The sequence below is a fragment of the Ranitomeya variabilis genome, chromosome 4 (assembly GCF_051348905.1).
Source record: "Ranitomeya variabilis isolate aRanVar5 chromosome 4, aRanVar5.hap1, whole genome shotgun sequence".
Taxonomy (NCBI): domain Eukaryota; kingdom Metazoa; phylum Chordata; class Amphibia; order Anura; family Dendrobatidae; genus Ranitomeya; species Ranitomeya variabilis.
Window position 1 is genome coordinate 365,801,168 of NC_135235.1, and position 144,179 is coordinate 365,945,346.

Sequence of the window (144,179 nt, forward strand, 5' to 3'; positions counted from 1 at the left end):
AGAGCACTATATATATGGCACAGCTATGGGGCAACGGTGCAGAGCACTATATATATGGCACAGCTATGGGGCAACGGTGCAGAGCATTGTATATATGGCACAGCTTTATGTGGAGTATCTATGGGGCAACGGTGCAGAGCATTGTATATATGGCACAGCTTTATGTGGAGCATCTATGGGGCCATAATGAACGGTGCAGAGCATTATATGTGGCACAGCTTTATGTGGAGCATCTATGGGGCCATAATGAACGGTATGGAGTATCTATTTTTAATTTTGAAATCCACCGGTACCTGCTGCATTTTCCACCCTAGGCTTATACTCGAGTCAATAAGTTTTCCCAGTTTTTTGTGGCAAAATTAGGGGGGTCGGCTTATACTCGGGTCGACTTATACTCGAGTATATACGGTACATTTTTTCGGGTTCATGAGACATGAATGTAAAAGGGGAGGTTTGCAGTTTGTTTCCATTTTCTGTCATGGTTCCCAATGGCAAGGGAACGTAAGAAACATATAAATAACGAACGAGCTCTCGGGTGATGGAAACTCGAGTTGACCGTGAGCTAAATCTACCACACAACTAATAGTAGCCAGGGAGCATACCTACGGCTTCCTATATGCCACGCGCCAGCCGGAGGACTAACTACGCCTGATAGAGGAAGAAACAGACCTGGCTTACCTCTAGGGAAATACCCAAAAAGATGATAGCAGCCCCCCACATGTAATAACGGTGAATTAAGAGGAAAATACATACACAGTATGAAAGTAGATTTAGCAAAGAGAGGTCCACTTACTAGATAGCAGAAGGATACAAAAGAGGACTTCACGGTCAACTGAAAACCCTTTCAAAAACCATCCTGAAATTACTTTAAGACTCCTGTGTCAACTCATGACACAGGAGTGGCAATTTCAGCCCACAAGAGCTTCCAGCTACAGAGAATACAAAAACTGCAAACTGGACTAAAGATACAAAACAAAAGGACAAAGTCCACTTAGCTGATCAGCAGACTAGTAGCAGGAACATGCAACCGAAGGCTCTGGTTACAATGATGACCGGCAAGGAAATGACTGGAGAGCAAGGCTAAATAGGAAACTCCCAAACGCTGATGGAAGCAGGTGAACAGAAGCAGCAAAGTGCAAACAAGTCACCAATACCACCAGCAACCACCAGGGGAGCCCAAAAAGCGGATACACAACAGTACCCTCCCCTTAAGGAGGGGGCACCGAACCCTCACAAGAACCGCCAGGGCGATCTGGATGAGCCCTATGAAAGGCACGAACCAAATCCGAGGCATGAACATCAGAGGCAGTTACCCAAGAATTATCTTCCTGACCATAGCCCTTCCATTTAACCAGATATTGAAGTCTCCGTCTGGAAATACGGGAGTCCAAGATCTTTTCTACCACGTACTCCAATTCACCCTCCACCAGCACAGGAGCAGGAGGTTCAGTAGAAGGAACCACCGGTACCTCATATCTCCGCAACAGCGACCGATGGAACACATTATGGATAGTGAAAGATGCCGGGAGGTCCAAACGAAAGGAGACAGGGTTAAGAATCTCCAAAATCCTATAAGGACCGATGAACCGAGGCTTAAATTTAGGAGAAGAAACCCTCATAGGGACAAAACGGGAAGACAACCACACCAAGTCCCCAACACGAAGGTGGGGGCCAACACGACGACGACGGTTAGCAAACTGCTGAGTCCTCTCCTGGGACCATTCCAAATTATCCACCACTTGTCCCCAAATCTGATGCAACCGATCCACTACCGCATCCACTCCAGGACAATCCGAAGATTCAACCTGACCAGAAGAAAAACGCGGATGAAACCCTGAATTGCAAAAGAAAGGAGAAACCAAAGTGGCAGAACTAGCCCGATTATTAAGAGCAAACTCCGCCAACGGCAGAAAGGCAACCCAATCATCCTGATCCGCAGACACAAAACACCTCAAATTAGTCTCCAAAGTTTGATTAGTTCGTTCCGTCTGGCCATTGGTCTGAGGATGGAATGCAGACGAAAAAGACAAATCAATGCCCAACCTGGCACAGACTGCCCGCCAAAATCTAGACACAAACTGGGTACCCCTGTCAGAAACGATGTTTTCCGGAATACCATGCAAGCGAACCACATTTTGAAAAAACAGAGGGACCAACTCAGATGAGGAAGGCAACTTAGGCAATGGCACCAAATGAAACATTTTAGAAAAACGGTCACACACCACCCAGATGACCGACATCTTCTGAGAAACAGGGAGGTCCGAGATAAAGTCCATAGAGATGTGCGTCCAAGGCCTCTTCGGAATAGGCAAGGGCAACAACAACCCACTAGCCCTAGAACAACAAGGCTTGGCCCGAGCACACACATCGCAAGACTGCACAAAAACACGCACATCTCGAGACAGGGAAGGCCACCAGAAGGATCTAGCCACCAAATCTCTGGTGCCAAAAATTCCCGGATGACCTGCCAGAGTAGAAGAATGAACTTCCGAGATGACTCTAGTGGTCCACTCGTCAGGAACAAACAATCTACCAGACGGACAACGATCAGGTCTATCCGCCTGAAATTCTTGCAAAGCACGTCGCAAATCTGGAGAGACAGCAGACAAAACCACTCCATCCTTAAGGACACCAGCAGGTTCCGAATTCCCAGGAGAGTCAGGCTCAAAACTCCTAGAAAGAGCATCTGCCTTCACATTCCTAGAACCCGGTAAGTACGAGACCACAAAATTAAACCGGGAAAAGAACAACGACCAACGTGCCTGTCTAGGATTCAGGCGCCTGGCAGACTCCAAATAAATTAAATTCTTGTGATCAGTCAAAACTACCACCTGATGTTTGGCACCCTCAAGCCAATGACGCCACTCCTCAAATGCCCACTTCATGGCCAAAAGCTCCCAATTACCAACATCATAGTTTCGCTCGGCGGCCGAAAATTTTCGCGAAAAGAACGCACAAGGTCTCATCACTGAGCAGTCGGAACTTTTCTGCGACAAAACCGCCCCCGCTCCGATCTCGGAAGCATCGACCTCAACCTGAAAGGGAAGAGAAACATCAGGCTGGCGCAACACAGGGGCAGACAAAAAGCGGCGCTTAAGCTCCCGAAAGGCCTCCACAGCAGCAGGGGACCAATTGGCAACATCAGCACCCTTTTTAGTCAAATCCGTCAGAGGTTTAGCAACGCCAGAAAAACCAGCTATAAATCGTCGATAAAAATTAGCAAAGCCCAAGAATTTCTGGAGACTCTTCAGAGAAGTAGGCTGCGTCCAGTCGTAAATAGCCCGAACCTTGACAGGGTCCATCTCAATAGAAGAAGGGGAAAAAATGTACCCCAAAAAGGAAATCTTTTGAACCCCAAAAACACACTTTGAACCCTTTACACACAAAGAATTCTCCCGCAAAACCTGAAAAACCCTCCTGACCTGCTGAACATGAGACTCCCAGTCATCAGAAAAAATCAAAATATCATCCAAGTACACTATCATAAATTTATCCAAATATTCACGGAAAATATCATGCATTAAGGACTGAAAGACAGAAGGTGCATTAGAAAGACCGAAAGGCATTACCAAATACTCAAAATGGCCCTCAGGCGTATTAAATGCGGTTTTCCACTCATCCCCCTGCTTAATTCGCATCAAATTATACGCCCCACGAAGATCAATCTTAGAGAACCACTTAGCCCCCCTTATGCGAGCAAACAAATCAGTCAGCAAAGGCAACGGATACTGATATTTGACTGTAATTTTATTCAGGAGTCGATAATCAATACAAGGCCTCAGAGAGCCATCCTTTTTAGAGACAAAGAAAAAACCGGCTCCTAAAGGTGATGAAGAAGGACGAATATGTCCCTTTTCCAGGGACTCCTTAATATACTCGCGCATAGCAGCATGTTCAGGTACAGATAGGTTAAACAAACGACCCTTTGGAAATTTACTGCCAGGAATCAGATCTATGGCGCAATCACAATCCCTATGAGGAGGGAGTGAACCAATTTTAGGCTCTTCAAAAATATCACGATAATCAGACAAAAATGCCGGAATCTCAGATGGAATAGATGACGAAATGGACACCAAAGGAGTGTCCCCATGAGCCCCCCGACATCCCCAGCTTAACACAGACATAGCTTTCCAGTCAAGGACTGGGTTATGAGACTGTAACCATGGTAATCCAAGCACCAAAACATCATGTAAATTGTACAACACAAGGAAGCGAATCACCTCCTGATGGTCTGGAGTCATACGCATAGTCACTTGCGTCCAGAACTGTGGTTTATTACAAGCCAAAGGTGTAGAATCAATACCCTTCAGAGGTATAGGGACTTCCAGAGGCTCTAAATCAAACCCACAGCGCCTGGCAAAGGACCAGTCCATAAGACTCAGAGCGGCGCCAGAGTCCACATAGGCATCCACGGTAATAACTGATAATGAACAAATCAAGGTTACAGAAAAAATAAATTTGGACTGTAAAGTGCCAATTGAAATAGACTTGTCAGCCTTCCTAGTACGTTTAGAGCATGCCGATATAACATGAGCAGAATCACCACAATAGAAGCATAACCCATATTTATGCCTATAATTCTGCCGCTCGCTTCTGGACATAATTCTGTCACATTGCATTTTCTCTGGCGTCTCTTCAGAAGATACCGCCAAATGGTGCACGGGTTTGCGCTCCCGCAACCGCCGATCAATCTGAATTGCCATTGTCATGGACTCATTCAGACCTGTAGGCGCAGGGAACCCGACCATAACATCCTTAACGGCATCAGAAAGGCCCTCTCTGAAATTTGCCGCTAAAGCGCACTCATTCCACTGAGTAAGCACAGACCATTTACGAAATTTTTGGCAGTATATCTCAGCTTCATCTTGCCCTTGAGATAGGGCTATCAAAGCTTTTTCAGCTTGAATCTCCAAATTAGGTTCCTCATAAAGCAACCCTAAAGCCAGGAAAAACGCATCCACATTGAGCAACGCAGGATCCCCTGGTGCCAATGAAAATGCCCAATTTTGAGGGTCACCTCGCAGCAAAGAAATTACAATCTTCACCTGCTGGATAGGATCTCCTGAGGAGTGAGGTCTGAGAGAAAGGAACAATTTACAATTATATTTGAAATTCAGAAACCGAGATCTATCTCCGGAAAATACCTCTGGTGTAGGGATTTTAGGTTCAGAAATAGGAGTATGCATAACAAAATCTTGTAAATTTTGAACCTTCTTAGCAAGATTATTTAAACCTGCAGCCAAACTCTGAGGATCCATCTTTAAACAGGTGAGCTCAGAGCCATTCAAGGATTATAAGGAGAGAAAGGCAAAGGCAGTAATTAGAGCTGAAATACAACTGATCCAACTATGGAGCAAGCATAGGAAAAAAGAAAAAAAAAATTTACAGACTTCTTTTTTCTCTCCTTTCTTCTGCCAATAAGTTTAACACTGGCCGGTCATACTGTCATGGTTCCCAATTGCAAGGGAACGTAAGAAACATATAAATAACGAACGAGCTCTCGGGTGATGGAAACTCGAGTTGACCGTGAGCTAAATCTACCACACAACTAATAGTAGCCAGGGAGCATACCTACGGCTTCCTATATGCCACGCGCCAGCCGGAGGACTAACTACGCCTGGTAGAGGAAGAAACAGACCTGGCTTACCTCTAGGGAAATACCCAAAAAGATGATAGCAGCCCCCCACATGTAATAACGGTGAATTAAGAGGAAAAGACATACACAGTATGAAAGTAGATTTAGCAAAGAGAGGTCCACTTACTAGATAGCAGAAGGATACAAAAGAGGACTTCACGGTCAACTGAAAACCCTTTCAAAAACCATCCTGAAATTACTTTAAGACTCCTGTGTCAACTCATGACACAGGAGTGGCAATTTCAGCCCACAAGAGCTTCCAGCTACAGAGAATACAAAAACTGCAAACTGGACTAAAGATACAAAACAAAAGGACAAAGTCCACTTAGCTGATCAGCAGACTAGTAGCAGGAACATGCAACCGAAGGCTCTGGTTACAATGATGACCGGCAAGGAAATGACTGGAGAGCAAGGCTAAATAGGAAACTCCCAAACGCTGATGGAAGCAGGTGAACAGAAGCAGCAAAGTGCAAACAAGTCACCAATACCACCAGCAACCACCAGGGGAGCCCAAAAAGCGGATACACAACAATTTTCCATCCATGTTGTGCAGATTTGTTACTTAAAGCACCACTCCAGCATTTTTGTTATTGCTTTACTCCACTACAGTGGTGCTTTAAATGTAATTTTCCTTTTCCCTGTCTGATACTCATCTTCTGATGTTTTCATCTGTTTTCACTGCTGTTCCCGGCAAAAAGTGTCCTGCCTGCAGCCCCAGTATTTCATGGAGCTGCATGGAGGTAATTTTTCAGTACAAGATTATGAGAGCCTTGTTCTGGCCTTATTCTGGCTCTCATAGACTTGTTCTGAGAGCTTGTGATATAGCTTCTGGCTTTTGGCCAGTCAAAAGCTACAGTCACAAGATGGCACCTCGGGACTAGGAGCAGTGAAGAAAAGCAGTGAAGATGCCAGAGGGTGCATATATGACAAGGGGCAGGGGTTTACATTTAAAAAAAGATGGAGTGATGTTTCAAAGGTGTGGTCTGAAGGCAAAGTAATTTTTCTCCTAACTCTCTATGCTGTTTTCTAATATACTTGCTTTAAAATTCCCTACCATTCCCTAACTACACTAATTAACAGCTATTGTATTTTTTTCTATTTCAGGTCTAATGATGATTCCTTTGCATATCACTAGTGCAGGCTGGGATACTCAAATGAATTATCATCAGGGGTAGAGGCTGCTTCCACAGCTGCATCCCCGGACCCCTCCCTGAAACTAAGCACCATCAGTAATGCTTATTTCAAGGGCAGTGCCGTCCCTGCTCTGAAACAAAAAACCTAAAGCGATGAACTGGAACATAAGTTGGTGTGCATGCAGCATGTAAGCACATGTTCACACTGTCCACTAAACAGACAAAAACCCAAGATAAAAACACAATAGGTAAATACCCTGCAGTAAATGTTGGCATAGCTACCGCACTGCTGAGTACCGCTGAGCACCCCCTTCTACCAGCCTTGCATGAGACTCGCCTCATCACCCCACAGCGCCGCACCTCCGAACACCTTCTGTGATCCCACTCCATCACCGCCGCTGGTAAGCTGAATTTGGACAGTAAGATGGACCTCCATTTGACGCATGGAAAATTTTCCCTGTTTTCCTCCTGAAAATTTGAGGTGCATCATATGGTTCGGAGCGTCTTATAGTCTGAAAGATACAGTACAGGCAAGCAGCGTTCGCGGTCCATCACTCAAATGACGGCACATCGCTAGCACACACCCAATGTGGGCGGGCGCTAGCGATGCGTTCGCCATCACAGGCAATGGCTGCGTTAACGGACTATGTTACACCGCGTTATGCCGAGGTGTAACGTAGTCCGTTAAACGCGGTCACATAACGCAATGTGACCCTAGCCTACGTGTGGTTGTGAGTGTGAGAGACACTTTATCTATGTGCTGGGTATCCAATTTCAGAAAACATATACAGTGGTATATAACATATAACTATGTTTACATCACATATATTGTTTTTATTCTTTTAGCCATTTTTGTCAAAAATGATAATTATCTCCTGGCTGCAAAATGTTTGAAATGTGCAGAAACACGAGGCACCAAAATAGGTTAGAGTTTACTCATAGGAATAGATCAGGAAAAGTAAATAATGCTATTCATTTTTGTTTCTTTCTTTCCTTGTTTCAACAACAGTAAAGCAAACATTTACTTTGTCTTCCTGTGGAAAACTCTGAAGTGTTTTGTTTAAGCGTACCTGTAAAAGCAGGAACAGGTTAACAAAAAGGACAAAATGAAAACTGATCTCTTATACCTCCTCCTTTTCCTTCTGAAACCAGTCGGACAAGTTCTATTTTCTTTTTCAGAGTCTGATGTGGCTTGCTTCTTTGTGTCCACCCTCCCTGTGTTTACAGATTTTTCCAGATAGTAATTCAGGCAAAATGGCTTTAGAGCGCTGCCGACTTGCTCTTCTGTTTGCTATTTTGATGGATTTAATTGGACTAACTTCGCTGCTTGTTGGGATCTTTGCAGAACTGAAACTTAATAACCAAGATTACGGTGACTTGTTGATTTATACCGGAGCAATTCTTGTCTTTCTGAGTCTGATTGGCTGGATATTCTGGTATACAGGGAACATTGAAATATCATTGGAAGATTTGCAACAGGATTACGGTATCAAGGATGGTACCTTGGCCTCCTTAGCACGTAAAATTTCTCGTCATCTTTCTCACCGGGATGCCAACAATGGAAACAGAAAATGGCTTAATGTCAGACAAGAGGGAGCAGAAAAAGTGATCTCTCTACAGCTGTCAAAACCAAAAGTTTCTAAAATGGAACTCGAAGATAAATTTTAATTTGTGAGTATCTTGTTTTATAATGCCGTCTTTTCTTGTAAAATTTTAGATGTGAGTTTTTGACATTTAAGATGTTTGTGACATACTGTTTGTTTTATACACTGGAAGGAAAAATATAGAACATCTATGCTGTTGTAAGGTTGCACCAACTGTATTTAAAGCACCACTCCAGCATTTATTTTCTGTTTCAGTGCAGGAGTGGAGTCACTAATGTAATTTCCCTGATCCTGTCAGTCACTATTTTCAGCTCTTCTCTTCTTTTTCTTGTAACGGCAATTTCTGACTGAATGAAAATTAGAGGTAATGATCTCAAGCTTTCAATGCAAGTCTGTGAGACCCTCATACTGGCTCTCATAGATTTACATTGATCAGTGACTTCCGGATCACCAAGCAAACACTGGAGCTATCTGGCAAGTCACAAACTGCTGGAGACCAACAGGAGTGGGGCACGGAAAAAGCTGAAAATGGTGGCTGGTAAGTATGAGGGTATGTGCACACGTAGAATGGTCCACTGCGGATTGTTCCGCAGTGGACTTGATAAATCCGCAATGCAAAAGCACTGCTTTTTTCCTGAGGATTTATTGCGGATTTACCGCAGATTTACTGCGGTTTTTGTGCGGATTCCACTGCGGTTTTACACCTGCGGTTTTCTATTATGGAGCAGGTGTAAAACTGCTGCAGAATCTGCACAAAGGTTTGAAATTCTGCGGAATGTAAACCGCTGCGTTTCCGCTCGTTTTTTTCCGCAACATGCGCACTGCGGATTGCGTTTCCCATAGGTTTACATTGTACTGTAAACGCATGGGAAACTGCTGCGGATCCACAGCTGCGGAAACGCTGCGGATCCTAAGCAAAATCCGCAGCGTGTGAACATAGCCTGAGACTAGGGGCAAGAACTTTACATTAGCAGCACCACTCCTGTGCCTCAATAAAAAAGAGTGGTGCTTTAAGAATAGTTTTTGCAGTATCATTAAATGCGATTAAACAATGTATGCTGGAGGAATATCCATATTTTTTGCATACATGCGAAAATGACACATTTTCATCAGCATTTTGGAAAAGATTTTCATTAGTGTTTGGTCAGTTTGTCAGTTTTTATCTTCATTGTTCTACCAGTTTTTCTCATAGGCAAAAAAATACTGAATTAGGCTGTTTAGCTGTTCAAGTTTTCCATGTAGCTATAGATTTGGGGAGGTTTACGAGGACACAGATCAAATATAGACATGTCTGCTTTTTCTCTGTGTATGCTTAGGCCCAATTCAGTAAGAATGTAAGACATCGGTCTAGGATGCATACTTTGCTTCCCTCACCTGGTCTGCTAGGTTTTTTTGTGCTCCATGTCAGGTTTTGCAAGTAGCCCGGCATGCTCCCATACGTTTATTTCCTAGGCCTATGTAAGGCCCCCAAAGAAACACACCTGGCTCTCGGTAGTAAGACTTTCTAGTATGTCTTTTAGTATGTCTGTGCACAGTTCCCGTCCACAGTCTCCAAGATGCATGTGGTTTCCTGTCCCTAAGTTGTATGTCTGCAACTTTCAGTACCACTGCCAACTGGCTAGATTCTCCTGTTTCTCTTGTTACTTCGGAGTTATGTCTGCAACCTGTTCTCAGTCTTCAAGACGCCTTCTGCATTGCCTGTCAGTGCTTGAGTCACCAGTGTGTCTGCGGCCTTCAGTAAGTCTACAAGTTGCTAGCAGCCTTCAGTATCCCTATTAATGGTCTCCTGTCTGCTATTCATATTCTGCATGCCTTACCCACTTGCTGCTCTGACTTCCATGGTCCGCTTGCCCACCTGGACCTTGTGCTTAGATGAACCACCTCACCCGGGGAACCTGCATTATGTAACAGAATACTCTTGTATTGAAAATTCAACTAGAATAAAATGATCTAAATTCATTAATAGGCATGGGCCTCTTAAAAGGAACCTGTCAGCAGGACACAGACACAGGCACTATGTCATGATCCTATGGTAGCTTTTGGATTGACACGCCAGGGGTTAATTATTGTGGCCTCTTTCTGGATCTGGAAGGGCTGTTTATAGTCTTGGTTAGCTCGAATCCTTTCAGTTATACTCCAGGCCTCGACTGAGTTTGTGTTTGGTGTATTTGCGTGTTTGTGCCTTGTTCCTACTTTGTGAGATTATATTCTGTTTCTGGCCAGATCTGTCCCCCACATTGATCTTGCCTGTTGATTTGGTACTGTGTTGTTTGATTCTATGGTTTATTGACTCCGGCTTGATCCTTGACTACCCTTCTGTCTCTGTCCCTGGTTCCTGTATTGCCCGTTTGGTTTTCTGACTTCTGCCTGTACCGGTTTACCCATCCTTGTGTGTGCTTGTCGGCTTCCTCTCTTCTTACCTTTCCCATTAGTCTCTGTTGGATTCCGCTCAGCTATCCGGGAGCTCCCAGGCTGGCCCCGCCTTGGCCCCTTCCCCTGCGGTCACGTGCCACAGGTCCAGCGTGTCAGAGGTCAGGTTACCTCGTTCTCTGGGCACTGCCATCCACGTCCAGCATTGCAACATACCGGATGCATGTACTGTCTGCGACAGGTTGGTCACGTGGTACCTGACACACTGTCAGGTTGGCTTCATGAGCAATGTTTTGGGTTTCTTGACCATGGAGTGAATAACCTGTATGATGGACTCCTTGCTAGAGGTAGGTTGCATCTTACAAAACAGGAAAACACATATTTGGTAGACGCCTTCCTACACTCATCATGGGAGCTTTAAAGGGAACCTGTCACCAGGCTTGTGCTGAGTAACCTACAGGCAGTGTCAGGTTGGCACCGTTAGACTGATTAAAATGATACCTAGGTTGACGAAATATGTCTTGTGGTTGTTGTTTAATCTTTATTTTTAGTTTTCTGTTAATGTGATTCTCGTGCTTCGGGGCAGCCTGTGCGTGGGGCTTTATGTGGTGCTCTGGTTAGGTATTCATACTGATTGCTTATGACAGGTCACTGATCCCTCGGTGACCTGCCCCTATTTTACATGCTGAATAAAATATTATTGAAAAAAAAAGATCACATTCAGCAGACAGGCGCTGGCGGTAGTATGATCGCATATATAATATGCATTTAATTATTTTATCTAATGCTCAATAGATGACACCATCTTCCTAAAGAAAAAAAAATGTGAACACCAAAATGGCGCCGGCGGCTTCTGCGCAGTAGCATCTAACGGATCTCCAATAGATGCTACTAAGCAGGTGCCGCCAACACCAGCTTAGTGGAGACAATGTTTTTTTCCTTTAGCAAGATGGTGCCGGTAGTGCCTGAGCAGTAGCATCTATAGGTGATAGATTATACTGTGCAGGCATTGTTCGCAGGTTCTCTTTAACCCCTTCACAACATTGACCAATCCGCGACATTGGCGCGGAATTTACCCCCCACTCACAGCGCGACTTAGTTCAGTCATGTTTACTGAACAAGTTCTGTCAGTCACAGTGTGACGTAGTTCACTCACGTTTACTGAACAAGTAAGCTACATACATATTCTAGAATACCCGATGCGTTAGAATCGGGCCACCATCTAGTGATAAATGAAAATCCAAAAAGCAGTTATGCTATTGCACTTTTTTTTGCCATTTCACCGCAGTTTTTTCCTTTTTTTCCAGTACATGATATGGTAAAACCAATGGTGTTGTCCTGCAAAAAATAAGCCCTCACATGGCCTTATTGATGCAAAAGTAAAAAAAAATGGTTCTTGGAAGAAGGGGACCAAAAAACAGAAAGGCAAAAATGAGAAAGGGCTGCGTCGTGAAAGGGTTAATAAAATTTGCAACTTTTAGAACTGCAAAAAATTTACTCCTGTGGAGACTTCTGTATATATCTGTCATAATTTTACAGCACAAAGTTTACACTATAATAATAAGTTATTATTATTTATTTATATAGCACCATTAAATCCATTGGCTCTGTACATGAGAAGGAGTTACATCAAAATACAAATATCACCAGGGTCGGACTGGCCCACCGGGAGATCGGAGAATCCTCCGGTGGGCCCGCCCCCCAGAGGGTCCTCCCCCTCACCAGACTCCTGCTCTGTCCTGTATTTTAGCGCATTATGATTGCATGCACCCAGCAGTGAGTGTTATTCCATACCTGGTGCCGGCCGCCTGCACTGCACAGTAACATGTGATGTGAGGTGAGGGCTTTCTCATCACCTGCTGTGGCTTCTACTGATGTCTTGGCGCCGCTCTCTCAGCTGCGCAGTGCTCATGAGATCAATATAAGCAGCAGCAGCAGGTGATAGAAAGTAGGGTTGAGCGAAACGGATCGTTCATTTTCATAAGTCGCCGACTTTTGGCAAAGTCGGCGTATCATGAAACCCGACCCGATCCCTGTGTGGGGTCGGCCATGCGGTACGCGACTTTCGCGCCAAAGTCGCATTTCAATGACGCTAAAAGTGCCATTTCTCAGCCAATGAAGATGGACGCAGAGTGTGGGCAGCGTGATGACATAGATCTCAGTCCCCACCATCTTAGAGAAGGGCATTGCAGTGATTGGCTTGCTTTCTGCGGCGTCACAGGGGCTATAAAGGGGCGTTCCCTCCGACCGCCATCTTACTGCTGCTGATCTGAGCGTAGGGAGAGGTGCCGCTTCGTCAGAAGCAGGGATAGTGTTAGGCAGGGTACATTCACCCCCAAACCGCTTGTGCTGTAGCGATTTCCACTGTCCAACACCACCTTTTGTTTGCAGTACAGTGGAAGCTACATTTTTTTTTCCTCAGCGCTGTAGCTCATTGGGCTGCCCTAGAAGCCTCCCTGATTGCTTCGTTGCTGTGTGTGTACGCCGCTGTGCAAACCAACTGCTTTTTTCAAAGCACAAATCCTGTTGTTCCTTCCTTTCTGCACAGCTATCTTGTTTGTTTGTAAACACTTTTGTGTGCAGCAGTCCTTTTTATTGCTGCCTGCCATACTTTTCTGAGATTACTGCAGGGAGATAAAGATTGGCAAGTCTGCCTCAGTGCCAGTGCTGTGTGTGGCATCTGTCTCTCCTTGTGTGCCACCGAAAACCAATGTGTAATACTGGGCCATTTTTTTTTTGGTAAATTCTCCCTGTAAAAAAAATAATTAACAGTGGGAGATAAAGATTGGCAAGTCTGCCTCTGTGCCAGTGCTGTGTGTGGCATCTGTCTCTCCTTGTGTGCCACCAAAAACCAGTGTGTAATATTAGGCCCTTTTTTTTTTGGGTAAATTCTCCCTTTTTTCAAAGCACAAATCCTGTTGTTCCTTCCTTTCTGCACAGCTATCTTGTTTGTTTGTCCACACTTTTGTGTGCAGCAGTCCTTTTTATTGCTGCCTGCCATACTTTTCTGAGATTACTGCAGATGTGTGTGGCATCTGTCTCTCCTTGTGTGCCACCAAAAACCAGTGTGTAATATTGGGCCATTTTTTTGGGGGGGTAAATTCTCCCTGTAAAAAAAAAAAATAATAGTGGGAGATAAAGATTGGCAAGTCTGCCTCTGTGCCAGTCCTGTGTGTGGCATCTGTCTCTCCTTGTGTGCCACCGAAAACCAGTGTGTAATATTGGGCCCTTTTTTTGGGGGGTAAATTCTCCCTGTAAAAAAAAAAATGAATACTGGGAGATAAAGATTGGCAAGTCTGCCTCTGTGCCAGTCCTGTGTGTGGCATCTGTCTCTCCTTGTGTGCCACCGAAAACCAGTGTGTAATATTGGGCCATTTTTTTTTTTTGGTAAATTCTCCCTGTAAAAAAAAAATTTAATAGTGGGAGATAAAGATTGGCAAGTCTGCCTCTGTGCCAGTCCTGTGTGTGGCATCTGTCTCTCATTGTGTGCCACCGAAAACCAGTGTGTAATATTGGGCCCTTTTTTTTTGCAAATTCTCCCTGTAAAAAAAATAATTAATAGTGGGAGATAAAGATTGGCAAGTCTGCCTCTGTGCCAGTCCTGTGTGTGGCATCTGTCTCTCCTTGTGTGCCACCGAAAACCAGTGTGTAATATTGGGCCATTTTTTGGGGGGGTAAATTCTCCCTGTAAAAAAAATAATTAATAGTGGGAGATAAAGATTGGCAAGTCTGCCTCTGTGCCAGTGCTGTGTGTGGCATCTATCTCTCCTTGTGTGCCACTGAAAACCAGTGTGTAATCCTGGGCCATTTTTTTTTTTTGTTAATTCTCCCTGTAAAGAAAATAATTAATAGTGGGAGATAAAGATTGGCAAGTCTGCCTCTGTGCCAGCCCTGTGTGTGGCATTTGTCTCTCCATGTGTGCCACCGAAAACCACTGTGTAATATTGGGCCATTTTTTTTTTTGGTAAATTCTCCCTGTAAAAAAAATAATTAATAGTGGGAGATAAAGATTGGCAAGTCTGCCTCTGTGCCAGTGCTGTGTGTGGCATCTGTCTCTCATTGTGTGCCACCGAAAACCAGTGTGTCATATTGGGCCATTTTTTTTTTTTGGTAAATTCTCCCTGTAAAAAAAAAAATTAATAGTGGGAGATAAAGATTGGCAAGTCTGCCTCTGTGCCAATCCTGTGTGTGGCATCTGTCTCTCCTTGTGTGCCACCGAAAACCAGTGTGTAATATTGGGCCCTTGTTTTTTTGGTAAATTCTCCCTGTAAAAAAAATAATTAATAGTGGGAGATAAAGATTGGCAAGTCTGCCTCTGTGCCAGTCCTGTGTGTGGCATCTGTCGCTCCTTTTGTGCCACCGAAAACCAGTGTGTAATATTGGGCCATTTTTCGGGGGGGTAAATTCTCCCTGTAAAAAAAATAATTAATAGTGGGAGATAAAGATTGGCAAGTCTGCCTCTGTGCCAGTCCTGTGTGTGGCATCTGTCTCTCCTTGTGTGCCACCGAAAACCAGTGTGTAATATTGGGCCATTTTTTTTTTTGGTAAATTCTCCCTGTAAAATAATAATTAATAGTGGGAGATAAAGATTGGCAAGTCTGCCTCTGTGCCAGTGCTGTGTGTGGCATCTGTCTCTCATTGTGTGCCACCAAAAACCAGTGTGTAATATTGGGCCATTTTTTGGGGGGGTAAATTCTCCCTGTAAAAAAAATAATTAATAGTGGGAGATAAAGATTGGCAAGTCTGCCTCTGTGCCAGTGCTGTGTGTGGCATCTGTCTCTCATTGTGTGCCACCGAAAACCAGTGTGTAATATTGGGCCATTTTTTTGGGGGGGGGTAAATTCTCCCTGTAAAAAAAAAAAATAATAGTGGGAGATAAAGATTGGCAAGTCTGCCTCTGTGCCAGTGCTGTGTGTGGCATCTGTCTCTCCTTGTGTGCCACCGAAAACCAGTGTGTAATACTGGGCCATTTTCTTTTTTTTGGTAAATTCTCCCTGTAAAAAAAAAAAAATTAATAGTGGGAGCTAAAGATTGGCAAGTCTGCCTCTGTGCCAATCCTGTGTGTGGCATCTGTCTCTCCTTGTGTGCCACCGAAAACCAGTGTGTAATATTGGGCCCTTTTTTTTTTGGTAAATTCTCCCTGTAAAAAAAAATAATTAATAGTGGGAGATAAAGATTGGCAAGTCTGCCTCTGTGCCAGTCCTGTGTGTGGCATCTGTCGCTCCTTTTGTGCCACCGAAAACCAGTGTGTAATATTGGGCCATTTTTTGGGGGGGTAAATTCTCCCTGTAAAAAAAATAATTAATAGTGGGAGATAAAGATTGGCAAGTTTGCCTCTGTGCCAGTGCTGTGTGTGGTATCTGTCTCTCATTGTGTGCTACCAAAAACCAGTGTGTAATATTGGGCCATTTTTTTTTTTGGTAAATTCTCCCTGTAAAAAAAAAATTAATAGTGGGAGATAAAGATTGGCAAGTCTGCCTCTGTGCCAGTCCTGTGTGTGGCATGTGTCTCTCCTTGCGTGCCACCGAAAACCAGTGTGTAATATTGGGCCATTTTTTGGGGGGGTAAATTCTCCCTGTAAAAAAAATAATTAATAGTGGGAGATAAAGATTGGCAAGTCTGCCTCTGTGCCAGTCCTGTCTGTGGCATCTGTCTCTCCTTGTGTGCCACCGAAAACCAGTGTGTAATACTGGGCCATTTTCTTTTTTTTGGTAAATTCTCCCTGTAAAAAAAAAAAATTAATAGTGGGAGCTAAAGATTGGCAAGTCTGCCTCTGTGCCAATCCTGTGTGTGGCATCTGTCTCTCCTTGTGTGCCACCGAAAACCAGTGTGTAATATTGGGCCCTTTTTTTTTTGGTAAATTCTCCCTGTAAAAAAAAATAATTAATAGTGGGAGATAAAGATTGGCAAGTCTGCCTCTGTGCCAGTCCTGTGTGTGGCATCTGTCGCTCCTTTTGTGCCACCGAAAACCAGTGTGTAATATTGGGCCATTTTTTTGGGGGGTAAATTCTCCCTGTAAAAAAAATAATTAATAGTGGGAGATAAAGATTGGCAAGTTTGCCTCTGTGCCAGTGCTGTGTGTGGTATCTGTCTCTCATTGTGTGCTACCAAAAACCAGTGTGTAATATTGGGCCATTTTTTTTTTTGGTAAATTCTCCCTGTAAAAAAAAAATTAATAGTGGGAGATAAAGATTGGCAAGTCTGCCTCTGTGCCAGTCCTGTGTGTGGCATGTGTCTCTCCTTGCGTGCCACCGAAAACCAGTGTGTAATATTGGGCCATTTTTTTGGGGGGGTAAATTCTCCCTGTAAAAAAAATAATTAATAGTGGGAGATAAAGATTGGCAAGTCTGCCTCTGTGCCAGTGCTGTGTGTGGCATCTGTCTCTCATTGTGTGCCACCAAAAACCAGTGTGTAATATTGGGCCATTTTTTTGGGGGGTAAATTCTCCCTGTAAAAAAAATAATTAATAGTGGGAGATAAAGATTGGCAAGTCTGCCTCTGTGCCAGTGCTGTGTGTGGCATCTGTCTCTCATTGTGTGCCACCGAAAACCAGTGTGTAATATTGGGCCATTTTTTTGGGGGGGGGTAAATTCTCCCTGTAAAAAAAAAAATTAATAGTGGGAGATAAAGATTGGCATGTCTGCCTCTGTGCCAGTCCTGTGTGTGGCATCTGTCTCTCCTTGTGTGCCACCGAAAACCAGTGTGTAATAGTGGGCCTTTTTTTTTTTTTTTGGTAAATTCTCCCTGTAAAAAAAATAATTAATAGTGGGAGATAAAGATTGGCAAGTCTGCCTCTGTGCCAGTGCTGTGTGTGGCATCTGTCTCTCCTTGTGTGCCACCGAAAACCAGTGTGTAATACTGGGCCATTTTCTTTTTTTTGGTAAATTCTCCCTGTAAAAAAAATAACTAATAGTGGGAGATAAAGATTGGCAAGTGTGCCTCTGTGCCAGTCCTGTGTGTGGCATCTGTCTCTCCTTGTGTGCCACCGAAAACCAGTGTGTAATATTGGGCAATTTTTTGGGGGGGTAAATTCTCCCTGTAAAAAAAATAATTAATAGTGGGAGATAAAGATTGGCAAGTCTGCCTCTTTGCCAGTCCTGTGTGTGGCATCTGTCTCTCCTTGTGTGCCACCGAAAACCAGTGTGTAATATTGGGCCATTTTTTTGGGGTGTAAATTCTCCCTGTAAAAAAAATAATTAATAGTGGGAGATAAAGATTGGCAAGTCTGCCTCTGTGCCAGTGCTGTGTGTGGCATCTGTCTCTCCTTGTGTGCCACCGAAAACCAGTGTGTAATATTGGCCCATTTTTTTTTTTTGTAAATTCTCCCTGTAAAAAAAATAATTAATAGTGGGAGATAAAGATTGGCAAGTCTGCTTCTGTGCCAGTCCTGTGTGTGGCATCTGTCTCTCCTTGTGTGCCACCGAAAACCAGTGTGTAATATTGGCCCATTTTTTTTTTTGGGTAAATTCTCCCTGTAAAAAAAAAATTAATAGTGGGAAATAAAGATTGGCAAGTCTGCCTCTGTGTCAGTCCTGTGTTTGGCATCTGTCTCTCCTTGCGTGCCACCGAAAACCAGTGTGTAATATTGGGCCATTTTTTGGGGGGGTAAATTCTCCCTGTAAAAAAAATAATTAATAGTAGGAGATAAAGATTGGCAAGTCTGCCTCTGTGCCAGTCCTGTGTGTGGCATCTGTCTCTCCTTGTGTGCCACCGAAAACCAGTGTGTAATATTGGGCCATTTTTTGGGGGGGTAAATTCTCCCTGTAAAAAAAATAATTAATAGTGGGAGATAAAGATTGGCAAGTCTGCCTCTGTGCCAGCCCTGTGTGTGGCATTTGTCTCTCCTTGTGTGCCACCGAAAACCACTGTGTAATATTGGGCCATTTTTTTTTTTTGGTAAATTCTCCCTGTAAAAAAAATAATTAATAGTGGGAGATAAAGATTGGCAAGTTTGCCTCTGTGCCAGCCCTGTGTGTGGCATTTGTCTCTCCTTGTGTGCCACCGAAAACCACTGTGTAATATTGGGCCATTTTTTTTTTGGTAAATTCTCCCTGTAAAAAAAATAATTAATAGTGGGAGATAAAGATTGGCAAGTCTGCCTCTGTGCCAGTGCTGTGTGTGGCATCTGTCTCTCCTTGTGTGCCACCGAAAACCAGTGTGTAATATTGGGCCATTTTTTGGGGGGGTAAATTCTCCCTGTAAAAAAAATAATTAATAGTGGGAGATAAAGATTGGCAAGTCTGCCTCTGTGCCAGCCCTGTGTGTGGCATTTGTCTCTCCTTGTGTGCCACCGAAAACCACTGTGTAATATTGGGCCATTTTTTTTTTTTGGTAAATTCTCCCTGTAAAAAAAATAATTAATAGTGGGAGATAAAGATTGGCAAGTTTGCCTCTGTGCCAGCCCTGTGTGTGGCATTTGTCTCTCCTTGTGTGCCACCGAAAACCACTGTGTAATATTGCGCCATTTTTTTTTTGGTAAACTCTCCCTGTAAAAAAAATAATTAATAGTGGGAGATAAAGATTGGCAAGTCTGCCTCTGTGCCAGTGCTGTGAGTGGAATCTTGTCTCTCATTGTGTGCCACCGAAAACCAGTGTGTAATATTGGGCCATTTTTTTGGGGGGGTAAATTCTCCCTTTAAAAAAAAAATGAATAGTGGGAGATAAAGGTTGGCAAGTATGCCTCTGTGCCAGTCCTGTGTGTGGCATCTGTCTCTCCTTGTGTGCCACCGAAAACCAGTGTGTAATATTGGGCAATTTTTTTGGGGGGTAAATTCTCCCTGTAAAAAAAATAATTAATAGTGGGAGATAAAGATTGGCAAGTCTGCCTCTGTGCCAGTGCTGTGTGTGGCATCTGTCTCTCCTTGTGTGCCACCGAAAACCAGTGTGTAATATTGGCCCATTTTTTTTTTTTTGGTAAATTCTCCCTGTAAAAAAAATAATTAATAGTGGGAGATAAAGATTGGCAAGTCTGCCTCTGTGCCAGTCCTGTGTGTGGCATCTGTCTCTCCTTGTGTGCCACCGAAAACCAGTGTGTAATATTGGCCCATTTTTTTGGGGGGGGGTAAATTCTCCCTGTAAAAAAAAAATTAATTGTAGGAGATAAAGATTGGCAAGTCTGCCTCTGTGCCAGTCCTGCGTTTGGCATCTGTCTCTCCTTGCGTGCCACCGAAAACCAGTGTGTAATATTGGGCCATTTTTTTGGGGGGTAAATTCTCCCTGTAAAAAAAATAATTAATAGTGGGAGATAAAGATTGGCAAGTCTGCCTCTGTGCCAGTCCTGTCTGTGGCATCTGTCTCTCCTTGTGTGCCACCGAAAACCAGTGTGTAATATTGGGCCATTTTTTTTTTTGGTAAATTCTCCCTGTAAAAAAAATAATTAATAGTGGGAGATAAAGATTGGCAAGTCTGCCTCTGTGCCAGTGCTGTGTGTGGCATCTGTCTCTCATTGTGTGCCACCAAAAACCAGTGTGTAATATTGGGCCATTTTTGGGGGGGGTAAATTCTCCCTGTAAAAAAAATAATTAATAGTGGGAGATAAAGATTGGCAAGTCTGCCTCTGTGCCAGTGCTGTGGGCGGCATCTGTCTCTCATTGTGTGCCACCAAAAACCAGTGTGTAATATTGGGCCATTTTTTTTGGGGGGGGTAAATTCTCCCTGTAAAAAAAAAAATTAATAGTGGGAGATAAAGATTGGCAAGTCTGCCTCTGTGCCAGTCCTGTGTGTGGCATCTGTCTCTCCTTGTGTGCCACCGAAAACCAGTGTGTAATAGTGGGCCTTTTTTTATTTTTTTGGTAAATTCTCCCTGTAAAAAAAATAATTAATAGTGGGAGATAAAGATTGGCAAGTCTGCCTCTGTGCCAGTGCTGTGTGTGGCATCTGTCTCTCCTTGTGTGCCACCGAAAACCAGTGTGTAATACTGGGCCATTTTCTTTTTTTTGGTAAATTCTCCCTGTAAAAAAAATAACTAATAGTGGGAGATAAAGATTGGCAAGTGTGCCTCTGTGCCAGTCCTGTGTGTGGCATCTGTCTCTCCTTGTGTGCCACCGAAAACCAGTGTGTAATATTGGGCAATTTTTTGGGGGGGTAAATTCTCCCTGTAAAAAAAATAATTAATAGTGGGAGATAAAGATTGGCAAGTCTGCCTCTGTGCCAGTCCTGTGTGTGGCATCTGTCTCTCCTTGTGTGCCACCGAAAACCAGTGTGTAATATTGGGCAATTTTTTGGGGGTGTAAATTCTCCCTGTAAAAAAAATAATTAATAGTGGGAGATAAAGATTGGCACGTCTGCCTCTGTGCCAGTGCTGTGTGTGGCATCTGTCTCTCCTTGTGTGCCACCGAAAACCAGTGTGTAATATTGGCCCATTTTTTTTTTTTTGTAAATTCTCCCTGTAAAAAAAATAATTAATAGTGGGAGATAAAGATTGGCAAGTCTGCTTCTGTGCCAGTCCTGTGTGTGGCATCTGTCTCTCCTTGTGTGCCACCGAAAACCAGTGTGTAATATTGGCCCATTTTTTTTTTTTTGGTAAATTCTCCCTGTAAAAAAATAATTAATAGTGGGAGATAAAGATTGGCAAGTCTGCCTCTGTGTCAGTCCTGTGTTTGGCATCTGTCTCTCCTTGCGTGCCACCGAAAACCAGTGTGTAATATTGGGCCATTTTTTTGGGGGGTAAATTCTCCCTGTAAAAAAAATAATTAATAGTAGGAGATAAAGATTGGCAAGTCTGCCTCTGTGCCAGTCCTGTGTGTGGCATCTGTCTCTCCTTGTGTGCCACCGAAAACCAGTGTGTAATATTGGGCCATTTTTTTGGGGGGTAAATGCTCCCTGTAAAAAAAATAATTAATAGTGGGAGATAAAGATTGGCAAGTCTGCCTCTGTGCCAGCCCTGTGTGTGGCATTTGTCTCTCCTTGTGTGCCACCGAAAACCACTGTGTAATATTGGGCCATTTTTTTTTTTTGGTAAATTCTCCCTGTAAAAAAAATAATTAATAGTGGGAGATAAAGATTGGCAAGTTTGCCTCTGTGCCAGCCCTGTGTGTGGCATTTGTCTCTCCTTGTGTGCCACCGAAAACCACTGTGTAATATTGGGCCATTTTTTTTGGGTAAATTCTCCCTGTAAAAAAAATAATTAATAGTGGGAGATAAAGATTGGCAAGTCTGCCTCTGTGCCAGTGCTGTGAGTGGCATCTTGTCTCTCATTGTGTGCCACCGAAAACCAGTGTGTAATATTGGGCCATTTTTTTGGGGGGGTAAATTCTCCCTTTAAAAAAAAAATGAATAGTGGGAGATAAAGGTTGGCAAGTCTGCCTCTGTGCCAGTCCTGTGTGTGGCATCTGTCTCTCCTTGTGTGCCACCGAAAACCAGTGTGTAATATTGGGCAATTTTTTTGGGGGGTAAATTCTCCCTGTAAAAAAAATAATTAATAGTGGGAGATAAAGATTGGCAAGTCTGCCTCTGTGTCAGTGCTGTGTGTGGCATCTGTCTCTCCTTGTGTGCCACCGAAAACCAGTGTGTAATATTGGCCCATTTTTTTTTTTTTGGTAAATTCTCCCTGTAAAAAAAATAATTAATAGTGGGAGATAAAGATTGGCAAGTCTGCCTCTGTGCCAGTCCTGTGTGTGGCATCTGTCTCTCCTTGTGTGCCACCGAAAACCAGTGTGTAATATTGGCCCATTTTTTTTGGGGGGGGGTAAATTCTCCCTGTAAAAAAAAAATTAATAGTAGGAGATAAAGATTGGCAAGTCTGCCTCTGTGCCAGTCCTGCGTTTGGCATCTGTCTCTCCTTGCGTGCCACCGAAAACCAGTGTGTAATATTGGGCCATTTTTTGGGGGGGTAAATTCTCCCTGTAAAAAAAATAATTAATAGTGGGAGATAAAGATTGGCAAGTCTGCCTCTGTGCCAGTCCTGTCTGTGGCATCTGTCTCTCCTTGTGTGCCACCGAAAACCAGTGTGTAATATTGGGCCATTTTTTTTTTTGGTAAATTCTCCCTGTAAAAAAAATAATTAATAGTGGGAGATAAAGATTGGCAAGTCTGCCTCTGTGCCAGTGATGTGTGTGGCATCTGTCTCTCATTGTGTGCCACCAAAAACCAGTGTGTAATATTGGGCCATTTTTTTGGGGGTAAATTCTCCCTGTAAAAAAAATAATTAATAGTGGGAGATAAAGATTGACAAGTCTGCCTCTGTGCCAGTGCCAGTGCTGTGTGTGGCATCTGTCTCTCATTGTGTGCCACCAAAATTCAGTGTGTAATATTGGGCCATTTTTTTTGGGGGGGGGTAAATTCTCCCTGTAAAAAAAAAAATAATAGTGGGAGATAAAGATTGGCAAGTCTGCCTCTGTGCCAGTCCTGTGTGTGGCATCTGTCTCTCCTTGTGTGCCACCGAAAACCAGTGTGTAATATTGGGCCTTTTTTTTTTTTTTTTTTTTGTAAATTCTCCCTGTAAAAAAAATAATTAATAGTGGGAGATAAAGATTGGCAAGTCTGCCTCTGTGCCAGTGCTGTGTGTGGCATCTGTCTCTCCTTGTGTGCCACCGAAAACCAGTGTGTAATACTGGGCCATTTTCTTTTTTTTGGTAAATTCTCCCTGTAAAAAAAATAATTAATAGTGGGAGATATAGATTGGCAAGTGTGCCTCTGTGCCAGTCCTGTGTGTGGCATCTGTCTCTCCTTGTGTGCCACCAAAAAACAGTGTGTAATATTGGGCCATTTTTTGGGGGGGGTAAATTCTCCCTGTAAAAAAAATAATTAATAGTGGGAGATAAAGATTGGCAAATCTGCCTCTGTGCCAGTGCTGTGTGTGGCATCTGTCTCTCATTGTGTGCCAACGAAAACCAGTGTGTAATATTGGGCCTTTTTTTTTTTTTTTGGTAAATTCTCCCTGTAAAAAAAAAAAGTAGTGGGAGATTAAGATTGACATTTCTGCTTGAGTGCTGGTCCTGTGTGTGCCATCTGTCTCAAATTATTGGGGCACAGAAAACCTAGTGTGTAACATTGGGCCTGATTTTCCTTTCTGTGTCAGGCACCTATAAAGGTATATATAAATCCTATAGAAGTTTGAGTTCACCTTATAAGTTGTTTTACAGTAAGAAATACCGTTACTTTGGTTACGTTTTGCAAACAATGAGGAAGTCTAGTGGAAGAGGTCGTGGCCGTGGGCGGTCATTGTCAGCTGGTAATGATGGTAGTGGTGGTGGAGCATCATGTGGTCGTGGTAAAAGCAGTACAGCACCTAAGTCTCGAGTTGTTGAGCCAGGTTCGTCGTCTGGCTACACAAGGCCTCGAATGCTCTCTTTTCTGGGAGTAGGAAAACCACTTTTGAAGCCGGAGCAGGAGGAACAAGTATTGGCTTTCATTGCTGACTCTGCCTCTAGCTCTTTCGCCTCCTCCTCGGAAAGTGCCAAATGTCAGAGCAGTGCATCGTCAGTGGATGCTCCCAGTCAGGAACAAGTCGCTTCCTTGTGTCCTTCACCCATAACAACAGTGAAGGATGCGTCAGTCGACACAACAGGTTACTCCATGGAGCTCTTTACACATACCGTAGCTGGGTTAGACAGTGAAACAGTTAACAGGCCATGCCCATTAGAAGTTGAATCGGACATGGAGTGCACAGATGCACAGCCACAGCCAGATTACTATGCTGTTCCTTTGACTCAGACCAAAACATTGCCCTCGCAGTGTACTGAGGCAGAATCAAAACCAGCGGAGACTATGGTGCCCCGTCACGAACGCTATACCACCGGCTTACACGGTGACACAGACGAAGTTGCACACGACATAGAAGAGGAGGTCATAGATGACCCAGTTGTTGACCCCGATTGGCAGCCATTGGGGGAACAGGGTGCAGGCGGCAGTAGTTCTGAAGCGGAGGAGGAGGAGCCACAGCAGGCATCAACATCACAACAGGTTCCATCTGCCGGGCCCGTATCTGGCCAAAAACGCTTGGCAAAACCAAAACCAGTTGGAGGACAGCGTGGCCATCCAGCTAAAGAAGCTCAGTCTGCAATGCCTGAAAAGGTATCCTATAGTAGAAAGAGTGCAGTCTGGCATTTTTTTAAACAATATCCATATGATCAGCGCAAAGTCATCTGTCAAAAATGTTCAACTACCTTAAGCAGAGGTCAGAATCTTAAAAGTCTAAATACAAGTTGCATGCATAGACATTTATCCACCATGCATTTGCAAGCCTGGACTAACTACCAAACATCCCTAAAGGTTGCAGCACCCTCGGCCAATGAAGCTAGTCAGCAACGCTACATCCCTTCCCTCCCTGTAAGCCCACCATTTCCCGCACCACCTGCAGTATCTGTGCAGCTTTTGTCGCCAGGCCAAAGCAGTAAGGGAATCACCAGGTTAGTAGTAGGAAACACTGCATGAAGGGCACCGGCAAGAATACCATCTCCAACCCTCTCTCAGTCATCCATGTCCACCGGCACCCCCGCTAGTTCCACCGTATGCAGCTCTCCAGTCCAGCTCACCCTTCATGAGACTCTCGTTAGGAAAAGGAAGTACTCATCCTCGCATCCGCGTACACAGGGTTTGAACGCCCACATTGCTAGACTAATCTCATTAGAGATGATGCCCTACCGGTTAGTTGAAAGCGAAGCTTTCAAAGCGCTGATGGACTACGCTGTACCACGCTACGAGCTACTCAGTCGACACTTCTTTTCTAGAAAAGCCATTCCAGCCCTCCAACAGCATGTTAAAGACCGCATCGTCCATGCACTCAGGCAGTCTGTGACTACAAAGGTGCACCTGACAACAGATGCATGGACCAGTAGGCATGGCCAGGGACCTTATGTGTCCATCACGGCACACTGGGTGAATGTGGTGGATGCAGGGTCCACAGGGGACAGCAATATTGGGACAGTTCTGCCTAGCCCATGGTCAAGGAAAGAGTTGGCTGTAGGCGTTCGCCCCCCCTCCTCCTCTTCCTCGTCCTCCTGCAGAAGCGAGAGCTCGTCCACAGACCGCAGTTGCACATCCACTCCATCCGCAGCTGCCACTGTTGCACACCAGGTGTGCCATTATGGGACAGCTAGTGGCAAGCGTCAGCAGGCTGTATTGGCAACGAAGTGTTTGGGCGACAACAGACACACCGCGGAAGTTTTGTCCGTGTTCTTGCAGAAAGAAACTCAGTCATGGCTGGGCACTGTACATCTTGAGGCAGGCAAGGTAGTGAGTGATAACGGAAGGAATTTCATGGCTGCCATAGCCCTTTCCCAACTGAAACACATTCCTTGCCTGGCTCACACCTTAAACCTGGTGGTGCAGTGCTTCCTGAAAAGTTATCCGCGGTTACCCGACCTGCTCCTCAAAGTGCGCAGACTTTGCTCGCATATCCGCCGTTCGCCCGTACACTCCAGCCGTATGCAGAACTATCAGCGGTCTTTGAACCTTCCCCAGCATCGCCTAATCATCGACGTTGCCACAAGGTGGAACTCCACACTGCACATGCTTCAGAGACTGTGCGAACAGAGGCGTGCTGTTATGTTTTTGTGGGAGGATACACATACACGGGCAGGCAGTTGGATGGCAGACATGGAGTTGTCAGGTGTGCAGTGGTCAAAGCTACAAGACCTGTGTCAAGTCCTTCAGTGTTTTGAGGAATGCACACGGCTGGTTAGTGCAGACAACGCCATAATAAGCATGAACATCCCCCTAATGCGTCTGCTGATGCAAAGTTTGACGCACATAAAGGAGCAGGCGTCTGCAGCCGAGGAAGAGGAAAGCCTTGATGACAGTCAGCCATTGTCTGGTCAGGGCCGTGTAGAGGACGCGGTAGCGGGCGAAGAGGAGGAGGACGAGGAGGATGATGGGGATGAGTACTTATTTAATGAGGAAGCTTCTCCTGGGCCAACCGAAATTAGTGGCGTTGCAAAGCTGGGTTCTGTTTTTTTAAGGGAGACAAGTGACGTAGATTTGCCTGTAACTGCCCCTCAAACCAGCACAACCGCAGATTTGACAACTGGAACTTTGGCCCACATGGCGGATTATGCCTTACGTATCCTCAAAAGGGACCCACGCATTATTAAAATGATGAGCGATGACGATTACTGGTTGGCCTGCATCCTTGACCCTCGCTATAAAGGCAAATTGCAAAATATTATGCCACATGAGAACCTCGAACACATATTAGCAACCAAACAAGCTACTCTTGTAGACCATTTGATTCAGGCATTCCCAGCACACAGCGCCGGTGATGGTTCTCACACGAGCTGCAGGGGGCTACAGGGTAGAGGTGTTAGAGGTGCACAAATCAGAAGTGGCGTTGGACAGAGGGGTTTTCTGACCAGGTTGTGGAGCGATTTCGCAATGACCGCAGACAGGACAGGTACTGCAGCATCTATTCAAAGTGACAACATTTGTCCAGTATGGTTACTAACTATTTTTCATCCCTTATCGATGTTCTCCCTCAACCGTCATTCCCATTTGATTACTGGGCATCCAAATTAGACACCTGGCCTGAATTGGCAGAATATGCATTGCAGGAGCTTGCTTGCCCAGCAGCTAGTGTGCTATCAGAAAGAGTATTCAGTGCTGCTGGTTCAATATTAACCGAAAAAAGGACTCGTCTGGCTACCCAAAATGTGGATGATCTAACCTTCATTAAAATGAACCACTCCTGGATTTCAAATTATTTTGCCCCACCTTTCCCGGCTGACACCTAGCTTTCCTATAAAAAGGTCTTGCTTGTGGACTGGTCTTACTGAGTGTTCCAATCTCTTAATTTGCAGCAGCTGTTTGTCCAGCATATGACATGTTTACACCTCCCTCAATGGGAAAACTCCCCCCACGGGGCCGTTGTCTCGCCACTTGGCGCAAGCACCCGTTAGAGTGCCGTTTGTCTGAAGAGGTGGGTGTGCCCGCTTTTGGTCGACGGCACTGCCACTGGGTCCCTCATAGTACAATAAATTGTCTCTGGCGGTGGTGGCGCGCACCCAACGTCAGACACACTGTTGTAACATGAGGGGCCCTGGGATGGTACCGCCGGCCACAAGAGAGTTCACCCCCCCCCCAGCTCAAACTGTGCTCTACCACATGCAAAATTATCTCTCACAGCTCCACCAATGTTTAGTCTATGCGCTGACATCATTCAATGCCTGGCACTGACAATACCAATTTGTTGACATCTATGATGCTAGTTAAAGTAGTCTGGGTCAGTGTCCTATATTGACACCAGTAGGGTTGAGCGACTTTTATTTTCATAGGATCGGGTCGGGTTTCTCAAAAGTCGGGTCAAGTGAAATCGGCCGATCCTATAAAAAAGTCGGGGTCGGGGTCGGCCGAAACACGAAACCCAATGCAGTGCAATGGGATACTATGGTTCCCAGGGTCTGAAGGAGAGGAAACTCTCCTTCAGGCCCTGGGATCCATATTTAAGTGTAAAATAAAGAATTAAAATAAAAAATATTGATATATTCACCTCTCCGACGCAGCCTGGACATCGCCGCTGGTAACCGGCATCTTCCGTTCCTAAGAATGGCGCTTGAAAGACCTTTCGATGACGTCACGGCTTTGTGATTGGTCGCTGAGCGGTCACGTGGGCGGCCGCGGAAGATGCCGGTTACCAGCGGCGATGTCCAGGCTGCGTCGGAGAGGTGAGTATATCAATATTTTTTATTTTAATTCTTTATTTTACACTTAAATGTGGATTCCGATACCGATTTCCGATATCGCAAACATATAGGAACTCGGTATCGGAATTCTGATACCAGATTCAGAAGATCGCCGACCTCATGGCCGACCCTACACAGGGGTCGGGTCGGGTTTCATGAAACCCGACTTTGCCAAAAGTCGGCGACTTCTGAAAATGGCCGACCCGTTTCGCTCAATCCTAGACACCAGTAAATACTTACTGCCAAATTACTATGTCAGAAACTCAGCAGATGAGCCCACCCCTGTACCTAAGTATGCCACACTTTTTTTTTTGTTTTTTGGCGAGACATTAACTTCTATTTATTTTTTGTGAGTACTAACTGTGTCAGACCCTCCTTTCAATCGTCCTCCGCTGACCACACCAATGCTGCCTGTGTACCCCTGCGAGATAACTCTAAGTGCCTTGAGCCTATTTTTATTTATTTTAGGACTAGTACGCCTGTCTGTGGTCCCTCCTTGCAATCCTCCTCCTCCGCTGACCACAATGCTGCCTGTGTATCCATGTAACCGATTTAAAACTGCCTTGAGCCTATTTTTAGTTATTTTAGGCCTAGTACGCCTGTCTGCGGTCCCTCCTTGCAATCCTCCTCCTCCGCTGACCACAATGCTGCCTGTGTACCCATGTAACCGATTTAAAACTGCCTTGAGCCTATTTTTAGTTATTTTAGGCCTAGTAAGCCTGTCTGCGGTCCCACCTTGCAATCCTCCTCCTCCGCTGACCACAATGCTGCCTGTGTATCCATGTAACCGATTTAAAACTGCCTTGAGCCTATTTTTAGTTATTTTAGGCCTAGTACGCCTGTCTGCGGTCCCTCCTTGCAATCCTCCTCCTCTGCTGACCACAATGCTGTCTATGTATCCATGTAACCGATTTAAAACTGCCTTGAGCCTATTTTTAGTTATTTTAGGCCTAGTACGCCTGTCTGCGGTCCCTCCTTGCAATCCTCCTCTTCCGCTGACCACAATGCTGCCTGTGTATCCATGTAACCGATTTAAAACTGCCTTGAGCCTATTTTTAGTTATTTTAGGCCTAGTACGCCTGTCTGCAGTCCCTCCTTGCAATCCTCCTCCTCCGCTGACCACAATGCTGCCTGTGTATCCATGTAACCGATTTAAAACTGCCTTGAGCCCATTTTTAGTTATTTTAAGCCTGGTACGCCTGTCTGCGGTCCCTCCTTGCAATCCTCCTCCTCTGCTGACCACACCAATGCTGCCTGTGTACCCCTGGAACCTATTTTAAAGTGCATAGAGCCACTTTTGGAAATTGTAGGCGTACTACGCCAGTCTGCGGTCCCTCCTTGCAATCCTCCTCCTCCGCTGACCACACCAATGCTGCCCGTGTACCCCTGTAACCTATTTTAAAGTGCAAAGAGCCTATTTCTTTATTTTATGTAATATTAAAAAAAGCCATGATGGACTACGCTGTCCCACGCTACGAGCTACCCAGTCGACACTTCTTTTGCAAGAAAAGCCATCCCAGCCCTCCACCAGCACCACCTCCATTGTCCATGCACTCTGGCAATCTGTGAGTACAAAGGTGCACCTGACAACAGACGCATGGACCTGTAGGCATGGCCACGGAAGGTTACGTGTCCATTACGGCGCAATGGGTTAATGTGGTGGATGCATGGTCCATAGGGGACAGCCTACTAAGTCTGTCTGCAGTCCCTAATTCAAATTTTCCTCCACTGTTTAAATCTGAGCTTCAACCTTCTGGCTCTCATTAAGTGCTTTTTTTAAAAAATTTGGTGGTTGGGGCCTAATACCTCTGTTTTCCGCTCCCTGGTGTTGTCCTCAACTGAATAAATCTGAGCTTCAACCTTCTGGCTCTCATTAAGTGCTTTTTTTAAAAAAATTGGTGGTTGGGGCCTAATACCTCTTTTTGCCGCTCCCTGGTGTTGTACTCAACTGAATAAATCTGAACTTCAACCTTCTGGCTCTCATTAAGTGCTTTTTTTAAAAAAATTGGTGGTTGGGGCCTAATACCTCTGTTTGCCGCTCCCTGGTGTTGTCCTCAACTGAATAAATCTGAGCTTCAACCTTCTGGCTCTCATTAAGTGCTTTTTTTAAAAAAATTGGTGGTTGGGGCCTAATACCTCTGTTTGCCACTCCCTGGTGTTGTCCTCAACTGAATAAATCTGAGCTTCAACCTTCTGGCTCTCATTAAGTGCTTTTTTAAAAAAAATTGGTGGTTGGGGCCTAATACCTCTGTTTGCCGCTCCCTGGTGTCCTCAACTGAATAAATCTGAGCTTCAACCTTCTGGCTCTCCTTAAGTGCTTTTTTTAAAAAAATTGGTGGTTGGGGCCTAATACTTCTGTTTGCCACTCCCTGGTGTTGTCCTCAACTGAATAAATCTGAGCTTCAACCTTCTGGCTCTCCTTAAGTGCTTTTTTTTAAAAAAATTGGTGGTTGGGGCCTAATACCTCTGTTTTCCGCTCCCTGGTGTTGTCCTCAACTGAATAAATCTGAGCTTCAACCTTCTGGCTCTCATTAAGTGCTTTTTAAAAAAAAATTGGTGGTTGGGGCCTAATACCTCTGTTTGCTGCTCCCTGATGTTGTCCTCAACTGAATAAATCTGAGCTTCAACCTTCTGGCTCTCATTAAGTGCTTTTTTTTAAAAAAATGGTGTTTGGGGCCTAATACCTCTGTTTGCCGCTCCCTGGTGTTGTCCTCAACTGAATAAATCTGAGCTTCAACCTTCTGGCTCTCATTAAGTGCTTTTTTTAAAAAAAATTGGTGGTTGGGGCCTAATACCTCTGTTTGCCGCTCCCTGGTGTTGTCCTCAACTGAATAAATCTGAGCTTCAACCTTCTGGCTCTCCTTAAGTGCTTTTTTAAAAAAAATTGGTGGTTGGGGCCTAATACCTCTGTTTGCCGCTCCCTGGTGTTGTCCTCAACTGAATAAATCTGAGCTTCAACCTTCTGGCTCTCATTAAGTGCTTTTTAAAAAAAAATTGGTGGTTGGGGCCTAATACCTCTGTTTGCTGCTCCCTGGTGTTGTCCTCAACTGAATAAATCTGAGCTTCAACCTTCTGGCTCTCATTAAGTGCTTTTTTTTTAAAAAATGGTGTTTGGGGCCTAATACCTCTGTTTGCCGCTCCCTGGTGTTGTCCTCAACTGAATAAATCTGAGCTTCAACCTTCTGGCTCTCATTAAGTGCTTTTTTTAAAAAAAATTGGTGGTTGGGGCCTAATACCTCTGTTTGCCGCTCCCTGGTGTTGTCCTCAACTGAATAAATCTGAGCTTCAACCTTCTGGCTCTCATTAAGTGTTTTTTTTAAAAAAATTGGTGGTTGGGGCCTAATACCTCTGTTTGCCGCTCCCTGGTGTTGTCCTCAACTGAATAAATCTGAGCTTCAACCTTCTGGCTCTCATTAAGTGCTTTTTTTAAAAAAATTGGTGGTTGGGGCCTAATAACTATGTTTGCCGCTTTCTGGTGTTGTCCTCCTCCTGAGTGTTCTCCTCCTCCTTGGTGTTCTCCTCCAGGTTGCCTTGTCTGAGCTCCATCTTCTGGCTCTCATTAAGTGCTTTTTTAACAAAAAATTGGTGGTTATGGCCTACTAACGGTGTCTGCCGCTCCCTGCTGTTGTCCTCCACTGTATAAAGCTGAGCTTCAGTCTTTAGGCTTTCGGCCTATAGTATCAGATATTAAACTGCATTTGGCCTTCAACTTTGGTTACGGCCTACTAACGGTGTCTGCCGCTCCCTGGTGTTGTCCTCAACTGTATAAAGCTGAGCTTCAACCTTCAGGCTCTCATTAAGTGCTTTTTTAACAAAAAATTGGTGGTTATGGCCTACTAACGGTGTCTGCCGCTCCATGGTGTTGTCCTCCACTGTATAAAGCTGAGCTTCAGTCTTTAGGCTTTTGGCCTATAGTAGCAGATATTAAACTGCATTTGGCCTACTAGTGTGGTTGGGCCCTTGAAACAGTGTCTGCTGCTCCTGGGTTTGCTACTCCACTGAACAAAGCAATGCTGCCTGTTTAGTCCTGTTACCAATTTTGAACTGCATTTAGCCTACTTTATTCTTTGGCCCTATATCTGTTTTTAATACTCCTCATCCTGCCCATTGCCCAGCCACTGCTAGATGAGTCTGCTGGTACATTGACCTAGACCACTACATTCCCCTTGCACTCTACACATCCAGAATCTGACCCTGCTGAAAGTAAGGTTCCCCTTCCCGCATGTTATACCACCTTACACAGGGACAAAGAGGAAGGTGCAGATGAAAGTGCAGGTTCCTTCATCAGGTGGCGGGGCATACTCGTTGGCGACGTCACTGGCACAGGGCCCCTCAGAGTACGCAAAAGTGTCGCTGCTGGTGGGAGGCGCCCCCGCCGTGCAAACACACCGCTGTACTTTGAGGGGCCCTGTGCCAGAGCCAATGCCAACTAGTGGGCCCCCCCTGCTTGCTTAGGATCACAGCACTTGCAAACTTGACATACTTACCTCTCACTGCTCCACCGCCGTGACATAGTCCACGTTTCCTGGGCCCACTAAAACCTTGAACCAGCCCTACCCCCCCACAACTTTTGCCAAATGACCCCCAATTTCCAATGCCCAACTATTATTATAAAGTTAATTAAGATTGACAAGCTTCAGAAACAAGAATGGATGTTTTTGGCATTAAAATGGGCACTGTAGGTGTTTTCCTGGCCTCCACTCACTGCCGACTATGCTTCCCCATTAACTTGCATTGGGTTTCGTGTTTCGGTCGATCCCCGACTTTTAGCGATAATCGGCCGACTGCACTCGACTCGACTTTGGACAAAGTCGGGTTTCGCAAAACCCGACTCGATCTTAAAAAAATTAAAGTCGCTCAACCCTAATAGAAAGCTCTCACCTCACATCACTTGCTGCTGAGCAGTGCAGGCGGCCAGCATCGGGTATAGAATAACCCGCACAGCACCACGCACAGCACAGAGCCACAGGCTGTGAGACACTGCACACAGCGTCTAGAACGGAGTTGATTTTTTGAGGGCATGATGTCACTGGAAGGGGCGGGGCCTCCATCAGACCAGTGACCTGATAGCAGGAAGCAGCGCTGTGCTCACTGAGGCTGCTGGAGCCCTGTGACTACTAGAGGACCAAGGGGGCTGCAGTATGGAACTGTTTGAGGAGAGGAATGAGGGTCTGCACAATGGACCCTTGCACAGATAGGAATGAAGACCCAGCATTCAGTGTGAGTGGTCAGAGGATGTATTTCTTTGATGTAACTTGAAAGGGGCTGTGTGGAGAAGGAGGGATGATGAGGGGTCTGTGTGGAGAAGGAGGGACGATGAGGGGCTGTGTGGAGAAGGAGGGATGATGAGCTTTGTGGAAAAGGGGGGGTGATGAGGGGGCTGTGTGGAAAAGGGGGGATGATGAGCTTTGTGGAAAAAGAGGTGATCCGGGGCTGTGTGGAGAAGAGGGCGGAGTGAGAAAATGCTCATTGGTGAGTTCACCGCCTCTGCACTGTGGGACTTTCTCACTGCGCTAGTGGGGATCTCACCAAGGTCACCGCAGTTCAGGAGCCTGGCTGGGAACACAGCCTCAATGACTTGCCATAACCTCGATGAGGTTAGCCGACCTCAGTGACCAGAGGTAAACTTTATACCTCTGATCACAGCTGCGGGCTCACATCATTTGACAGCGTGTGAACATCAGCTGTCTGACTGGCGGTAATGATTTTACCGCCGATCAGAAGCAGTGTTTGTCGCTCTGTCTTGCATCTGACAGAGTGGTAAACACTGGATGTATGGGACCCCCATTCAAATGAATAGGGTCCAGGTACTGTTCTGGTACCCGAACCTGGACTCATTTTTAACTGTTCGGCCGGACCCAAACATCTAGGGGTCCGCTCATCTCTAATCCTGTGTCTAGTGTGTGACTGGTGTATGTATGGTGCGTGAGTGTGTCATGTGGCTAGCGTGTGACTGGTGTGTGTGTCACATGTATGTATCCTGTGTCTAGCGTGTGACTGGTGTGTATGTGTCGTGTCTATTGTGTGTATGTGGCACATGTCTAAATAATAAAATCTTTCTGTGCTTAAGAAATATCATTGTTCTAGGCAGCACTTGTCTTGTTTACACAAAATTATCTGCTGCCGATAAGGGTGCTTAACTAGATGGAAACTAAGGCTACTTTCACACTTCCATCTCCAAAATCTGCACAGGATCCGTCAAGACGTTGAAATGACGGATCCTGTGCAGATTGTGGAAAACGTGTGCACTGGGCCCGTCTTTCTGATGGACCCGTCGAGGCTATGTGCACCTGTTGTGCATGCGTCTTCGCAGCGGGTTTCCGCTGCGAAAACGCATGCACAACACAAACCAGGTTAAAAAAAAATAAAAAAATCGCAGTGTTCTTACCTCAGCGATGCTCACAGTGTTCTCACCTCAACTAGCATTCCTTGTAATACACTGCGAAATCTCGCGAGAAGTCGCAATGTATTACTAGGAATGCTAGCTGCCGGGAGCATTGGTGACGCTGCGCGGGAGCTCCGGTAGGTGAGAATACTGCGATTTTTAATTTTTTACATTATTTTTAACAGTATATCTTGTCACTATTGATACTGCATAGGCAGCACCAATAGTAAAAAGAGAGAGAGAGAGAGAGCGAGAGAGAATTTCCCTGACGGGAAATTCTTCCACACATGCTCTCTTTGAAAAGATGGGACCAGTTGCTGGATTCCTGCTTTTCACAGGCAGCGACGCATCCTGCGCCCATAGGCTTCCATTGTAGCCAGTGACGGGCAGCGCAGGATGCGTTGCTGATCGATTTTCCGACGTGCAGAAAAAACGTTCCTCTGAACGTTTTCTCTGCCCGACGGACCATTTTTATGCAGGATCCAGTGAAAGTGGGAAGACTCTGCAGCTAGTACCCCTTAAGCATGGTGGGCCCTTAGAATGATTTTCTCTGGTGGGCCCAAACTATTCCAGTCCGACGCTGAATATCACTTACAGTAAACAAACTAACAATGATAGACTGGTACAGAGGTAAGAGGACCCTGCACTTTGCTGGCTTACATTCTACAGGATTGTGGGGAGGAGACAGTAGGTTGGGTGTTGCAGTAGCTCCAATTGTGTTGGGGTGGCAGCGTGGTCATTGCAGGTTGTAAGCTTTTTTGAAGAGATGGGTCTTCAGGTTCCTTCTGAAGGATTCAAATGTGGGGATATTCGGGTGATGTCTTGGAGACAATTGGGCAAGGAGCAAATAAGTGTGGAGGAGTGAAGGAGGTCTTGGGAAGACTGGAGATTACGTGAGGGAAGATATTGGGAGATTAGTTCAGAAATATACGGAGGAGAAAGAATGGATGACTTTGTAGGTCAGTGTTAGTAGATTAAACTTAATACGCTGGGAAATTGGGATCCAGTGAAGGGATTTGCAAAGAGGGGAAGCAAGAGTGTCCTGAGTAGAGAGATTAATTAGTCGGGCAGCAGAGTTAAGGATGGACTGGAGAGGTGCGAGAGTGTTAGAAGGTAGGCCACAAAGGAAGATGTTGCAGTAGTCGAGGCGGGAGATGATTAGGGCAAGCACAAGCATTTTGGTAGAGTGAGGGTTGAGGAAAGGATATATTCTGGAAATATTTTTGAGCTGGAGTTGACAGGAGGTGGTGAGTCTTGGATGTGTGGTTTGAAGGATAGGGCAGAGTCAAGAGTTACTTAGAGGCAGCGGATTTCTGGGACAGGGGAAAGTGTGATGTCATTCATTGTGATAGATAGATCAGGTAGGGAATATATGCGAGATGGAGGAAAGATAATTAGTTTGGATTTGTCCACATTGAGCATGAGGAAGCAAGAGGAGAAGAAGGTGGATATGGCTGATAGACACTCTTGGATTCTGAACAGCAGAAAGGTGACATATGGGCCAGAGAGGTAGATCTGAGTCTCATCAGCATATAGATGGTTCTGGAAGCCATAGGACTTTATGAGTTGTATAGATGGAGAAGAGAAGGGGTCCTAGGACAGAACCTTGAGGGACACCAACAGAGAGAGGGCGAGATGAGGAGGTAGTGTGGGAGTAGGAAACGCTAAATGTGTGGTTGGTAAGATATGAGTAGATCCAGGATAGGGCAAGGTCCTTGACACCAAAGGAAGAGAGGATCTGTAGTAGGAGGCTATGGTCAACTGTGTCGAAGAAGAGGACAGGTCTAGAAGGACGAGTATAGAGAATTCTGTTAGCTTTGATAAGTCGTTAGCAAGTTTGATCAGGCAGTCTCAGTGGAATGGTGGGGACAGAAGCCAGATTGTAGGTTGTCGAAGAGCGAGTTAGATGTAAAGTGAGAGGAAAGTTCAGCTCAAGGAGTTTGGAAGCAAATGGGAGCAACAATATGAGGCGATAGATGGACATAGCGCTCGGGTAAAGGGATTGCTTTTTGAGGATAGATGTGATTGTGGCATGTTTGAATGCAGAGGGGAAGGTACCAGAAGTTAGTGATAGGTTGAAGAGATGGGTTAGGGATGGGATAAGTATGGTGGTGAAGTTGGGGAGGACGTGGGATGGGATAGGGTCAAGTGCACAAGTGGTGAGGTGTGATTTGAAGAGGAGATAAGTAAGCTCTCCTTCAGTGATTTTGGAGAGGCACGTTATGGGGTTAGGGCATTGGTTTGGTATACAAAGGGTTTGTTGTGTATGGACAATAAAGACTTGCTTTGTTTGCCACACACTTCAAAAACAAGATAGACCAAAGTCCTTGGCAGTAATTAGTGAAGTCGGAAGGGGCAGTGGTGGGCAGAGGAGGGAGTTAAAAGTGTTGAACAACTGTTTTGGGTTGTAAGAAAAGGAAAATATGAGGGATGTAAAGTAGGCGTACTTAGGCGAGAGCTTATTTGAATGTGAGTGTTGCTTGTTTGAATGTGGTGGAGTCATCTTGTGAATGCGTTTTCTTCCAATGCCCCTCTGCAATTATGGATATTTGCTAAAGCTTTTTAGTGATGTTATTGTGCCAAGGTTGTCTATTGATTTGTCGCACTCTGCTATGCATGAGAGGGGTGACCGAGTTGATAGCTGGTGCAAGAGTGGTATTATTGTTATGACCCCAATGGCGAGGGTCTCAGAGGAACGTGGAAGTCTGCAGAATACAAAAATCCAGCTCATAGGGCAGTGGTAACTGGATTGACCATATATCTACTCCTAACGCCAACACTAGAATTAGCCGGGGATCATTCCTACGTTGATTCTAGATGACACGCGCCAGCCGGAGAATCTAGCTACCCCTAGTAGAGGAAAACAAAGACCTTTCTTGCCTCCAGAGAAGGGAACCCCAAAGCTGGATAGAAGCCCCCCACAAATAATGACGGTGAGGTAAGAGGAAATGACAAACACAGAAATGAACCAGGTTTAGCACAGAGAGGCCCGCTTACTGATAGCAGAATAAAGAAAGGTAACTTATATGGTCAACAAAAACCCTATCAAAATCCACACTGGAAATTCAAGAACCCCCGAACCGTCTAACGGTCCGGGGGGAGAACACCAGCCCCCCTAGAGCTTCCAGCAAAGGTCAGGATATAGATTTGGAACAAGCTGGACAAAAATACAAAACCAAAACAAATAGCAAAAAGCAAAAGGCAGACTTAGCTGAAATAACTGGAACCAGGATCAGTAGACAAGAGCACAGCAGACTAGCTCTGATAACTACGTTGCCAGGCATTGAACTGAAGGTCCAGGGAGCTTATATAGCAACACCCCTAACTAACGACCCAGGTGCGGATAAAAGGAATGACAGAAAAACCAGAGTCAAAAAACTAGTAACCACTAGAGGGAGCAAAAAGCAAATTCACAACAGTACCCCCCCCCTTAGTGAGGGGTCACCGAACCCTCACCACGACCACCAGGGCGATCAGGATGAGCGGCATGAAAGGCACGAACTAAATCGGCCGCATGAACATCAGAGGCGACCACCCAGGAATTATCCTCCTGACCATAGCCCTTCCACTTGACCAGGTACTGAAGCCTCCGCCTGGAGAGGCGAGAATCCAAGATCTTCTCCACCACGTACTCCAACTCGCCCTCAACCAACACCGGAGCAGGAGGCTCAGCAGAAGGAACTACAGGCACAATGTACCGCCGCAACAAGGACCTATGAAATACATTGTGAATAGCAAACGACACAGGAAGATCCAGACGAAAAGATACAGGATTAAGGATTTCCAATATCTTGTAAGGCCCAATAAAACGAGGTTTAAATTTGGGAGAGGAGACCTTCATAGGAACAAAGCGGGAAGAAAGCCATACCAAATCCCCAACGCGTAGTCGGGGACCCACACCGCGGCGGCGGTTGGCAAAGCGCTGAGCCTTCTCCTGTGACAACTTCAAGTTGTCCACCACATGATTCCAGATCTGCTGCAACCTATCTACCACAGAATCCACCCCAGGACAGTCAGAAGGCTCCACATGACCCGAAGAAAAGCGAGGATGGAAACCAGAGTTGCAGAAAAAAGGCGAAACCAAGGTGGCGGAACTAGCCCGATTATTAAGGGCAAACTCAGCCAACGGCAAGAATGTCACCCAATCGTCCTGATCAGCAGAGACAAAACACCTCAAATAAGCCTCCAAAGTCTGATTGGTTCGCTCCGTCTGTCCATTAGTCTGAGGATGGAAAGCAGACGAAAACGACAAATCAATGCCCATCCTACTACAAAAGGATCGCCAGAACCTGGAAACGAACTGGGATCCTCTGTCTGACACAATATTCTCAGGGATGCCGTGCAAACGAACCACGTTCTGGAAAAACACAGGAACCAGATCGGAAGAGGAAGGCAGCTTAGGCAGAGGAACCAAATGGACCATCTTGGAGAAGCGATCACATATCACCCAGATAACGGACATGCCCTGAGATAGCGGAAGATCAGAAATGAAATCCATGGAGATATGTGTCCAAGGTCTCTTCGGGACAGGCAAGGGCAAGAGCAAACCGCTGGCACGAGAACAGCAAGGCTTAGCTCGAGCACAAGTCCCACAGGACTGCACAAATGACCGCACATCCCTTGACAAGGAAGGCCACCAAAAGGACCTGGCCACCAGATCTCTGGTGCCAAAAATTCCCGGGTGACCTGCCAACACCGAGGAATGAACCTCGGAAATGACTCTGCTGGTCCACTTATCCGGGACAAACAGTCTGTCAGGTGGACAAGACTCAGGCCTATCAGCCTGAAATCTCTGCAACACACGTCGCAGATCCGGAGAAATAGCTGACAAGATAACTCCATCTTTAAGAATACCAACAGGATCAGCGACTCCAGGAGCATCAGGCACAAAGCTCCTAGAAAGAGCATCGGCCTTCACATTCTTTGAACCTGGTAAATACGAGACAACAAAATCAAAGCGGGAGAAAAACAATGACCAGCGGGCCTGTCTCGGATTAAGGCGTTTAGCAGACTCGAGATACATCAGATTTTTGTGATCAGTCAAGACCACCACACGATGCTTAGCACCCTCGAGCCAATGACGCCACTCCTCAAATGCCCATTTCATGGCCAACAACTCCCGATTGCCCACATCATAATTTCGCTCGGCAGGCGAAAACTTCCTAGAGAAAAAGGCACAAGGTTTCATAACAGAGCAACCAGGGCCTCTCTGCGACAAAACGGCCCCTGCCCCAATCTCCGAAGCATCCACCTCAACCTGAAAGGGAAGTGAGACGTCAGGCTGGCACAAAACAGGCGCCGAAGTAAACCGGCGTTTTAACTCCTGGAAAGCCTCCACGGCAGCAGGAGCCCAGTTAGCTACATCGGAGCCCTTCTTGGTCATATCCGTCAAAGGTTTCACAATGCTAGAAAAATTAGCGATAAAACGGCGGTAGAAGTTAGCGAAGCCCAAGAACTTCTGAAGACTCTTAACTGACGAGGGCTGAGTCCAATCAAGAATAGCTCGGACCTTGACTGGGTCCATCTCCACAGCAGAAGGGGAAAAAATGAACCCCAAAAAGGGAACCTTCTGTACACCAAAGAGACACTTTGAGCCCTTGACAAACAAAGAATTTTCACGCAAAATTTTAAAGACCAACCTGACCTGCTCCACATGCGAATCCCAATTATCAGAAAAAACCAAAATATCATCCAGATAAACAATCAAAAATTTATCCAGATACTTCCGGAAAATGTCATGCATAAAGGACTGAAAAACTGAAGGCGCATTGGAGAGCCCAAAAGGCATCACCAAGTACTCAAAATGACCTTCGGGCGTATTGAATGCGGTTTTCCATTCATCACCTTGCTTAATGCGCACAAGGTTGTACGCACCACGAAGATCTATCTTGGTGAACCACTTGGCACCCTTAATCCGGGCAAACAAGTCAGACAACAGCGGTAAAGGATACTGAAATTTGACAGTGATCTTATTTAAAAGCCGATAATCAATACAAGGTCTCAAAGATCCGTCCTTTTTTGCCACAAAGAAGAATCCCGCACCAAGAGGGGAAGAAGACGGACGAATATGTCCTTTCTCCAGAGACTCCTTGATATATGAACGCATAGCGGTATGTTCAGGTACCGACAGATTAAACAGTCTTCCCTTAGGAAATTTACTGCCTGGGATCAAATCTATAGCACAGTCACAGTCCCTATGAGGAGGCAGTGCACTGGACTCAGACTCACTGAAGACATCCTGATAATCAGACAAATACTCCGGAACTTCCGAAGGCGTAGAAGAAGCAATAGACACAGGCAGGGAATCCCCATGAATACCACGACAGCCCCAACTTGAGACTGACATAGCCTTCCAGTCCAGGACTGGATTATGGGTCTGTAACCATGGCAGCCCTAAAACAACCAAATCATGCATTTTATGTAAAACCAGGAAACGTATCACCTCGCGGTGTTCAGGAGTCATGCACATGGTAACCTGTGTCCAATACTGCGGTTTATTTGCTGCCAATGGTGTAGCATCAATACCCCTAAGAGGAATAGGATTTTCTAATGGTTCAAGAGTAAAACCACAGCGCTTAGCAAATGAGAGATCCATGAGACTCAGGGCAGCACCTGAATCTACAAACGCCATGACAGGATAAGATGACAGTGAGCAAATCAAAGTTACAGACAGAATAAATTTAGGTTGCAAATTACCAATGGTGACAGGACTAACAACCTTAGCTATACGCTTAGAGCATGCTGAGATAACATGTGTAGAATCACCACAGTAGTAGCACAAGCCATTCCGGCGTCTATGAATTTTCCGCTCATTTCTAGTCAGGATTCTATCACATTGCATTAAATCAGGTGTCTGTTCAGACAACACCATGAGGGAATTTGCGGTTTTGCGCTCCCGCAACCGCCGGTCAATTTGAATAGCCAGTGCCATAGTATCATTCAGACCTGTGGGAATGGGAAAACCCACCATAACATTCTTAATGGCTTCAGAAAGGCCATTTCTAAAATTAGCGGCCAGTGCACACTCGTTCCAATGTGTCAGCACAGACCATTTCCGAAATTTTTGGCAATACACTTCAGCCTCGTCCTGCCCCTGAGACATAGCCAGCAAGGCCTTTTCTGCCTGAATCTCAAGATTGGGTTCCTCATAAAGTAAACCGAGCGCCAGAAAAAACGCATCAATATCAGCCAATGCCGGATCTCCTGGCGCCAGCGAAAAAGCCCAATCCTGAGGGTCGCCCCGTAAGAACGAAATAACAATTTTTACTTGCTGAGCAGAATCTCCAGATGAACAGGGTCTCAGGGACAAAAACAATTTACAATTATTCACGAAATTCCTAAACTTAAACCTGTCTCCGGAAAACAGTTCAGGAATCGGTATTTTAGGTTCTGACCTAGGATTCCTGATAACATAGTCTTGTATGCCCTGCACACGAGTAGCCAGCTGGTCCACACTTGTAATCAAGGTCTGGACATTCATGTCTGCAGCAAGCATAGCCACTCTGAGGTAAAGGGGAAAAAAAAAAAAAAAAAAAAAAAAAAACTCTGAATCTTCTTTCCTATAATCCCTCTTCTGCAATGCATTAAACATTTAATACGGGCCTGGCAAACTGTTATGACCCCAATGGCGAGGGTCTCAGAGGAACGTGGAAGTCTGCAGAATACAAAAATCCAGCTCATAGGGCAGTGGTAACTGGATTGACCATATATCTACTCCTAACGCCAACACTAGAATTAGCCGGGGATCATTCCTACGTTGATTCTAGATGACACGCGCCAGCCGGAGAATCTAGCTACCCCTAGTAGAGGAAAACAAAGACCTTTCTTGCCTCCAGAGAAGGGAACCCCAAAGCTGGATAGAAGCCCCCCACAAATAATGACGGTGAGGTAAGAGGAAATGACAAACACAGAAATGAACCAGGTTTAGCACAGAGAGGCCCGCTTACTGATAGCAGAATAAAGAAAGGTAACTTATATGGTCAACAAAAACCCTATCAAAATCCACACTGGAAATTCAAGAACCCCCGAACCGTCTAACGGTCCGGGGGGAGAACACCAGCCCCCCTAGAGCTTCCAGCAAAGGTCAGGATATAGATTTGGAACAAGCTGGACAAAAATACAAAACCAAAACAAATAGCAAAAAGCAAAAGGCAGACTTAGCTGAAATAACTGGAACCAGGATCAGTAGACAAGAGCACAGCAGACTAGCTCTGATAACTACGTTGCCAGGCATTGAACTGAAGGTCCAGGGAGCTTATATAGCAACACCCCTAACTAACGACCCAGGTGCGGATAAAAGGAATGACAGAAAAACCAGAGTCAAAAAACTAGTAACCACTAGAGGGAGCAAAAAGCAAATTCACAACATATTATAGAAACTAGTGGCACTGTTTGTGTTGTGGAGTGAAGATATGGAGAACAGTGGTTCGTATTGGGTTAAAGGTACAGTTGGAAGAAAGGAGAAGGCCCTCTCCTCCACCATGTCCGTTGCCAGGGCAAGGGGCGTGGGTGAAGTGGAGGCCGCTGTAACATAGTGCAGCAGAGGAGGGTATCAGCCATGTTTCCGTGAGGCCCAGGAAGAAAAAATTATGAGAGGTAAAAAGGTTGTGAATCACATGGAGTTTATTGCAGATGGAGCGGCCATTCCAGAGTGATCCAGAGAGAGGGAGCAGGTTGGGGGCCATCACTGGCATGGGTTTGATGTAGGCGAGATTTCAGGTGTTTATATTAGCTTGGGAGTCATAGAAGGAGGAAATAATTGCAGGTATTACCTGTGGGGGTCCAGGATTGGGAGATATATCACCAGCAGTGAGGAGAAGTAGAGAGCGAGCAGGTGAAAGAAGGAGAGTGGCAAGCTTGTTTTAGATTTTAGTAGGAGAGATGTGATGTTGAGAAGGAGGTCAGGTGGGGAGGTAAGAAGGAAGGAGAGATTATTATTTTGCTAGAGGGTGCTGGGTTTTGCAGATAGCGAAAGAGAGTGAGGAATAATGGAGCCAAAACTTGTTAAGACATATGTAAGCATGATGAGAGTAAGTATGGGGTAAAGAGAAAGAGAAATTTAGTACATTTAAATAACAATGGTTAGTTGTACCTTCTGTTCACTTCTGAGCTATCTCTGGCATATTTCTGCTGCATACTTAAAGAGCCATACTTATGGAGCCAGACCACCAAGTTATCATGATTTTATTGGCTGCACTCAGCTAAGCCACATCCCAGCTAAGTTTCCACCAATTTTCAGTTTGCAAATCTGGCACAAATGGCATAAAAACACTAAAAGGCACACATTTTTTTTTACAATATATCAGTTTAGCCCAAAATACTGCTAAACAGCAATGAACCGTTCTATCGGTCTGCAAATCAACAAGGACAAGTGAACAGCTTCATAGACTACAATGGGTAACATAGCCTCACAGACTATAAGCTTAAAAACATATGTGAAAAACTGATGTCTAAATAAAGTCTAATTGAAATGTAGCCAACAAGGCCTTTAATAAGATAGGCTGCGAAGAAATGTGTAAAGTGATTAAAACTTCAACAAATGGCAAGGCAAGCTGAGCAGAAGATAAAAGCAGCCAGAATGTTTAATGTCCTGTGTGGAATCTCGAAGCTCTCTTGACAAATAAATGATAAATTAGGAAAGACTTAAAAACCTTTCAATGGGAAATCCTAAGTTAGCTGGAGAGATAATAAATTAATTTCATTTTAACATACCACATAAATCATATAAATTTGAGCACTAACCTGTAGGTTAAATTAGAGTGGATTCTCTAGTTTTTAGAGCATGCGAATAAAATAAATATATTTTAATATATTTCAGTCCCAGCAGAGGGATCAGTGAAATAATTTCAGTTAATCAAGAGGAGCACAAGAATACCATTCAATTAGCCAGAGAATGCTTCAGTGAATTATTAAAATATGGAACTTATTGCTTTTAGCTCATTATCAAAAGGGTTTTCCCGTCACCTTAGGAGAGGTCATCAATATCATATTGGTGTTGGTCTAACTACTGCTCTCATGCAAATTAGCTGTTAATTGCACCCTCCCAATTTATACACTTTGAATTTGAATAGAGATGCAAAGCACAACTCTGTTTAATGTAGTGTTTAAAGCCTTTTCAATAGGAGTTGGTTTGCAGTACCTGATATGGCCAATGCACATTAAATTGAACTGCACTTTGTAGCTCCATTCATAGAGGGCGAATTATCAAAACTGTTTCTCCAGATTTCTTGTGGTTGCACTAAAAATTGCAACTTTCAGCATCTTAATGCCATTCTTGCCCCAGCAAGTGGGCCAAGCTGGGATGGGCCGGCGCATGATGACCCCCTCTTGTCAAATTAATGACGAGCAGCAGCATTTGTAACTAGAAATTAGCGAACCCGAACAGTAAAGTTCGGGGGCTGTACATAGCACCTAGTGTTCGGGCACGCACGCCAAATACGGACTTCACCAGGATATCTGTGTCTGTGTTTGGTTTTGGCACCCCAAACATTGGGTGTTTCCCACGCTGTCATCTGCATGACAGCGCAAAAAATACTGGTAGCTCTGATCGGTGGTAAGATCATTACCGCAGGTCAGAGAGCTGCTGTTTCCATGCTGTCATATGATAGAGTGAGCCAGCAGCTGAGGCCATTGGTAAAAAGTTTACCATTAGTCACAGGCATCGGCTGATGAAAGAGTACTTCTGCCAGCAGCCTACTCCTGCTGTTGATGATTACATCAAGAGCAGGCTCCGCTGATGGGAGTATTCATCAGCTGGCAGCTATGCTAAAAATAAATTAATAAAAAAAAACATGACTTGAGGTCTCTGCTATTTTTGGTAACCAGTGCAGGCAAAACTGAGAGCGGCAGGCTGCAACACTCAGCTGTCATCTTTATCATGGCTGGTTATCAAGAATAGTGGGGTCCCATGCGTTTTTTTGTTTTGTTTTTTTTAATTATTTAGTGCTTTAATTGAAAGCAAGACACAGACTCCTTTATTTGAAATTAAAAATTAAAAAGCACAGTTATACTCACCTAACGCCTGTTCCATTGAAGTCCTTGTCACCTGTAGAAAAACAGAAAATAATAAACAACCATATACTCACCTTATGCCTAATTCTCCGGTGCTCATGTCCCCTAGAAAAAATAAATAAATTAACAACCATATCCCTCACCTGTCCGACATGAATCTATACTGTCCCATGACAATCTGGATCGACTGGATAGTGGTCACACTCTATTCCCTAACAGCCGGGACATGCTGACAGAAGCATAATCACTCCTGCATCGTGTAAGCACTGAGCTGCCATGAAAAAAGTTCACTGGAGTTCAAAACTAATGAACCCTGATTTTCTCACTTATGGTACAGTTCGCTGTACCGGAACTTTCTCACGGCAGCTTAGCGCTTACATGGTGCTGGAGCGATTACTCTCCTGTCAGTGCGTTCTGGCTGGCAGGGATAGCAGTTGCAGCACTGATGTGACCGTTATCCAAATCATCCGGATCATCGTGGGACATTATGCATTAGCTTGACTTCAGACAGGTGAGGGATATGGTTCTTTATTATTTTTCTTTTTTCCAGGGGACATGTACATTGGTGGAATATGTGTAAGGAGAGTATAATGGTTTATTATTTTCTGTCGTTTACATGGGACAACGGCTTTAATGCAGTAGACATACGGTGAGTAAACTTTATTTTTTATTGTTAAATAAATGTGTAAAAAGGGTGTTGATTTTTATTTCAAATAAAGGATTTTATTCATGCTGTGTGTTTATTTTCAAACTTACTATGGGGTTGGGTTAATAATGGGGGCAACTTATAGACACCTCTATTTCTAACCCCTGGGCTTCATGTCAGCTGCCAATACAAAGGTGATATCAACCCCTCAACTATTACCCCATTTGCCAAGGCCACTTGCAAAGGCCATTTGCAAAGAGGTTTTGTAGCACCAACAAGATATTACTGGTCTACCATTAGAATAAAATACACAGAATTTAGATAAACATATATTTAGATAAATTTTAAAGAGGCACATCATCAATGCATAACCATTGAGTTAGAAAGCCAAAATGAGGGAATAAATAATTAGGCAACATTTTAGTTGTAGAAATGGATGAATAGAGCAAGTGCATGCGGCATCGTGCCCCCTCTAGCACCATAGCTTTGCCTATCAATGCCTTGAACCCTTAGGACAACAAGATTATAGCCATGACAGCTTTTGAAATGTTTAGGAATAATTTTAAACATTGAAATATCCTCCAGCTCACATACTGACAATGTCCCTAACATGTTCTCTGGTGTGTGTCCACAACTCCAGAGAAGCGAGAGCCACATGTATAATTTTGCAAGTACATGTAGCAAAGTTAATTGAAAACATGGTCCATAGGTGTAAATGGTGCTCAGCAAAAATGCAATAAACAGTAAAGTAATGCATATTGTCTTTGCATGTGGCTTTCAAAATGCACAGACAGAATAGGTAATAATAGAGATGACCAAAACTTTTGAATTTCTAGTTTACCATCACTACTAGTGTTGAGCGATACCGTCCGATACTTGAAAGTATCGGTATCGGAAAGTATCGGCCGATACCGGCAAAGTATCGGATCTAATCCGATACCGATACCCGATACCAATACAAGTCAATGGGACACCAAGTATCGGACGGTATCCTGTATGGTTCCCAGGGTCTGAAAGAGAGGAAACTCTCCTTCAGGCCCTGGGATCCATATCAATGTGTAAAAGAAAGAATTAAAATAAAAAATAGGGATATACTCACCCTCCGACGCAGCCTGGACTTTACCGCCGTAACCGGGAGCCGTTGTACCTAAGAATGCGCGCTTGAAGGGCCTTAGATGACGTCACGGCGCTCTGATTGGTCCGTAGCGGTCGCGTGACTGCTACGCGACCAATCACAAAGCAGTGACGTCACCTAAGGTCTTTCAAGCGCTTGAAATACCTTAGAAGACGTCCGCAGCTTCTGATTGGTCGCGTAGCGGTCGCGTGACCGCTACGCGACCAATCACAAAGCAGTGACGTCTTCTAAGGTATTTCAAGCGCTTGAAAGACCTTAGGTGACATCACTGCTTTGTGATTGGTCGCGTAGCGGTCACGCGACCGCTACGGACCAATCAGAGCGCCGTGACGTCATCTAAGGCCCTTCAAGCGCGCATTTTTAGGTACAACGGCTCCCGGTTACGGCGGTAAAGTCCAGGCTGCGTCGGAGAGGTGAGTATATCCCTATTTTTTATTTTAATTCTTTCTTTTACACATTGATATTAATCCCGATACCGATTCCCGATACCACAAAAGTATCGGATCTCGGTATCGGAATTCCGATACCCGCAAGTATCGGCCGATACCCGATACTTGCGGTATCGGAATGCTCAACACTAATCACTACCAATTTTTTCCCAAAAAAATCTAATTGCAAAAGTAAATTAATTGCAAATAGAAAGTATTACATTCTGGGAAGAGCGAAAAGTCGCCGGCCATGAGTCTGAGGATCTTTAGGCATAGCTGGATCGAGCTACTTGAAGGAAATTGTCAAACCGCACAACAACAGAATCTTTACGGCGATTCCACAGAAATTAATTTTGTTCAACATGGAGAAAGAGATTGCCAATATCGTATGCTATATGTTTAGAGACTTGTCAGGGGAAAATACAAACTTTACGTGTCAGAAATGCTAGCTTGTGACTGTTAAAGATGGAAAGTCTTCAGGAGAGAATTTCTACAATGAAGCTCATCAAAGAAGATGAGGTTTTCCTTGACAGAGCAGAAAAATCTCTTCGGAATGTGGCAAGAGAAGAACTTTTCAGCATTCCTGCAGAACCTAATGACAAAGTATAAATAATTATTTTGAATGTTCGAAGAGAAGCACCTTTCAATGGACCTTCCAAAGACGAGAAATCGGAGCATGTGACCCAAAGAAGCAGGATGATGAGGAGGCAGTAAGTGCCCATACCTCTAAACAACCACTACCAGGCTCTCAAGCTTGAAAACTAAGAAGATGTACATAATAAAAATGCTTTGCCCACAAAGAACACCCCAGTAAGAAATCAGAAGCCTCTTGATGGGAGAAAAAGAAGCAATGTGGTGAAGAAGAAAAGTAGAGTAGTTGTGAGGGATTCGCTACTGAGAGGAACAGAAACCGCTATCTGCCAACCAGACACTACCTCACCAGAAGTGTGCTGTTTCCCAGGTGCCTAAATCAAACATATGTCTAATAGGGTATCAAGACTTTTCAGTGCTATAGACGACCACGGATGTCTAATGATACACATAGAAACAAAAGACATAGCAAAAAAGGACATGGAGAACATGCAAAGACTTTGAAGATGTAGGTGGGAAAGGGAATGAAAGAGGAGCACAGGTCGTCTTCTCAGCCATCTCCCAGTGGTGGACCAGGAGATTGAACAAGATTCTACAGGTAAACAACTAGCTACGTCGATTGTGCCATTAGCAATGTTTTGGGGTTTCGTGACCATGGAGTGAATTACGTGTATGATGAATGCCTTGCTGGAGATGGGTTGCATCATATAAAAACAGGAAAACACATATGTGGTATATGCCTTGCTACACTCATCAGGAAAGCTTTAAACTAGAGTCATATGTGATGGGAAATGTATGGCCAGAAAAAAATATACAGCTAATGAATTCTTTTGAGAACCCTGTTATTAGAAGTGAAAATAAAGAACAAAAACAACAAACTCTGAATGAAGAAAGAGAAGCAAGAGAAACCGACTACAAACTAAAATGTGTCTATACAAATGCACAGAGTATGGGAAACAAATAGGTAGCAGAGGAAACTGCAGAACCACTAGCCAGAATCTTTGAAAAATCCTGGAGAACAGGAGAAGTCCCAGTAGATTGGGGAAGGGCAAATGTGACTATCTTCAAAAAAAGGAAAGACGATGGAGCCAGGAAATTACAGGCCAGTGAGACTTACTCCTAAACCAGGACAGATCTTTGAACAAATTACACTGTGTGCAGAATTATTAGGCAAGTTGTATTTTGATCACATGATACTTTTTATACATGTTGTCCTACTCCAAGCTGTTCAGGCTTGAGAGCCAACTACCAATTAAGTAAATCAGGTGATGTGCATCTCTGTAATGATGATGGGTGTTGTCTAATGACATCAAAACCCTATATAAGGTGTGCTTAATTATTAGGCAACTTCCTTTCCTTTGGAAAAATGGGTCAGACTTGGGGATCCTAGTTAATGATAAACTTACCTGGAGCAGCCAGTGCCAGGCAGCAGCTGCCAAGGCAAACAGGATCATGGGGTGCATTAAAAGAGGTCTGGATACACATGATGAGAGCATTATACTGCCTCTGTACAAATCCCTAGTTAGACCGCACATGGAGTACTGTGTCCAGTTTTGGGCACCGGTGCTCAGGAAGGATATAATGGAACTAGAGAGAGTACAAAGGAGGGCAACAAAGTTAATAAAGGGGATGGGAGAACTACAATACCCAGATAGATTAGCGAAATTAGGATTATTTAGTCTAGAAAAAAGACGACTGAGGGGCGATCTAATAACCATGTATAAGTATATAAGGGGACAATACAAATATCTCGCTGAGGATCTGTTTATACCAAGGAAGGTGACGGGCACAAGGGGGCATTCTTTGCGTCTGGAGGAGAGAAGGTTTTTCCACCAACATAGAAGAGGATTCTTTACTGTTAGGGCAGTGAGAATCTGGAATTGCTTGCCTGAGGAGGTGGTGATGGTGAACTCAGTCGAGGGGTTCAAGAGAGGCCTGGATGTCTTCCTGGAGCAGAACAATATTGTATCATACAATTATTAGGTTCTGTAGAAGGATGTAGATCTGGGGATTTATTATGATAAAATATAGGAATATAGGCTGAACTGGATGGACAAATGTCTTTTTTCGGCCTTACTAACTATGTTACTATGTTACTATGTTAGAAGACAGATTTGACGGGCTCTGAAAAGTCCAAAATTGTGAGATGTCTTGCAGAGGATGCAGCAGTCTTGAAATTGCCAAACTTTTGAAGCGTGATCATCGAACAATCAAGTGTTTCATGGCAGATAGCCAACAGGGTCGCAAGAAGCGTGTTGGGCAAAAAAGGCACAAAATAACTGCCCATGAATTGAGGAAAATCAAGCGTGAAGCTGCCAGGATGTCATTTGCCATCAGTTTTGCCATATTTCAGAGCTGCAATGTTACTGGAGTAACAAAAAACACAAGGTGTGCGATACTCAGGGACATGGCGAAGGTAAGGAAGGCTGAAAAACGACCACCTTTGAACCAGAAACATAAGATAAAACATCAAGACTGGGCCAAGAAATATCTTAACACTGACTTTTCAAAGGTTTTATGGACTGATGAAATGAGAGTGACTCTTGATGGGCCAGATGGATGGGCCAGAGGCTGGAACAGTAAAGGGCAGAGAGCTCCACGCCGACTCAGACTCCAGCAAGGTGGAGGTGGGGTACTGGTATGGGCTGTTATCATCAAAGATGAACTTGTGGGACCTTTTTGGGTTGAGGATGGAGTGAAGCTCAACTCCCAGACCTACTGCCAGTTTCTGGAAGACAACTTCTTCAAGCAGTGGTACAGCAAATAAAGAGTGAAATAAATTCTATATATCATTAAATATATATATATATATATATATATATATATATATATATATATATATATATATATATATACATATGTGTATGAAGCTTTTTAAGTGAACCTCAGTGATAACAAATAGGTTGAGTGGGAACCACTCACATGAATAGCAAATACAAACCACCAGAGTTATAGACCAAAAACCAAGAAATTAGTGGCACGGATATATGTTTAAAAATTACTTTATTTGAACTGGTAACAACATTTTATGTGCACATGTTGGATAACATAAAAACAATATAATAGGTGACATATATATAAAAAATAATCACCAATATATAAAAACCGAAATAGGCATAGGGTGTACAATATAAGGAAGGGTTAATCTCAGGACTCCTATAAAAATATAAATAATGTGTAACACAGGTGAGTAAAATAAGAGTGTATAAAATATATAGTCCACGGTACAAAACGTGGGCTTTATGCCTGTGCAAACATTGCTATGTCCAGTGTGCAAAAAAATAAAGTGCTGGGTGCTATAGAAAAAAAGTACAATGGTAAGGGAGTATATGGGAGTACCTGTACCTTTATGGCGTCACCGGATCCAAACAATGCGCACCCCAACGTACGTTTCAGATATAGAATCCTTCGTCAGGGGGTGGCACATGACAATATCAAGGGGTTTATATATTGTGGGATAATCCGACGTCAGACGCCAGAGTGGTGTGCGGCGCAGGCGCCGACGAGCAGACCCGGGAGTCCCCGCCCACCGCATCACGTGGTCGGACGCACAGGAACTGAGTACCTGGCGTTTCCTAGACCACGGAGATACAAAGAGCAGGGACGGCGAATCGCCGAGGGCGCATGCGCACAACTCCGGCATACCGATGTGGGTAAACAAAGGGGCCCGGTCAGCGAACATGTAAGGTGTGGTGTTAGTGGCTGTGTTGTGGAACAAGGGAGATGAGAAGGAATAGCTAAAGCAGCCTAACAGATAGCCTTAATATCCAGAAAAACATGTTACTGGATATATGCACGTTAAGTCAAGGGGAAAACAACCAATTAAAGTTGCAGCACATATGGAAGAGGAAATGTGCTAGAATAGCGTGAGGTAAATATACAAATAAATAAAAACCATGCAATATGCATCAGGATGTGCTGGATGAACAAAAATCAATATAAAGGGAAATAATTAAAAAAGGATAGTAATGTAATGTATATTAGACAAGTATTAAATGGGCATAAATTTATCTTATGTGTAATGACAAAGAGTCTCATATGGTGTATGGAAATGATTGGATACAATATACCTAACTTGTCAGTATAAATCAATTAGTGCATATATGCATCAGGGAGTTTCTGGATGAGCATAGATCAATATAAAAGAAAAATAGTTAAGTATACTGATGCATCAGTATACTTAACTATTTTTCTTTTATATTGATCTATGCTCATCCATCACTCCCTGATGCATATATGCATATATTTTTTCTATAGCACCCAGCACTTTATTTTTTGCACACTGCACATAGCAATGTTTGCACAGGCATAAAAAGCCCACGTTTTGTACCGTGGACTATATATTTTATACACTCTTATTTTACTCACCTGTGTTACACAGTATTTATATTTTTATAGGAGTCCTGAGATTAACCCTTCCTTATATGGTACACCCTATGCCTATTTCGGTTTTTATATATTGGTGATTATTTTTTATATATATGTCACCTATTATATTGTTTTTATGTTATCCAACATGTGCACATGAAATATGTTGTTACCAGTTAAAATAAAGTAATTTTTAAACATATATCCGTGCCACTAATTTCTTGTTTTTTGGTCTATAACTCTGGTGGTTGGTATTTGCTAAGCAGTGGTAAAGGAAGAAGTCGGTATCGTTCAAGAAAAACAAACTAATTTTGGGGGGTTTTGTTTTTGCATGTCAGAAATGTTTAATTCTAAATTTTGTGCAGTGATATTGGTTTACCTGGTGAAAATAAACAAGTGAGATGGAAATATATTTGGTTTTTATTAAGTTGCCTAATAATTCTGCACAGTAATAGTTACCTGCACAAACAGATATCCTCCTAAGATAGCCAAATCTAAAAAAAACAACAACCCCAACTTCCAAAAATATTAAGCTTTGATATTTATGAGTCTTTTGGGTTCATTGAGAACATAGTTGTTGATTAATAATAAAAATAATCCTCTAAAATACAACTTGCCTAATAATTCTGCACACAGTGTACTAAACAGCATTTATGTAAGTACTTGGATAAGAATACAGTAATTAACCAGAGCCAGCATGTGTTTGTAGCCAACAAGTCATACCAGACTAATCTTAATCCCTTCTATGATGGAATCACTGACTGGGTGGATCAAGAAAACGTGGTAGATATAGTATATTTTTACTTCAGCAAAGCATTTGATAAATTATCTCATACTATCCTTATTGAAAAAATGACCAAATATGGGGTGGACAAGGTTACAGTTATAGATGGATTCATAACTGGTTCAGTGATTGTGTTCAAAGAATGGTAATAAATAGAGTTGAGCGACTTTTACTTTTTTAGGATCGAGTCGGGTTTCGCGAAACCCGACTTTGTAAAAAGTCGGGCAGGGTGAAATCGGCCGATTATTTTGAAAAGTCAAGGATCCGACTGAAACACAAAACTCAATGCAAGTCAATGGGGAAGCAAAGTCGGCAGTGAGTGGAGGACAGGAAAACAACCTACAGTGCCCATTTTAATGCCAAAAACATCAATTCTTGTTACTTAAGCTTGTAAATCTTAATTTACCTTATAATTATAGTTAGGCATTGAAAATTGGGTGGTCATTTGGCTAAAGTTGTGGGGGGGTAGGGCTGGATCAAGTTTTTCGTGGGCCCAGGAAACGCGGACTACATCACGGCGGTGGAGCAGGGAGAGGTAAGTATTTCAACTTTGCAAGTGCTGTGATCCTGAGCAAGCAGGGGGGGCACGCTCATTCGTATTGGCACTGGCACAGTGCCCCTCAAAGTATGGTGGTGTGTTTGACGGCAGGGGTGCCTCCCATCGGCAGAGACACTTTTGCGTACTATGAGGGGCCCTGTGCCAGTATGCCCCCCACCTGATGAAGGAACCTGCACTTTCATCTGCACCTTCCTCTTTGTCCCCGTGTAAGGTGGTATAGTATGTGGGAAGGGGAACCAGACTTTCAGCAGGGTCAGATACTGGCTGTGTAGAGTGCAAGGGGAATGTAGTGGTCTGGGTCGATGTACCAGCAGACTCATCTAGCAGTGGCTGGGCAATGGGCAGGATGAGGAGGAAACACAGATATAGGCCCAAAGAATAAAGTAAGCTAAATGCAGTACAAAATTGGTAACAGGACTAAACAGGCGGCATTGCTTTGTTCAGTGGAGGACAAATGTAATAAGAGGCTGACACAGTGAGTAGGCCCAAATAAGTAACTACGTTAAATGCAGTTCAAAATTGGTAACAGGACTAACCAGGCGGCATTGCTTTGTTCAGTGGAGGACAACTGTAATGAGAGGCTGACACAGTGAGTAGGCCCAAATAAGTAACTAGGCTAAAGGCAGTTCAAAATTGGTAACAGGACTAACCAGGCGGCATTGCATTGTTCAGTGGAGGACAACTGTAATGAGTGGCAGACACAGTTAGTAGGCCCAAATAATAAAGTGGGCCAAATGAAGTTCAAAATTGGTAACAGGAGTAAACTGGCGGCACTGCTTTGTTCAGTGGAGGAGAAAAGCAAGGAGCGGCAGACACCGTTAGTAGGCCCAACCAAACAAGTAGGCCAAATGCAGTTTAATATCTGATATAGGCCGAAAGCCTGAAAATTGAAGCTCAGCTTTTTTCAGTGGAGGACAACAACAAGCAGCGGTAGACACCGTCAGTAGGGCCTAACCAAACTAGTAGGCCAAATGCAGTTTAAAATTTCCTATAGGCCGAAAGCCTGAAGATCGAAGCTCAGCTTTGTTCAGTGGAGGAGAAAAGCAAGGAGCGGCAGACACCGTTAGTAGGGCCCAACCAAACAAGTAGGCCAAATGCAGTTGAATGTCTGATCTAGGCCGAAAGCCTAAAAATTTAAGCTCAGCTTTTTTCAGTTGAGGACAACAACAAGCAGCAGCAGACACCGTTAGTAGGGTCCAACCAAACTAGTAGGCCAAATGCAGGTTAAAATTTCCTATAGGCCGAAAGCCTGAAGATTGAAGCTTAGCTTTGTTCAGTGGAGGAGAACACCAAGGAGCGGCAGACACCGTTAGTAGGCCCAACCAAACAAGTAGCCCAAATGCAGTTTCATATTATAAATATAGGCCGAAAGCCTGAAGATTGAAGCACGGGAGAAAAGCACAGGAGAACACCAAGGAGCGGCAGACACCATTAGAAGGCCCAACCAAACTAGTAGGCCAAATGCAGTTTCATATTCAAAATATAGGCTGAAAGCCTGAAGATTGAAGCTCAGCTTTGTTCAGTGAAGGAGAACACCAAGGAGCAGCAGACAACATTAGTAGGGCCCAACCAAACAAGTAGGCCAAATGCAGTTTAATATCTGATCTAGGCCGAAAGCCTGAAAATTGAAGCTCAGCTTTGTTCAGTGGAGGACAACAACAAGCAGCGGCAGACACCGTTAGTAGGGCCCAACCAAACTAGTAGGCCAAATGCAGTTTAAAATTTCCTATAGGCCGAAAGCCTGAATATTGAAGCTCAGCTTTGTTCAGTGGAGGAGAAAAGCAAGGAGCGGCAGACACCGTTAGTAAGGGCCCAACCAAACAAGTAGGCCAAAAGCAGATTAATATCTGATCTAGGCCGAAAGCCTGAAAATTGAAGCTCAGCTTTTTTCAGTGGAGGACAACAACAAGCAGCGGCAGACACCGTTAGTAGGGCCCAACCAAATTAGCAGGCCAAATGCAGTTTAAAATTTCCTATAGGTCAAAAGCCTGAATATTGAAGCTCAGCTTTGTTCAGTGGAGGAGAAAAGCAAGGAGCGGCAGACACCGTTAGTAGGGCCCAACCAAACAAGTAGGGCAAATGCAGTTTAATAACTGATCTAGGCCGAAAGCCTGAAAATTGAAGCTCAGCTTTTTTCAGTGGAGGACAACAACAAGCAGCGGCAGACACCGTTAGTAGGGCCCAACCAAACTAGTAGGCCAAATGCAGTTTAAAATTTCCTATAGGCCGAAAGCCTGGAGATTGAAGCTCAGCTTTGTTCAGTGGAGGAGAAAAGCAAGGAGCGGCAGACACCGTTAGTAGGGCCCAACCAAACAAGTAGGCCAAATGCAGTTTAATATCTGATCTAGGCCGAAAGCCTGAAAATTGAAGCACAGGAGAAAAGCACAGGAGAACACCAAGGAGCGGCAGACACCGTTAGTAGGCCCAACCAAACTAGTAGGCCAAATGCAGATTCGTATTCAAAATATAGGCCGAAAGCCTGAAGATTGCAGCTCAGCTTTGTTCAGTGGAGGAGAACACCAAGGAGTGGCAGACACCGTTAGTAGGGCCCAACGAAACTAGTAGGCCAAATGCAGTTTAAAATTTCCTATAGGCCGAAAGCCTGAAGATTAAAGCTCAGCTTTGTTCAGTGGAGGAGAACACCAAGGAGCGGCAGACAACGTTAGTAGGGCCCAACCAAACTAGTAGGCCAAATGCAGTTTAAAATTTCCTATAGGCCGAAAGCCTGAAGATTGAAGCTCAGCTTTGTTCAGCTGTATTGAGTGGCGCAGACAGACACATGTAGTAGGCCTAAAATAGAAAAGTAGGCTCAATGCAGTTTAAAATAGGTTACAGGGGTACACAGGCAGCATTGGTTTGGTCAGCGGAGGACGATTGTAAGGAGTGGCGCAGACTTGCTAGGCCTAAAATAGAAAAGTAGGCACAATGCAGTTTAAAATAGGTTACAGGGGTACACAGGCATCATTGGTTTGGTCATCGGAGGACGATTGCAAGGAGTGGCACAGACTTACTAGGCCTAAAATAGAAAAGTAGGCTCAATGCAGTTTAAAATAGGTTACAGGGGTACACAGGCAGCATTGGTTTGGTCAGCGGAGGACGATTGCAAGGAGTGGCGCAGACTTACTAGGCCTAAAATAAAAAAGTAGGATCAATGCAGTTTAAAATGGGGTTCAGGGGTACACAGGCAGCATTGGTTTGGTCAGCGGAGGACGATTGCAAGGAGTGGCGCAGACTTACTAGACCTAAAATAAAAAGGTAGGCTCAATGCAGTTTAAAATGGGTTACAGGGGTACACAGGCAGCATTGGTGTTAGGGCTAGAGGAACACACCGAGTAAATATAGATGTTATTATTGGTGCGTTCACAGCCCAGGGTCCACCGTGCAGGAGGAACCTGCTGATAGCAAATGACGGCACTATATGGTGGTTTAAGCGACCACTGTTACTTCACAGAGTCGCACAGAAACAAGAAGCTGTGCCCTGTTAACCCCACAGGAGTTCACAGCTAACTGCCGAGCTGAAGGCAGTCTGTGGTCACACACACATACAATCTCCTCACCGGAGAAGCCGGTATTCTTGGGGCTTATTTCAGCCAGGGCCCTAGATCCACACACACAATCTCCTCGCCGGAGGTGCCGGCATTCTAGGGGCTTATTTCAGCCGAGTCCCTGAACACACACATAAATGTGACCACACTGGCGCATGCACAAAACTGATTCAATACTAGCGCATGGCCGTGCGGTCATGAAAACCTTAAATAGCTGCAGCAAGAACAGGACCTTCCTAGAAGGACCAATGAGAGGCTGCAACAGAGCCTGAGCACCTTCAGGACCTTCCTGGAGGACCAATGGATTTAGCTGCAGTATCTGAACATGTGACCCTCGATCTCCACTGAGAGATCTTACTCTGGGCATGCTCAGAACGAGAAAAGTAGGACTTAGTCCCAGAAGCGTCTGCTCGCAGCTGCCCAGTACTGGCTTTAATGGCAGAAGCTGGAAAAGCAGCAGTAACCCTTTGGACAGAGTCAGACTGAGCAAGACGCTGGGACCAACGTCTCCGCTGAGCAGGCTCCACTGCAGCTGGAGAAGGATGGGAGACCGCAGCGGAGATGGCTCGAGATTCCCCCTGTGCAGAGGCGGGATCTCGACCCCTAACATGGCCCCCCCCTCCTTGGATCTCGCTACGTTCAAAGGCAGCAATGAGCTGCGGATCTCGAATATGCTCAGCAGGCTCCCAGGATCTGTCCTCTGGGCCATAACCCCTCCAATCCTCCAAATAAATTTTTTTGCCATTTACCACCTTGCACCCCAGGATAGCGTTCACCTCGTAATTAGTGTTGAGCGATACCGTCCGATACTTGAAAGTATCGGTATCGGATAGTATTGGCCGATACCCGAAAAGTATCGGATATCGCCGATACCGATACCCGATACCAATACAAGTCAATGGGACACCAAGTATCGGAAGGTATCCTGATGGTTCCCAGGGTCTGAAGGAGAGGAAACTCCCCTTCAGGCCCTGGGATCCATATTAATGTGTAAAATAAAGAATAAAAATAAAAAATATTGATATACTCACCCTCTGACGCGCCCTGGTTGTAACCGCCAGCCTCCGTTCATAAGAATGAGCGCTTGAAAGTCCTTAGATGACGTCGCGGCCTGTGATTGGTCGCGGAGTGGTCATGTGACCGCCACACGAGCAATCACAAGCCGCGACGTCATCTAAGGTCTTTCAAGCGCTCATTCTTATGAACGGAGGCTGGTGGTTACAACCAGGGCGCGTCAGAGGGTGAGTATATCAATATTTTTTGTTTTTATTCTTTATTTTACACATTAATATCGATCCCGATACCGATTCCCGATACCACAAAAGTATTGGATCTCGGTATCGGAATTCCGATACAGCAAATATCGGCCGATACCCGATACTTGCGGTATCGGAATGCTCAACACTACTCGTAATCATCCGAAGATGAACCCGATATCCCAGCAGATGACTCGGAAAACAGGGACATGAATACGGGCTTCAAGAGGGACACATGAAAGGTGTCGGTGATACCCAGGCGTTGCGGAAGGGCTAAACGGTAGACCACAGGGTTAACCTGTTCGAGGACCTTGAAAGGACCCAAGTAGCGAGGTGCAAACTTAGTGGACTCAACTCGCAGCCTAATGTTACGGGTGAAGAGCCACACTAAATCGCCAGGAGCAAAGGTTGGAGTGGGGCGCGGATGTGTATCGGCGGAGGACCTCATTCTCTCCTTGGAGGCCCGAATGGCATCCTGAGTGTGGTCCCAAATGTCCCGTGCCTCCACAGCCCAGTCTGCCACCCTGGAGTTGGCGGAAGACACGGGCATGGGCACAGGTACCCGCGGATGCTGACCATAGTTAAGGAGGAATGGAGTCTGTCCAGTGGAGTCAGCTACAGCGTTGTTCAGTGCAAACTCTGCCCATGATAGCAAAGATGCCCAGTCATCCTGCCTGGCTGAGACAAAATGTCGCAGATATGTGACCAAGGTCTGGTTGGCCCTCTCTACCAACCCATTCGTCTCGGGATGATACGCAGAAGAGAGATTCAACTCAATGCTGAGAAGATGACAAAGCTCTCTCCAGAACCGAGACACAAACTGGGGACCCCGGTCACTGACAATTTTGTCCGGCATACCGTGTAGATGGAAGATGTGTTTTATAAACAACGCTGCCAAGGCCCGTGCAGAAGGTAACCGGGGAAGCGGCACCAAGTGCACCATCTTAGAAAAATGATCGGTGATAACCCAAATGATGGTACAGCCACGAGACTTGGGCAAACCCACCACAAAGCCCATCCCGACCATCTCCCAGGGCCTGTCTGCCACCAGCAGGGGATATAGTAACCCAGCTGGCCGTTGTCGAGAAGACTTATTTTTGGCACAGGAGACACATGCCCGAATATAGTCTCCGACGTCACGGACCATATGTGGCCACCAGTGTGTTCTTGCCAGCAGCTCAGATGTCCTTTTAGTCCCAAAGTGCCCACCCACTCTGGACGAATGAGCCCAAGAGAGAACCTCCGGTTGCAAATTTGCTGGCACTAAATTCCTACCCGGGGGCATAGACTCAACCGAAACCGGAGCCACGGTCCTCAGACTTTCAGAAGGGACAATAAGCCGAGGTTCCTCCTCCTCCGCTGATGACACTACGGAGTGGGAGAGAGCATCGGCACGAATGTTCTTCTCCCCAGAGAGAAAATGGAGGTTGAAATGGAACTGGGAGAAGAACAGGGACCATCTGGCCTGGCGAGAATTTAGCCGCTGGGCAGTCTGAATATAGACCAAATTCTTGTGGTCGGTGAAAACTTGGAAGGGAAAACGAGCCACCTCCAAGAGATGTCTCCACTCCGAGAAGGCCAACTTCATAGCTAGCAACTCCCTGTCCCCGATGGAATAATTCCTCTTTGCCGGTGTGAAGGTCTTAGAGAAAAAGAAGCAGGGATGCTTCCGACCTTGAGTATCCTTTTGGAATAGGACTGCTCCAGCACCGACAGATGAGGCATCCACCTCCATTATGAGAGGTTTATCTACATTGGGGTGATGTAGAATGGCAGCGCTAGCAAAGTGGGACTTAATAGAGAGGAAGGCCTTGGAGACCTCTTCTGACCACAATTTGGGATTTGCTCCCTGTTTTGTGAGGGCAACCAAAGGAGCTACCAAAGTTGAGAAGTGGGGAATGAACTGGCGATAGTAGTTAATGAACCCCATAAAGCGCTGCACCGCTTTGAGAGAATGGGGTTCCTGCCAGTCCATCACAGCCTGTAGCTTGACAGGATCCATAGCCAATCCTTGGGCCGAGATGATATAGCCCAGGAAAGGCAATGACTCCTGCTCAAACACACACTTCTCCAACTTGGCATAGAGGGAATTTGCCCATAGGAGGATGAAGACTTTGCACACATCTCTCCGGTGGGAGTCTATATCTGGAGAGAAGATGAGAATATCATCCAGGTAGACTACCACCGAGGTGGAGAGCATATCTTGGAAGATATGGTTTACAAAGTCTTGGAAAACGGCTGGGGCATTACAGAGCCCAAAGGGCATCACCAGATACTCATAGTGCCCATCCCTGGTGTTAAAAGCCATCTTCCATTCGTCCCCCTCACGGATGCAAATCAGGTTGTAAGCACCCCGCAGATCTAGTTTAGTAAACACTCTTGCTCCCCGAAGCCTGTCAAAAAGCTCAGATAATAGGGGCAGAGGGTACTTGTTCTTAACGTGATGGCGTTAAGACCCCTGTAATCAATGCATGGACGTAATTCTCAGTTCTTATTCTGCACAAAGAAGAACCCAGCCCCTGCAGGTGACACAGACTTCCTAATGAATCCCCTTGCCAAATTCTCCTGGATGTACTGAGACATAACCTCCGTCTCTGGGAGAGACAATGGGTAGACTCGACCCCGGGGAGGCTTAGCACCAGGCAAGAGGTCAATAGGACAGTCATAGGGGCGGTGAGGCGAAAGAGTCTCCGCAGCCCTTTTGGAGAACACGTCCGCATAGGGCCAATATTGCTTGGGGGAGAGAGGAGAGATCTGTGGGTACCTCAGTTGTAGCAACCTGAACGCATTCCCTCTGACATCTACCCCCACAAGATTTACTCCATCCCAAAATCCTGCCTGTGGACCACTCAATATGAGGAGAGTGGTACCGTAGCCAAGTTATCCCTAACAGGACCTCATCAATTCCCTCAGGAATGACGAGCAGAGATATTATCTCCTGATGAGATGGCGACATGGATAGAGTAAATGGGATGGTCTGGTGTGTAATCTGTGAGGGCAGTGTCGACCGATTCACCACTCGTACGGTCACTGGTTGGGCGAGCATCACCAGAGGTATTGCGTGTCGCTGGACAAAGGCAGAAGACATAAAATTGCCCTCCGCCCCGGAGTCCAAGCAAAGCTCTACCGAATGAGTGGATGGGCCAATGGTAATTGTCCCCTTAAAGGACAATTTGGAGGCAAATGTCGCCGTGTCTAGTGAACCTCCACTCACTACCACTAGACGCTGACATTTCCCCGACTGCTGAGGACATCTGGTGGCAAAATGTCCTGACTGCCGGCAAACATGACAGACCCTAAGTGCACGAGCGGTCCGGGACTTAGGTCCCGCTCGTGGCAACTCTATGGCCTCATGTGACTTGGTTGCCTGAACCACAGATTCCAAAGGTTTGGAGAAGGTGGGAGCCAGCCGAAACCTCTGCCTACACTGGGTTCGCTTTAACCTCCGCTTGTGAAAACGGAGGTCAATACGAGTAGATACAGCTATTAACTCCTCCAGTGTGGCGGGAATCTCCCTAGTGGCCAGAGCGTCCTTAACATGGTCAGCCAGCCCCCTCCAAAATATAGGGAGGAGGGCTTTATCCGACCACTCCAGGTCAGATGCTAAGGTGCGGAAGTGGACGGCAAAATGGCTGACTAAGGACGAGCCCTGAGTCAATGCCAACAGTTGGAGCGCCGTATCATGGGTGACTTGAGGTCCTAAAAAGACCTGTTTCAGAGTGCTCAGAAACAGCGGAGCACTCTGCACCACATGATCGCCACGCTCCCACAGCGGCGTAGCCCACTCCAACGCCCTGTCCGACAGGAGGGACATAATGAATCCCACCTTTGCCCGCTCTGTAGGGAAACGTGCAGCCAGAAGCTCGAGGTGTATTGAGCACTGACTCATGAAACCCCTACAAGATCCGGCATCACCAGAGAATTTTTCTGGCAGCGGGAGGCGAGATAGGGTTGGAACAGGAGTGGCAGTGGACAAAGTTGCTGCAGCCATGCTAGCAGCCTGAACAGCTACTGCGGTAACATCCACAGCTGAGGTTGTGCGCTCGAGAGCCGCCAACCTACCCTCCAGCTGCTGGATGTACCGCAAAGATTGCTGTTTGTCCACCATTGCTAGCCAGACCCTGGCGCTAGTATTATGTTAGGGCTAGCGGAACGCACCGAGTAAATATAGATGTTATTATTGGTGCGTTCGCAGCCCGGGGTCCACCGTGCAGGAGGAACCTGCTGCTAGCAAATGACGGCATTATATGGCTGTTTAAGTGACCTCTGTTACTTCACAGAGTCGCACGGAAACAAGACGCTGTGCCCTGTTAACCCCACAGGAGTTCACAGCTAACTGCCGAGCTGAAGGCAGTGTGTGGTCACACTCACATACAATCTCCTCACCGGAGAAGCCGGTATTCTTGGGACATATTTCAGCCAGGGCCCTAGATCCACACAAACAATCTCCTCGCCGGAGGTGCCGGCATTCTAGGGGCTTATTTCAGCCGAGTCCCTGAACACACATAAATGTGACCACACTGGCGCATGCACAAAACTGATTCAATACTAGCGCATGGCCGTGCGGTCAAGAGAACCTTAAATAGCTGCAGCAAGAACAGGACCTTCCTAGAAGGACCAATGAGAGGCTGCAACAGAGCCTGAGCACCTTCAGGACCTTCCTGGAGGACCAATGGATTTAGCTGCAGTATCTGAACATGTGACCCTCGATCTCCACTGAGAGATCTTACTCTGGGCATGCTCAGAACGAGAAAAGTAGGACTTAGTCCCAGAAGCGTCTGCTCGCCACTGCCCAGTACTGGCTTTAATGGCAGAAGCTGGAAAAACAGCAGTAACCCTTTGAACAGAGTCAGACTGAGCAAGACGCTGGGAACGATGTCTCCGCTGAGCAGGCTCCACTGCTGCTGGAGAAGGATGGGAGACCGCATCGGAGATGGCTCAAGATTCCCCCTGTGCAGAAGCGGGATCTCGACCCCTAACAATTGGTTTGGTCAGCGGAGGACGATTGCAAGGAGTGGCGCAGACTTACTAGGCCTAAAATAGAAAAGTAGGCTCAATGCAGTTTAAAATAGGTTACAGGGGTACACAGGCAGCATTGGTTTGGTCAGCAGAGGATAATTGCAAGGAGTGGCGCAGACTTACTAGGCCTAAAAAAAAAAAGTAGGCTCTATGCAGTTCTAAACTGGTAACAGGAGTAAACTGGTGGCACTGCTTTGTTCGGTGGAGGACAACTGGAAGAAGTGGCTGACACAGTAAGTTGGCCAAAATAGTAAAGTGGGCTAATTGTCTGCAAAAAAAATGTTCCTAAATAAACAGGTGGCAAAGCTAGGTACAGGGGTGGGTTCCTCTGCTGAGTAGCAGACATTGGAAGTTCGCGCACAGTATTCACAGTTCTACATGGAGGGCAGGGCCCCTGTATATTTTTACTATCATCTGTCATTTCAACAAATTTGTATTGGCAGTGCCATTGAATGATTTAACAGCACAGACTAAACAGTGGTGGAGCAGTGAGAGGTAAGTTTTGCAAGTGGTAGAGCACTGTTTGAGCTGGGGGGGAACACTCTCTCGTGGGCGGCGGTACTGGCCCAGGGCCCCTCATATTACGATGGTGTATCTGATGTTGGGTGTGCACCACCACCACCAGAGACACTTCATTGTACTATGAGGGACCCTGTGCCAGTGCCGTCGGCCAAAAGTGGGCACACCCACCTGTCCAGGCAAACGGCACTCACACGGGTGCTTGCGCCAAGTGGTGACCACAGCCCCATGTTGGAGTCAGCCCATTTAGGGAGGTGTAAAAATGGCATATGGTGGACATTCAGCAGCTGCAAATGGAGGAATTGGAGCAGTCAGTAAGAGGAGTCCAAAAGCAAGACCTTTTTATAGGAAAGCTACATGTCAGCAGGGGAAGGTGGGGCAAATTAGAAATCCATGATTGGTTCATTTTAATGAAGGTTAGATCATCAACATTTTGGGTAGCCAGACGAGTCCTTTTTTCGGTCAGTATTGAACCAGCAGCACTGAAGACTCTTTCTGATAGCACACTAGCAGCTGGGCAAGCGAGCTCCTGTAATGCATATTCTGCGAATTCAGGCCAGGTGTCTATTTTAGATGCCCAGTAATCAAAGGGGAATGACGTGTGAGGGAGAACATCGATAAGGGAGGAAAAATAGTTCGTAACCATACTGGACAAATGTTGTCTCCTGTCACTTTGAATAGATGCAGCAGTACCTGTCGTGTCTGCGGTCATTGCGAAATCACTCCACAAACTGGTCATAAAACCCCTTTGTCCAACGCCACTTCTGATTTGTGCACCTCTAACACCTCTGCCATGTTGCCCCCTGCAGCTCGTGTGAGAACCATCACCGCCGCTGTGTGCTGGGAATGCCTGAACCAAACGGTGTACAAGAGTTGCTTGTTTGGTAGCCAATATTTGTTCAAGGTTCTCATGTGGCATGATATTTTGCAATTTCCCTTTATAGCGTGGATCCAGGAGGCAGGCCAACCAGTAATCGTCATCGGTCATCATTTTGATAATGCGGGGGTCCCTTTTTAGGATACGCAAGGCATAATCAGCCATGCGGGCCAATGTTCCAGGTGTCAAATCACTGCTTGTGCTGGGTTGAGGAGCACTATCTGGCAAATCAACATCACTTGTCTCCCGCAAAAACCCTGTACCTGACCTTGCAATGCCACCAGTTTCTATTGCCCCCTGAGAAGCTTTCTCCTCCCATAAATATTCATCCCCATCATCCTCCTCCTCCTCTTCATCCGCCACCTCGTCCAGGAGAGTTCCCTGAGCAGATAATGGCTGACTGTCATCAAGGCTTCCCTCATCCTCGGCTGAAGACGCCTGCTCCTTAATGTGCGTCAAACTTTGCATCAGCAGACGCATTAGTGGGATGCTCATGCTTATGATGGTGTCGTCTGCACTTAGCAGCCGTGTGCATTCCTCAAAACACTGAAGGACTTGACAGAGGTCTTGTAGCTTCGACCACTGCACACCTGACAACTCCATGTCTGCCATCCAACTTCCTGCCCATGTATGTGTATCCTCCCACAAATACATTACAGCACGCCTCTGTTCGCACAGCCTCTGAAGCATGTGCAGTGTGGAGTTCCACCTTGTTGCAACGTCGATTATTAGGCGGTGCTGGGGAAGCCTCAATGATCGCTGATGGTTCTGCATATGGCTGGAGTGTACCAGCGACCGGCGGATGTGCAAGCAAAGTCTTCACACCTTCAGGAGCAGGGCTGGTATCCCCGGTTAACTTTTCAGGAAGCACTGCACCACCAGGCTCAAGGTGTGAGCCAGGCAAGGTATGTGTTTGAGTTGTGAAAGGGCTATGGCAGCCATAAAATTCCTTCTGTTATCACTGACTACCTTGCCTGCCTCAAGATGTAAATGGAGAAGAAATTGGTGTGCACTAAGGTTAAAATAAGACGAGGTGCAGGTGTAGAGGACTGGGATGTCCTAACACACTAAGATTAAATTTAATACACCGCACACTCTAAGTGTATCATTTGTGAAAAATTTGAAATTTATTGAAGTGCTATAGACATATCATTCAACAATGCAGAATGCGACCAGAAGTCAAACTGACAACGTTTCGACTCCTCCCGAGTCTTTATCAAATGGTCGCTTAGCAAGGTGAATAGTAGTATAGCATAGATAGTATCCTCGTAGCATAAAGAGTATCTTACAAAATGATATTAATAATAGGTAGGTGGCTTTTCCTTATGGTACCGCAAGTATAGTCTTTCAAAGTAGGTGGGAGTACTAAAAGTATGTTTGTAGCTCAAAGACCGCAATATTCCTGTTGCGCTGTAAAATGAATCCTGGCAGGCTCTGTGGGTAAGAGGATGAGCCTCGTGCGGTATACGGACCGCAGATGGGTCTGACGTGACGTAGGTACTGCCTAGGACTACTGGTAGTATGGGGCTATTTGTGGAGTTCCTCTGGCAATATTAGTAGATGGGTAGCTGCAGCTGCAATGAAGCTGAAAGCAGGGAACTTCTTTATAAGCAAGGCTCCACACAGGCTGTATGCGGCGGTAGCAGAAAGAAGGTTGCATGAATGGCAAAAGGGGCCATGGGTTGGAGACCTCTTAAGGTGCCGGGGTGTAAGCGGCAACCTGCTTTCTGCTACCGCCGCATACAGCCTGTGTGGAGCCTTGCTTATAAAGAAGTTCCCTGCTTTCAGCTTCATTGCAGCTGCAGCTACCCATCTACTAATATTGCCAGAGGAACTCCACAAATAGCCCCATACTACCAGTAGTCCTAGGCAGTACCTACGTCACGTCAGACCCATCTGCGGTCCGTATACCACACGAGGCTCATCCTCTTACCCACAGAGCCTGCCAGGATTCATTTTACGGCGCAACAGGAATATTGCGGTCTTTGAGCTACAAACATACTTTCAGTACTCCCACCTACTTTGAAAGACTATACTTGCGGTACCATAAGGAAAGGCCACCTGCCTATTATTAATATCATTTTGTAAGATACTCTTTATGCTATGAGGATACTATCTATGCTATACTACTATTCACCTTGCTAAGCGACCATTTGATAAAGACTCGGGAGGAGTCGAAACGTTGTCAGTTTGACTTCTGGTCGCATTCTGCATTGTTGAATGATATGTCTATAGCACTTCAATAAATTTCAAATTTTTCACAAATGATACACTTAGAGTGTGCGGTGTATTAAATTTAATCTTAGTGCCTCAAGATGTACACTGCCCAGCCATGAATGAGTTTCTTGCTGCAAGAACTCGGCCAGAACTTCCGTGGTGTGTCTGTTGTCGCCCAAACACTTCATTTCCAACACAGCCTGCTGACGCTTACCACTAGCTGTTCCATAATGGGACACCTCGTATGCAACACTGGCAGCTGCGGATGGAGTGGTCGTGCAACTGCTCTCTGTGGACGAGCTTTCGCTTCTGCTGGAGGAGGAGTAGGAGGAGGTGTGGCGAACGCCTACAGCCAACTGTTTCTTAGACCATGGGCTAGGCAGAACTTTCCCACTATGGCTGTCCCTTGTGGACCCTGCATCCACCACATTAACCCAGTGTGCCGTGATGGACACGTAATGTCCCTGGCCATGCCTACTGGTCCATGCATCTGTTGTGAGGTGGATCTTTCTACTGACTGATTGCCTGAGTGCATGGACAATGCGGTCTTTGACATGCTGATGGAGGGCTGGGATGGCTTTTCTTGCAAAGAAGTGTCGACTGGGTAGGTCATAGCGTGGTACTGCGTAGGCCATCAGGGCTTTGAAAGCTTCACTTTCAACCAACCGGTAGGGCATCATCTCTAACGAGATTAGTCTAGCAATGTGGGCATTCAAACCCTGTGTACGCGGGTGAGAGGATGAGTACTTCCTTTTCCCAACGAGAGTCTCTTGTAGGGTGAGCTGGACTGGAGAGCTGCATATGGTGGAACTAGCGGGGGTGGTGATGGACATGGCAGATTGAGAGAGGGTTGGTGAGGGTATTCTTGCTGTTGGCCTACATACAGTGTTTCCTACCAACAACCTGGTGATTCCCTGACTGCTTTGGCCTTGCGACGATACCTCCACATTTGCTGCAGGTGGTGTCCTAAACGGTGGGCTTACAGTGAGGGAAGCAATGTAGCATTGCTTACTAGCTTCATTCTGAGCGGGTGCACATACAGTGGGGCAAAAAAGTATTTAGTCAGTCAGCAATAGTGCAAGTTCCACCACTTAAAAAGATGAGAGGCGTCTGTAATTTACATCATAGGTAGACCTCAACTATGGGAGACAAACTGAGAAAAAAAAATCCAGAAAATCACATTGTCTGTTTTTTTATCATTTTATTTGCATATTATGGTGGAAAATAAGTATTTGGTCAGAAACAAACAATCAAGATTTCTGGCTCTCACAGACCTGTAACTTCTTCTTTAAGAGTCTCCTCTTTCCTCCACTCATTACCTGTAGTAATGGCACCTGTTTAAACTTGTTATCAGTATAAAAAGACACCTGTGCACACCCTCAAACAGTCTGACTCCAAACTCCACTATGGTGAAGACCAAAGAGCTGTCAAAGGACACCAGAAACAAAATTGTAGCCCTGCACCAGGCTGGGAAGACTGAATCTGCAATAGCCAACCAGCTTGGAGTGAAGAAATCAACAGTGGGAGCAATAATTAGAAAATGGAAGACATTCAAGACCACTGATAATCTCTCTCAATCTGGGGCTCCACGCAAAATCCCACCCCGTGGGGTCAGAATGATCACAAGAACGGTGAGCAAAAATCCCAGAACCACGCGGGGGGACCTAGTGAATGAACTGCAGAGAGCTGGGACCAATGTAACAAGGCCTACCATAAGTAACACACTACGCCACCATGGACTCAGATCCTGCAGTGCCAGACGTGTCCCACTGCTTAAGCCAGTACATGTCCGGGCCCGTCTGAAGTTTGCTAGAGAGCATTTGGATGATCCAGAGGAGTTTTGGGAGAATGTCCTATGGTCTGATGAAACCAAACTGGAACTGTTTGGTAGAAACACAACTTGTCGTGTTTGGAGGAAAAATAATACTGAGTTGCATCCATCAAACACCATACCTACTGTAAAGCATGGTGGTGGAAACATCATGCTTTGGGGCTGTTTCTCTGCAAAGGGGCCATGACGACTGATCCGGGTACATGAAAGAATGAATGGGGCCATGTATCGTGAGATTTTGAGTGCAAACCTCCTTCCATCAGCAAGGGCATTGAAGATGAAACGTGGCTGGGTCTTTCAACATGACAATGATCCAAAGCACACCGCCAGGGCAACGAAGGAGTGGCTTCGTAAGAGGCATTTCAAGGTCCTGGAGTGGCCTAGCCAGTCTCCAGATCTCAACCCTATAGAAAACCTTTGGAGGGAGTTGAAAGTCCGTGTTGCCAAGCGAAAAGCCAAAAACATCACTGCTCTAGAGGAGATCTGCATGGAGGAATGGGCCAACATACCAAAAATAGTGTGTGGCAACCTTGTGAAGACTTAGAGAAAACGTTTGACCTCTGTCATTGCCAACAAAGGATATATTACAAAGTATTGAGATGAAATTTTGTTTCTGACCAAATACTTATTTTCCACAATAATATGCAAATAAAATGATAAAATAACAGACAATGTGATTTTCTGGATTTTTTTTTCTCAGTTTGTCTCCCATAGTTGAGGTCTACCTATGATGTAAATTACAGACGCCTCTCATCTTTTTAAGTGGTGGAACTTGCACTATTGCTGACTGACTAAATACTTTTTTGCCCCACTGTACATTACGGGACGTTTGGTAGTTAGTCCAGGCTTGCAAGTGCATGCTGGTTAAATGTCTACGCATGCACGTTGTATTTAAATTTTTGACATTCTGCCCTCTGCTAAAGGTCCTTGAGCATTTCTTACAGATAACTTTGCACTGATCATTCGGATCTTGGTTAAAAAATTGCCAGACTGCACTCTTCCTACTATCGAATACCTTTTCAGGAATTGCACGCTGTGCTACTTTCACCGGATGGCCACGCTGTCCTAAAACTGTTTTTGGTTTTGACACACGGTTTTGGCCAGACACGGGCCTGCCAGATGAAAGCTGTTGCGATGTTGATGCCTGCTGCAGCTCATACTCCTCTGCTTCAGAGCTACTGCCAGCGGCACCCTGTTCCCCCAATGGCTGCCAATCGGGGTCAATAACTGGGTCATCTATCACCTTCTCTTCAATGTCCTGTGCACCTTCCTCTGTGTCATCGTGTAAGGTGCTATAGCATTCGGGACGGGGCACCATAGTCTCATCAGGGTCAGATTCTGGCTCAGTACACTGCAAGGGCAATGTTGTGATCTGAGTCAATGGAACAGCATAATAATCTAGCTGTGGCTGTGCATCTGTGCACTCCATGTCCGATTCATCTTGTAATGGCCTGTTAACAATTTCCCTTTCTAACCCAGGCACGGTATGTGTAAAGAGCTCCATGGAGTAACCTGTTGTGTCGCCTGACGCATCCTTCACTGTTGTTCTGGGTGAAGGACACAAGGAAGTGACTTGTCCCTGATTGGGAGCATCCACTGACGACTCGCTTCTTTTAAATTTTGAACTTTCCGAAGAGGAGGCGAAAGAGCTAGAGGCTGAGTCAGAAAGGAAAGCCAAAACTTTTTCCTGCTGCTCCGGATTTAAAAGCGGTTTTCCTACTCCCAGAAAAGGGAGCGTTCGAGGCCTTGAGTAGCCAGACGATGACGCTGGCTCAACAACTCGAGCCTTAGGTGCTATTTTGCTTTTCCTACTACCACCAGATGCTCCACCACCACCACCATCATTACAAGCTGGCAATGACCGCCCACGGCCACGACCTCTTCCACCAGACTTCCTCATTCTTGGGAAAATGTAACCAAACTAACAATCGTTATATGGTACTGTAAAACAAGTTAGAAGGTGTATGTAAACTTGTTGTGAATTTAAATCTCCCTTTCTATATGTGTGGGAGACTGCTGCAAAATTCATGCCCACTGTATTACACTACACAGTGTACATGGCAGAAAGTGGCTGGCAGATATACGCCAAACAGAACTGACGCAGATGCACTTAATCGCAATATAAATCTGCCTTTTTATGTGTGGGACACTGCTGCAAAATTCAGGCCCACTGTATTACACTACACGGTACAAGTGGCAGAAAGAGGCTGGCAGATATACGCCAAACAGAACTGACGCAGATGCACTTAGTGGCAATATTAATCTCCCTTTTTATGTGTGGGACACAGCTCCAAAATTCAGGCCCACTGTATTACACTACACGGTATAAGTGGCAGAAAGTTATACGCCAAACAGAACTGACGCAGATGCACTTAGTGGCAATATTAATCTCCCTTTTTATGTGTGGGCACAGCTCCAAAATTCAGGCCCACTGTATTATACTACACGGTATAAGTGGCAGAAAGTTATACGCCAAACAGAACTGACGCAGATGCACTTAGTGGCAATATTAATCTCCCTTTTTATGTGTGGGACACAGCTCCAAAATTCAGGCCCACTGTATTACACTACACGGTATAAGTGGCAGAAAGTGTCTGGCAGATATATGCCAAACAGAACGGACGCAGATGCACTTACTGGCAATATTAATCTCCCTTTTTATGCGTGGGAGACTGCTGCAAAAAAAAAAAAAACAGGCCCACTGTATTACACTGCACAGTATAAGTGGCAGAAAGTGGCTGGCAGATATATGCCAAACAGAACGGACGCAGATGCACTTAGTGGCAATGTAAGTCTCCCTTTTTATGTGTGGGACACTGCTGCAAAAAAAAAACAGGCCCACTGTATTACACTACACAGTATGAGTGGCAGAAAGTGGCTGGCAGATATACGCTAAACAGAACTGACGCAGATGCACTTAGTGGCAATATAAATCTCCCTTTTTATGTGTGGGAGACTGCGGCAAAATTCAGGTCCACTGTATTACACTACACGGTATAAGTGGCAGTAAGTGGCTGGCAGATATACGCCAAACAGAACTGACCCAGATGCACTTAGTGGCAATATAAATCTCCCTTTTTATGTGTGGGACACTGCTGCAAAAAAAAAAAAACAGGCCCACTGTATTACACTACACATTATAAGGGGCATAAAGTGGTTGGCAGATATGTGCCAAACAGAACTGACACAGATGCACTTAGTGGCAATATAAATCTCCCTTTTTATGTGTGGCACACTGCTGAAATATTCAGGCCCACTGTATTACTCTACACAGTATAAGTGGCAGAAAGTGGCCGGAAATATATATAAAAAAAGGGACTGTACTACAATAACAATCTCCCTACAATGATCTCAGGACAAGTATGGCAGCCAGCAATAAAAAGGACTGCTGCACACAAAAGTGTGGACAAATAAACAATAGAACTGTGCAGAAAGGAGCAACAGGACTTTTGCTTTTAAAAAAGCAGTTGGTTTGCACAGCGGCGTACAAACAGCAATGCAGCTTTCAGGGAGCCTTATAAGCTACAGAGCTGATGCACAGAAATCTAGCCTCCACTGTCCCTGCAAAGAAAAGGTGGTGTTGGACAGTGGAAATCGCTACAGCACAAGCGGTTTGGGGGTTAATCTTTCCTCCCTAACAATATCCCTGCTTCTGACGAAGCTGCAGCAACCTCTCCCTATGCTCAGATCGGCAGAAGTAAGATGGTGGTCGGTGTGCACGCCCCTTTATAGCCCCTGTGACGCCGCAGAAAGCAAGCCAATCACTGTCATGCCCTTCTCTAAGATGGTGGGGACCGAGACCTATGTCATCACGCTGCCCACACTCTGCGTCCACCTTCATTGGCTGAGAAATGGCGCTGAAAGAGTCATACGAAATGCGACTTTGGAGCGAAGATCGTCGACAGCATGGCCGATCCCACGCTGGGATCGGGTCGGGTTTCACGAAACCCAACTTTGCCGAAAGTCGGCGATTTTTGAAAGTGTCCGATCCGTTTCGCTCAACCCTAGTAATAAATGGTTGCACATTTAGTTGGAAGAGTTTTTCAAGTGAAATACCGCAAGGCTCTGTCCTGGCCCCAGTGTTGTTCAACATTTTTATAAATGATCTACATAAGGGAACTGAAGGTAAACTAATCAAGTTTGAAGATGATGCAAAGCTAGGAGGGATAGCTAACACTAGAGAAGACAGAGAAAGGATTCAGAAGGATCTAGATAAGCTTGAACAATGGGTAGTGACTAATAGAATGATATTTGTAACATGGAGATATGCAAGATTTTACATCTAGGCAAAGAAGAATAAAAATTACATTTATTGAATAGGAGGAATGGAACAAAGCAGCAGCACATGTGAAAATGAATTTGGCTTACTAATAGATCACAGATTGAACAGGAGTCAAAAGTGTGATGCAGCAGCAAAAAAGGGCAAACTCAGTTCCAATAATTATTAAAGGGAACCTGTGACCCCCCTCAGGCGTTTGTAACTAAAAGAGCCACCTTGTGCAGCACTAATGCTGCATCCTGACAAGGTGGCTTTTTAGTTACAAATGCCAGTGCACGCTGAAATAAAAGCTTGTAAAATGTGCCCCCTCATACCCTGAAATCGTCCGGGGGCGGGACTTTCCTTCCTATTTAGATGCAGCACAGCCGTCATTCCGGAGCTGTGCGCGGCGGGCGCCGCCTCCTCTTGCTGCGTTATTGTCCCCGGAGCCTGTGCTGTTGTTTTTTTTTCCAGGCATGCGTAGATGCGCTGCCTTTCATACTTACAGCGCAGGCGCCGGGACAATAATGCAGCAAGAGGAGGCGGCGCACACTGCTCCGGAGTGGCGACTGTGCTGCGCCTAACTAGGAAGGAAAGTCCCGTCCCCAGGACAATTTCAGGGTATGTGGGGGCACATTTTAAAAGCGTTTATTTCAGCGTGTACAGGCGTTTGTAACTAAAAAGCCACCTTGTCAGAATGCAGCATTAGTGCTGCACAAGTGGCTCTTTTAGTTACAAACGCCTGAGGGGGTGACAGGTTCCCTTTAAGAGAAGCATGGAGTCTAGATATGGTAAAGTAGTTATCTCCCTCTTCTGCTCCTTGGTAAGGCCTCAGTTGGAATACTGTGTCCAGTTCTGGGCACCACATTTTAAAAAAGATATTGAAAAACTGGATCAATTTCAGAGAAGAGCTAACAGGATGGTGAGCGGACTGCAATGTATGTCCTACCAGGAATGGTTAAAGGATCTGGAAATGCTTAGCTTGCAAAAACCAAGGCTAAGAGGAGACTTAATAACTCTTTCAAATACTGTATCTGATGGGATTTCACAGTGTAGATGGATCATCCTTATTCTCATTTGCACATGGAAACACAAGAAGCAATGAAATGAAACTGAAAGGGAGAAGCTACGGATTAGATATTAGAAAAACTTTTTCACAGTGAAGGTGATCAATGAGTGAAACAGGCTGCCATGAGAGGTAGTGAGTTATCCTTCAATGGAAGTCTTTAAACAGAGGCAAGACAGACATCTGCTTGAGATGGTTTAGTGAATCCTGCATTGAGCAGGGGGTTGGACTCGATGACCCTGGTGGTGCGATCCAACAATAACATTCTTTGATTCTATGATTGTCAAGCCTAAAATTGCCTAGAAAAGATGTGTAACATTCTGAGGTCTCCTAAGGTGGTTTCAATATAATGCAATCATAGCCTTAGAAATGACAATGTAACTTCATATAAACAGATGGTAGCCAACAGTCTGTTAGAACCTTTTATTGTTACACAGAGATTCTGCCGGTGCTTTCTTCTACTATGGGATAATAGTGAATTGACCACTAAGTTCACCCACAAAGCACGTCCTGATGCTAGCACTGGCCAGCGTGAGAAGATAATCTTTCATTGCATGTGCCTTAGCATTCATTAGTGAATGCTGAGATGTGAGCTTGCAGACTAAAAATAAATTAAAGGGCCTGCGACCGTCAAAACACAGCTGCTGGCCAAGCACTGCTTTTCTCAGGTATTTGTCCAGGGTCAGGGGAAAAAAATCATGGTTGGACGATTATGGCCCATGGGCCTGAGATTCCCATTCCTGATATAAATGATCTCTTAATATTTGATATTGTGTTATATGATATTGATATGTGTTATCTAAAGGCCAGTTCCTGTTCCCTCTATTTTCACTTCAGTCACTGAGAGGCGCTGTGCCTTTGTTGAGGTTGACGCAGGTGCAGCAATCATGTTTAATTCCTGAGTCCATTCCATACTCACTTGGAATTATGGGGTTGCTTCCTTTCTGTGATCCCTCTATTTAAACCCCTGACCTCTGATCCTTATCCAGTGCAAGTCCTTCTCTGGATTTGTCTTGTGCTATCTGCCCCTGCTTTGCTTGTTGTCTGCTTATTTCCTCATCATGTTTTTAGTAGAAAAAGGAGATTGACGTTTTAGAGTAGACCACACTCCAGTACGAAGCAGGAAGCTGTTCCAGAGTGGAACAGCAACTTTGCAGTCTTTATCTGGGCGCATTTCATGCTCACACCGAGCTCTTTTTCAAAAACAAACAACATAGCAAAATCAGTATAACAAGGAATAGGGGGTTAAATCTTGAAGAAAATACACCACCATTTAAAAAGGAACCTTTCACCTGGGAATGAACAATTAGCTAACACTGCAAAGAAAACTAAAGGTACCTTCACACTAAGTGACTTTGCAGCGAGAACGACGACGATCCGTGATGTTGCAGCGTCCTGGATAGCGATCTCCTTGTGTTTGACACGCAGCAGCGATCTGGATCCCGCTGTGATATCGCTGGTCAGAGCTAGAAGTCCAGAACTTTATTTCGTCGCTTGATCACCCGCTGTCATCGCTGGATCGGCGTGTGTGACACCGATCCACCGATGTGTTCACTTGTAACCAGGGTAAACATCGGGTTACTAAGTGCAGGGCCGCACTTAGTAACCCGATATTTACCCTGGTTACCATTGTAAAAGTAAAAAAAAAAAAAGTACATACTCACCTTCTGATGTCTGTCATGTCCCCCGGCGTCCACAGGGTTACGCCCTGCTGCCGATAACTTCCTGCACTGAATGTGTCAGCGCCGGCAGTAAAGCAGAGCAAAGTGGTGTCGTCACCGCTGTGCTCTGCTTTATGGCAAGCGCTGACACAGTCAGTGCAGGAAGCTCTGAGCAGCAGCGCGTAACCCTGTGGACGCCGGGGGACGTGACAGACATCAGAAGGTGAGTATGTAGTGGTTTTTTTTACTTTTACAATGGTAACCAGGGTAAATATCGGGTTACTAAGCGCGGCCCTGCACTTAGTAACCCGATGTTTACCCTGGTTACCCGGGTGCTGCAGGGGGACTTCGGCATCGTTGAAGACAGTTTCAACGATGCCGAAGTCGTTCCCCTGATCGTTGGTCGCTGGAGAGAGCTGTCTGTGTGACAGCTCCCCAGCAACCTAAACAGCGACGCTGCAGCGATCGGCTCGTTGTCTATATCGCTGCAGCGGTACCTTAAGATTTTATAAGACTGCTGTAGTATAGTTATTAAGACATAAAACATGACTGGAAGGAAAACAATCACGTTTAAAGTCAATATTTACAAACTGCAGTAAAAGATATGTGAAATATATATCTATCTATATAATCATCTAATGTCCACTTCCGTCTGTTTGTCTGTCTGTTTGTCTGTCTTTCTGTCTGTCACGGAAATCCCACGTCGCTGATTGGTCGCCTATGCAGCAACAATAATAAAAACATATAATGTTAAAAATAATTTAAAAAAAATAAAAAATCATTATATACTCACCCTCTGACGGACCCCGGATCCAGCCCAGGCCTATCCCGCTCCTCGCGCGCCGCTCCGTTCCCCAGAATGCATTGCGGCAATGACCAGAGCTGACGTAGTGGTCTTGCGAGACCGCTACATCATCACGTGTTATTGCCGCTTGGGACCGGAGCAGCACGCGAGGAGTGGGAAAGGCCTGGGCTGGATCCGGGGGCCGTCAGAGGGTGAGTATATAACTATTTTTTATTTTAATTCTTTTTTAACAGGGATATAGTGCCCACATTGCTATATACTGCGTGGGCTGTGTTATGTACTACATGGGCAGTGTTATATACTGCATGGGCTATTGTTATATACTACGTTGGCTGTGCAATATAATACATGGCTGTGATATATACTACATGGGCTGTGTAATATACTACATGGCTGTGTAATATACTGCGTGGGCTGTGCTATATACTGTGTGGGTTGTTATATACTGCGTCGGCTCTGCAATATACTGCATCAGCTGGGCAATATACTATGTGGCTGTGCTATATACTACGTGGGCTGTGCAATATACTATGTGGCTGTGCAATATACTACGTGGCTGTGCAATATACTTTGTGGCTGTGAAATATACTACTTGGCTGTGCTATATACTACGTGGGACTACATGGGCTGTGTTATATACTGTATGGGCTGTGTTATATACTACGTGGGTTGTGTTATATACTACGCCGCAGTGCTATATACTACGTCGGCTGTGCAATATACTATGTGGGCTGTGTAATATATTATGTGGCTGTAATATACTGTGTGGGCTGTGCTATATACTGCATGGGCTGTGTTATATACTGCGTCGGCTGTGCAATATACTATGTAGCTGTGCTATATACTATGTGGGCTGTGTAATATACTACGTGGCTTTGTTACATACTACGTGGACTGTGCTATATACTACGTGGGCTGTGCAATATACTATGTGGACTGTGCAATAACCCAAAAGAAAAATGGACACTAGAGGTAATAAAATACTAGAAAGTTTATTGAGAATACTCTAAAAGTTATATTTAAACAACCATTACAAATTTATAATTAAATTAGGACGCAAGATAGAAGAAATAGACAATGACCTAGTACCATGTACAGGAAAGGAACAATGCAGGGTGTCAGGACTCTGAACATTTTTTATTACCTTTTGTGCATTACTGCCCTTTTCCAAGATGGCGTCTTTGGTCTCATGTGCACTGTGTCTTCCTGCTATAAAACTCCCCCCCAGCCTTCAGTCTGTGCTAGAGTATTCTGCCTTGCATCCAGCTCCTGACCTCTGGTTACTCCCTGACTATATATCTGTTCCTGTGAAGCTGTGGGTCTATCCTGCTACTCTGCATACACCACATACTCTACTGCTGCATACACCAGTTTCAGTAATCCTCCTTCGTCTGCTGCTTGTGTTTACTTCCATCTGCATTTGCTGGACATGTAAGCTGTTGCTGCTCTGCAAGAACCTGAGACTATTACCCAGGCCTACCTGGTTGAGCTAAGATATTATTTGAACTGCCTTATAAGCATATCTATCTGTGTTTTGGACTAAGCAAGGACTTATTCGTGTCAAGTATCCTCAAGAATAATTGTGCTTCATAGACTTTCTGCGTGATTTTCCTCTGAAGTTTCCTATAGACTGCTAAGCTGCATTTAATATTTACTCCAAGTGTTGTGGACTTGAGTTTCTCTCTGCACTAGTGTTGAGCATTCCGATACCGCAAGTATCGGGTATCGGCCGATATTTGCTGTATCGGAATTCCGATACCGAGATCCGATACTTTTGTGGTATCGGGTATCGGTATCGAAACAACATTAATGTGTAAAAGAAAGAATTAAAATAAAAAATATTGCTATACTCACCTCTCCGACGCAGCCTGCACCTTACCGAGGGAACCGGCAGCGTTGTTTGCTTAAAATTCGCGCTTTAACTTCCTTACGCGAAGTCCCGGCTTGTGATTGGTCGCGCGCCGCCCATGTGACCGGGACGCAACCAATCACAGCAAGCCGTGACGTAATTTCAGGTCCTTCAGGATTTTAAAATTACATTCCGGCGTTGTGATTGGTTGCGTCGCGGTCACATGGGCGACGCAACCAATCACAAGCCGTGACGTTACGGGAGGCAGGAGACGCGCGAATTTTAAGCAAACAACACTGCCGGTTCCCTCAGTAAGGTGCAGGCTGCGTCGGAGAGGTGAGTATAGCAATATTTTTTATTTTAATTCTTTATTTTACACATTAATATGGTTCCCAGGGCCTGAAGGAGAGTTTCCTCTCCTTCAGACCCTGGGAACCATCAGGGATACCGTCCGATACATGAGTCCCATTGACTTGTATTGGTATCGGGTATCGGTATCGGATTAGATCCGATACTTTGCCGGTATCGGCCGATACTTTCCGATACCGATACTTTCAAGTATCGGACGGTATCACTCAACACTACTCTGCACCGCTTTGAATCACCCTGTGATAATATAGACTTTACCACTTATAAAACTGTGTCCTGTAGTTGTCTTGTTCCACGCAAAGAGTCTCCTGAGTTATCCCCTATAATTATTACACAGGTCTAATGTGTAATCCACTACATATTTCATAAAGACTATTAATAAACATAAATCATCTCAAAATTATACCAAAAACATTTTTTTGAAAATTAGATACCAGAATACTATATGTGGACTAATGGTTCAAACTATCATAACAGATCCATATATAACATCAGATAATGGAAACACATATAAAGTTCAAATAGTGCAATATATGTAATACCAATGAGCTCCACAGTGGCGGCTACACTATACCAAGAACCTCACTGGGGGCACATAATATAAAACACAGTTTCCATATACTGCAATATACTATGTGGACAGTGCAATATACTACGTGGCTGTGCAATGTACTACGTGTTTGTGCAATATACTATGTGGCTGTGCTATATATTACTTGGCTGTGCTATATAACATGTGGGACTACGTGACTGTGTTATATACTGCATGGGCTGTGTTATATACTACGTCGCTGTGCTATATACTACGTGGGCTGTGTAATATACTACGTGGCTGTGTAATATACTGCGTGGGCTGTGCTATATACTACGTGGCTGTGCTATATACTATGTGGCTGTGCAATATACTACGTGACTCTGCTATATACTATATGGCTGTGCAATATACTACGTGGATGTGCAATATACTGCGTGGGCTGTGCAGTATACTAGGTGGCTGTGCAATATACTACATGGCTGTGCAATATACTATGTGGGCTGTGCAATATAATACGTGGGCTGTGCTACATACTACGTGGCTGTGCAATATACTACGTGGGCTGTGTTATATACTACGTGGCTGTGTTACACTACGTGGGCTGTGTTATATACTGCATGGGCTGTTACATACTACGTCGCTGTGCTATATACTACATGGGCTGTGTAACACTAAGTGGCTGTGCAATATACTGCGTGGGCTGTGCAATATACTACGTGGCTGTGCTATATACTACGTGGGCTGTGCAATATACTACGTGGCTGTGCAATATACTATGTGGCTGTGCAATATCCTACGTGGGCTGTGCAATATACTACGTGGGCTGTGCTGCATACTACGTGGCTGTGCAATATACTATGTGGGCTGTGTTATATACTACGTGGCTGTGTTAAACACTACATGGGCTGTGTTATATACTGTGTGAGCTGTTATATACTACGTGAGCTGTGCTATATACTGCATGGGCTGTGTTATATACTGCATGGGCTGTTATATACTACGTGAGCTGTGTTATATTATTATTATTCATTTTTATAGCGCCATTTATTCCATGGTGCTTTACATGTGAACGGGGCAAATGTAGACAAGTACAATAAACATGAGTAAAACAAGGCACACACAAGTACAGGAGGAGAGAGGACCCTGCCCGCAAGGGCTCACAGTCTACAGGGGATGGGTGAGGATACACTAGATGAGGGTGGTCATGTGGCGGTTCAGTAGACTGGGGATCACTGCAGGTTGTAGGCTTGTCGGAAGAGGTGGGTCTTCAGGTTCCTTTTGAAGGTTTCCGTGGTAGGTGAGAGCCTGATGTGTTGGGGTAGAGAGTTCCAGAGTATAGGGGAAGCACGGGAGAAGTCTTGGATGCGGTTGTGGGAGGAAGAGATGAGAGAGGAGTAGAGAAGGAGATCATGAGATGATCGAAGGTTGCTTGTAGGTAGGTAACGGGAGACCATGTCACAGATGTATGGAGGAGTCAGATTGTGAATGGCTTTGTATGTCATTGTTAGTGTTTTGAACTGTAGCCTCTGGGCAATAGAAAGCCAGTGAAGGGCCTGGCAGAGAGGAGAGGCTGGGCAGTAACGGGGAGACAGGTGGATTAGTCGGGCAGCAGAGTTTAGGATGGATTGGAGTGGTGCCAGAGTGCTAGAGGGGAGGGCAGAGAGTAGGAGGTTGCTGTAGTCAAGGCGGGAGATGATAAGGGCATGTACTAGTGTTTTTGTGATTTCATGGTCAAGGAATGCACGGATCCGGGAAATGTTTTTGAGTTGGAATCGGCAAGAGGAGGAAGGGCCTGGATATGTGTCTTGAAAGAGAGGGTAGAGTCAAGGATCACGTGGCTGTGCTATATACTACGTAGCTGTGCTATATACTACGTGGCCAGTCGCAAACAATCAGCAACATGTGCACTCCAGGATTTGAACCACGCTTCGCTAATTGGTCACGCCGGCCAGCCGAATTCTGTGTATTCATTGTATTATTCTAAAATCTTCATAAATAAACTACATACTGTACATATTCTAGAATACCCGATGCGTTAGAATTGGCCACCATCTAGTCTAGCTATATAATCGTCTAAGGGGTATTTCCGTCTGTCTGTAACGGAAATCTCGCACCACTGATTGGTCGCGGTCAGAAGGCCGCAACCAATTAGAGACGGGCACAGTCCGGCCGCGAATTTGCCCCTCCCTACTTCCGTCCGGTCAGTGCCTGCTCCATACTCCCCTCCAGTCAGCACTCACACAGGTTAATGGCAGCATTAACAGACCGCGTTATGCCGCGGTGTAACGCACTCCATTAACGCTGCTATTAACCCTGTGTGACCAACTTTTTACTATTGATGCTGCCTATGCAGCATCAATACTAAAAAGATCTAATGTTAAAAATAATAAAAAAATAAAAAATCGTGCTATTCTCACCTTCCGTAGTCCACCGATGCGCGCAAGGCTACTGCCAGCTTCCGTTCCCAGCAATGCATTGCAAAATTACCCAGATGACTTAGCGCTCTCACAAGACCACTAAGTCATCTGGGTAATTTCGCAATGCATAGCTGGGAGCGGAAGCTGGCGGCCACATCGCGCGCATCGGGACAGCTTTGCTGGACGCCGGAGGGTGAGTATATAACTATTTTTTATTTTCATTCTTTTTTTAACAGGGATATGGTACCCACACTGCTATATAGTACTTGGCCTGTGTTACATACTACATGGCTGCTATCTATTATGTGGGCAGTGTTATATACTACGTGGCCAGTGTTATATACTGCGTGGGCTGTGTTATATACTACTTGGCCAGTATTATATACTATGTGGGCTGTGTTATATACTACATGGGCTGTGTTATATACTACATGGGCAGTCCTATATACTACGTGGGCAGGGTTATATACTGCGTGGCCTGTGTTATATACTGCATGGGCAGTGTTTTATACTACATGGGCAATGTTATATACTATGTGGGCAATGTTATATACTACGTGAGCTGTTATATACTATGTGGCTGCTATGTATTATGTGGGCAGTGTTATATACCATGTGGCCAGTGTTATATACTGTGTGGGCTGTTATATACTACGTGGCCAGTGTTATATACTACGTGGGCTGTGTTATATACTACATGGGCTGTGTTATATACTATGTGGGATGTGTTATGTACTATGTGGGCTGTGTTATATACTACTTGGCTGCTATCTATTACGTGGGCTGTGTTATATACTACTTGGCCAGTGATATATACTATATGAACTGTGTTATATACTATGTGGTCTGTGTTATATACTACATGGGCAGTGCTATACACTACGTGGGCAGTGTTATATGATGCATGGCCTGTGTTATATACTGCGTGGGCAGTGTTATATACTATGTGGGCAATGTTATATACTACGTGGGCTGTTATAAAATACGTGGCTGCTATCTATTACGTAGGCAGTGTTATATACTACGTGGCCAGTGTGATATACTGTGTGGCCATTGTTATATACTACATGGGCTGTGCTATATACTACATGGGCAGGGCTATATACTATGTGGGTATTGTTATATACTGCGTGGCCTGTGTTATATATTGCGTGGACAGTGTTATATACTATGTGGGCAATGTTATATACTACATGGCTAATGTTATATACTATGTGGGCTGTGTTACATACTACATGGGCTGTGTTATATACTACATGGGCAGTCCTATATACTATGTGGGCAGAGTTATATACTGCATGGCCTGTGTTATAAACTGCATGGGCAGTGTTCTATACTATGTGTGCAATGTTATATACTACGTGGGCAATGTTATATACTACGTGGGCTGTTATAAACTACGTGGCTGCTATGTATTACGTGGGCAGTGTTATATACTATGGGGCCAGTGTTTTATACTACATGGGCTGTGTTATATTCTACATCAGCTGTGTTATATATTATATGGGCTGTGTTATATACTACTTGGCTGTTATCTATTATGTGGGCTGTGTTATATACTACTTGGCCAGTGATATATACTACATGGACTGTGTTATATACTACGTGGTCTGTGTTATATTCTACATGGGCAATGCTATATACTACATGGGCAGTGTTATATGCTGCGTGGCCAGTGTTATATACTGCGTGGCCACTGTTATATACTGCGTGGGCAGTGTTATATACTATGTGGGCAATGTTATATACTACGTGGGCTGTTATAAAATACATGGCTGCTATCTATTACATGGACTGTGTTATATACTACGTGGGCTGTGTTATATACTACATGGGCAGTCCTATATACTATGTGGGCAGAGTTATATACTGCGTGGGCAGTGTTCTATACTACGTGTGCAATGTTATATAATATGTGGGCAATGTTATATACTACGTGGCTGCTATGTATTACTTGGGCAGTGTTATATAATATGTGGCCAGTGTTGTATACTGCGTGGGCTGTGTTATATACTACGTGGGCTGTGTTATGTACTACATGGGCAGTGTTACATAGTATGTGGGCGGTGTTATCGTGAGCAGTGTTATATATTATGTTGCCAGTGTTATATACTACATGAGCTGTGTTATATACTACGTGGGCTGTGTTATATACTACTTGGCTGCTATTTATTTCGTGGGCTGTGCTATATACTACTTGGCCAGTGTTATATACTACATGGACTGTGTTATATACTATGTGGTCTGTTGTTGTGAAATTGGATTCTGGGCTCCCCCGGTGGCCACTTGTGGAATTGAACTTGTGTGCATCATCCCCTCTGTTCACCTGCTCCTATCAGGATGTGGGAGTCGCTATATAACCTTGCTCCTCTGTCAGTTTCATGCCGGTCAACAATGTAATCAGAAGCCTTTCTGTGCATGTTCCTGCTACTAGACAACTCCCAGCTAAGTTGGACTTTTGTCCTTGTGTATTTTTGCATTTTGTTCCTGTTCACAGCTGCTGTTTCGTTACTGTGTCTGGAAAGCTCTTGTGATCGGAAATTGCCACTCTGGTGTTATGAGTTAATGCTAGAGTCTTAAAGTAATTTCTGGATGGTGTTTTGATAGGGTTTTCTGCTGACCATGAAAGTGCCCTTTCTGTCTTCCTGCTATCTAGTAAGCGGACCTCGATTTTGCTAAACCTATTTTCATACTACGTTTGTCATTTCATCTAAAATCACCGCCAATATATGTGGGGGCCTCTGTCTGCCTTTTGGGAAAATTTCTCTAGAGGTGAGCCAGGACTGTCTTTTCCTCTGCTAGGATTAGGTAGTTCTCCGGCTGGCGCTGGGCATCTAGGAATAAAAAAACGTAGGCATGCTACCCGGCCACTTCTAGTTGTGCGGCAGGTTTAGTTCATGGTCAGTATAGTTTCCATCTTCCAAGAGCTAGTTCTCATATATGCTGGGCTATGTTCTCTCGCCATTGAGAATCATGACAGTTTGACCGGCCCAAAAAAGGGTTAAATTACTGGCTGAGAAAGGAGAGAAAAAAGAAGTCTGCTACATTTTTTTTTTTTTTTTTTTTTTTTCCCCTCTAGTTCTGAGTGTGCTCTTAATTGAATCACTTGCTAGTCTGCCTATACTGCAGCCTTCCTCTCTTTCTCTCCTTCTAATCCTTGAATGGCTCTGTGTTCACCTGTTTCAAATGGATCTTCAGAGTGTAGCTACAGGTTTGAATAATCTCGCCACAAAGGTACAAAATTTGCAAGATTTTGTTGTTCATGCACCTATGTCTGAGCCTAGAATTCCTTTGCCTGAATTCTTCTCGGGGAATAGATCTCACTTTCAAAATTTTAAAAATAATTGCAAATTGTTTTTGTCCCTGAAGTCTCGCTCTGCCGGAGACCCTGCACAGCAGGTCAGGATTGTAATTTCCTTGCTCCGGGGCGACCCTCAAGACTGGGCTTTTGCATTGGCACCAGGGGATCCTGCGTTGCTCAATGTGGATGCGTTTTTTCTGGCCTTGGGGTTGCTTTATGAGGAACCTCATTTAGAGCTTCAGGCGGAAAAGGCCTTGATGTCCTTGTCTCAGGGGCAAGATGAAGCTGAAATATACTGCCAAAAATTCCGCAAATGGTCTGTGCTTACTCAGTGGAATGAGTGCGCCCTGGCGGCGATTTTCAGAGAAGGTCTCTCTGATGCCATTAAGGATGTTATGGTGGGGTTCCCTGTGCCTGCGAGTCTGAATGAGTCCATGACGATGGCTATTCAGATCGATAGGCGTCTGCGGGAGCGCAAACCTGTGCACCATTTGGCGGTGTCTACTGAGAAAACGCCAGAAAATATGCAATGTGATAGAATTCTGTCCAGAAGCGAGCGGCAGAATTTTAGACGAAAAAATGGGTTGTGCTTCTATTGTGGTGATTCAACTCATGTTATATCAGCATGCTTTAAGCGTACTAAGAAGCCTGACAAGTCTGTTTCAATTAGCACTTTACAGTCTAAGTTTATTCTATCTGTGACCCTGATTTGTTCTTTGTCATCTATTACCGCGGACGCCTATGTCGACTCTGGCGCTGCTTTGAGTCTTATGGATTGGTCCTTTGCCAAACGCTGTGGGTATGATTTGGAGCCATTGGAGGCTCCGATACCTCTGAAAGGGATTGACTCCACCCCATTGGCTAGTAATAAACCACAATACTGGACACAAGTGACTATGCGTGTTAATCCGGATCACCAGGAGGTTATTCGCTTTCTGGTGCTGTATAATCTACATGATGTTTTGGTGCTGGGATTGCCATGGCTGCAATCTCATAACCCAGTCCTCGACTGGAGAGCTATGTCTGTGTTAAGCTGGGGATGTAAAGGAACTCAAGGGGACGTACCTTTTTCCATTTCATCATCTATTCCCTCTGAGATTCCTGAATTCTTGTCTGACTTTCGTGACGTTTTTGAAGAACCCAAGGTTGGTTCACTACCTCCGCACCGGGAGTGCGATTGTGCCATAGACTTGATCCCGGGTAGTAAATACCCTAAGGGTCGTTTATTTAATCTGTCTGTGCCTGAACACGCTGCTATGCGAGAATATATAAAGGAGTCCTTGGAAAAGGGACATATTCGTCCTTCGTCATCTCCCTTAGGAGCCGGTTTTTTCTTTGTGTCTAAGAAAGACGGCTCTTTGAGGCCGTGTATTGATTATCGACTTTTGAATAAAATCACGGTTAAATATCAATATCCGTTACCACTGCTTACTGATTTGTTTGCTCGTATAAAGGGGGCCAAGTGGTTCTCTAAGATTGATCTCCGTGGGGCGTATAATTTGGTGCGAATCAAGCAGGGGGATGAGTGGAAAACCGCATTTAATACGCCCGAGGGCCATTTTGAGTATTTGGTGATGCCTTTTGGTCTTTCAAATGCCCCTTCAGTCTTCCAGTCCTTTATGCATGACATTTTCCGCGATTATTTGGATAAATTTATGATTGTGTATCTGGATGATATTCTGATTTTTTCGGATGACTGGGACTCTCATGTCCAGCAGGTCAGGAGGGTTTTTCAGGTTTTGCGGTCTAATTCCTTGTGTGTGAAGGGTTCTAAGTGTGTTTTTGGGGTTCAAAAGATTTCCTTCTTGGGATACATTTTTTCCCCCTCTTCCATCGAGATGGATCCTGTCAAGGTTCAGGCTATTGGTGATTGGACGCAACCCTCTTCTCTTAAGAGTCTTCAGAAGTTTTTGGGCTTTGCTAACTTTTATCGTCGATTTATTGCTGGTTTTTCTGATGTTGTGAAACCATTGACTGATTTGACTAAGAAGGGTGCTGATGTTGCTGATTGGTCCCCTGACGCTGTGGAGGCCTTTCGGGAGCTCAAGCGCCGCTTTTCTTCCGCCCCAGTGTTGCGTCAGCCTGATGTTGCTCTTCCTTTTCAGGTTGAGGTCGACGCTTCTGAAATCGGAGCTGGGGCGGTGTTGTCGCAGAGAAGTTCCGACTGCTCCGTGATGAGACCTTGTGCTTTTTTTTCCCGTAAATTTTCGCCCGCCGAGCGGAATTATGATATTGGGAATCGGGAGCTTTTGGCCATGAAGTGGGCTTTTGAGGAGTGGCGTCACTGGCTTGAGGGGGCCAGACATCAGGTGGTGGTATTGACTGACCACAAAAATTTAATTTACCTTGAGTCTGCCAGGCGCCTGAATCCTAGACAGGCGCGCTGGTCGTTGTTTTTCTCTCGGTTTAATTTTGTGGTGTCTTACCTACCGGGTTCTAAGAATGTTAAGGCGGATGCCCTTTCTAGGAGTTTTGAGCCTGACTCCCCTGGTAATTCTGAGCCCACAGGTATCCTTAAAGATGGAGTGATATTGTCTGCCGTTTCTCCAGACCTGCGGCGGGCCTTGCAGGAGTTTCAGGCGGATAGACCTGATCGTTGCCCACCTGGTAGACTGTTTGTTCCTGATGATTGGACCAGTAGAGTCATCTCTGAGGTTCATTCTTCTGCGTTGGCAGGTCATCCTGGAATCTTTGGTACCAGGGATTTGGTGGCAAGGTCCTTCTGGTGGCCTTCCCTGTCACGAGATGTGCGAGGCTTTGTGCAGTCTTGTGACGTTTGTGCTCGGGCCAAGGCTTGTTGTTCTCGGGCTAGTGGATTGTTGTTACCCTTGCCTATCCCGAAGAGGCCTTGGACGCACATCTCGATGGATTTTATTTCGGATCTGCCTGTTTCTCAGAAGATGTCTGTCATCTGGGTGGTGTGTGACCGTTTCTCTAAGATGGTCCATCTGGTTCCCTTGCCTAAGTTGCCTTCTTCTTCCGAGTTGGTTCCTCTGTTTTTTCAAAATGTTGTTCGTTTGCATGGTATTCCGGAGAATATCGTTTCTGACAGAGGGACCCAATTCGTGTCTAGATTTTGGCGGGCATTCTGTGCTAGGATGGGCATAGATTTGTCTTTTTCGTCTGCTTTCCATCCTCAGACTAATGGCCAGACCGAGCGGACTAATCAGACCTTGGAGACATATTTGAGGTGTTTTGTGTCTGCGGATCAGGATGATTGGGTTGCTTTTTTGCCTTTGGCGGAGTTCGCCCTCAATAATCGGGCCAGCTCTGCCACCTTGGTGTCCCCGTTTTTCTGTAATTCGGGGTTTCATCCTCGATTTTCCTCCGGTCAAGTGGAATCTTCGGATTGTCCTGGAGTGGATGCTGTGGTGGAGAGGTTGCATCAGATTTGGGGGCAGGTGGTGGACAATTTGAAGTTGTCCCAGGAGAAGACTCAGCTTTTTGCCAACCGCCGTCGTCGTGTTGGTCCTCGGCTTTGTGTTGGGGACTTGGTGTGGTTGTCTTCTCGTTTTGTCCCTATGAGGGTTTCTTCTCCTAAGTTTAAGCCTCGGTTCATCGGCCCGTACAAGATATTGGAGATTCTTAACCCTGTGTCCTTCCGTTTGGACCTCCCTGCATCCTTTTCGATTCATAATGTTTTTCATCGGTCATTGTTGCGCAGGTATGAGGTACCGGCTGTGCCTTCCGTTGAGCCTCCTACTCCGGTGTTGGTTGAGGGTGAGTTGGAGTACGTTGTGGAAAAGATCTTAGACTCTCGTGTTTCCAGACGGAAACTCCAGTATCTGGTCAAATGGAAGGGATACGGTCGGGAGGATAATTCTTGGGTCACTGCCTCTGATGTTCATGCCTCCGATCTTGTCCGTGCCTTTCATAGGGCTCATCCTGATCGCCCTGGTGAGGGTTCGGTGCTCCCTCCTTGAGGGGGGGGTACTGTTGTGAAATTGGATTCTGGGCTCCCCCGGTGGCCACTTGTGGAATTGAACTTGTGTGCATCATCCCCTCTGTTCACCTGCTCCTATCAGGATGTGGGAGTCGCTATATAACCTTGCTCCTCTGTCAGTTTCATGCCGGTCAACAATGTAATCAGAAGCCTTTCTGTGCATGTTCCTGCTACTAGACAACTCCCAGCTAAGTTGGACTTTTGTCCTTGTGTATTTTTGCATTTTGTTCCTGTTCACAGCTGCTGTTTCGTTACTGTGTCTGGAAAGCTCTTGTGATCGGAAATTGCCACTCTGGTGTTATGAGTTAATGCTAGAGTCTTAAAGTAATTTCTGGATGGTGTTTTGATAGGGTTTTCTGCTGACCATGAAAGTGCCCTTTCTGTCTTCCTGCTATCTAGTAAGCGGACCTCGATTTTGCTAAACCTATTTTCATACTACGTTTGTCATTTCATCTAAAATCACCGCCAATATATGTGGGGGCCTCTGTCTGCCTTTTGGGAAAATTTCTCTAGAGGTGAGCCAGGACTGTCTTTTCCTCTGCTAGGATTAGGTAGTTCTCCGGCTGGCGCTGGGCATCTAGGAATAAAAAAACGTAGGCATGCTACCCGGCCACTTCTAGTTGTGCGGCAGGTTTAGTTCATGGTCAGTATAGTTTCCATCTTCCAAGAGCTAGTTCTCATATATGCTGGGCTATGTTCTCTCGCCATTGAGAATCATGACAGTCTGTGTTATATACTACATGGGCAGTGCTATATACTATGTGGGCAGTGTTATATGCTGCATGGGCAGTGTTATATAGTATGTGGGCAATGTTATATACTACGTGAGCTGTTATAAAATATGTGGCTGCTATCTATTACGTGGGCAGTGTTATATACTATGTGGCCAGTGTGATATACTGTGTGGCCATTCTTATATACTATGTGGGCTGTGTTATATACTACATGGGCAGTGTTATATACTATGTGGGCAGTGTTAACCTGGGCAGTGTTATATACTACGTGGCCAGTGTTATATACTGCGTGGGCTGTGTTATATACTACTTGGCCAGTGTTATATACTATGTGGGCTGTGTTATATACTACAAGGGCTGTGTTATATACTACATGGGCAGTCCTATATACTACGTGGGCAGAGTTATATACTGCGTGGCCTGTGTTACATACTGCATGGGCAGTGTTCTATACTACATGGGCAATGTTATATACTATGTGGGCAATGTTATATACTATGTGGGCTGTTATATACTACATGGCTGCTATGTATTACGTGGGCAGTGTTATGTACTACGTGGCCAGTGTTATATACTGTGTGGGCGGTTATATACTACATGGCCAGTGTTATATACTACGTGGGCAGTGTTAACATGGGCAGTGTTATATACTATGCTGCCAGTGTTAGGCTACGTTCACATTAGCGGCGGGCGCCGCAGCGTCGGGCGCCGCAGCGGCGCCGCATGCGTCATGCGCCCCTATATTTAACATGGGGGCACATGGACATGCGTCGCACTTGCGTTTTGCGCCGCATGCGTCGCTGCGGCGCCCGCGTCTGGGCGCAGAGGACGCAGCAAGTTGCATTTTTGCTGCGTCCAAATTCAATTAAAAAAAGGACGCATGCGGCGCAAAACGCAGCGTTGTGCATGCGTTTTGCTGCGTTTTTGTTTGCGTTGTGCGCTGCGGCGCCGACGCTGCGGCGCACAACGCAAATGTGAACGTAGCCTTATATACTACATGGGCTGTGTTATATACTACGTGGGATGTTTTATATACTATGTGGGCTGTGTTATATACTACTTGGCTGCTATCTATTACGTGGGCTGTGTTATATACTACTTGGCCAGTGATATATACTACATGGACTGTGTTATATACTATGTGGTCTGTGTTATATACTACATGGGCAGTGCTTTATACTACATGGGCAGTGTTATATGCCGCGTGGCCTGTGTTATATACTGCGTGGGCAGTGTTATATACTATGTGGGTAATGTTATATACTGCATGGGCTGCTATAAAATACGTGGCTGCTATCTATTACGTGGGCTGTGCTATATACTACATGGGCAGTGCTATATACTATGTGGGTAGTGTTATATACTGCGTGGCCTGTGTTATATACTGCGTGGACAGTGTTATATACTATGTGGGCAATGTTATATACTACATGGGCAATGTTATATACTACATGGGCTGTGTTACATACTACATGGCTGCTATCTATTATGTGGGCAGTGTTATACACTATGTGGCCAGTGTTATGTACTGCATGGGCTGTGTTATATACTACTTGGCCAGTGTTATATACTACATGGGCTGTTATATATTACATGGGCAGTCCTATATACTACGTGGGCAGGGTTATATACTGCATGGCCTGTGTTATATACTGCATGGGCAGTGTTCTATAATACATGGGCAATGTTACATACTATGTGGGCAATGTAATATACTACGTGGGCTGTTATATACTATGTGGCTGCTATGTATTACGTGGGCATTGTTATATACTATGTGGCCAGTGTTATATACTGTGTGGGCTGTTATATACTATGTGGCCAGTGTTATATACTATGTGGGCTGTGTTATATACTATGTGGACTGTGTTATATACTATGTGGGCTGTGTTATATACTACTTGGCTGCTATCTATTACGTGGGCTGTGTTATATACTACTTGGCCAGTGATCTATACTACATGGACTGTGTTATATACTACGTGGTCTGTGTTATATTCTACATGGGCAATGCTATATACTACGTGGGCAGTGTTATATGCTGCGTGGCCAGTGTTATATACTGCGTGGCCAGTGTTATATACTGCGTGGGCAGTGTTATATACTATGTGGGCGTTATATACTACGTGGGCTGTTATAAAATACATGGCTGCTATCTATTACGTGGACTGTGTTATATACTACGTGGGCTGTGTTATATACTACATGGGCAGTCCTATATACTATGTGGGCAGAGTTATATACTGTGTGGGCAGTGTTCTATACTACGTGTGCAATGTTATATACTATGTGGGCAATGTTATATACTACGTGGGCTGTTATATACTACGTGGCTGCTATGTATTACTTGGGCAGTGTTATATAATATGTGGCCAGTGTTGTATACTGTGTGGGCTGTGTTATATACTACGTGGCCAGTGTTGTATACTTCGTGGGCTGTGTTATATACTATGTGGGCTGTATTATATACTACATGGGCAGTGTTACATAGTATGTGGGCAGTGTTATCGTGAGCAGTGTTATATATTATGTTGCCAGTGTTATATACTACATGAGCTGTGTTATATACTACGTGGGCTGTGTTATATACTACTTAGCTGCTATTTATTTCGTGGGCTGTGTTATATACTACTTGGCCAGTGTTATATACTACATGGACTGTGTTATATACTATGTGGTCTGTGTTATATACTACATGGGCAGTGCTATATACTATGTGGGCAGTGTTATATGCTGCATGGGCAGTGTTATATACTATGTGGGCAATGTTATATACTACGTGAGCTGTTATAAAATATGTGGTTGCTATCTATTACGTGGGCAGTGTTATATACTATGTGGCCAGTGTGATATACTGTGTGGCCATTGTTATATACTATGTGGGCTGTGTTATATACTACATGGGCAGTGTTATATACTATGTGGGCAGTGTTAACCTGGGCAGTGTTATATGCTATGTGGCCAGTGTTATATTCTACGTGGGCTGTGTTATATACTACGTGGGCTGTGTTATATACTACGTGGGCTGTGTTATACACTACTTGGCTGCTATCTATTACGTGGGCTGTGTTATATACTGCTTGGCCAGTGTTATATACTACATGGACTGTGTTATATACTACATGGTCTGTGTTATATGCTACATGGGCAGTGCTATATACTACACGGGCAGTGTTTTATGCTGCGTGGGCAGTGTTATATACTATGTGGGCAATGTTATATACTACGTGGGCTGTTATAAAATACGTGGCTGCTATCTATTACGTGGGCAGTGTTATACACTACGCGGCCAGTGTGATATACTGTGTGGCCATTGTTATATACTACATGGGCAGTGTTATATACTATGTGGGCAGTTTTAACCTGGGCAGTGTTATATACTATGTGGCCAGCGTTATATTCTACATGGGCTGTGTTATATACTGCGTTACCAGTGTTATATACTACATTGGCTGTGTTATATACTATGTGGGCTGTGATATATACTACGTGGGCAGTGTTAAATACTATGTGGCCAGTGTTATATAATATGTGGGCTGTGTTATATACTACGTGGCCAATGTTATATACTGCATGGGCTGTGTTATATACTGCATGGGCTGTGTTATATACTACATGGGCAATGTTATACACTACGTGGGCAATGTTATATGCTACATGGGCTGTGTTATATACTACGTGGCTGCTATCGTTTACATGGGAAGTATTATATACTACTTGGTCAGTGTTATATACTGCGTGGGCTGTGTTATATACTACATGGCCAGTGTTATATGCTACATGAGCCGTGTTATATACTACGTGGGCTGTGTTATATACTACATGGGCAGTGCTATATACTACGTGAACAGTGTTATATACTGCATGGCCTGTGTTATATACTGTGTGGGCAGTGTTATATACTATGTGGGCAATGTTATATGCTATGTGGGCTGTGTTATATACTACGTGGCTGCTATCTGTTATGTGGGCAGTGTTATATACTACGTGGCCAGTGTTATATACTATGTGGGCAGTGTTGTATACTGCGTGGGCTGTTATATACTACGTGGGCTGTGTTATATACTACGTGGGCTGTGCTATATATTACGTGGGCTGTGTTATATACTATGTGACTGTGCTATATACTACGTGGCTGTGTTATATACTACGTGGCTCCTATATACTACATGGCTGTGCTATATACTACATGACTGTCTGTGTTACATGGCCTCTGCTATATAATATGTGGCTGCTATATATATACATTCATACATACATATTCTAGAAAACCCGATGCGTTAGAATCGGGCCACCATCTAGTATATATATATTTGTCTAATAAACTGCAAAATTACTCTTCCACTGTGGAGCTCCTTCCTTTATACAGGAGTGCAGTGTTTATATTAATCAATATGCAAAAGAGGGCTTACCTTAATTTCTGACATGACTGCAGCAGCTGAAATATCCATGGGCAATTATTGAAGTTGTGACAATCACAACCCTTTCAGGTGAGCAACGCCACAACTTACTTCTCATCTTCTCATCTGTACCTTTCAATATCACCTTAGATGCACTTGTCTCCCTCTCATTTTTTTCTCATCATTCTTTGTCTTCTGATTCAGTGCCTTGACTGTCCTCCTTTTTCTGACATGGTTACCTTGACTTATCTTGCTTCTGGTTTGCTCATCAAGCCAGCACCCCTTCTATGGAAACAATTCAGTGGACCCAATGTTAGACCAGATCTTGGGGTTAAATAGCAATGGCTGGGGTTCCTCTTCAATCCAGGAAGCCTTTTGAGTCTTCAGCCTCTGACAGTCATTACATTATGATGATTATCTATTTTGTTTATGTGTTTGCACTATTGAAAATCCAAATTAAAATTGCTTGATGAAACAAAATACAAAAAATGTTTATGTCTAGAGAAGTACATATGCAGTCATGGCCAAAAGTGTTAGCATCCTTAAAATTGTTCCAGAAAATGGAGTATTTCTCCTAGAAAATTATTGCAATAACAGATGTTTTGTCATTCACGTTTATTTCCTTTGTGTGTATTTGAACAACACAAGAAAAAACTGATAAAAGGAAATTGGACATAATTTCACTCAAAACCCTAAAAATGGGTAGAACAAAATTGTTGGCACCCTCACCTTAATATCTGGTTGCACAGCCTTTGGAATACATGCCTGCTATCAATCACTTACAATCAACATCAACAAGCTTCTTTACACCTCAACTGGAATTTTAAACCACTCTTCTTTTGCAAACTCATCCAAGTCTCTCATATTTGAAGGGTGCCGTCTCCCAACAGCAATTTTAAGATCTCTCCACAGGTGTTCAATAGGATTTATATCCGTCTCATTGCTGGCCACTTCAGAGCACTCCAGCTCTTTGTTTCCATCAATTGCTGGGTGATTCTTGAAGGATGTTTGGGGTGATTGTCTTGCTGGAAACCCCATGAGCTATGATGCAAACTCAGCTTTCTGACCCTGGGCAGTACATTGCAACCCAAATTTTTTTGGTAATTTTCAGATTTCATGATGCCTTGCACACAGACAAGGCAGAGCCAGTGCTAGAGGCAGCAAAGCAACCCCAAAACATCTTTGAACCTCCACCATGTTTGACTATAAGTACAGTGGTCTTTTCTTTGTAGGCCTCATTTTGTTTTCAGGAATAAGTAGAATGAAGTGCTTTACCATAAAGCTTTATATTGGTCTCATCTGTCCACCACAATACAATACCACAGAAGAACTTTGGCTTCTTAATGTACATTTTGGCAAATATGCAGTCTAGCATCTTTATGTCTCTTTGTCAGAGGTAACAATAATAATAATCTATTTATAAAGCACCAACATATTCCGCAGCACTTTACAGTTTGCACACATTAGCATCGCTGTCCCCGATGGGGCTCACAATTTAAATTCCCTATCAGTATGTCTTTTGGAATGGGTGAGGAAACCGGAGTGCCCGGAGGAAACCCATGCAAACACGGGGAGAACATACAAACTCCTTGCAGATGTTGTCCTTGGTGAGATGTGAACCCAGGACTCCAGCACTGCAAAGCTGCAGTGTTAACCACTGAGCCACCGTGATGGAGGGAGGTGGGGTCCTCCTGGGTCTCCTGCCATAGCAATTCATTTAAATCAAATGTCGACGGATAGTTTGCACTGACACTGATGCATCCTGAGCTTGCAGGACAGCTTAAATTTCTTTGTAACTTGATTGGGGCTGCTCATCCACCTTCTGTACTATTCTGTGTTGCACCCTTTGATCAATTTTAATCTGTCATCCACATCCATGGAGATTAGGTACAGTAACATGGGTTGTAAACTTCTTCATTATGTTGCGCACCATGGACAAAGGAACATCATAATCTCTGGAGATGGACCTTGAGATTTTTTATATTTTTCAACAATTTTGGTTCTCAAGACCTCAGGCAGTTCTTTTCTTTCTGTTCTCAATGCTTAGCATGGCACACATAGACACATGATTCAAAGTCGTCTTCTTTCCTTTTTATATAGTTTCAAGTATGATTTTATTACTCAGCTAGACTAGCGGTGGACTCCGCGTCTGGCGGCATGCACGCCTACACCTCGCTCTCTTAAAGCACTTCTCTCTGAATACCTCGGCTGTGGTCCCCCAGCATAGAATTTGTGTGGCCCACTGACTTCCGGCCCCATTCATCACATGTATTCCGTATACGTAACTGAAGAAGGTTCATGTTGAACCGAAACGTTTTGAGTATACTGCAAAATAAATTCTTCTGTTCCAAGCATCCTAAGTTGAGTGCTAAGTTTTATGTTGATTATATATCCCTTCAGAGGCATGATTTTTTTTATATTTTCACTTTGGTTTAATTTCCACAGCTTCTAAGAGCAATAACTATTTTATTTTTCTGTCGGCATAGCCATAGCCATATTTTTCATCCAACAAGCTGTAGTTTTTAATGAAACTATTCATGTTACTATATACTATATAATGTACTGAAAAACAGCAAATAATTCCAAATGGGGTAGAAGTGAAAAAAAAAAAAAAACCATTCTACCATTGGTTTATGAGTCTTGTTTTTACAATATTCATTTCACTGCAAAAATGACAGGTTAACTTTGCTTTGTTTCACTATTGTAAAGTTTCTGATCTCTTATATAAATGTACAAGCACAGCAGGCATACATTGACACCTTGAGTATACCTAGATCTTGTTGCATGGTGATGGAGGCAATCTATTGAGTTAAGCTTTGCCGAGTGATAACATTTAAAGAGTCAAACCATTTTGACAAGAGTCAGGTTTGATTGCCGCAGGTGCTCTTGAGTTCACTCCATACATGCAGAGCACACATGTAAGGCAAGGGGAAAATTAACCACTTCAAGATCACCCAAATATATGTATATGTGTATGCAGTGCTCAACATAAATGAGTACACCCCTTTTGAAGAGAGAGATGCACAGATATGGCAGAGAAGTATAGGTATGTGAAAGATTTCACTTGCTTCTTACCTTACATGAGTGGTATCTATTGTAAATTCTACAATAGCTCAGAAAGCGGTGACTCCTCAGAGCATACAGTGAATGCGCAGGGGGGATTCAAAAGTCTGCAGTCACACAGAATAACTGCAGACTTCTCATCTGAAAACGGACAGTATACTTTTCCATACATTATTATGGGCATGGCATGGTCCACCATATAGTAATATGGGCACCACATAGTCCTTCATATGGTATTATGGGCACCACGTAACCTTCCATACAGTATTATGGGCACCACATAGTCTTCCATACAGTATTGTGGGCTCCATATCATGTTCCATATAGTATAGGCCCCACATAGTGCTCCATGTAATATAATGGGCTCCATATATTACTCCATACAGTTTAATGGCCCCATATATTACTTTATACAGTATAATGGCCCCACATAATCCTACATGCAGTATAATGGGCGCCATACAGTATAATGAGCCACATATAATGCTTCATACAGTTTAATATGCCCCATATATTGCTCCATACAGTATAATGGGCCCCAAATATTGCTCCATACAGCATAATGGCTTCAAATAGTGTTCCATACGGTATAATAGCCCCATATATTGCTACATGCAGTATAATGAGTCCCATATATTGCTCTATACAGTATAATGGCTCCAATATATGGCTCCATACAATACAATGACTCCACATAGTGCTACATACAATATAACGGGCCCCCTATATTGCTACATACAGAATAATGGGCCGCATATATTACTCCATACAGTAGAATAGCCCCACAGCACTCCATACAGTACAATGACCCTACATAATGCTACATACAGTAAAATGGTGCAATTATTTGTATTATTTATTATTATAGCGCCATTTATTACATGGCGCTTTACATGTGAAAACGGGTTGACATTAAAAAAACAAATGCAATCATTTTGAACAAAATGAGTCACCGACTGGTACAAGAGAAGAGAAGGCCCTGCCCATGAGGGCTCACAGTCTACAAGAGATGGGTGAGGATAAAGTAGGTGAATGTAGAGCTGGTCATGCAGCGGTATGGTGGAATGAGGTTACTGCAGGTTGTACGCATGTCAGAAGAGGTAGGTCTTCAGGTTCCTTTTGAAGGTTTCCATGGTAGGCAAGAAAAAGTCTGATATGTTGGGGTAGAAAGTTCCAGAATAGTGGGGATGCACAGTAGAAATCTTCCATGTGATTGTGGGAAGAGGATATAAGAGGGGAGTAGAGAATGAGATCTTGTGAGGATCGGAGGTTGTGTGCAGGTAAGTACCAGAAGACAAAGTCATAGATGTTTGGAAGAGACAGGTTGTGAATGGCTTTGTATGCCATGGTTAGGTTTTTCATATAGGTTGTGGCTTTATTTATTACCATATCTGTGGTATTTTCCTGATGAAGGAGTCTGTGAACTCTGAAACTCGCTGAATAAAGTCACAACCTATATGACACACGTCTGGACTTTCACTTATTCAGCAGCTCAGAGTAAATCCACATCTTTCCATGTTTTTTTTACGTCGGTTGGTCATCATTGGACCTGCGGATCTGCTGCAGCGAATATTATCATAAGCCATAAACTGGCTTTATCTGGTGAGTACAATCCTATTGTGGCTATCCATTTGAATCACGGATAAGACCCTATTTTGTGCTATTTTTCCAACAGTGTCTAAAGGTACCGTCACATTTAGCGACGCTGCAGCGATCTAGAGAATGATGCCGATCGCTGCAGCGTCGCTGTGTGGTCGCTGGAGAGCTGTCACACAGACAGCTCTCCAGTGACCAACGATGCCAAAGTCCCCGGGTAACCAGGGTAAACATCGGGTTACTAAGCGCAGGGCCGCGCTTAGTAACCCGATGTTTACCCTGGTTACCAGTGTAAATGTAAAAAAAAACAAACACTACATACTTACATTCCAATGTCTGTCGCGTCCCCCAGCGTTCTGCATCCCTGCACTGTAAGTGCCGGCCGTAAAGCAGAGCGGTGACGTCACCGCTGTGCCCTGCTTTACGGCCAGCCGGCGCTGACACAGTGCAGGGAAGCAGAACGCCGGGGGACGCGACAGACATCGGAATGTAAGTATGTAGTGTTTGGTTTTTTTTACATTTACACTGGTAACCAGGGTAAATATCGGGTTACTAAGTGCGGCCCTGCGCTTAGTAACACGATGTTTACCCTGGTTACCAGTGAAGACATCGCTGAATCGGCGTCACACAAGCCGATTCAGCGATGTCAGCGGGAGATCCAGGGACGAAATAAGGTGCTGGCCTTCTAGCTCCAACCAACGATGTCACAGCAGGATCCTGATCGCTGCTGCGTGTCAAACACAACGATATCGCTATCCAGGACGCTGCAACATCACGGATCGCTAGCGATATCGTTGTTAAGTTGTTCAGTGTGAAGGTACCTTAATGGTTAGGGTCTTGAACTGGAGTCTCTAGGTAATGGGAAGGCAGTGAAGGGATTAACAGAGAGGAGAGGCTGGGGAATAGGAAATAGATAGGTGGATTAGTTGGGCAGCAGAGTTTAGGATAGATTGGAAGAGTGCGAGAGTACTAAAGGGGAGGAAACAAAACTGGAGGCTGCTGTAGTCAAAGTGAGAGATGAGGGCATGCGCTAGTGTTTTTGCAAACTCTTCTTTAAGACATGCAGATCCAGGAAATATTTTTGAGTTTGAATTGGCAGGAAGTGAAAAAGGCTTGAATATGACATTTTAAGGAGAGATCAGAGTCAAAGGTTAGCTCAAGGCATTGAGCTAGCAGGACTGGGGAGAGTGAGCAGCTATTGACTTTGATGGTTAGATCTTTTAGGGTGTTCAGTAAGATGGGGGAAAGATAATTAATTCTGTTTTGTCCATGTTAAGTTTTTGAAATCTACAAGAGAAGAAAGATGAAATAGCAGACAGACATTGTGGGATTCTGATTAGTAAGGAGGTGATATTAGGTTCAGAGAGGTAGTTCTATGTGTCATCAGCATAGAGGTGATACTGAAAGCCGTGGGACTCTATTAGCTGTCCCAGGCCAAATATGTAAGCGGAGAAGAGCAGGGGTTCTAGAACAGAATCCTAAGTGACAATGACAGATAAGGGACGAGATGAGGAGCTGGTGTGTGAGTGTGAGATGCTGAATGTCCGGTCTGGTATGAGGAGATTCAAGATAAGGCCAAGTCTTGGATGCCAAGAGATGAGAGAATCTGTAGGAAAAGGAAATGGTCCACTGTGTTGATGGCAGAGGACAGGTCTTCCAGGAGAAGGATAAAGCAGTGTCTCTTGAATTTGGCAATTAGTAGGTTATTGGTGACTTTAGTCTGGGCAGTTTCAGTGGAATGATGTGGTTGGAAGCCAGATTGTAAGCGGTCAAAGAGGGAGTCGGAGGAGAGGTGGGAGGACAGTTCAAAATGGACATATTATTCCAGTAGTTGTGAGGTATAGGGGGAAATGACATTGGGGAGATAGCTAGACAGGGAGGATGGGTCAATGGAGTGCTTTTTGAGAATGGGTGTGATGGAGGCGTGTTTGAAGCGAAGCATAAGGGGAAGACACCAGTTATTAGTGACAGGTTGAAGAGATGGGTTAAGGTTGGGATGAAGTCTGGTTTGAGGTTTGAGATGAAGTGGGATAAGATCAAGTCAAGTGCACAAAGGGTGAGATGTGATTTGGAGAGTAGAGAGGAAAGTTGATATTCCATAATGGCAAAGTTATCAATCTTCTGCTTGAAGAATGAAGCAAAGTCTTCAACTGAGATGAGAGGAGAGGGAGGGGATGCTGGAGGACAGAGGAGAGAATTGAAAGTGTTGAATAGCTATTTAGGGTTGTGAGACAGGAAGGATATAAAAAATGAGAAGTAGGTTTGTTTTTCTGCATTGAGTGTGGACTTAAAAGCAGTGACTATTTGAATGTGATGAAGTGCTTGTTGGAATGGGATGGAAAGTGGAGGACTGTGGGGGTGATGAGAGTGAAAACAAACAGAAACATTGTTTACTATGACTATGTATCCAGTTACCTTCCGTTTCCTTCTGGTTCATTTCTGGTCTAATTCATTGCAGTACATTTAAGTGTTGCACTTATGTGATGCTCAGCAGACTAATGTTTATGCAGACATATTGCTCATAATTTATTTGCTAACAAATGCATTCAGGTGTGAAACAGAAGGGAAAGGCCTGTTCTCATCTTTATCAGATAATTAGAATTGAGCCTGGTGCCAGTTCTGATGCTGAGCCCCCACAACTTATGGGCTCCATAGTGGGGCCCCTGTCTGTCCAAGGCCCCACTGCTTGCTGCTGGTGTGCCAGGTGGTGACACTGGCCCTGGACATGTTGGAAACCTGCGAGTCTACCAAGCTCTTTGAGTGATGGCAGCATCTTCTCTTTGAATATAGAGTAATACATCTGTGAATTCATGATACCATCAATGAAATGTAGCCCCCAACACCACAGCACTCATGCAGCCCCACATAAGGATGTATTGTGTCAACGGAAACACTCAGCCCGGTTGGCTTTCTACTTCTTTAGGTATCTGCATTGAAATTGCATATTGATTTTCTTCAACTGTTCTAATAAGAAGATGTTTAGTTGTTAACTGCCATGTTCAGCCGGGACTTGTGGGTGAGATGATTTCAGTTTCATCTTTGTTAAATTTTTATATCACTTTTGTTACAGTATTCTGAAGAACAAGGATCCTTGGAAGTGATGAAATGACCCTCACAGAGTCCTAATCTCAACCTTATTGAGTCTGTCTGGGATTACATGAGTCAGATGGATTTTCACAAGCCTACGTCCGCAGATGTGGTTAATTCTCCAAAATGATTGGAACAACTTCACTGCCAAGTTCCTTCAAAAACTGTGTGCAAATGCAAGTTTAGATGAATAGGTGATGTTTTGATGACAAAGCCTTATCACACCAGAGGATTTGATTTATATTTCTCTTTTGTTCAACTATTTTGTAATTTTTTCATAAATAAAATATTACCACTTTTTGAAGACACTCTCACTCCCCATATTTTTTCATATGCTTCAAACTTTTGCACAATACTGTATGTGTTACAAAAAAATATTTATTTGGATAGATTAAAATGCAGAGCCCCCTTTATAATGCAGAATTCCAGTATATGACGGTTTGTACTCATCATCAAGACTACAAACTCCCCTAATTACAAAGGGATTTTAAACAACAAAAGTTCTTGGAATGCAGAAATTAAAACAAAAAAGGAATAAAACAAAATCACTATATCTTCAAGGTGTAAAAGAACTTCATTCGGATTAGGTTACAATAAAGCCATTATAAAAATTACATCAATGTCGTCCATGTACAATACCAGGCATGTAAATTGGAAGGAAAATCGGCAATAATTTATATCTGAGTTATGTCATAAAATGCATCATTTCCAGATGTCATAGTAAAATATTCACCTACATGAGTTACGTTTAGCCACAATCTCAACATGGAAAGTGAAAAAGTAATTAACATATAGTTAATACAATTTTTTTTTAATTGAACAAAATTTGATTCAGATTTGCTACAATGTGCTGTAAAAGAACACATGTTAACATTATATGAAGTTTTTAATTTTAAATCAATTATCCCTTTAAGTCTGAAAGCTACAAGTTATAAACTATTGAAGATAAGGTATCGGAATGGCTATATTTCTCATTTAGATGCACTACATGTCTAGGAAATAGAAAACAAATATTCCCACAAGACAGTTCAGCTTACAATAAAATTCTTCCTATAAACATGTATCGTTTCTTTTAGGACTGTCCAGTCACATCAGTTAGAATAAGTGAGATCCCCTAGGAGATGCACAACTGCAGCTATTTTCAGATGTTACATTTGGATGGAGTCTTCTGTCCTTTAAATGACATGCCTTAACCAGGCCATGGAGAGGAATCAGGATTTTTCATTTATTCCCAATGAATTGTTGCGCAAATGTTTCGATGTGCATCTGAAATGTATCCTTATGTTCTTATACTTTTTTCAATAGTGCTACATGTATCATATATCAAACAAAACTGTTGGAAATAATGACTGTTGGTCTATAAAGGCAAAAAAATGGAAATCTCTTTCATGCATCTAAATTATCATGACAGATGTTTGCCAAATTTTGTCTTATCAAGCTGCTTATTATAGTGCTTTGGAACAAGGCACTATACTGTTATTCCATCGTGGATAACTTCTTCTTATTATAGTGCTTTGGAACAAAGCACTATACTGTTATTCCATCGTGGATAACTTCTTCTTATTATAGTGCTTTGGAACAAAGCACTATACTGTTATTCCATCGTGGATAACTTCTTATTATAGTGCTTTGGCACAAAGCACTATACTGTTATTCCATCGTGGATAACTTCTTCTTATTCTTATTATTATAGTGCTTTGGAACAAAGTATTTTTCGTGTCGATCGGATTTGTAGTTTTGGCGCAATTTGCATTTGAAAATGTTTTTTCCCCTCATTGTAATGCATTTCAATAGGGAAATTTTCCCATAGGTTATAATGGCCGGGTTTCTGAGGCAAATTGAAATGTACCTGCCACTTGCAACCTGGCTGATTAGCTCATTGATATGCGCAGTCAGGCCCAGTTACTATGCCAACGCCTGCGAACTGTACATGACCACACCAGCACAGTTTTGCCAGATAATATCAGCTCTTAAAGTGATAGCACAGCACAATTTCAAAGCACTATCTGTAGTCTTATTATAACACAGGTCAACAAAAAAAAAATTTTTTTCTGGTGTCCAAAATATTTTAATGAATTTGGGGTATTTTTGGGGTGCTGATTCTGAATATGCTATCAGTTTTGCCAGATTGGCTCAAGTTTTTGAGATTTTTGGTATCTTATTTATAGCACTTGTTGGTAAATGCGACGCATCATCTCATTAATTTCTTTGGATTAGTACTTGAACTGAGCAGTTCTCAATATAGTTTTGTGTTAATTAGTGTTCTAAAAGTTTGTTCATAGCTTGATTTTTGCACTAACTTTATGTTGTTGTCTGTTTTCCAGTGAAAAGCATGAACTCATCAAGAAGAAGTTGTCTTAACGATCCAGACTCATTCTGTTACATTTGTGGTGAATACACACTGCCAAAACATAGAAGAAACATAACAGACTTCGTAAAAAAAGTGTATTTTGCCTATTTTGGGGTTATGCTTGGGGACCAAGACAAGTTTTGGGCACCACACATAGTGTGCAAAGCATGTATCGAATTATTACGAAAATGGAGCAAAGGACAAAGAAAAAGCTTCAAATTTGGTGTTCCAATGGTGTGGAGAGAGCCAAAAAATCATCATGATGACTGTTATTTCTGTGCAGTGCAAGTGCAAGGATTCAATAAGCATAAGAAACGAAAATGGGAGTAACATGGAATCTGCAAGAAGGCCTGTCCCTCATTGTGAAGATGTGCCTGTACCTGTGTTTACCATAAATAACAGTCATCATGATGATTTTTTGGCTCTCTCCACACCATTGGAACACCAAATTTGAAGCTTTTTCTTTGTCCTTTGCTCCATTTTCGTAATAATTTGATACATGCTTTGCACACTATGTGTGGTGCCCAAAACTTGTCTTGGTCCCCAAGCATAACCCCAAAATAGGCAAAATACACTTTTTTTTACGAAGTCTGTTATGTTTCTTCTATGTTTTGGCAGTGTGTATTCACCACAAATGTAACAGAATGAGTCTGGATCGTTAAGACAACTTCTTCTTGAGGAGTTCATGCTTTCACTGGAAAACAGACAACAACATAAAGTTAGTGCAAAAATCAAGCTATGAACAAACTTTTAGAACACTAATAAACAGAAAACTATATTGAGAACTGCTCAGTTCAAGTACTAATCCAAAGAAATTAATGAGATGATGCGTCGCATTTACCAACAAGTGCTATAAATAAGATACCAAAAATCTCAAAAACTTGAGCCAATCTGGCAAAACTGATGACATATTCAGAATCAGCACCCCAAAAATACCCTAAATTCGATGAAATATCTTTGGCACCAAAAATGCTGTTGACCAGTGTAATTATTGCCCCGCTCACCAAATCGAACCCAGGTTGGCGCCGCCCGCCAAATCGGACCCAGAGTGGCGCCGCCCGCCAAATCGGACCCAGAGTGGCGCCGCCCGCCAAATCGGACCCAGAGTGGCGCCGCCTGCCAAATCGGACCCAGAGTGGCGCCGCCCGCCAAATCGGACCCAGAGTGGCGCCGCCCGCCAAATTGGACCCAGAGTGGCGCCGCCCGCCAAATCGGAACCAGTGTGGTGCCGCCCGCCAAATCGGACCCAGAGTGGCGCCGCCCGCCAAATCGGACCCAGAGTGGCGCCGCCCGCCAAATCGGACCCAGAGTGGCGCCGCCCGCCAAATCGGACCCAGAGTGGCCTCAACCCTGAGGGGCTACAACTACCAAACCAGCGCCTGAGGGGCACCCAAGTGTGAAGGTCTTGCAGGGGCAGCCCGGGCACCATTCCAAAGCACTATCTGTAGTTCCTTCAGGAAATACACATCTAGTTATTCTTCTTATTATTCAGTCCGCACGTAATGCGGCCCGAACCGCTAAACTCACAGACTCCAGTGAGGTGTCATTTCGAAGCCAGCGTTCCTGAGAGGTGTGCTAAGTATTTTTCGTGTCGATCGGATTTGTAGTTTTGGCGCAATTTGCATTTGAAAAAAGTGTCTCAATGCGTTTCAATAGGGAAATTTTCCAATACGTTTATAATGGGCCTGATTTCTGAGGCAATTTCTAAAAATAACTGCCACCTGGCTGATTACCTCATTGATATGCGCAGTGAGACCCAGTTACTATGCCAACGCCTATAAACTCTACATCAGCCCACCAGGTCACAAGTTTTGTCAGATAATATCAGCTCTTAAAGTGACAGTACAGCACAATTACAAAGCACTATCTGTAGTCTTATCATTATTGCCCCGCTCACCAAATCGGACCCAGCCCACCAAATCGGACCAGAGTGCCCCCGCTTGCCAAATCGGACCCAGAGTGCCCCCGCCCGCCAAATCGGACCCAGAGTGCCCCCGCCCGCCAAATCGGACCCAGGGTGGCGCCGCCCGCCAAATCGGACCCAGAGTGGCGCCGCCCGCCAAATCGGACCCAGGGTGGCGCCGCCCGCCAAATCGGAGCCAGAGTGGCGCCGCCCGCCAAATCGGAGCCAGAGTGGCGCCGCCCGCCAAATCGGACCCAGAGTAGCGCCGCCCGCCAAATCGGACCCAGAGTGGCGCCGCCCGCCAAATCGGACCCAGAGTGGCGCCGCTCGCCAAATCGGACCCAGAGTGGCGCCGCCCGCCAAATCGGACCCAGAGTGGCGCCGCCCGCCAAATCGGACCCAGAGTGGCGCCGCCCGCCAAATCGGACCCAGAATGGCGCCGCCCGCCAAATCGGACCCAGAGTGGCGCCGCCCGCCAAATCCTCAACCCTGAGGGGCTACAACTACCAAACCAGCATCTGAGGGGCACCCAAGTGTGAAAGTCTTGCAGGGGCAGCCCGGGCACCATTCCAAAGCACTATCTGTAGTTCCTTCAGGAAATACCCATCTAGTTCTTATTATAGTGCTTTGGAACAAAGCACTATACTGTTATTCCATCGTGGATAACTTCTTCTTATTCTTATTATAGTGCTTTGGAACAAAGCACTATACTGTTATTCCATCGTGGATAACTTCTTATTCTTATTCTTATTATTATTCAGTCCGCACGTAATGCGGCCCGAACAGCTTCACTCACAGACTCCAGTGAGGTGTCATTTCGAAGCCAGCGTCCCCAAGAGGTGTGCTAAGTATTTTTCGTGTCGATCGGATTTGTAGTTTTGGCGCAATTTGCGTTTGAAAATGTTTTTTCCCCTCATTGTAATGCATTTCAATAGGGAAATTTTCCCATAGGTTATAATGGCCGGGTTTCTGAGGCAATTTGAAATGTACCTGCCACTTGCCACCTGGCTGATTAGCTCATTGATATGCGCAGTCAGGCCCAGTTACTATGCCAACGCCTGCGAACTGTACATGACCACACCAGCACAGTTTTGCCAGATAATATCAGCTCTTAAAGTGATAGCACAGCACAATTTCAAAGCACTATCTGTAGTCTTATTATAATTATTGCCCCGCTCACCAAATCGGACCCAGAGTGGCGCCGCCCGCCAAATCGGACCCAGAGTGGCGCCGCCCGCCAAATCGGACCCAGAGTGGCATCGCCCGCCAAATCGGACCCAGAGTGGCGCCGCCCGCCAAATCGGACCCAGAGTGGCGCCGCCCGCCAAATCGGACCCAGAGTGGCGCCGCCTGCCAAATCGGACCCAGAGTGGCGCCGCCCGCCAAATCGGACCCAGAGTGGCGCCGCCCGCCAAATCGGACCCAGTGTGGCGCCGCCCGCCAAATCGGACCCAGAGTGGCGCCGCCCGCCAAATCGGACCCAGAGTGGCGCCGCCCGCCAAATCGGACCCGGAGTGGCGCCGCCCGCCAAATCGGACCCGGAGTGGCGCCGACCGCCAAATTGGACTCGGAGTGGCGCCGCCCGCCAAATCGGACCCGGAGTGGCACCGCCCGCCAAATCGGACCCGGAGTGGCGCCGCCCGCCAAATCGGACCCGGAGTGGCGCCGCCCGCCAAATCGGACCCGGAGTGGCGCCGCCCGCCAGAGTTGTGCCGCCCGCCAAATCGGACCCGGAGTGGCTCCGCTCACCAAATCGGACCCAGAGTGGCGCTGCCCGCCAAATTGGACCCGGAGTGGCGCCGCTCACCAAATCGGACCCGGAGTGGGGCCGCCCGCCAAATCGGACCCGGAGTGGCGCTGCCTGCCAAATCGGACCCAGAGTGGCGCCGCCCGCCAAATCGGACCCAGAGTGGCTACAACTACCAAAACAGCGCCTGAGGGGCACCCAAGTGTGAAGGTCTTGCAGGGGCAGCCCTGGCACCATTCCAAAGCACTCTCTGTAGTTCCTTCAGGAAATACCCATCTAGTTATAGTGCTTTGGAACAAAGCACTATACTGTTATTCCACCGTGGTAAACTTCTTATTCTTATTATTATTATTCAGTCCGCACGTAATGCGGCCCGAACCGCTCAACTCTCAGACTCCAGTGAGGTGTCATTTCGAAGCCAGCGTTCCTGAGAGGTGTGCTAAGTATTTTTCGTGTCGATCGGATTTGTAGTTTTGGCGCAATTTGCGTTTGAAAAAAGTGTCTCAATGCGTTTCAATAGGGAAATTTTCCAATACTTTTATAATGGGCCTGATTTCTGAGGCAATTTCTAAAAATAACTGCCACCTGGCTGATTAGCTCATTGATATGCGCAGTGAGACCCAGTTACTATGCCAACGCCTACGAGCCCACTAGAAAACAGGTTTTGTCAGTCAGATAATATCAGCTCCTCTCTGTTATCAGCCATTCCCCTGTCCTGCTGTCAGTCTATTTCTCTCTGTTATCAGCCATTCCCCGTACTGCTGTCAGTCTATTTCTCTCTGTTATCAGCCATTCCCATCCTGCTGTCAGTCTATTCTCTCTGTTATCAGCCATTCCCCGTCCTGCTGCCAGTCTATTTCTCTCTGTTATCAGCCATTCCCTTATCCTGCTGTCAGTCAGAGTGACCCGTCCCACCAAATTGGACCCAGAGTGACCCGTCCCACCAAATTGGACCCAGAGTGACCCGGGCCACCAAATACGACCCAGAGTGACCCGGCCCACCAAATCGGACCCAGAGTGACCCGGCCCACCAAATCGGACCCAGAGTGACCCGGCCCACCAAATCGGACCCAGAGTGACCCGGCCCACCAAATCGGACCCAGAGTGACCCGGCCCACCAAATCGGACCCAGAGTGACCCGGCCCACCAAATCGGACCCAGAGTGACCCGGCCCACCAAATCGGACCCAGAGTGACCCGGGCCACCAAATCGGACCCAGAGTGACCCGGGCCACCAAATCGGACCCAGAGTGACCCGGGCCACCAAATCGGACCCAGAGTGACCCGGGCCACCAAATCGGACCCAGAGTGACCCGGGCCACCAAATCGGACCCAGAGTGACCCGGGCCACCAAATCGGACCCAGAGTGACCCCGGGCCACCAAATCGGACCCAGAGTGACCCCGGGCCACCAAATCGGACCCAGAGTGACCCGGGCCACCAAATCGGACCCAGAGTGACCCGGGCCACCAAAACGGACCCAGAGTGACCCGGGCCACCAAATCGGACCCAGAGTGACCCGGGCCACCAAATTGGACCCAGAGTGACCCGGGCCACCAAATCGGACCCAGAGTGACCCGGGCCACCAAATCGGACCCGGAGTGGCGCCGCCCGCCAAATCGGACCCAGAGTGGCGCCGCCCGCCAAATCGGACAAGGAGTGGCGCCGCCCGCCAAATCGGACAAGGAGTGGCGCCGCCCGCCAAATCGGACCCGGAGTGGCGCCGCCCGCCAAATCGGACCCAGGGTGGCGCTGCCCGCCAAATCGGACCCAGGGTGGCGCCGCCCGCCAAATCGGACCCAGGGTGGCGCGGCCCGCCAAATCGGACCCGGAGTGGCGCCGCCCGCCAAATCGGACCCAGGGTGGCGCCGCCCGCCAAATCGGACCCAGGGTGGCGCCGCCCGCCAATTCGGACCCAGGGTGGCGCCGCCCGCCAAATCGGACCCAGGGTGGCGCCGCCCGCCAAATCGGACCCAGGGTGGCGCCGCCCGCCAAATCGGACCCAGAGTGGCGCCGTCCGCCAAATCGGACCCAGGGTGGCGCCGCCCACCAAATCGGACCCAGGGTGGAGCCGCCCACCAAATCGGACCCAGGGTGGCGCCGCCCGCCAAATCGGACCCAGAGTGGTGCCGCCCGTCAAATCGGACCCAGAGTGGCGCCACCCGCCAAATCGGACCCAGGGTGGCGCCGCCCGCCAAATCGGACCCAGGGTGGCGCCGCCCACCAAATCGGACCCAGGGTGGCGCCACCCGCCAAATCGGACCCAGGGTGGCGCCGCCCGCCAAATCGGACCCAGAGTGGCGCCGCCCGCCAAATCGGACCCAGAGTGGCGCCGCCCGCCAAATCGGACCCAGAGTGGCGCCGCCCGCCAAATCGGACCCAGAGTGGCGTCGCCCGCCAAATCGGACCCAGAGTAGCGCCGCGCGCCAAATCGGACCCACAGTGGCGCCGCCCGCCAAATCGGACCCAGAGTGACCCGGCCCACCAAATCGGACCCAGAGTGACCCGGCCCACCAAATCGGACCCAGAGTGACCCGGGCCACCAAATCGGACCCAGAGTGGCCCCGCCCACCAAATCCTCAACTACCAAACCAGCGTCTGAGGGGCACCCAAGTGTGAAAGTCTTGTAGGGGCAGCCCGGGCACCATTCCAAAGCACTATCTGTAGTTCCTTCAGGAACTCTTTTATTTATAAAAAATACAAAACACAAACAAAAACAGAAATACACAACATATCTTACAAAAATAAAACCAGCATTTAAGAAGTCTTTCTTTTCCCACGCCTCTTAGAGTCTCTTAACTTCGCAGCTTTAGGAAACCCCCAGCAGGAAAATCATCACATCCATTTTTCCTAACCAATAGACAAATATAAAGTAAAGAAAAAACTCATTCGTACATACACTCACACATACACTCACACTCCCCACTATTTAATTACATATATACATATAAAACTAGAAAAGAAAATCTGGCCCATGCTGCCCAAAAAATAAAAGAAAAGGCCAACCTAGCTATACAAACTTAACACTCTATAACAGCCTATAACACTCTAAACACAGCAAATTCTTTTTTTTTTTATTTTTTTTATTTTTTTTTTTATTTATTTATTTTATTTTTTTTTATTTTATATTTTTTCCCCTCCACCCACACTGCCACCACGGGTCCATGCAAGTTCATGCCCTCTGAAAAATACACCACACTTTTTTCCCCCGGGTCCATGAAAGTTTCCATGCCCTTATATTGTTTCCAGGGTCCATATGCCCTTATGCAACCCCCCAACAAACACCCCCCACCCAACCTAAACTACACCCCCCACAACATACTAACTATACATACCACAAGATAAAATACAGACATACAAAAATTTTATTTACAGATCATAACTTTACTAACACAACATCAAAATACCACAATACCAAAACAACAGCTTTTAACCTGTAAGGCCCAAGTTCGGCACCTTCAAGCCCGATATCCATTAATTCTACCAGAACAAAACAAAAAGGCTAAGCGTGCCACACATCAGCCCACCACCAGGGAATAGGAGTCTGAAGAGGCCCTGACCCTAACACCAACACAAACACCCTGTCCCTACTTAACTAAGACTGTCCCTCAAAAAGCTGACCCTAACTATCCCTACCTGCCCCTATCTATCCCTACTCTACCTATCTTAACAATGCTAACTATCTGACTATCCCTAAACTTTCCCTCCCTATCCCTATCTATCCCTATATAACTGTCCCTCAACACCACACCACCTTATCTTTCCCTATCCCAATCACACAACCAGTCTATCCCTAGAGTAAGAAGAGAAACCCCTCCAAAGTGAAGAGGCCCCCTTCCCACCCAGCCTCCCACACTCCTTGGAAGCCCCTAATCACTCAAGCCAAGCTTTCCCTCGGGTACGTATTAAAAGGAGAGACCCCTCCAAAGCCAAGAGGCCCTCCTCGCACCCAGCCTCCCAAACTCCAAAGAGCGCACCTTACCCAGGTCACCCAAGATGTTACTAACCACCTCATCCCGGGGGAGGGTTTTATGCTGTATTGAAACTAGGCACCGTGCATTCCAGGTGTAGAACCTAACAACTACACTAACTAGGAATAAAGTGCCCCGATCTCGGCCACCAAGGGATCTGAATGCCCCATAAGCCCACTCCGGATAGGAAAGGGATGCCAGCCTAGGCCAGCCTATGGAAGCACCCACCCGGTTATAGACCCCTGTATTAAAGGGACACTGAAGGAGGAAGTGCTCCATGCTTTCCAGCATGTCGCCACACTCTTCACGGGGACAACCCCGATCATCAGAGTTCCTGTACTTCAGATTGTCCCTCACATACAGCCTCCCATGGAAGCAGCGCCAGGCCAAGTCCCAAAACTTCGAGGGGATCCGTGAAGAATTTAACAACCCGAGCCCCCCCTCCAGATCCCGGCCTGGGCAATCTCTGAGCACCAGGGGCTTCTGGAAATGGGTCAACAGGACCCTACTGTCAAGGGATTTCCTCGACATGGTCCTGATTTCCCACATTCCCAGACCCCACCGGCGGATCACCTTCAGAGCCGGGGTAGCATAAGCCGGGAGATGTCCATGTGGTGTTCGTAGGTCCTTCACCTGCCCTCCTGTCTCCCATTCCTGGAAGAAAGGCCGAAACCATCCCCTGCAGGAGAATACCCACGGAGGAGCCCTCTCTGTCCAGAGGTTGGCAATGTTGGTCTTAAGAAAGGTGTTCACTAAGAACACCACTGGGTTGACCATACCCAACCCACCTAGTCTCCTCGTGCGGTACGTGACCTCCCTCTTGATTAGGTTAAGCCTGTTCCCCCATAACAATTGGAAGAACAGGCTATAGACCCGCGTCCAGAGAGACTCTGGCAAGATGCAGACGCTGCCCAGGTAAATTAACAAAGGAAGCAAATAACCCTTGGCCAAGCTGACCCTTTCCCTCAGGGTTAAAGACCAACCCTTCCACTGGTCCACCTTCTGGGCGGCAATCTTGAGCCTGCCTTCCCAATTTTGTTGGGGATAGTCCCCTGGGCCAAAATTGATGCCTAAGATCTTAGCGGAGGACTGGGGCCCTGGAAGGGTGTCCGGGAGATCAAAACTTGGATCTCCCCCTCCCAGCCAGAGACTCTCGCACTTTTCCCGGTTGATCATGGACCCGGATGCCTCCGAGTAGCGCACGACCTCAGACATGACCCAATCCGCCTCCTCTCTCGAGGATACAAAAAGGGAGACGTCGTCGGCGTACGCTACCACCCTCAGAGTGGCCCCCGGCTCCTCCCGGTCCATCCCGACTCCCACCAACGGTCCACGATCTACCCTCCTTAAGAAGGGATCGATCGCGAACACGTATAAAAGTGGGCTCAGAGGACAGCCCTGACGGACCCCGGAGCTCACCTCAAAAGAGTGACCAACCCAACCGTTCACGAGCGGGAAAGTCTCAGCCCCCTCATACAAGGTCTTTAACCAATTTACAAACCTCCCCGGCAGACCATACCTCAGAAGGACAGACCAGAGGTACTCATGATCCACCCGGTCAAAAGCCTTTGCCTGGTCTAAGGACAGCAAGTACCCCTTCCAGCGACCCGCAATGCCCTGCTCCACTGCCTCTCGGACACCGAGCACAGCACTAAAAGTACTGCGGCCTGGAACAGAACAGTGCTGAGCCCCCGAGAGGAGCCGAGGTGCAAACTTCACCAGCCGATTAAACAACACCTTTGCCAGAATCTTTCGGTCCGTATCGAGGAGCGCTATGGGACGCCAATTCTCGATACGGGACGGGTCCTTACCCTTTGACAAGATAATCAGGGCTGACTTCCTCATTGAACTGGGAAGAGCACCCAAGGAGAGGCACTCATTAAACACCTCAGTCAAGAGGGGGACCAAGGAGTCCCTAAAAGTCTTGTAAAACTCGGATGTTAAGCCATCCGGACCTGGCGATTTCTTGGGCCGGAGCCCATCAATGGCCAGTCTCACTTCCTCTTCCCTGATTACCTCGGCCAAAACATGAAGAGAGGGGTCATCTCCTGGCTCAGGAACAGTTTCAGCCAGGAAAGCCGACATCCCATCTCGATCCAGATCCCTCTTCCTCAAGAGGCGTGAGTAAAAGGACCTGACCACCTCCAGGATCCCTGATTTGGATCTGTTCAGGGAACCCGTACTGTCGATCAGTCCTGTCACCACCTTACAATTCACTGACATCTTACAGTTTCTGTAAGGGTCGGGCGAGCGGTACTTCCCGAAATCCCTCTCAAAAACCAAAGATGCGTGCCTATCATACTGACACCCCTTGAGCAAAGATTTCACTCTGGAGATTTCCTCTCGGTCACCTCCAGTCGAGACGAGCTGCTCGAGTTTCCTCCTCAGGTCTTGATACAAGCGATGCCTGTTCAGACTTCTGAGGCTCGAGAGCTGACGGAAGAACCCCGCCACCCTTTTCTTGAAGATCTCCCACCACTCAGACTTAGTACTACAGAGATCCAAAAGCGGTACCTGGCTCTGAAGAAAAGCCTCAAAGGATTGTCTCACCTCCGCCTCTTCCAGAAGGGATGAATTCAGCTTCCACAGCCCTCTTCCCATCCGGGGGGTCTCTGTAACATTCAGAGAAAAGAAAATTAAACAGTGATCGGAGAACTCCACCTCAACGGCGGACACTGCAGAAAAGATGGCGTCCTCCTTCAAAAAAAACCTGTCTATTCTAGACCTACTGCTACCTCTATGAAAGGTGAAACCCTCGTGACCTGGGGTGTGCCGTATGTGGACATCCACCAGGCGAGCTTCACTAGCTAGACTATTTAGGGCTATGCTATCATAAGCCAGGCGGCCTCCGGGACCTCCCCTATCACGGGATCTCGTAATGGTGTTGAAATCCCCACCGAAGACCACCTGCCGGCTCGTAAAAAGAAAGGGCTTGATCTTCATGAAGAGACATTTACGGTCCCACTTAGACTGTGGGCCGTAGATGTTTATGAGCCGAAGCTCCTGTCCCCTCATGAAGACGTCTAAGACCAGGCACCTCCCCATTTCTATCTCAATAACCCGTCGGCATTCCACCTCAGCAGTCTTAAAAAGGACCGCCACCCCGCTATACGGCTCGGCCGCAAGAGACCAGTATGAGGGCCCACACCTCCACTCCTTTTTTGCCTTGTGGATGACCCCCATGTCCGTTAGTCTGGTCTCCTGCAAAAACAAAATTTCAGCCTCAATTCGGGTGAAAAAATCAAAGGCCGCAAATCTAGCCGCATCAGACTTTATGCTGGCGACATTAATCGACGCCAGAGTCAACGGGGTGAGTTCAGCCATCATGGGTGATTAAGTTAGACAGCCTTCTTCTTCCCCACCCCATCCTCTTTACTTTTCCCCCCCGAAGAAGGGACTGGATCGGACATATTCTTCCTCTTTAAAGAGGATGAGGTATCCATTTTATTGGTATCCTCGCCTCTGGGTTCCGGGTCAGTCCCCCCCCCAGAGGAAACAACGTCCTCCGGAGGACAGACCGCGCCGCCCCCCGAAAGCCCCCCAGGTGCCGCCCCCGGCCCCTCACCCTCGACCTCCGACTCAGCAGAGTCCTCAAGGGCTTGGAACCGGTTGGAGAGGGCAACCAGAGGGGAGCCGGTGAGCCCTTCCGTTGGCACACCCACGGTCAGGGGAGGGGGCGAAGGACCAGAAGGCTTAACAACCTTCCTTTTCTTCTTCCCCCTTTTTTTGGTACGGTTTGCGTTACCACCCTGTTTTAATGTCGGCTGATCCGTGACCTCCTCATCCACACTTTCATACTGGGAGGAGTTGTCGGAGTCAGCCCTGTTGTCCTCCCTCTCCATCCTCCTGATCTCCTCGCACACTTCCGCCTCCCCCGGGGCCTCAGCGACAACAGCCGATGCCTCAGAGGGGGGAGCAGACATTACCCCAGTTGCCTGAGGCTCTCCCTGCCCCCCACCCCCGTGGCGCCTTTCCTGCCTCCTTTGGCGGGCAGGACCCCGGGCTCTGTCTCTCCTCACTGGCCCCTCAGCCCCTCCCCCGCCACCACCGCCTACCACGGCAGAGGTTGAACCGCCAGAGGTTTCCCCCTCACGGCCTCCCCCCACCCGGCCAGCAGCAGAATTGGAGAAAGAGCGAGGGCAGCGGCTGTACGGGTGACCAAGATCACCACACAGGTTACACCGAATATCCTTACAGGATGCAGCGAGATGGCCTACCCCGCCACACAAGGCACATTTCTGCACCTTGCAGCTTGCGCTGAAGTGGCGGGGATCACCACACCTGTGACAGACCTTCGGCTGCCCCTGGTAGAAGATCAGGATCCGGTCCCTTCCTATGAATGCCGAGGAAGGGATGTGGGTGACAGTACCCCCTGAGACCTTCAACTTCATCATGAAGGTCCAGCCCCCTGACCAAATGCCAAACTCGTCCCGATTTTTTTTGGGGACGTCCGTGACTTCCCCATAGCGGGAAAGCCACGTCAGGATATCCACCCCAGAAAGTGACTCGTTACAGGTCACCACGGTCACTTTCTTCACGCCATTTTGGCGAGACACCGCTTGTACAGCGAAGTCTCGCCAGCCGGGCTCCCCCTTCACCAGCTCGTAATTTGACCAGAAGAGCTCAAGCCCCTCCGGCCGCACGAAACTGATGTCGAAGAAGAGGGTGGCCGCAGGATGAATTAGGGCAAAGATGTCAACTGCCCCAAAGCCCATCTTCATGAGGAGCTCCACCACCCTACTCCTGGGTGGGCAAGCTTCACTGCCCCTCCAGCGAAGACGGACTACATTCCTCCTCGCCACCCCCTGCCCGGCTGTTGGGAGGGACCATACGGTTTCCCCCTCCCTTCTATCTTGGAAGGCGGCCAGGCCATGTCTCTCCAGCCAGAAAGACAGGTCCACCTCTCTTCCCTCTACCAGGATCGACCGCTCTCCGTTTTTTAGGGCTTCCAGAAAACGGCGCTGCAAAACGCCGTCCCCAGAACCCAGAGGCGAGGAGACCCCCCGAGGAACCCCCTGAGCACCCCTCGACCCCCCTGGAGCCCCAGCCACCACCGCCGAAAAAGAAGGGGGGGAGGGGCAGCTGGGGGGGCAGATGGACCAGCCTCCCCCTCACCCACCACCGCGCCACCAACAACACTGACACCCACACCATTCACACCCGCAACATTTGTACCGCCATTCACCCCATCCGCCACATCCCCAGCACACAGCACACCATCCATACCATCATTCACAGCCTCATTCGCCCCGGCCACATTCACATTATGGGCGTTATCAGTGTGTTTTACTTTTTGCGTTACTTTAATTCCTCCTGCTGGGGGCCCCTGCTGCACAGTGCTCTGCGCAGCAGCACCATTCTTCTTGCCCAGGAGTGCCGCCGCCCCTTTAAGAGCCGCAGAGCAGAGCCCAGTCAGTATGCTCTGCCCGGGCTCAGGAGCAGCAGCAGCACTTCCTGAGCTGTCGGCTGACACCACCATTTTTTTTTTTCCTTTCCTATCACTTGGAGCAGGGCCGGACTCTGCCACCGGACCCTGCCCCACACAGGAACCCGGTATGTTCTTCTTGGGGACCGGGGCCCCCGCACCACCAGATGACGGTAAGTGGGCAGGGGACCCCGGCACCCCCTTGCCGGCTTTAACTGCCGCAGCACTGACATTTTTTGGAGTGGGCGGAGCCACTCGCGGTAAACCCGCCGAGGCCACGCCCCCTCTGCTGGACACAGCACCAGCTGGCAGGGTCGCAGCCGCACAGGCCACGCCCCCACCGCCGGCCGCGATCACAGCGGGGGGTCCCGCGATCACAGCGGGGGGTCCCGCGATCACAGCGGGGGGTCCCGCGACCACCGAGGCTGCGCCCCCCCCGCCGGCCGCAACCACAGCGGCGGGTGGGACAGCAGCCGAGGAGGGCAGACCCCCCCCGCATGCCACAACCACAGCGGGCCGGGCAACACTCGGGGAGGCCACGCCCCCCTCACGGGCCCCAGACACATGCATGGAGGGGACAACTGGGGCCGCAGCTGGGGAAGCCACGCCCCCCGACGCCACCCGCACCGGAGACCCCGGGGTACGCCCAGGGCCCCCCACGGTACTGACGCCAAGAGGCATAGCCCCCGCACCAGCCGCCACCACCGCTGAACCCCTCAGCACAGGCCACTCCCCCTCGGCATCCAGTGGCGGCGGGGCCCCCGGCACGGACCCATCACTGGCTCCACGCACGGGGGTCCCCGACCTGGCCACGGACACCGGCAGGGGAGCGACCAGTACCTTGCATTGTGTCTTTAACTTAGTCGCGCCCTTTCCTGGTCCCCGGGTCCCCGAAAAAGATCCAGCCTTATGAGCGGATCCGCATGTGGGGGACCCGGACACCCCAGCTCTCGCCGCCGGAGATGCGGCCCCGGCTGACTGCACACCAGGTGCCAGGCCAGCCCCCCCTGCCACAGGGGACTTGGCCTGAGCACCTCCACCACAAACATTACCACCGGCTCCGCCGGCACCGCACTCCATATCACTGCCCGAATCAGAACTACCACCACCAGGCATGGCATTCCGATCCGGGCAGACTTTCCTCTCCCCGCTCCCTCGCTGCGGACCCACAACAGGGCCCGAGCCGGGGTGGGTAGCGGGTTCCGCACAACGGGACAGGGGAGCCCCGGGAAGGGGGACGTAGACGTATTTGTCTACCACTGACTCCTTCGCCTTCTTACGTTTTTTCCCCCTCCCGGTTGCCTCATCCTCGCAGACCTCATCCCCAAACAACAGCTCGCCAAACCGTGCTGGGGACTCGATCTGCCGCACTTGCTGCAGGATGAGGCAGCCCCCCTGACTGCTGGTACCACCACCATCCTCCCCCTCGCTCCCGCTTTCCTCCGAGTTACTGGAGTCCGACGGGAGGGCCACTTGCTCAGGGGCTATCCCGCTATACGATACCTGGGTGCTGTTACTCCCCAGGCCTTCAGGTGGATATGGCGCAGATGGACCGCCATCTTCCTCCTCCTCCTCCTCTTTCTCCACCTGGTAGGGGTCTCCTGACCCCTCAGGAGACCCACCGGTCATGGCCCTAAACCGGTCTTCGTTGCGCAATTTCTCCTCGAAGGGGCCGCTTCCCGCCAGGATCTCCGCTCTACGCTGTTCCAGGGAGTTTATCGACCCCTTCAGCCTCTCCACCGTGGCGGAGACCTCAGCTCTTCTTGAGGCAGGGAGCCGGCACTTTGCAGTTGCCCTGGCTCCCTTCAACTCCTCCCGGAGTAGCCTCAGCTTCTTGGCGGCCTCCCCGTATTCGTAGAGGTGTGCGTGTATCCGGGAGCCGTAGTTGGTGATCGGCTCTCCCGCCACCTTAGAGCCCCATATCAGGGGGCCCACCGCCACACCTCTACTGGCCGCCTCTCCTCCTCCAGGAGGAGGAACCGCCACGGCCTCGGCCTTAGGGGTCCCTGTCTTCTGGGGCCTGCGGCCCCCCGAACTCTTGCCATTTTTTCCCATGGCTTTCTGCTCCTGGGACTGGCTGGATGACACACGGGGCCTCCCGATGATATGCAAGGCCTCCCACCCCCAGCCGGCTTGCACCGGGGGGTGGGAGCCAGGGGCTCAGCCCCGAAGCTCAGTCCCAGGAACAGTCCTTGCTTCCTGGGAAGGGGCAGGCAAAGAGTCCCAGGTGAAAAATCTCCCTTCCCAGGAGCACACGGTCCACAGCCAAGCACACAGCCGACCCTCCGTTCAACGGCCACGCCTCTTCCTCTGGGGCCCGAACCGCTTCACTCACAGACTCCAGTGAGGTGTCATTTCGAAGACAGCGTCCCCATGAGGTGTGCTAAGTATTTTTCGTGTAGATCGGATTTGTAGTTTTGGCGCAATTTGCGTTTGAAAATGTTTTTTCCCCTCATTGTAATGCATTTCAATAGGGAAATTTTACCATAGGTTATAATGGCCGGGTTTCTGAGGCAATTTGAAATGTACCTGCCACCTGGCTGATTAGCTCATTGATATGCGCAGTCAGGCCCAGTTACTATGCCAACGCCTGCGTACTGTACATGACCACACCAGCACAGTTTTGCCAGATAATATCAGCTCTTAAAGTGATAGCACAGCACAATTTCAAAGCACTATCTGTAGTCTTATTATAATAATTGCCCTGCTCACCAAATCGGACCCAAAGTGGCGCCGCCCGCCAAATCGGACCCAGAGTGGCGCCGCCCGCCAAATCGGACCCAGAGTGGCGCCGCCCGCCAAATCGGACCCAGAGTGGCGCCGCCCGCCAAATCGGACCCAGAGTGGCGCTGCCCGCCAAATCGGACCCAGAGTGGCGCCGCCCGCCAAATCGGACCCAGAGTGGTGCCGCCCGCCAAATCGGACCGAGTGGCGCCGCCCGCCAAATCGGACCCAGAGTGGTGCCGCCCGCCAAATCGGACCCAGAGTGGCGTCGAACGCCAAATCGGACCCAGAGTGGCGCCGCCCGCCAAATCGGACCCAGAGTGGCGCCGAACGCCAAATCGGACCCAGAGTGGCGCCGAACGCCAAATCGGACCCAGAGTGGCGCCGCCCGCCAAATCGGACCCAGAGTGGCGCCGCCCGCCAAATCGGACCCGGTGTGGCGCCGCCCGCCAAATCGGACCCTGAGTGGCGCCGCCCACCAAATCGGACCCAGAGTGGCGCCGCCCGCCAAATCGGACCCAGAGTGGCGCCGACCGCCAAATCGGACCCAGAGTGGCGCCGCCCGCCAAATCGGACCCAGTGTGGCGCCGCCCGCCAAATCAGACCCAGAGTGGCGCAGCCCGCCAAATCGGACTCAGAGTGGCGCCGCACGCCAAATCGGACCTAGAGTGGCGCCGCACGCCAATTCGGAATGAGTGGCGCCGCCCGCCAAAGCGGACCCAGAGTGGCGCGGCCCGCCAAATCGGACCCAGAGTGGCGCGGCCCGCCAAATCGGACCCAGTGTGGCGCCGCCCGCCAAATCAGACCCAGAGTGGCGCCGCCCGCCAAATCGGACCCAGAGTGGCGCCGCCCGCCAAATCGGACCCAGAGTGGCGCTGCCCGCCAAATCGGACCCAGAGTGGCGCCGCCCGCCAAATCGGACCCAGAGTGGCGCCGCCCGCCAAATCGGACCCAGAGTGTCGCCGCCCGCCAAATCGGACCCAGAGTGGCGCCGAACGCCAAATCGGACCCAGAGTGGCGCCGCCCGCCAAATCGGACCCAGAGTGGCGCCGAACGCCAAATCGGACCCAGAGTGGCGCTGCCCGCCAAATCGGACCCAGAGTGGCGCCGCCCGCCAAATCGGACCCAGAGTGGCGCCGCCCGCCAAATCGGACCCAGAGTGGCGCCGCCCGCCAAATCGGACCCAGTGTGGCGCCGCCCGCCAAATCAGACCCAGAGTGGCGCAGCCCGCCAAATCGGACCCAGAGTGGCGCCGCACGCCAAATCGGACCTAGAGTGGCGCCGCACGCCAAATCGGAATGAGTGGCGCCGCCCGCCAAAGCGGACCCAGAGTGGCGCGGCCCGCCAAATCGGACCCAGAGTGGCGCGGCCCGCCAAATCGGACCCAGTGTGGCGCCGCCCGCCAAATCAGACCCAGAGTGGCGCCGCCCACCAAATCGGACCCAGAGTGGCGCCGCCCACCAAATCGGACCCAGAGAGGCGCCGCCCGCCAAATCGGACCCAGAGTGACGCCGCCCGCCAAATCGGACCCAGAGTGACGCCGCCCACCAAATCGGACCCAGAGTGGCGCCGCCCGCCTAATCGAACCCGGAGTGGCGCCGCCCGCCAAATCGGACCCGGAGTGGCGCCGCCCGCCAAATCGGACCCGGAGTGGCGCCGCCCGCCAAATCGGACCCGGAGTGGCGCCGCCCGCCAAATCGGACCCGAAGTGGCGCCGCCCGCCAAATGGGACCCGGAGTGGCGCCGCCCGCCAAATCGGACCCAGAGTGGCGCCGCCCGCCAAATCATACCCAGAATGGCGCCGCCCGCCAAATCGGACCCAGAGTGGCGCCGCCCGCCAAATCAGACCCAGAATGGCGCCGCCCGCCAAATCGGACCCAGAGTGACGCCGCCCGCCAAATCGGACCCAGAGTGACGCCGCCCACCAAATCGGACCCAGAGTGACGCCGCCCACCAAATCGGACCCAGAGTGGCGCCGCCCGCCAAATCGGACCCAGAGTGGCGCCGCCCGCCAAATCGGACCCAGAGTGGCGACGAACGCCAAATCGGACCCAGAGTGGCGCCGCCCACCAAATCGGACCCAGAGTGGCGCCGCCCGCCAAATCGGACCCAGTGTGGCGCCGCCCGCCATATCGGACCCAGAGTGGCGCCGCCCGCCAAATCGGACCCAGAGTGGCGCCGCCCGCCAAATCGGACCCAGAGTGATGCCGCCCGCCAAATCGGACCCAGAGTGGCGCCGCCCGCCAAATCGGACCCAGAGTGGCGCCGCCCGCCAAATCGGACCCAGAGTGGCGCCGAACACCAAATAGGACCCAGAGTGGCGTCGCCCGCCAAATGGGACCCAGAGTGGCGCCGCCCGCCAAATCGGACCCAGTGTGGCGCCGTCCGCCAAATCGGACCCAGAGTGGCGCCGCCCACCAAATCGGACCCAGAGTGACGCCGCCCGCCAAATCAGACCCAGAGTGACGCCGCCCGCCAAATCGGACACAGAGTGGCGCCGCCCGCCAAATCGGACCCAGAGTGGCGCCGCCCGCCAAATCGGACCCAGTGTGGCGCCGCCCGCCAAATCGGACCCAGAGTGGCGCCGCCCGCCAAATCAAACCCAGAGTGGCGCCGCCCGCCAAATTGGACCCAGAGTGGCGCCGCCCGCCAAATCGGACCCAGAGTGGCGCTGCCCGCCAAATCGGACCCAGAGTGGCCCCGCCCGCCAAATCGGACCCAGAGTGACCCGGGCCACCAAATCGGACCCAGAGTGGCCCAGGCCACCAAATCGGACCCAGAGTGACCCGGGCCACCAAATCGGACCCAGAGTGACCCGGGCCACCAAATCGGACCCAGAGTGACCCGGGCCACCAAATCGGACCCAGAGTGACCCGGGCCACCAAATCGGACCCAGAGTGACCCGGGCCACCAAATCGGACCCAGAGTGACCCGGCCCACCAAATCGGACCAAGAGTGGCCTCAACCCTGAGGGGCTACAACTACCAAACCAGCGCCTGAGGGGCACCCAAGTATGAAAGTCTTGCAGGGGCAGCCCGGGCACCTTTCCAAAGCACTATCTGTAGTTCCTTCAGGAACTCTTTTTTATTATAAAATATACAAAACATCAATAAATACATAAAAGAATAAGAAACCAAGAAACAAAACTAACATAAATATAAAACCAGCTTTTAGAAACATTATCCAAAGTCCATTAGTATTCTTCACTAGAGTCCAGAAAGACTTATCCAGCCTCAAAGGACCCCCAGCAGGAACCTACCTCTACATACCCATTCTATGACAAAAGAAAAATTATATAATTTTAACTCATTCACCCTCATTCACACATCCCCCACTCAGGCTTAATTTAGAAAAAACCTAAAAGTCTCGCCCATGCTACCCGAAAAAAAAAGAAAAAAGCCTACTTGGCCACAAAATACTAACTATACAATACAATACTAACTATACCACTGCAAAACACACTTTTTTTTTTTTTTTTTTTTTTTTTTTTTTTTTTTTTTTAATACCTCAACCACACCCAAGGTCCATGAGTTCATGCCTTTTTCAACACACCAAATAGGTCCATGAAAGTTTATGGCCATTATTTTTGTAACACACACTTTTCTTGGGTCCATGATAAAGTTTCACGCCCTCCAGGGTTCATATGCCCTCTCTTTATTTAAACCCCCAAACCCCCAGCACACACCCCCACCCAACCTAAACTATACCCCCCACAATTATACTAACTATAACATATATGTATTTTGCTTCTGTATTTACAAAGGGTATAAACAAGGACAACAATACAAAAGGGCAACAATACACAAACCTTATACTTATATCCTATCAAATTTTATTAACACCTTATTACAATTTACAGAGAACAGACCAAACCTGCAAGGCCCAAGTTCAGCACCTGCAAGCCCAATATCCATTGTATTTTACCAAAATCAAAACAAAAAGCTAATCGTGCCACACATCAGCCCACCACCGGGAAAAGGAGTCTGAAGAGGCCCTGACCCTATCATCAACACAAACACCCTGTCCCTACTCAACTAAGACTGTCCCTCAAAAAGCTGACCCTAACTATCCCTACCTGCCCCTACCTATCCCTACTCTACCTAACTTAACAATGCTAACTATCTACCTATCCCTAAACTATCCCTCCCTGTCCCTATCTATCCCTATATAACTGTCCCTCAACACCCCACACCACCTTATCTTTCCCTATCCCAATCACACAAACAGTCTGTCCCTAGAGTAAGAAGAGAGACCCCTCCAAAGTGAAGAGGCCCTCCTCATACCCAGCCTCCCAGAATCCTAAGAAGCCCTAATCACTCAAACAATGCTTTCCCTCGGGTACGTATTAAAAGGAGAGACCCCTCCAAAGCCAAGAGGCCCTCCTCGCACCCAGCCTCCCAAACTCCAAAGAGCGCACCTTACCCAGGTCACCCAAGATGTTACTAACCACCTCATCCCGGGGGAGGGTTTTATGCTGCATTGAAACTAGGCACCGTGCATTCCAGGTGTAGAACCTAACAACTACACTAACTAGGAATAAAGTGCCCCGATCTCGGCCACCAAGGGATCTGAATGCCCAATAAGCCCACTCCGGATAGGAAAGGGATGCCAGCCTAGGCCAGCCTATGGAAGCACCCACCCGGTTATAGACCCCTGTATTAAAGGGACACTGAAGGAGGAAGTGCTCCATGCTTTCCAGCATGTCACCACACTCTTCACGAGGACAACCTCGATCATCAGAGTTCCTGAACTTCAGATTGTCCCTCACATACAGCCTCCCATGGAAGCAGCGCCAGGTCAAGTCCCAAAACTTTGAGGGGATCCGTGAAGAATTTAACAACCCGAGCCCCCCTTCCAGATCCCGGCCTGGGCAATCTCTGAGCACCAGGGGCTTCTGGAAATGGGTCAACAGGACCCTACTGTCAAGGGATTTCCTCGACATGGTCCTGATTTCCCACATTCCCAGACCCCACCGGCGGATCACCTTCAGAGCCGGGGTAGCATAAGCCGGGAGATGTCCATGTGGTGTTCGTAGGTCCTTCACCTGCCCTCCTGTCTCCCATTCCTGGAAGAAAGGCCGAAACCATCCCCTGCAGGAGAATACCCACGGAGGAGCCCTCTCTGTCCAGAGGTTGGCAATGTTGGTCTTAAGAAAGGTGTTCACTAAGAACACCACTGGGTGGACCATACCCAACCCACCTAGTCTCCTCGTGCGGTACGTGACCTCCCTCTTGATTAGGTTAAGCCTGTTCCCCCATAACAGTTGGAAGAACAGGCTATAGACCCGCGTCCAGAGAGATTCTGGCAAGATGCAGACGCTGCCCAAGTAAATTAACAAAGGAAGCAAATAACCCTTGGCCAGGCTGACCCTTTCCCTCAGGGTTAAAGACCAACCCTTCCACTGTTCCACCTTCTGGGCGGCAATCTTGAGCCTGCCTTCCCAATTTTGTTGGGGATAGTCCCCTGGGCCAAAATTGATGCCTAAGATCTTAGCGGAGGACTGGGGCCCTGGAAGGGTGTCCGGGAGATCAAAACTTGGATCTCCCCCCTCCCAGCCAGAGACTCTCGCACTTTTCCCGGTTGATCATGGACCCGGATGCCTCCGAGTAGCGCACGACCTCAGACATGACCCAATCCGCCTCCTCTCTCGAGGATACAAAAAGGGAGACGTCGTCGGCGTACGCCACCACCCTCAGAGTGGCCCCCGGCTCCGCCCGGTCCATCCCGACTCCCACCAACGGTCCACGATCTACCCTCCTTAAGAAGGGATCGATCGCGAACACGTATAAGAGTGGGCTCAGAGGACAGCCCTGACGGACCCCGGAGCTCACCTCAAAAGAGTGACCAACCCAACCGTTCACGAGCGGGAAAGTCTCAGCCCCTTCATACAAGGTCTTTAACCAATTTACAAACCTCCCCGGCAGACCATACCTCAGAAGGACAGACCAGAGGTACTCATGATCCACCCGGTCAAAAGCCTTTGCCTGGTCTAAGGACAGCAAGTACCCCTTCCAGCGACCTGCAATGCCCTGCTCCACTGCCTCTCGGACACCGAGCACAGCACTAAAAGTACTGCGGCCTGGAACAGAACAGTGCTGAGCCCCCGAAAGGAGCCGGGGTGCAAACTTCACCAGCCGATTAAACAACACCTTTGCCAGAATCTTTCGGTCCGTATCAAGGAGCGCTATGGGACGCCAATTCTCGATACGGGACGGGTCCTTACCCTTTGACAAGATAATCAGGGCTGACTTCCTCATTGAACTGGGAAGAGCACCCGAGGAGAGGCACTCATTAAACACCTCAGTCAAGAGGGGGACCAAGGAGTCCCTAAAAGTCTTGTAAAACTCGGATGTTAAGCCATCCGGACCTGGCGATTTCTTGGGCCGGAGCCCATCAATGGCCAGTCTCACTTCCTCTTCCCTGATTACCTCGGCCAAAACATGAAGAGAGGGGTCATCTCCTGGCTCAGGAACAGTTTCAGCCAGGAAAGCCGACATCCCATCTCGATCCAGATCCCTCTTCCTCAAGAGGCGTGAGTAAAAGGACCTGACCACCTCCAGGATCCCTGATTTGGATCTGTTCAGGGAACCCGTACTGTCGATCAGTCCTGTCACCACCTTACAATTCACTGACATCTTACAGTTTCTGTAAGGGTCGGGCGAGCGCTACTTCCCGAAATCCCTCTCAAAAACCAAAGATGCGTGCCTATCATACTGACACCCCTTGAGTAAAGATTTCACTCTGGAGATTTCCTCTCGGTCACCTCCAGTCGAGACGAGCTGCTCGAGTTTCCTCCTCAGGTCTTGATACAAGCGATGCCTGTTCAGACTTCTGAGGCTCGAGAGCTGACGGAAGAACCCCGCCACCCTTTTCTTGAAGATCTCCCACCACTCAGACTTAGTACTACAGAGATCCAAAAGCGGTACCTGGCTCTGAAGAAAAGCCTCAAAGGATTGTCTCACCTCCGCCTCTTCCAGAAGGGATGAATTCAGCTTCCACAGCCCTCTTCCCATCCGGGGGGTCTCTGTAACATTCAGAGAAAAGAAAATTAAACAGTGATCGGAGAACTCCACCTCAACGGCGGACACTGCAGAAAAGATGGCGTCCTCCTTCAAAAGAAACCTGTAGACCTACTGCTACCTCTATGAAAGGTGAAACCCTCGTGACCTGGGGTGTGCCGTATGTGGACATCCACCAGGCGAGCTTCACTAGCTAGACTATTTAGGGCTATGCTATCATAAGCCAGGCGGCCTCCGGGACCTCCCCTATCACGGGATCTCGTAATGGTGTTGAAATCCCCACCGAAGACCACCTGCCGGCTCGTAAAAAGAAAGGGCTTGATCTTCATGAAGAGACATTTACGGTCCCACTTAGATTGTGGGCCATAGATGTTTATGAGCCGAAGCTCCTGTCCCCTCATGAAGACGTCTAAGACCAGGCACCTCCCCATTTCTATCTCAATAACCCGTCGGCATTCCACCTCAGCGGTCTTAAAAAGGACCGCCACCCCGCTATACGGCTCGGCCGCAAGAGACCAGTATGAGGGCCCACACCTCCACTCCTTTTTTGCCTTGTGGATGACCCCCATGTCCGTTAGTCTGGTCTCCTGCAAAAACAAAATTTCAGCCTCAATTCGGGTGAAAAAATCAAAGGCCGCAAATCTAGCCGCATCAGACTTTATGCTGGCGACATTAATCGACGCCAGAGTCAACGGGGTGAGTTCAGCCATCATGGGTGATTAAGTTAGACAGCCTTCTTCTTCCCCACCCCATCCTCTTTACTTTTCCCCCCCGAAGAAGGGACTGGATCGGACATATTCTTCCTCTTTAAAGAGGATGAGGTATCCATTTTATTGGTATCCTCGCCTCTGGGTTCTGGGTCAGTCCCCCCCCCAGAGGAAACAACGTCCCCCGGAGGACAGACTGCGCCGCCCCCCGAAAGCCCCCCAGGTGCCTCCCCCGGCCCCTCACCCTCGACCTCCGGCTCAGCAGAGTCCTCAAGGGCTTGGAACCGGTTGGAGAGGGCAATCAGAGGGGAGCCGGTGAGCCCTTCCGTTGGCACACCCACGGTCAGGGGAGGGGGCGAAGGACCAGAAGGCTTAACAACCTTCCTTTTCTTCTTCCCCCTTTTTTTGGTACGGTTTGCGTTACCACCCTGTTTTAATGTCGGCTGATCCGTGACCTCCTCATCCACACTTTCATACTGGGAGGAGTTGTCGGAGTCAGCCCTGTTGTCCTCCCTCTCCATCCTCCTGATCTCCTCGCACACTTCCGCCTCCCCCGGGGCCTCAGCGACAACAGCCCATGCCTCAGAGGGGGGAGCAGACATTACCCCAGTTGCCTGAGGCTCTCCCTGCCCCCCACCCCCGCGGCGCCTTTCCTGCCTCCTTTGGTAGGCAGGATTCCGGGCTCTGTCTTTCCTCACTGGCCCCTCAGCCCCTTCCCCGCCACCACCGCCTACCACGGCAGAGGTTGAACCGCCAGAGGTTTCCCCCCCACGGCCTCCCCCCACCCGGCCAGCAGCAGAATTGGAGAAAGAGCGAGGGCAGCGGCTGTACGGGTGACCTAGATCACCACACAGGTTACACCGAATATCCTTACAGGATGCAGCGAGATGGCCTACCCCGCCACACAAGGCACATTTCTGCACCTTGCAGCTTGCGCTGAAGTGGCAGGGATCACCACACCTGTGACAGACCTTCGGCTGCCCCTGGTAGAAGATCAGGATCCGGTCCCTTCCAATGAACGCCGAGGAAGGGATGTGGGTGACAGTACCCCCTGAGACCTTCAACTTCATCATGAAGGTCCAGCCCCCTGACCAAATGCCAAATTCGTCCAGATTTTTTTTAGGGACGTCCGTGACTTCCCCATAGCGGGAAAGCCATGTCAGGATGTCAACACCAGAGAGTGACTCGTTACATGTTACAACGGTCACCCTCTTCACGCCATTTTGGCGAGACACCGCTTGTACAGCGAAGTCTCGCCAGCCGGGTTCCCCCTTCACCAGCTCGTAATTTGACCAGAAGAGCTCAAGCCCCTCCGGCCGCACGAAACTGATGTCAAAGAAGAGGGTGGCCGCAGGATGAATCAGGGCAAAGATGTCAACTACCCCAAAGCCCATCTTCATGAGGAGCTCCACCACCCTACTCCTGGGTGGGCAAGCTTCACTGCCCCTCCAGCGAAGACGGACTACATTCCTCCTCGCCACCCCCTGCCCGGCTGTCGGGAGGGACCATACGGTTTCCCCCTCCCTTCTATCTTGGAAGGCGGCCAGGCCATGTCTCTCCAGCCAGAAAGACAGGTCCACCTCTCTTCCCTCTACCTGGATCGACCGCTCTCCGTTTTTTAGGGCTTCCAGAAAACGGCGCTGCAAAACGCCGTCCCCGGAACCCAGAGGCGAGGAGACCCTCCGAGCCCCCCGTGAACCCCCTGGAGCCCCAGCCACCACCCTCGCAAAAGAAAGGGGGAGGGGAGCGACTGGGGGGGCAGATGGACCAGCCTCCCCCCCACCCCCCGCACCGCCTACATCCTTACCATCATCCGCACCACCATCCGTACCACTATCCACACCCGCAACATTTGTGACACCACTCGTACCCACCCCCACTTCCTCAACACACAGCACACCATCTATACCGTCATTTATATCCCCAGTCGCCGTGGCCACATTCACCTCAGTATTATTTTTATTATTATTATTATTAACAGTATGTTTTTTTTTCTCTTTAACTTTCCCTCCTGCTGGGGGCCCCTGCTGCATGCTTCCTGGTGCAGCTTTACTGTTTACTTTTCTCAGGGGTGCCGCTGCCCCTTTAAGGCCCGCAGAGCAGAGCTGAACAGTCATTCCGCTCTGCCCAAGCTCAGGAGCAGCAGCACCTCCCGAGCCCTCTGCAGCGACCTTTTTTTTTTCTTTGTTATCCGGAGCAGGGCCGGACTCTGCCTCCGGACCCTGCTCCACACTGGGACTACGGGCAGCCATAACTTCAGGCACCGGAGCCCCGGCACCACCAGATGACGGTAAGTGGGCAGGGGACCCCGGCACCCCCTTGCCGGCCTTAACTGCCGCAGCACTGTTATTTTTTTGAGTGGGCGGAGCCACTCGCGGCCGACCCGCCGAGGCCACGCCCCCTCCGCTGGACACAGCACCAATGGGCGGGGCCGCAGCCACACAGGCCACGCCCCCTCCACCGGCGCTCACAGCGGGGGGCCCCGCGATCACAGCGGGGGTCCCGCGATCACAGCGGGGGGTCCGGCAACCACAGAGGCGGGTGGGACAGCAGCCGAGGAGGGCACACCCCCCCCGCATGCCACAACCACAGCGGGCCGGGCAACACTCGGGGAGGCCACGCCCCCCTCACGGGCCCCAGGCACAGGCATGGAGGGGACAACTGGGGCCGCAGCTGGGGAAGCCACGCCCCCCGACGCCACCCGCACTGGACACCCCGGGGTACGCCCAGGGCCCCCCACGGTACTGACACCAAGAGGCATAGCTCCCGCACCAGCCGCCGCCACCGCTGAACCCCTCAGCACAGGCCACTCCCCCTCGGCATCCAGTGGCGGCGGGGCCCCCGGCACAGACCCATCACTGGCTCCGCGCACCGGGGTCCCCAACCTGGCCACGGACACCGGCAGGGGAGCGACCAGCACCTTGCACTGTGTCTTAGCTTTAAACGCGCCCTTTCCTGATCCCCGGGCCCCCGAAAAAGATCCAGCCTTATGAGCGGATCCGCATGTGGGGGACCCGGACACCCCAGCTCTCGCCGCCGGAGATGCGGCCCCGGCTGACTGCACACCAGGTGCCGGGCCAGCCCCCCCTGCCACAGGGGACTTGGCCCGAGCACCTCCACCACAAACATTACCTCCGGCACCGCACTCCATATCACTGCCCGAATCAGAACTACCACCACCAGGCATGGCACTCCGATCCGGGCAGACTTTCCTCTCCCCGCTCCCTCGCTGCGGACCCACAACAGGGCCCGAGCCGGGGTGGGTAGCGGGTTCCGCACAACGGGACAGGGGAACCCCGGAAAGGGGGACGTAGACCAATTTCTCTACAACGGACTCCTTTTTCGCCTTCTTCCGTTTTTTCCCCCTCCCGGTTGCCCCATCCTCGCAGACCTCGTCCCCAAACAGCTCGCCAAACCGTGCTGGGGACTCGATCTGCCGCACTTGCTGCAGGACGAGGCAGCCCCCCTGACTGATGGTACCACCACCATCCTCCCCCTCGCTCCCGCTTTCCTCCGAGTTACTGGAGTCCGACGGGAGGGCCACTTGCTCAGGGGCTATCCCGCTATACGATACCTGGGTGCTGTTACTCCCCAGGCCTTCAGGTGGATATGGCGCAGATGGACCGCCATCTTCCTCCTCCTCCTCCTCTTTCTCCACCTGGTAGGGGTCTCCTGACCCCTCAGGAGACCCACCGGTCATGGCCCTAAACCGGTCTTCGTTGCGCAATTTCTCCTCGAAGGGGCCGCTTCCCGCCAGGATCTCCGCTCTACGCTGTTCCAGGGAGTTTATCGACCCCTTCAGCCTCTCCACCGTGGCGGAGACCTCAGCTCTTCTTGAGGCAGGGAGCCGGCACTTTGCAGTTGCCCTGGCTCCCTTCAACTCCTCCCGGAGTAGCCTCAGCTTCTTGGCGGCCTCCCCGTATTCGTAGAGGTGCGCGTGTATCCGGGAGCCGTAGTTGGTGATCGGCTCCCCTGCCACCTTAGAGCCCCATATCAGGGGGCCCACCGCTGCACCTCTACTGGCCGCCTCTCCTTCTCCAGGAGGAGGAACCGCCATGGCCTCGGCCTTAGGGGCCCCGGTCTTCTGGGGCCTGCGGCCCCCCGAGCTCTTACTGTTTTTTCCCATGCTCCTGGGACTGGCTAGATGACCCACGGGGCTTCCTGATGATATGCAGGCCTCCCACCCCCAGCCGGCTTGCACCGGGGGGTGGGAGCCAGGGGCTCAGCCCCGAAGCTCAGTCCCAGGAACAGTCTCTGCTTCCTGGGAAGGGGCAGGCAAAGAGTCCCAGGTGAAAAATCTCCCTTCCCAGGAGCACACGGTCCACAGCCAAGCACACAGCCGACCCTCCGTTCAACAGCCACGCCTCTTCCTCTGGGGCCCAAACCGCTTCACTCACAGACTCCAGTGAGGTGTCATTTCGAAGCCAGCGTCCCCAAGAGGTGTGCTAAGTATTTTTCTTGTCGATCGGATTTGTAGTTTTGGCGCAATTTGCGTTTGAAAATGTTTTTTCCCCTCATTGTAATGCATTTCAATAGGGAAATTTTCCCATAGGTTATAATGGCCGGGTTTCTGAGGCAATTTGAAATGTACCTGCCACCTGGCTGATTAGCTCATTGATATGTGCAGTCAGGCCCAGTTACTATGCCAACGCCTGCGAACTGTACATGACCCCAGCACAGTTTTGCCAGATAATATCAGCTCTTAAAGTGATAGCACAGCACAATTTCAAAGCACTATCTGTAGTCTTATTATAATTATTGCCCCGCTCACCAAATCGGACCCAGAGTGGCGCCGCCCGCCAAATCGGACCCAGTGTGGCGCCGCCCGCCAAATCGGACCCAGAGTGGCGCCGCCCGCCAAATCGGATCTAGAGTGGCGCCGCCCGCCAAATCGGACCCAGAGTGGCGCCGCCCGCCAAATCGGACCCAGAGTGGCGCCGCCCGCCAAATCGGACCCAGTGTGGCGCCGCCCGCCAAATCGGACCCACAGTGGCGCCGCCCGCCAAATCGGACCCAGAGTGGCGCCGCCCGCCAAATCGGACCCAGTGTGGCGCCGCCCGCCAAATCGGACCCAGAGTGGCGCCGCCCGCCAAATCGGACCCAGAGTGGCGCCGCCCGCCAAATCGGACCCAGAGTGGCGCCGCCCGCCAAATTGGACCCAGAGTGGCGCCGCCCGCCAAATCGGACCCAGAGTGACCCGGGCCACCAACTCGGACCCAGAGTGACCCGGGCCACCAAATCGGACCCAGAGTGACCCGGCCCACCAAATCGGACCCAGAGTGACCCGGCCCACCAAATCGGACCCAGAGTGACTTGGCCCACCAAATCGGACCCAGAGTGACCCGGCCCACCAAATCGGACCCAGAGTGACCCAGCCCAGCAAATCGGACCCAGAGTGACCCGGCCCACCAAATCGGACCCAGAGTGACCCGGCCCACCAAATCGAACCCAGAGTGACCCGGCCCACTAAATCGGACCCAGAGTGACCCGGGCCACCAAATCTGACCCAGAGTGACCCTGGCCACCAAATCGGACCCAGAGTGACCCTGGCCACCAAATCGGACCCAGAGTGACCCAGGCCACCAAATCGGACCCAGAGTGACCCGGGCCACCAAATCGGACCCAGAGTGACCCGGGCCATCAAATCGGACCCAGAGTGACCTGGGCCACCAAATCGGACCCAGAGTGACCCGGGCCACCAAATCGGACCCAGAGTGACCCGGGCCACCAAATCGGACCCAGAGTGACCCGGGCCACCAAATCGGACCCAGAGTGGCCTCAACCCTGAGGGGCTACAACTACCAAACCAGCGCCTGAGGGGCACCCAAGTGTGAAAGTCTTGCAGGGGCAGCCCGGGCACCATTCCAAAGCACTATCTGTAGTTCCTTCAGGAAATACCCATCTAGTTCTTATTATTCAGTCCGCACGTAATGCGGCCCGAACCGCTAAACTCACAGACTCCAGTGAGGTGTCATTTCGAAGCCAGCGTTCCTGAGAGATGTGCTAAGTATTTTTCGTGTCGATCGGATTTGTAGTTTTGGCGCAATTTGCGTTTGAAAAAAGTGTCTCAATGCATTTCAATAGGGAAATTTTCCAATACGTTTTTAATGGGCCTGATTTCTGAGGCAATTTCTAAAAATAACTGCCACCTGGCTGATTACCTCATTAATATGCGCAGTGAGACCCAGTTACTATGCCAACGCCTATAAACTCTACATCAGCCCACCAGGTCACAAGTTTTGTCAGATAATATCAGCTCTTAAAGTGACAGTACAGCACAATTACAAAGCACTATCTGTAGTCTTATCATTATTGCCCCGCTCACCAAATCGGACCCAGCCCACCAAATCGGACCAGAGTGCCCCCGCTTGCCAAATCGGACCCAGAGTGGCGCCGCCCGCCAAATTGGACCCAGAGTGGCGCCGCCCGCCAAATCGGACCGAGTGGCGCCGCCCACCAAATCGGACCCAGAGTGGCGCCGCCCGCCAAATCGGACCCAGAGTGGCGCCGCCCGCCAAATCGGACCCAGAGTGGCGCCGCCCGCCAAATCGGACCCAGAGTGGCGCCGCCCGCCAAATCGGACCCAGAGTGGCGCCGCCCGCCAAATCGGACCCAGAGTGGCGCCGCCCGCCAAATCGGACCCAGAGTGACCCGGGCCACCAAATCGGACCCAGAGTGACCCGAGCCACCAAATCGGACACAGAGTGACCCGGGCCACCAAATCGGACACAGAGTGACCCGGGCCGCCAAATCGGACACAGAGTGACCCGGGCCACCAAATCGGACCCAGAGTGGCGCCGCCCGCCAAATCGGACCCAGTGTGGCGCCGCCCGCCATACCGGACCCAGAGTGGCGCCGCCCACCAAATCGGACCCAGAGTGGCGCCGCCCGCCAAATCGGACCCAGAGTGGCGCCGCCCGCCAAATCGGACCCAGAGTGGTGCCGCCCGCCAATTCGGACCCAGAGTGGCGCCGAACGCCAAATCGGACCCAGAGTGGCGCCGCCCGCCAAATCGGACCCAGAGTGGCGCGGCCCGCCAAATCGGACCCAGTGTGGCGCCGCCCGCCAAATCGGACCCAGAGTGGCGCCGCCCGCCAAATCGGACCCAGAGTGACGCCGCCCGCCAAATCGGACCCAGAGTGGCGCCGCCCGCCAAATCGGACCCAGAGTGGCGCCGCCCGCCAAATCGGACCCAGAGTGGCGCCGCCCGCCAAATCGGACCCAGTGTGGCGCCGCCCGCCAAATCGGACCCAGAGTGGCGCCGCCCGCCAAATCAAACCCAGAGTGGCGCCGCCCGCCAAATCGGACCCAGAGTGGCGCCGCCCGCCAAATCGGACCCAGAGTGGCGCCGCCCGCCAAATCGGTCCCAGAGTGGCGCCGCCCGCCAAATCGGACCCAGAGTGGCGCCGCCCGTCAAATCGGACCCAGAGTGGCGCCGCGCGCCAAATCGGACCCAGAGTGGCCCCGCCCACCAAATCGGACCCAGAGTGACCCGGGCCACCAAATCGGACCCAGAGTGACCCGGGCCACCAAATCGGACCCAGAGTGACCCGGGCCACCAAATCGGACCCAGAGTGACCCGGGCTACCAAATCGGACCCAGAGTGACCCGGGCCACCAAATCGGACCCAGAGTGACCCGGCCCACCAAATCGGACCCAGAGTGACTTGGGCCACCAAATCGGACCCAGAGTGACCCAGCCCACCAAATCGGACCCAGAGTGACCCGGCCCACCAAATCGGACCCAGAGTGACCCGGCCCACCAAATCGGACCCAGAGTGACCCGGCCCACCAAATCGGACCCAGAGTGGCCTCAACCCTGAGGGGCTACAACTACCAAACCAGCGCCTGAGGGGCACCCAAGTGTGAAAGTCTTGCAGGGGCAGCCCGGGCACCTTTCCAAAGCACTATCTGTAGTTCCATCAGGAAATACCCATCTAGTTATTATAGTGCTTTGGAACAAAGCACTATACTGTTATTCCACCGTGGTAAACTTCTTATTATTATAGTGCTTTGGAACAAAGCACTATACTGTTATTCCATCGTGGATAACTTCTTCTTATTCTTATTATTTTTATTATTATTCAGTCCGCACGTTATGCGGCCCGAACCGCTTCACTCACAGACTCCAGTGAGGTGTCATTTCAAAGCCAGCGTCCCCAAGAGGTGTGCTAAGTATTTTTCTTGTCGATCGGATTTGTAGTTTTGGCGCAATTTGCGTTTGAAAATGTTTTTTCCCCTCATTGTAATGCATTTCAATAGGGAAGTTTTCCCATAGGTTATAATGGCCTGGTTTCTGAGGCAATTTGAAATGTACCTGCCACCTGGCTGATTAGCTCATTGATATGTGCAGTCAGGCCCAGTTACTATGCCAACGCCTGCGAACTGTACATGACCCCAGCACAATTTTGCCAGATAATATCAGCTCTTAAAGTGATAGCACAGCACAATTTCAAAGCACTATCTGTAGTCTTATTATAATTATTGCCCCGCTCACCAAATCGGACCCAGAGTGGCGCCGCCCGCCAAATCGGACCCAGTGTGGCGCCGCCCGCCAAATCGGACCCAGAGTGGCGCCGCCCGCCAAATCGGATCCAGAGTGGCGCCGCCCACCAAATCAGACCCAGAGTGGCGCCGCCCGCCAAATCGGACCCAGTGTGGCGCCGCCCGCCAAATCGGACCCAGAGTGGCGCCGCCCGCCAAATCGGACCCAGAATGGCGCCGCCCGCCAAATCGGACCCAGTGTGGCGCCGCCCGCCAAATCGGATCCAGAGTGGCGCCGCCCGCCAAATCGGACCCAGAGTGGCGCCGCCCGCCACATCGGACCCAGAGTGGCGCCACCCGCCAAATCGGACCCAGAGTGGCGCCGCCCGCCAAATCGGACCCAGAGTGGCGCCGCCCGCCAAATCGGACCCAGAGTGACCCGGGCCACCAACTCGGACCCAGAGTGACCCGGGCCACCAAATCGGACCCAGAGTGACCCGGGCCACCAAATCGGACCCAGAGTGACCCGGCCCACCAAATCGGACCCAGAGTGACCCGGCCCACCAAATCGGACCCAGAGTGACCCGGCCCACCAAATCGGACCCAGAGTGACCCGGCCCACCAAATCGGACCCAGAGTGACCCGGCCCACCAAATCGGACCCAGAGTGACCCGGCCCAGCAAATCGGACCCAGAGTGACCCGGCCCACCAAATCGGACCCAGAGTGACCAGGCCCACCAAATCGGACCCAGAGTGACCCGGGCCACCAAATCGGACCCAGAGTGACCCGGGCCACCAAATCGGACCCAGAGTGACCCGGGCCACCAAATCGGACCCAGAGTGACCCGGGCCACCAAATTGGACCCAGACTGACCCGGGCCACCAAATCGGACCCAGAGTGACCCGGGCCACCAAATCGGACCCAGAGTGACCCGGGCCACCAAATCGGACCCAGAGTGACCCGGCCCACCAAATCGGACCCAGAGTGACCCGGCCCACCAAATCGGACCCAGAGTGACCCGGCCCACCAAATCGGACCCAGAGTGGCCTCAACCCTGAGGGGCTACAACTACCAAACCAGCGCCTGAGGGGCACCCAAGTGTGAAAGTCTTGCAGGGGCAGCCCGGGCACCTTTCCAAAGCACTATCTGTAGTTCCATCAGGAAATACCCATCTAGTTATTATAGTGCTTTGGAACAAAGCACTATACTGTTATTCCACCGTGGTAAACTTCTTATTATTATAGTGCTTTGGAACAAAGCACTATACTGTTATTCCATCGTGGATAACTTCTTCTTATTCTTATTATTTTTATTATTATTCAGTCCGCACGTTATGCGGCCCGAACCGCTTCACTCACAGACTCCAGTGAGGTGTCATTTCAAAGCCAGCGTCCCCAAGAGGTGTGCTAAGTATTTTTCTTGTCGATCGGATTTGTAGTTTTGGCGCAATTTGCGTTTGAAAATGTTTTTTCCCCTCATTGTAATGCATTTCAATAGGGAAGTTTTCCCATAGGTTATAATGGCCTGGTTTCTGAGGCAATTTGAAATGTACCTGCCACCTGGCTGATTAGCTCATTGATATGTGCAGTCAGGCCCAGTTACTATGCCAACGCCTGCGAACTGTACATGACCCCAGCACAATTTTGCCAGATAATATCAGCTCTTAAAGTGATAGCACAGCACAATTTCAAAGCACTATCTGTAGTCTTATTATAATTATTGCCCCGCTCACCAAATCGGACCCAGAGTGGCGCCGCCCGCCAAATCGGACCCAGTGTGGCGCCGCCCGCCAAATCGGACCCAGAGTGGCGCCGCCCGCCAAATCGGATCCAGAGTGGCGCCGCCCACCAAATCAGACCCAGAGTGGCGCCGCCCGCCAAATCGGACCCAGTGTGGCGCCGCCCGCCAAATCGGACCCAGAGTGGCGCCGCCCGCCAAATCGGACCCAGAATGGCGCCGCCCGCCAAATCGGACCCAGTGTGGCGCCGCCCGCCAAATCGGATCCAGAGTGGCGCCGCCCGCCAAATCGGACCCAGAGTGGCGCCGCCCGCCACATCAGACCCAGAGTGGCGCCACCCGCCAAATCGGACCCAGAGTGGCGCCGCCCGCCAAATCGGACCCAGAGTGGCGCCGCCCGCCAAATCGGACCCAGAGTGACCCGGGCCACCAACTCGGACCCAGAGTGACCCGGGCCACCAAATCGGACCCAGAGTGACCCGGGCCACCAAATCGGACCCAGAGTGACCCGGCCCACCAAATCGGACCCAGAATGACCCGGCCCACCAAATCGGACACAGAGTGACCCGGCCCACCAAATCGGACCCAGAGTGACCCGGCCCACCAAATCGGACCCAGAGTGACCCGGCCCACCAAATCGGACCCAGAGTGACCCGGCCCAGCAAATCGGACCCAGAGTGACCCGGCCCACCAAATCGGACCCAGAGTGACCAGGCCCACCAAATCGGACCCAGAGTGACCCGGGCCACCAAATCGGACCCAGAGTGACCCGGGCCACCAAATCGGACCCAGAGTGACCCGGGCCACCAAATCGGACCCAGAGTGACCCGGGCCACCAAATCGGACCCAGAGTGACCCGGGCCACCAAATCGGACCCAGAGTGACCCGGGCCACCAAATCGGACCCAGAGTGACCCGGGCCACCAAATCGGACCCAGAGTGACCCGGGCCACCAAATCGGACCCAGAGTGACCCGGGCCACCAAATCGGACCCAGAGTGACCCGGGCCACCAAATCGGACCCAGAGTGGCCCGGCCCACCAAATCGGACCCAGAGTGGCCCGGCCCACCAAATCGGACCCAGAGTGACCCCGCCCACCAAATCGGACCCAGAGTGACCCGGGCCACCAAATCGGACCCAGAGTGACGTGGCCCACCAAATCGGACCCGGAGTGGCCCGGCCCACCAAATCGGACCCATAGTGGCCCGGCCCACCAAATCGGACCCAGAGTGACCCAGCCCACCAAATCGGACCCAGAGTGGCTCCACCCCCCAAATCGGACCCAGAGTGGCCCCGCCCACAAAATCCTCAACCCTGAGGAGCTACAACTACCAAACCAGCATCTGAGGGGCACCCAAGTGTGAAAGTCTTGCAGGGGCAGCCCGGGCACCATTCCAAAGCACTATCTGTAGTTCCTTCAGGAAATACCCATCTAGTTATTATTATTATTATTAGGCTTTTTTTCGCAGTTAATGCGGCCCGAACCGCTGAACGCACAGACTCCAGTGAGGTGTCATTTCGAAGCCAGCGTCCACGAGAGGTGTGCTAAGTTATTTTCATGTCGATCGGATTTGTAGTTTTGGTGCAATTTGCATTTGAAAATTGTTTCCCCCTCATTGGAAAGCATTGTTTCAATGCATTTCAATAGGGAGATTTTCCTATACGTTTAAAATGGGCTGGTTTCTGAGGCAATTTCTAAAAATAACTTAACTGCCAAATGCCACCTGGCTGATTAGCTCATTGATATGCGCAGTCAGACACAGTTACTATGCCAACGCCTGCCAACTCCACCAGGTCACAGTTTTGTCAGATAATATCAGCTCTTAAAGTGACAGCACAGCACAATTTCAAAGCACTATCTGTAGTCATATTATTATTACAGCATACAGCGTGGAGCCGCGCAGCATACAGCGCAGAGCCCCGCAGCATACAGCGCAGAGCCCCGCAGTATACAGCGCAGAGCCACGCAGTATACAGCGCAGAGCCCCGCAGCATACAGCGCAGAGCCCCACAGTATACAGCACGGAGCCGCACAGCATACAGCGCAGAGCCACGCATTATACAGCGCGGAGCCACGCAGCATACAGCGCAGAGCCGCGCAGCATACAGCGCAGAGCCCCGCAGCATACAGCGCAGAGCCCCGCAGTATACAGCGCAGAGCCACGCAGTATACAGCGCAGAGCCCCGCAGCATACAGCGCAGAGCCCCGCAGTATACAGCACGGAGCCACGCAGCATACAGCGCAGAGCCGCGCAGCATACAGCGCAGAGCCCCGCAGCATACAGCGCAGAGCCCCGCAGAATACAGCGCAGAGCCGCGCATTATACAGCGCAGAGCCACGTAGCATACAGCGCAGAGCAGCGCAGCATACAGCGCAGAGCCACGCAGCATACAGCGCAGAGCCCCGCAGCATACAGCGCAGAGCCCCGCAGCATACAGCGCAGAGCCGCGCAGTATACAGCGCAGAGCCGCGCATTATACAGCGTGGAGCCGCGCAGCATACAGCGCAGAGCCGCGCAGCATACAGCGCAGAGCCGCGCAGCATACAGCGCAGAGCCGCGCAGCATACAGCGCAGAGCCCCGCAGCATACAGCGCAGAGCCCCGCAGCATACAGCGCAGAGCCCCGCAGCATACAGCGCAGAGCCCCGCAGCATACAGCGCAGAGCCCCGCAGTATACAGCGCAGAGCCGCGCAGTATACAGCGCAGAGCCTTGCAGTATACAGCGCAGAGCCACGCAGTATACAGCGCAGAGCCGCGCAGCATACAGCGCAGAGCCGCGCAGTATACAGCGCAGTCAGACCCAGTTACTATGCCAACGCCTATGAACTCTACATGAGTCCAGCACACAAGTTTTGTCAGATAATATCAGCTCTTAAAGTGACAGCACAGCACAATTCCAAAGCACTATCTGTAGTCATATTATAATTATTGCCCCGCTCACCAATTCGGACCCCGAGTGGCGCCGCCCGCCAAATCGGACCCAGAGTGGCGCCGCCCGCCAAATCGGACCCAGAGTGGCGCCGCCCGCCAAATCGGACCCACAGTGACCCGGGCCACCAACTCGGACCCAGAGTGACCCGGGCCACCAAATCGGACCCAGAGTGACCCGGGCCACCAAATCGGACCCAGAGTGACCCGGGCCGCCAAATCGGACCCAGAGTGACCCGGGCCACCAAATCGGACCCAGAGTGACCCGGGCCACCAAATCGGACCCAGAGTGACCCGGGCCACCAAATCAGACCCAGAGTGACCCGGGCCACCAAATCGGACCCAGAGTGACCCGGGCCATCAAATCGGACCCAGAGTGACCCGGCCCACCAAATCGGACCCAGAGTGACCCGGCCCACCAAATCGGACCCAGAGTGACCCGGCCCACCAAATCGGACCCAGAGTGACCCGGCCCACCAAATCGGACCCAGAGTGACCCGGGCCACCAAATCGGACCCAGAGTGACCCGGGCCACTAAATCGGACCCAGAGTGACCCGGGCCACCAAATCGGACCCAGAGTGACCCGGGCCACCAAATCAGACCCAGAGTGACCCGGGCCACCAAATCGGACCCAGAGTGACCCGGGCCACCAAATCGGACCCAGAGTGACCCGGGCCACCAAATCGGACCCAGAGTGACCCGGGCCACCAAATCGGACCCAGAGTGACCGGGGCCACCAAATCGGACCCAAAGTGACCCGGGCCACCAAATCGGACCCAGAGTGACCCGGGCCACCAAATCGGACCCAGAGTGACCCGGGCCACCAAATCGGACCCAGAGTGACCCGGACCACCAAATCGGACCCAGAGTGACCCGGGCCACCAAATCGGACCCAGAGTGACCCGGGCCACCAAATCGGATCCAGAGTGACCCGGGCCACCAAATCGGACCCAGAGTGACCCGGGCCACCAAATCGGACCCAGAGTGACCCGGGCCACCAAATCGGACCCAGAGTGACCCGGGCCACCAAATCGGACCCAGAGTGACCCGGGCCACCAAATCGGACCCAGAGTGACCCGGCCCACCAAATCGGACCCAGAGTGACCCGGCCCACCAAATCGGACCCAGAGTGACCCGGCCCACCAAATCGGACCCAGAGTGACCCGGGCCACCAAATCGGACCCAGAGTGACCCGGGCCACCAAATCGGACCCAGAGTGGCCTCAACCCTGAGGGGCTACAACTACCAAACCAGCGCCTGAGGGGCACCCAAGTGTGAAAGTCTTGCAGGGGCAGCCCGGGCACCATTCCAAAGCACTATCTGTAGTTCCTTCAGGAAATACCCATCTAGTTATTATTATTATTAGGCTTTTTTCCGCAATTAATGTGGCCCGAACCGCTAAACGCACAGACTCCAGTGAGGTGTCATTTCGAAGCCAGCGTCCACGAGAGGTGTGCTAAGTATTTTTCGTGTCGATCGGATTTGTAGTTTTGGCGCAATTTGCGTTTGAAAATTGTTTTCCCCCCATTGGAAAGCATTGCTCAATGCATTTCAATAGGGAAATTTCCTCATATGGTATAATGGCCTGATTTCTGAGGCAATTTCAAAACTGCCACCTGGCTGATTAGCTCATTGATATGCGCAGTCAGACGCAGTTACTATGCCAACGCCTACGAGCCCACTAGGAAACAGGTTTTGTCAGTCAGATAATATCAGCTCCTCTCTGTTATCGGCCATTCCCCTGTCCTGCTGTCAGTCTATTTATTCTTATTAGGCTTTTTTCCCGCAATCATTCTCTCTGTTATCAGCCATTCCCCGTACTGTTGTCAGTCTATTTCTCTCTGTTATCAGTCATTCCCCTGTCCTGCTGTCAGTCTATTCTCTCTGTTATCAGCCATTCCCCCATCCTGCTGTCAGTCTATTTCTCTGTTATCAGCCATTCCCCTGTCCTGCTGTCAGTCTATTTCTCTCTGTTATCAGCCAATCCCCGTCCTGCTGTCAGTCTATTTCTCTCTGTTATCAGCCATTCCCTTGTCCTGCTGTCAGTCAGAGTTACCCGGCCCACCAAATCGGACCCAGAGTGACCTGGGCCACCAAATCGGACCCAGAGTGACCCGGGCCACCAAATCGGACCCAGAGTGACCCGGGCCACCAAATCGGACCCAGAGTGACCCGGGCCACCAAATCGGGCCCAGAGTGACCCGGCCCACCAAATCGGACCCAGAGTGACCCGGGCCACCAAATCGGACCCAGAGTGACCCGGCCCACCAAATCGGACCCAGAGTGACCCGGCCCACCAAATCGGACCCAGAGTGACCCGGCCCACCAAATCGGACCCAGAGTGACCCGGCCCACCAAATCGGACCCAGAGTGACCCGGGCCACCAAATCGGACCCAGAGTGACCCGGGCCACCAAATCGGACCCAGAGTGACCCGGCCCACCAAATCGGACCCAGAGTGACCCGGCCCACCAAATCGGACCCAGAGTGACCCGGGCCACCAAATCGGACCCAGAGTGACCCGGGCCACCAAATCGGACCCAGAGTGACCCGGCCCACCAAATCGGACCCAGA

At 48.1% G+C, this 144,179-nt stretch overlaps 1 protein-coding gene across 1 annotated transcript; it reads left to right on the forward strand.

Annotated features, from left to right (window-relative positions):
* The first annotated feature begins 7,929 nt into the window (after positions 1-7,929).
* Positions 7,930-102,915, forward strand: LOC143764773 (transmembrane protein 238-like). The gene is made up of 2 exons (XM_077250720.1): positions 7,930-8,439; positions 102,595-102,915. The coding sequence occupies exon 1, from the start codon at positions 7,954-7,956 to the stop codon at positions 8,434-8,436; it is 483 nt and encodes a 160-aa protein (XP_077106835.1). The 5' UTR covers positions 7,930-7,953; the 3' UTR covers positions 8,437-8,439; positions 102,595-102,915.
* Positions 102,916-144,179: the final 41,264 nt, after the last annotated feature.

Bases quoted from the DNA above. Each gene is read 5' to 3' on its own strand.
- LOC143764773 (XM_077250720.1), top strand. From the start codon at position 7,954: ATGTGGCTTGCTTCTTTGTGTCCACCCTCCCTGTGTTTACAGATTTTT.